The 144,179-nt window shown below is 43.0% G+C and overlaps 3 protein-coding genes and 1 pseudogene across 4 annotated transcripts in view; 2 read left to right on the top strand and 2 right to left on the bottom strand.

The window, feature by feature from the left end:
• Nucleotides 1-1,944, top strand: part of LOC311128306 (E3 ubiquitin-protein ligase TRIM62-like) — a 16,306-nt gene extending 14,362 nt beyond the window's left edge. The window contains exon 6 of the mRNA XM_084160396.1: nt 874-1,944. Within this exon, the coding sequence (XP_084016522.1) occupies nt 874-1,418 (545 nt within the window). The 3' untranslated portion in view covers nt 1,419-1,944. The remainder of the gene's footprint in view (nt 1-873) is intronic.
• A 993-nt stretch (nt 1,945-2,937) lies between these two features.
• On the bottom strand, nt 2,938-46,241 carry LOC311127442 (bone morphogenetic protein 1-like; annotated as a pseudogene). Its single transcript has 21 exons — nt 46,055-46,241; nt 31,014-31,110; nt 30,669-30,809; nt 30,166-30,217; nt 29,350-29,516; nt 28,946-29,051; nt 26,692-26,844; nt 25,679-25,766; nt 24,955-25,079; nt 17,726-17,823; nt 17,344-17,489; nt 16,621-16,816; nt 12,917-13,042; nt 8,600-8,767; nt 8,209-8,362; nt 7,949-8,074; nt 7,624-7,751; nt 7,272-7,471; nt 6,191-6,412; nt 5,839-5,959; nt 2,938-2,943 (listed from the first exon to the last, which is right to left on the bottom strand). The product of its transcript is annotated as a bone morphogenetic protein 1-like (transcript).
• A 10,347-nt stretch (nt 46,242-56,588) lies between these two features.
• Nucleotides 56,589-59,994, bottom strand: LOC311127441 (neuropeptide FF receptor 1-like; the record flags this gene model as incomplete). The annotated part of the gene is made up of 3 exons (XM_084159281.1): nt 56,589-57,420; nt 57,901-58,000; nt 59,688-59,994. The coding sequence occupies 3 exons, from the start codon at nt 59,992-59,994 to the stop codon at nt 56,589-56,591; spliced, it is 1,239 nt and encodes a 412-aa protein (XP_084015407.1).
• A 7,670-nt stretch (nt 59,995-67,664) lies between these two features.
• LOC311128303 (anthrax toxin receptor 1-like) lies at nt 67,665-125,322 on the top strand. Its single transcript, XM_084160393.1, has 19 exons — nt 67,665-67,742; nt 67,837-68,012; nt 104,368-104,439; nt 104,630-104,701; nt 104,925-105,006; nt 105,200-105,230; nt 105,537-105,616; nt 109,416-109,484; nt 109,588-109,668; nt 110,205-110,265; nt 110,697-110,795; nt 113,752-113,821; nt 114,126-114,204; nt 114,396-114,491; nt 114,643-114,684; nt 116,218-116,313; nt 116,442-116,609; nt 119,079-119,159; nt 123,676-125,322. Exons 2-19 carry the CDS (start codon nt 67,858-67,860, stop codon nt 124,111-124,113), a joined length of 1,872 nt encoding a protein of 623 aa, XP_084016519.1. The 5' UTR covers nt 67,665-67,742; nt 67,837-67,857; the 3' UTR covers nt 124,114-125,322.
• The last annotated feature ends 18,857 nt before the right edge of the window (nt 125,323-144,179 follow it).

Here is a 144,179-nt window from a genome sequence, read left to right as displayed (position 1 = left end):
AGCAGATGGATCTTCGTGGTCGTCGCAAAAGGAAGCCTGTTGAAATCACATCAGACGATTACGTCGGCAGACCAGTCGTGATGGATCGGCGGGGCTCCGTGTCGACACTAGGAGGTCCCGTCTGGTTGACAGAGAGTTAGATAGCCGGGAGATGGGCCTGGCTCGAGGCTAGCTCAAGGCTAACTGGGTGCATCGGGACAGTGGTGAATTAGCCAACAACAGCCATTCGGTTGCAGCTAGCTAGTTGCAATGATCCGGTGTTAAGGTCCAGTGATTCAGTGATTCCGGCAGAAAATCTGATATGCTCTGGGTCGATAGCACGCTGTGTAGACCGATAATTGTCCAGGCTAGAGCTGGCTGGTAGGTAGTGCAGGCCACGGACAGTGGTGAAGAGCGCTAACGGTGGCTAATAGCAAGTAGCTAGTTAGCTGGCTAGTATCAGCCGTAGGTTCTTGATAAAAATAAAGAAATAATAGAATCCGTTCCACATTGGGTGAGGCGGGTTGCAGGAAAGTATATTTGGTTAAAGGATGGGAAGTGAGATAGAGAAATATATACGAAAAAAAGACAAAAAACAGGGCTATTTACACGAGGACACAACAGAAAACACGACCACACTGCTACGCCATCTTGACTCTGTCTCGGACCCCTTGTCCCCCTCCCGGTCTTGGTCTTGAATCGGTCTCGCTTTAGTTGGTCTTGAACACAACACTGGTGATTTGCACAGAATTCACTACTTTACTACACAGAATTATCTACTTAACTGTTGTTTTCTTATTTTAGATAGAAAGATGAAACTGTTTAATTGAGAATGACACTGCTGTACCACTTTTATCTGTATTATGGAATGTTATACTTGTTTTCCTTGCTCAGTTCCGGCTGCCATCACCTTAAACTCGAGCACGGCCAACCCCTGGCTCAGCCTGACCTCCTCCCTCACCTGTGTCCGCTACCAGACCTTCAACCACTCTGTCCAGGACAACCCCCACCGCTTCAACGCTGCCCTGTCCCTGCTGGGCAGTCAGGGCTTCACCCATGGCCGCCACTACTGGGAGATAGAGGTCTACAGCAGCACTGTGTGGACCGTGGGGGTAGCCAGAGAGTCTGTATCCAGGAAGGGGGTCATCAAAGCCCTGCCAGCCAATGGCTTCTGGACCCTGTCCCTGTCCTATGGAATACAGTACATGGCCTGTACATCGCCCCCTACTGTGCTGTCACTTGAGGAGCCTCTGGCTAGGATAGGGGTGTATCTGGATTATAAGAGGGGTCTGGTGTCTTTCTACAATGCAGAGAGCATGACTCATCTCTATACCTTCCGTGAAACCTTCACAGAGACGTTGTACCCCTACTTCAATCTGGGATTCCTGGATAAAGTGCATGAGAATGAGCCCCTCAAAGTTTTCCTTCCCAAAATCTGACAACCGCAGCACGCATCTACACATCGCAAAGCCTGTGGCAAGCCTTATACTGGTGCTAAACCTCCCTCAGAGTATAACTGTCAGATAATAAGCGACATAAAAAACGAGCACAAAATGCTACCATATTGTTTTGAGATGTTAAATAGTAAGTAGGCCAACTGTTCAACTTCAGAAACATCTCAATATCTTACTAAAGTCATCTTGATGGGGGTCAGTGAGCTTCACCATCAAGGATTGTTTAATGTTTTTGTCATCTTTATTATTAATGCGCAATAACCTTTTGCAATATTACAGCATAAATTGTACCGGCCTGGCGTTAACTGAATGATGAATACAAAATTGCCTTATCGTCTACAATGTACGGCAGTTCAGTATTTTGAGACAAAGGTGCGCCAACTATTTGGATAAGTAATTTTCAATGCATAATTATAATTTTCATACAAATATTGGATATCATCAGTATTTCAAATGTATACTGCAAGATATCGTTCTAAATAAATACACATTTGTTTTGTGTCTCTGTGTTGAAATATAACCCTTTTTTTGATCTGGACAGTCTTAGCAGGAACAGCAACAAGCATGAACACACTTCTGTTTGTGAATATCAGAGCACAGGAAAGAAAAAAAAACTAATTAAGAGGTCATTTGAAGCGAGTTTTGTGGTTGTGTCACTTTCTTACTGAGCTGAGTATTGGGTCAAAATGATTGTAGTAAAATTTAAGATGTGGACCATTTCCTAGAAATCCCTGATAGTGCAAGTCAGAGAAGTGCTTGTCCATAATGGAGCTGTCACTGTCTCATCGACAAGTGTTTTTGTCAGTGTGAGTCATTTTGGAAATGAAAATAGTACATAGAGCTACTATAGATAACATTATAAAGTCTCTATCAGCATCCAGGAGCAGAAATGGAGATGGATTGGCCACACGGTCCGCAGAACATCACACAACATTAATAGAATGAAAGCCTGCAAAGCAGAAGAGGTTAAAACACAACAACTGATGAATAACTGTTTTGTTTCTTTAGGATAGCACCATACTAGGATAGCACCACTATCACCATTCAAGGTACCTTAGAAGTACCTGTGGACACAGTACAGTACCATAACATTGTGCTACCCACGTTTTGCCCAGGATTAGCAGGTCAGACTTAGAAGTTACGGTTCTGAACAATCTCCACAAGAGTACATTTCATACGCTTTTTCTTCCCTCCCATTCCACCCTTGCACTTACATAATTAAAAAAACAGTTATTTTTGGAAGGAAACTGCACTCAACGTAATGGCATAGGCCTAGGCTATTATCAGTGGAGCGAGAGGGAGAGAGAGAGAGAGCAGTTCAAACCAGCACATTGAAATGTTGTATATCATTAGTAGCACTTTAAGGAAAGCATTCTCTATCCACCATGCAGGCTGATACAACAACATAAATCAGTAATTGTTTAATGGATTATGGATTAATAAAGATAGAGAGAGATAGAGAGTGAGTGAGCGGGCGAGCTAGCGAGAGAATAAAACTATGGTTTCAAACCTGCACAGTGAAACACCCATTAGGAGCACTTATTGAGGACAGCATGGGAATTATGAAAATGTTGGTCCTTCTGTGAGGTATATATTTGGGCCAAATCATCTAAACAAATGGAAAAGAACAGACCACTACCTTACACTATATTCATTAGCCTTTGAAAAGAATAACAACAAACGTTGTTTTTTCTTGTCCGGCTATCATCAATCATGAGTGGGGAAAAAATCATCCCTGTTCTACATTGGAGTGTCACACTCTGGTTCTAGGACGTTTTGTGTTTAGTCAGGGTGTGTAGATTTCCGTGTGTTGTGTACTGTGGGTAGTGTCTAGGTGTTCGCGTTCTATGTTTGGTCAGTGACTCCCAATCGGAGGTAACGAGTGTCAGCTGTCGGCTCGTTATCTCTGATTGGGAGCCATATTTAAATGTCTGTGTTCACCTTGTGGTGGTGGGTCTATGTTCATTGTTCAGTAGTTGTCACTGAGGACTTCACGGATCGTGTTTTGTTTTGTCGTGTGTTTCAAAATTAAAATCATCATGTTCACTCCCAACGCTGCGCTTTGGTCATACTTCATTGGCGATCGTGACAGAAAAACCCACCACAACGAGACCAAGCAGCAGTTGGATAACGAGTGGTGGAGCCAGAAGAGCGAAGGTTGGGAGAGGACTATGGAGGCCTGGTCCACCGAGAGGAGAGACCCCCAGAAAATTTTTAGGGGGGGGCTCACGACGTCGGGGCAGAAGGTGTACGGCCCGGAGGAGTGCAAGAGGTTGGCAGATATGGCCGCCAGTTTAAGGGGGCCACTGGTTACGAAGGGGATGGAAAGTGTGGAGGCACGGCGAGAGGTACTGGGGGGTGTTTCCAGTCCGGTCCGGCCCGTTCCTGATCCCCGTGTAGGGCCAGGGGTGTGTGTCCCCAGTGCGGTTCTGTCTGTCCCTGCTCAACGCACCAAGCCTACGGGGTGCGTCGCCAGCCCAGCTCGGCCTGTTCCTGCGCCCCGCACCAAGTCTGTGGTGCGTTTCGCCAGCCCAGCCCGGCCTGTCCCTGCTCAACGCACCGAGCCTACGGGGTGCGTCGTCAGCCCTGTCCAGCCAGAGCCGTCCGCCAGACAGGATCAGCCAGAGCCTTCCGCCAGACAGGATCAGCCAGAGCCTTCCGCCAGCCATGAGCAGCCAGATCCTTCCGCCAGCCATGAGCAGCCAGATCCGTCAGCCAGCCATGAGCAGCCAGATCCGTCAGCCATCCATGAGCAGCCAGATCCGTCAGCCAGCCATGAGCAGCCAGATCCGTCAGCCAGCCATGAGCCGTCCAGCCAGGATCCGCCAGAGCCGTCCAGCCAGGATCCGCCAGAGCCGTCCAGCGAGGATCCGCCAGAGCCGTCCAGCCAGGATCCGCCAGAGCCGTCCAGCCGGGATCCGCCAGAGCCGTCCAGCCGGGATCCGCCAGAGCCTTCCAGCCAGGATCCGCCAGAGCCTTCCAGCCAGGATCCGCCAGAGCCGTCCAGCCAGGATCCGCCAGAGCCGTCCAGGCGGGATCCGCCAGAGCCGTCCAGCCGGGATCCGCCAGAGCCGTCCAGCCGGGATCCGCCAGAGCCGTCCAGCCAGGATCCACGCACCAAGCCAGGGGCGCGTGTCGTCAGTCCGGTTCCGGCCAGCGGGGCTAGACAGGACCAGGGGTACTTTGGGGGGTTGGAGAGGAAGTGGGGAGGAAGCCCGGAGCCGGAGCCGCCGCCGAGGAGGAATGCCCACCCAGCCCTCCCCTGTTTGCTTGTAGTTAGGCGCGGTCGCAGTCCGCGCCTTTGGGGGGGGGTACTGTCACACTCTGGTTCTAGGACGTTTTGTGTTTAGTCAGGGTGTGTAGATTTCCGTGTGTTGTGTACTGTGGGTAGTGTCTAGGTGTTCGCGTTCTATGTTTGGTCAGTGACTCCCAATCGGAGGTAACGAGTGTCAGCTGTCGGCTCGTTATCTCTGATTGGGAGCCATATTTAAATGTCTGTGTTCACCTTGTGGTGGTGGGTCTATGTTCATTGTTCAGTAGTTGTCACTGAGGACTTCACGGATCGTGTTTTGTTTTGTCGTGTGTTTCAAAATTAAAATCATCATGTTCACTCCCAACGCTGCGCTTTGGTCATACTTCATTGGCGATCGTGACATGGAGGACCATACAAATTACATCTGTGTGCTCAAAACAAATTTCCCCGGTTCTATCTGTCTTTCCTAATCATCAACGTGCACCCGTAATGATATACAATAGTTACAGTGCCTATAATTAAAATTCAAGAGTAAATAGTCATATTTAGGAATCAATCTTTTATCAAAGACACACCAAGGCAAGGTTGGAAGGTTAACTTCCCAAGAAGTTAGGGCTCAGCTGGGCTTCAAGTTACGAGGTGGTCAGGGCACTGGGGAGTAGTCCCTATGACATTTACATTTTAGTCATTTAGCAGACACGCATATCCAGCGCGACTTACAGTACTGAGTGGATACATTTTTTTACTTTTTTCCCCCGTACTGGTCCCCCCATAGGAATCGAACCCACAATCAATCAAATTGTATTTATAAAGCCCTTTTTACATCTGCAGATGTCACAAAGTGCTATACAGAAACCCAGCCTAAAACCCCAAACAGCAAGCAATGCAGATGTAGAAGCACGGTGGCTAGGAAAAACTCCCTAGAAAGGCAGAAACCTAGGAAGAAACCTAGAGAGGAACCAGGCTCTGAGTCCCCTTCTGGCTGTGCCGGGTGGAGATTTTAACAGTACATGGCCATTAAGGCCAGATTCTTCTCCAAGATGTTCAAACATGTGTAGCTCAGTGTTGCTGACGCTTGCAACCCTTGTGTTGCAAGCGCCATGCTCTACCAACTGAGCTACACATGTACCCTGACCTTAATCTATCCTGTACAGTAATACCACCCCTGTCTTGGAACTTTGTGTTGGTGTACCATTCATGGAAGCCCTTCTTATTGATGGTGACATCAGAATGGAACTTTATAACGATGGCGTCCCCAGCAGAGTAGGATCTCCTCAGGGGATGAAAGAAAGAGAGCGAGAAAGAGGGAGCGAGAGAGAGAGAGAGAGAGAGAGAGAGAGAGAGAGAGAGAGAGAGAGAGAGAGAGAGAGAGATAATCTTACACCTCTACATTTTAAAAGTATGCAAACACCCCTGGCATTTTGTGAAGTGCTACATACAGTAACACTATGTACAGTAGCTGTTACAGTCTAGTAGATGTACTGAAACCTTTGGTCGTCCTTACCCCAGATCCACAGCCTTGACATCAGCACCATCAAATAGCTCCATGTATTCCTAGCCTCTTCCTCAATCTCAAAGGTTTGGAATATGAGCTCTACTCCGTGGCCCTTCTCAGCAGAGACCACCCACTGGTAGTCAGACAACCCTGGGTAGTTGTTATCCCCTAACTGGGCGTGGGAGTAAAGATCTTTGGTCTTGACCTCAGCTTTAATGCTTCCTGCACACTCTGAGAACGCACAGCCACAAAATTAGAGACCGAGGCTCAGAGAAGGAACTCATTCAGATATGGAATGTGCAATTTAGCAACAAATAATTCTCTGAGAGCAGTTATTTTCCCCCCAAAAAATCCACTACACTCCCTGTGGTATTGTGTAACTTTATACGCGTGAGATGAAAGAGACCACTAATCACAAACCCAGATGGCAAAATGGCCATTGTAACCCCCAATTTATGCAGGATTAATTCCTTGAGATGAATCCTGTCATTATTCAAGGGTCTTGACAAAACAACATATGTTGTTCACGAATTACTAACATAATGTACTGTACCTTAGTGATAATATAATACAAACAAAACAAAAACCAGAGATAGTGTCATCAGCATACAAGAAGACATTTGCATCAGTGGACACAGAACTGATCATTAACGATGAAGGAGGTTAACAATGGTCCCAGGATCAAACCCTTGTGGCCCATCCTTTTCGACATCCCAGTAATTGGAGTTGTCTTTGGGAAAACGCAAGCCTTTTTGATTGATCTAAGAGACAAAATGAGCCCAACTGGATCAAAGGCATTGGTAAGATCAATGAATACCACTTAACTGGTCTGCTGAGATTTATGGATTATTTATCATTATTATTATCAATATTTTAAATAGGCTATGGCAGTGGATTGACCAGACCTAAATGAAAAAGGTTGAATAATTTATTATACAATCAATATTAGTTGAATGTTCTAATTTCTCTGAAATCAAAACAACATGATAGCAGTTCGCCCATCTCCCTGTGAACAAATAATAATTATCAATTTCAGTCCTTTTCTTTCTGGTATCACAAAATGCTAATACTAGTGCTAATTCCAGTGTACGTGTCTCAAAGCCTCTCTTCTGGACTGAGTTGTCAGAGAAGAAGCACAGGAACATCTTGTTGCCACTGGAGATGACTGGCGAGGGTTTTTTGGTGCCACAGAAGCATCCAGACTGGGGGCCCGCCGCCCCGCCCATCGTAGATCTCCAGGTGGTCGTAGGCACACTCCAGATGAGCCTCCATGTCGATCTCTTTGAAAACATGAAAATTGTATGTAGATTAATTGAGGTAGGTGGTAAGAATCTACATTAACCTTCTTCTGCTGACTATGTACTGTTACAATGTAAATTATAAGCATGACATAACAGGTGTCATTAAAACTATTCCAATCTTGTCACGAGCAGTTAACATACAATTTCGATGAGGTGGCCTGGGGTAGTGGAGAGGGCCCCGGTACAGGCCTTCTTGCTGGGGTACTTGTCAGGCCAGTAGTGGCTGGTGATGGTGCCTGACACACTGCTCACCACATGATCACAGCCGGCTAGAAAATAAACATTGCTGAATAGCTCAGTAATCCAAGAGGACAGATCATATCCCCAGCTCTTTGATTTCATGAGCCATGTAAAATAGGATGTCAAGGGCTTTATGTAATTCCTGGATGGATGGATATGGATAGCTACAGTATGATCTGTAGGTAAATGTAAGGATAAATCCATTAAGATAGGAGACATCCTGTACCTTCCTTGCATTCGTGTTTATTGTCATGCAGCACAAAGCCACTGAGACACTGACAACTGTAGCTCCTGAATATGTTGACACACTCGTGTCGGCAGCCTCCATTCTCCTTAGAGCACTCGTCCTTGACTGCATAGGAACAGAACATTGTCAGACATTGTTAAACCCACCTAAGCCCTTTATAACACTCAAATCTTTGAGCATTTATTGTGTTAGTGCTTATATGTACATTTTGTCTCACAATTCTTTTTTTAAAGACTTACCCGAGAAGAATTGGGCTTTGAAACCTTTTTCGGACACTGTGTTGTTGTTTTGGGAGGTGATGGCCTCTGGTTTCTCTGTTCCACAAAACTTCCCATGAAGCCTGGTATCAGCGGTTAGTCCACTCCTCACCTCCACATAATCATATTTACACACCTGAGGGAAGAAGAGACCACAGAGGACAGGTCAGACAGTGTTGAAGAGGAACTGGAACATGTACTATGGAATAAGTCAAGGTAAACCACTACACACAGACACCGCCTTACTGGACTAGACAATCATTTCCCTCATGAGGAGAGACATCGGTGGCCACTTTCACTGGCCATTGTAACTGCCCATTCCTTCCCACTTACAAAATGTGCCCTCTCTGATAATTCAGGGTATAATGCTTACATCGTTGCCCTCGGTCTCGAAGACATCAAACAGCAGGGTGATGTGGTACTGTGTAGGGGCCACCAGCTGCCAGACACAGTTCTTGTTGGGGGGGGGGGTATTCTTTGGGCCAGCCAGGGGTGGTGATGGAGCCGTTAAGCTTGGTAATGAAGCCTCCACACGCAGCTGCTGGGGAGGATACAGAGCGAACATTAGTGACAGACCTGTGGCCATGAGGCAACACACCTCGTACCACATCATAACTGTTATAGTGTAGAGAAGGTGGAACGGGTTCACAGTACAATACACTATAAAGCAGATTAATGTGATTGTTGCTCTGTTGCAAGAATATCAACATTTAGTTTGAAGACAGGGGCTGATGAGTGTCGTTTTTTTTACTACAATGGTGTCAACATTGGGATATTTATCTCCTGAGAAGCTCATTATTACAATTATGACAATTGCACAGATGGTTATTTTGTGAAGTTAGACTGTGGCTTGAGTTTTCTAAAGCCTTGAGACTGTCCAGTGAGTGGGATGGTGATGTTATGTGATTCATACAACACTGAACAACAATATAAACGCAACATGCAACAATTTCAGATTTCAGTTCATATAAGGAAATCAGTCAATTTCAATAAATTCATTAGGCCCTAATCTATGGATTTCACATAATTAATAATTAGTCATTTAGCAGACGCTCTTATCCAGAGCGACTTACAGGAGCAATTAGGGTTAAGTGCCTTGCTCAAGGGCACATCGACAGATTTTTCACCTAGTCGGCATGACTGGGAATACAGATATGCATCGATTGGTCAGAGATACCTTAAAAATAAAGGTAGGGGCGTGGATCAGAAAACCAGTCAGTATCTGGTGTGACCACAATTTGCCTCATGCAGCGCGACACATCTCCTTCGCATAGAGTTGATCAGGCTGTTGATTGTGGCCTGTGGAATGTTTTTCCACTCCTCTTCAATGGCTGTGCAAAGTTGCTGGATATTGGCGGGAATGGAACATGCTGTTGTACACGTCGATCCAGAGCAAACATGCTCAATAGGTGACATGTCTGGTGAGCATGCAGGCCATTGAAGAACTGGGACATTTTCAGCTTTCAGGAATAGTGTACAGATCCTTGCGACATGGGGCTGTGCTTTATCATGCTGAAACATGAGGTGATGGCGGTGGATGAATGGCACGACAATGGGCCTCAGGATCTCGTCACGGTATTTCTGTGCATTAAAATTGCCACCGATGAAATGCAATTGTGTTCGTTGTCCGTAGCTTATGCCTGCCCATACAATAATCCCACCGCCACCATGGGGCACTCTGTTCACAATGTTGACATCAGTAAACCGCTCACCCACAAGACACCATACATGCTGTCTGCCATCGGCCTGGTACAGTTGAAACCGGGATTCATCCGTGAAGAGCACACTTCTCCAGCATGCCACTGGCCATTGAAGGTGAGCATTTGCTCATTGAAGTCAGTTACGACGTCGAACTGCAGTCAGGTCAAGACCCTGGTGAGGACGACAAGCACGCAAATGAGCTTCCTGAGACGGTTTCTGACAGTTTGTGCAGAAATCCTTCGGTTGTGCAATCCCAGAGTTTCATCAGCTGTTCAGGTGGCTGGTCTCAGAAGATTCCGCAGGTGAAGAAGCCGAATGTGGAGGTCCTGGGCTGGTGTGGTTATACGTGGTCTGCAGTTGTGAGGCCAGTTGACGTAAAGCCAAATTCTCTAAAACGACGTTGGAGGCGGCTTATGGTAGAGAAATTAACATTACATTATCTGGCAACTTCTCTGGTGGACATTCCTGTAGTCAGCATGCCAATTGCATGTTCCCTCAAAACTTGAGACATCTGTGGCATTTTGTTGTGTGACAAAACTGCACATTTTAGTGGGCTTTTGTTGTCCCCAGCACAAGGTGCACCTGTGTAATGATCATGCTGTTTAATCAGCTTCTTGATATGCCACACCTGTCAGGTGGATGGATTATCTTGGCAAAGGAGAAATGCTCACTAACAGGGATGTAAACAAATTTGTGCACCAAATTAGAGAGAAATACGTTATTTGTGCGTATGAAAAATGTCGGGGATAATTTTTTTAAGCTCATGAAACATTGGTCCAACACTTTACATGTCTATATATTTTGGTTCAGTATACATTGGTGTTTTTAGGAGATGGATAAGTAAGCACCCCCTGCACTCACCCTCACAGATGCGCCTGTCTGAGGCGAGCTCAAAGCCAGGGTCAGAGGCACATTGGTAGCTGCCCAGGGTATTCACACAGCGCTGCTCACAGAACCCATTATCAGGCTTGGAACACTCGTCCATCTCTACCACCCACAGAAGCCGTTGTGTTATGTCATGAAGAAGAAAGGAACCAGAAGAAACCATTCGTTCCTCTGCACATTGTATAAATACTTCCACTTCCTTCCCATCTATTTCATCCAGAGAGGCCGTTGTGACATCCCATGAAGGAAGAAAGAGAGAATGGAGTAAAACATTTCTAAGAAACCATCAGTTCCACTTCCCTCCCATTGAAGTAGTGTACCCTATTTTCAGTACACTGAAAAAATTAGATTTTTTTTGTGTACACACAGGTGGACATTCAGCCTTCCATGTAAAGCATATCAAATTAACTGATATTCGGAGCAAGGAGCAGCTCTAGCTTCAATTCAAAAGTCCTCTTTTATTCCATAAGTCAGCCATCATCAGATAATATGTGCAACAATGCAGAAATATACAGTTGAATAAAATATGACATTTTATTTAAAGTGACAAATGAGAGTTGTGCCTAATTCCCCTCATTTCTACTCAGGGTCACTGTCTCACCCAAACACTCACTGTATAAGAATAAACAAAAATTCTCATACCTCGGAACCTTTTCAAAATAATTTATACTGTAGCCCAAATGTACCAGCAATTTGTTAAGTCAATGTTAAAGGCCCAGTGCAAATGTTTTGCTTCATTTATTCTGTCTTCCCTCATGCGATGTCACAACGGCCTCTCTGGATGAAAGATAGAGTAGATTATGAACTCTTTATTTCTGTCGACTGAAAATACAAAGGGAAGGAAGTGGAAGTATTTATACAATGTGCAGTAGAACGGATGGTTTCTTCTGGTTCCTTTGTTCTTCATGACATATCATGACGGCTCTGTGGGTGGTAGAGCTGGACGAGTGTTCCAAGCCTGATAATGGGTTCTGTGAGCAGCACTGTGTGAATACCCTGGGCAGCTACCGATGTGCCTCTGACCCTGGCTTTGAGCTCGCCTCAGACAGGCACAGCTGTGAGGGTGAGTGCAGGGGGTGCTTACTTATCCATCTCCTAAAAACACCATCAATATGGTATGAATCACAACTTAACCATCCCACTCACTGGACAGTGTCAAGGTTTTTGAAAACTCAAGCCGCAGTCTAACATCACAAAATAACCATCTGTACAATTGTCATAATTGAATAATGAGCTTCTCAGGAGATAAATATCCCAATATTGACACCATTGTAGTTAAAAAGCACTCATCAATCATTGTCTTCTAACTAAATGTTGATATTCTTTAATACTCTGAGAGAGCTCACTAAGTTGCAAACTGCAACAGTGTGTGAAGCTAATATGAAAGTCAGGTCCTACATATGCTGTTCTGTTGTGCAATTTGCACTAGGATGTAGATTACAGCTCTACAAAATGAAACAAGCATCCATTAACGTTAAGTAGAGTAATTTTGAATACCATATTTTGAGTGGCAGTAGAAAAGAAAAAGCACTTTAGCACTGGCAAGTGAAACTTTTATAATACACAAAGTGCAATCATGTCCTCTTGATGCAAAATAAAGTAAAATAAACCCACAAACTAATGTATCCTCAGATGCCCATCAAAGCTTGCTGGAATACTTTTCATAATTGACATTGAATCAGGTCTTCAAAATCCATTTAGTGCCTCGTTGATAATAAACTGTGATGAAGTGGTATGACTGTTATAAAAACACACTCTTTCCTCTGATAAAGGATGATTGTTGAGGTGGCAGACACTGAGTTCATGAATAAGTGTGTGTCCAATTCATGTCCAAGTGATAAAGAATATCAACATTTAGTTAGAAGATAGGGACTGGTGAGTGTTTTTTAACTACAATGGTGTCAATATTGGGAAATGTATCTCCTGAGAAGCTCATTATTCAATTATGACAATTGCGCAGATGGTTATTAGGTGATGTTAGACTGTGGCTTGAGTTGTCTAAAACCTTGACACTGTCCAGTGAATGGGATGGTGAAGTTGTGTGATTCATACTACATTGCTGGTGTTTTTAGGAGATGGTTAAATAAGCACCCCTTGCGCTCACCCTCACAGCTGTGCCTGTCTGAGGCGAGCTCAAAGCCAGGGTCAGAGGCACATCGGTAGCTGCCCAGGGTATTCACACAGCGCTGCTCACAGAGCCCATTATCAGGCTTGGAACACTCGTCCATCTCTACCACCCACAGAGCCGTCGTGATATGTCATGAAGAAGTGTGACGCGTTCTGAGTATACGAAGAGGCAGGACGCAGACGCAGGAATTAACAAGGTCAAGGTTTACTTAAGAATGACAATGAGAAATAACAAAGATAGAGTAAAACGACACGAAGCTAAACAATCACACACAACATCATCCAGAACAGTCCAGGGCTATATAGGGGTGGTGATGAGATGATGAGGTGCAGGTGCGCTGGAGGTGATTAAGGTGCGTTGGGTTTCCATTCCGGTGTTGCCGAGGTGGTGCGCTCAGACCGGTGGCTCAGTAGACCGGCGAATCAGAGCGCCGGAGGGGAGCAACGGGAGGAGACGTGACAAGAAGAAAGGAACCAGAAGAAACCATCCGTTCCTCTGCACATTGTATAAATACTTCCACTTCCTTCCCTTTGTATTTTCAGTCGACAGAAATAAAGAGTTCATAATATACTCCATCTCTTTCATCCAGAAAGGCCGTTGTGTCACGATCGTCAGGGAGAGTAGGCCAAGGCGCAGCGTGATGAACGAACATGTTTATTTATCTATAGTGATAAATACTGACAATGAACAAAACAACAAACGACTCGTAACGTCCTAGGTAACATAGACCAACACGGAAAAAGAACCCACAAACACAAAGGGAAAAACAGACAGTTTAAATATGGCTCCCAATCAGAGACAACCAGCCACAGCTGACACTCGTTGCCTCTGATTGGGAGTCACTCAGGCCAACATAGAAACAGAACAACTAGAACCCCCAACATAGAAATACAACACATAGAATGAACACACCCTGGCTCAACATATAGAGTCCCAGAGCCAGGGTGTGACAGTACCCCCCCCCCCCCCCTAAAGGCGCGGACTGCGACCGCACCTCAACTAGAGCAAAACAGAGGAGGGCTGGGTGGGCATTTCTCCTCGGTGGCGCTTCTGGCTCCGGGCTTGCCCACCACCCTCCAATACTCCCCCCATAGCGCCCCTGGTCCGGTCTGGCCCCGCTGGCTGGAGCTGAACTGGACGTAGCAGGAGCGGTTAGCTTCAGCTCCGTTGTGGAGCAGTTGAGCGGTACCTGATTAGGCACCGGTGACCCAGGCACTGGTTGTGCCGGACTGACGACGCGCACCCCTGGCTTGGTGCGTGAGGCAGGAACGGACCGGACCGGGCTGACGATGCGCACCCCTGGCTTGGTGTGTGGAGCAGCAACGGGCCGGACCGGGCTGACGATACGCACCCCTGGCTTGGTGCGTGGAGCAGGAACGGACCGGACCGGGCTGACGATACGCACCCCTGGCTTGGTGCGTAGAGCCGGAACGGGCCTCACCGGACTGACGACTCGCACCCCTGGCTTGGTGCGTGGAGCAGGAACGGACTGGACCGGGCTGACGATGCGCACCCCTGGCTTGGTGCGTGGAGCCGGAACGGGCCTCACCGGACTGACGACTCGCACCCCTGGCTTGGTGCGTGGAGCAGCAACGGGCCGGACCGGGCTGACGATGCGCACCCCTGGCTTGGTGCGTGGAGCCGGAACGGGCTTTACCGGGCTGACGACTCGCACCCCTGGCTTGGTGCGAGTAGCAGGAACGGGCTGGACCAGGCTGACGACTCGCACCCCTGGCTTGGTGCGAGTGGCAGGAACAGGCTGGACCAGGCTGATGACTCGCGCCCCTGGCTTGGTGTGAGTGGCAGGAACAGGCCGGGCCGGGCTGGCGACGCGCACCGTAGGCTTGGTGCGAGTGGCAGGAACAGGCCGGGCCGGGCTGGCGACGCGCACCGTAGGCTTGGTGCGAGTGGCAGGAACAGGCCGGGCCGGGCTGGCGACGCACATCGTAGGTTTGGTGCGAGGAGCAGGAACAGGCCGGGCCGGGCTGGCGACGCACACCGTAGACTTGGTGCGAGTGGCAGGAACAGGCCGGGCCGGGCTGGCGACGCGCACCGTAGACTTGGTGCGAGTGGCAGGAGCAGGCCGGGCCGGGCTGGCGACGCGCACCCTAGACTTGGTGCGAGTGGCAGGAACAGGCCGGGCCGGGCTGGCGACGCACACCGTAGACTTGGTGCGAGTGGTAGGAACAGGCCGGACCGGGCTGGCGACGCACACCGTAGGCTTGGTGCGAGAGGCAGGAACAGGCCGGACCGGGCTGGCGACGCGCACCGTACATTTGGTGCGAGGGGCCGTAACAGGCCGGACCGTACTGGGGACACACACCACTGGCTCTACCCCGGGATCTGGAACGGGCCGGACCGGACTGGTAACACACCCCAGTACCTCTCGCCGTGCCTCTAAACCTTCTTTCCCTACTTTGACCAGTGGCCCCCGTAACCTGGTGGCCTTCTGAATACGCCCCTTTTCTGCCTCCGTCAGCCCCGTCGTCCATGCCCTGTGCCCCCCCCCTAAAAATTTTTTGGGGTTGCCTCTCGTCAGCCCGACGACGACACTGATCACGCCGTTGCTCCTCTCTCCGTCGCCTCTCTACTGTCTCACTCCATGGCCGGCGATCCATCCCGGCCAGGATTTCCTCCCAGGTCCAGGACCCCTGCCCGTCTAAGATCTGCTCCCACGTCCAGGCTGCCTGCTCCTGGACACGCCGCTTGGTCCTGTGATGGTGGGTTCTTCTGTCACGATCGTCAGGGAGAGTAGGCCAAGGCGCAGCGTGATGAACGAACATGTTTATTTATCTATAGTGATAAATACTGACAATGAACAAAACAACAAACGACTCGTAACGTCCTAGGTAACATAGACCAACACGGAACAAGAACCCACAAACACAAAGGGAAAACAGACAGTTTAAATATGGCTCCCAATCAGAGACAACCAGCCACAGCTGACACTCGTTGCCTCTGATTGGGAGTCACTCAGGCCAACATAGAAACAGAACAACTAGAACCCCCAACATAGAAATACAACACATAGAATGAACACACCCTGGCTCAACATATAGAGTCCCAGAGCCAGGGTGTGACACGTTGTGACATCCAAAAAGAGAAAATGGAGTAAAACATTTCTAAGAAACCATCAGTTCCACTTCCCTCCCATTGAAGTAGTGTACACTAACCTCAACATCATAAGGCAAATGGCCAAAGTAAAACTATTCAAACTTTTTTGGTATACATCCTGCCATCCATCTAAAGCCCACAAATACTAAGTATATCAAATTAACTGATATGGGGAGGAAGGAGCAACTCTAGCTTATCAATTCAAAAGGTCTGCTTTTATTCCATAAGTCAGCCATGTTGGCCATCATCAGATAATATGTGTAACAATGCAGAAATACACAGCTGAATTTTGATTGAGAACAATTACAATAAGGTACTTAATTGTTACCCAGAAATGATTTGATATTGAGATAAAAATGGCTGCATTGGGCCTTTAATGTAAATGTGAAGGCCTGAGATACAGTTGAATAATCAGAAGATGGTTCCACAGATATTAATGTGAACTACTATATTACGACAAATTCTTCACTGGTAGCAAATTTTGTAAAGGATTTTTGTGCAAAATATTACCCAATCCTGTGTCATATCATCATTAACACTAGTCACAGATGGACAGTATTCTTGACCTCTGAAGAAGTTCGCAGCAAATCCGGCCTTGTTCACTGACCCATCAGACACAAACTTCATCCAGACCTGGTTGGAGCTGGTCTTGATGTCATCTGGTTTGTCGTAGCCACAGAAGCAGCCCAGCAGTGGACTGCTTTCTGAGTTCCCGCTTCTCACCTCCAGGTAGTCATAGGCACAGCTGTCATGCCTCTCAATCTATGGTAGAGACAGGCAAGGAACATTGGAGGATGTTGACACAGGATGCCCAACTGTCCTACAAATTCACATCTACTCTGCTATGTCGGTTATAAATATGATCACTTCAAACCGACATAGCAGTATCCTCCTATCAGTAATAAAGAAGAAGTCTCCATCACATCCATCACCTAAAAGTGTCTGGACTTTATGATTGACATCAAGATGTGCTGCGGTCATCCCAGATTTAATGCAGATTATTCTTGGGGCTCTCACAGGGTTCCATTCACATACAAGAAGTTCTTCACTTGGGCAGGAGCTCACCGGAGCTGAGTACCGGCACCTCAAATGTTCTACTGCTTGAGCTCCTGTTCCTCTTATAGAATATTAGCTCAAGAGTATTGTGGAGCACCTGCACCTAAATATAAACAGTACAGTCACCCAAAATGAGTACCGGCACCTATTTCAGTACAAGTCAAGCACTGCATACAAGTACATGATTGAGTGAAAATGAAATTCGACTTCCCTTTCCGCTTCATAATCTTTACCTCAAATGACTGGAAGGAGAGGCCCACATGGAAATCCTGTGCTACTGTGATCTTCCACACACACACTTTGTTGGGCTGGTAGTCGTCCGGGTAGTTAGGTGACTGGATCTGGCCATTGTCCCAGTTCACCTCTCCCCCACAGTTGGCTGGTGAGAGAGGGAGGGGGGTACACCTTCCATTAATTCTTCCAACAACAAAATCAACTTCCCTCTTTCTTTTGAAATCAAGGGAATATAGTGGCAACACATGAGTTTTGTGTTTAGTGTTTATAGAGCTTCTGTAATTTGAATGTTGCAGAAAACTAAGGCTTTTCAGAAACTAAAAGAAGGACATTAATACTATATATAGACAATATGGTATATGGTGAAACGGCTGATGTTACCTTCATACACGGCTGAGAAGCCCTTGCCCACCCAGTTGCTGCTGCTCCTGGACTCTATCCATAGCCGACTGTCCGTGGAAACGATGGGGCCAGGTAGACTGTCCCCACAGTAACAGCATGATACGAAAGATAAACAAATAAAAACACAACAGCAACAACTCCAGGGTAATGACTAATAACAACACTGAGGCAGGCAGCTTTCAGTTCATCTCAGTTACACTGTCACGGTTTCGGCCGAGGCTGCCTCTCTTCCTTGCTCGGGCAGGCTTCGGCGTTCGTCGTCTCCGGAATACTAGCTGCCACCATTGCATGTTTCTATGTTCGTTTGCTTTTGTCTGATTGTTGTTACACCTGTTATCGTTTAGTGTAATTAGTGTCCTATAAGTTCTCGTTGTGTTTGTCTAGGTGTTGTGTGTTATTGTTTTACTGTCGTGCCGGTAGGCTGTTATTCTACTGTTTGCTCGGTTGAGCTATTTCTCCATATTGTTTGGAGTGTTTTGTCGCACCTGTTAGTGCGCCCGTTATTTTCGCCTACGTGCGGAGTTTTCGCCTCAGGGCATTTATTCGTGATTGTTTTTGTGTGCATCTACTAAAGTCTGTTGGACTAACGTTCTGCGTCCTGCGCCTGATTCCACCACCACACCCACCTACAGTGGGGAAAAAAAGTATTTAGTCAGCCACCAATTGTGCAAGTTCTCCCACTTAAAAAGATGAGAGATGCCTGTAATTTTCATCATAGGTACACGTCAACTATGACAGACAAATTGAGGGAAAAAAATCCAGAAAATCACATCGTAGGATTTTTAATGAATTTATTTGCAAATTATGGTGGAAAATAAGTATTTGGTCACCTACAAACAAGCAAGATTTCTGGCTCTCACAGACCTGTAACTTCTTCTTTAAGAGGCTCCTCTGTCCTCCACTCGTTACCTGTATTAATGGCACCTGTTTGAACTTGTTATCAGTATAAAAGACACCTGTCCACAACCTCAAACAGTCACACTCCAAACTCCACTATGGCCAAGACCAAAGAGCTGTCAAAGGACACCAGAAACAAAATTGTAGACCTGCACCAGGCTGGGAAGACTGAATCTGCAATAGGTAAGCAGCTTGGTTTGAAGAAATCAACTGTGGGAGCAATTATTAGGAAATGGAAGACATACAAGACCACTGATAATCTCCCTCGATCTGGGGCTCCACGCAAGATCTCACCCCTTGGGGTCAAAATGATCACAAGAACGGTGAGCAAAAATCCCAGAACCACACGGGGGGACCTAGTGAATGACCTGCAGAGAGCTGGGACCAAAGTAACAAAGCCTACCATCAGTAACACACTACGCCGCCAGGGACTCAAATCCTGCAGTGCAAGACGTGTCCCCCTGCTTAAGCCAGTACATGTCCAGGCCCGTCTGAAGTGCATTTGGATGATCCAGAAGAGGATTAGGAGAATGTCATATGGTCAGATGAAACCAAAATATAACTTTTTGGTAAAAACTCAACTCGTCATGTTTGGAGGACAAAGAATGCTGAGTTGCATCCAAAGAACACCATACCTACTGTGAAGCATGGGGGTGGAAACATCATGCTTTGGGGCTGTTTTTCTGCAAAAGGACCAGGACGACTGATCCGTGTAAAGGAAAGAATGAATGGGGCCATGTATCGTGAGATTTTGAGTGAAAACCTCCTTCCATCAGCAAGGGCATTGAAGATGAAATGTGGCTGGGTCTTTCAGCATGACAATGATCCCAAACACACCGCCCGGGCAACGAAGGAGTGGCTTCGTAAGAAGCATTTCAAGGTCCTGGAGTGGCCTAGCCAGTCTCCAGATCTCAACCCCATAGAAAATCTTTGGAGGGAGTTGAAAGTCCGTGTTGCCCAGCGACAGCCTCAAAACATCACTGCTCTAGAGGAGATCTGCATGGAGGAATGGGCCAAAATACCAGAAACAGTGTGTGAAAACCTTGTGAAGACTTACAGAAAACATTTGACCTGTGTCATTGCCAACAAAGGGTATATAACAAAGTATTGAGAAACTTTTGTTATTGACCAAATACTTATTTTCCACCATCATTTGCAAATAAATTCATTAAAAATCCTACAATGTGATTTTCTGGATTATTTTTTCTCATTTTGCCTGTCATAGTTGACGTGTACCTATGATGAAAATTACAGGCCTCTCTCATCTTTTTAAGTGGGAGAACTTGCACAATTGGTGGCTGACTAAATACTTTTTTTCCCCACTGTACATCTACCTTGACAGAATAACACACCTTTAGAATGGAATCAGCAGGAGCCGCAGCAGCACAGGCGACGCTGGAGGACCGGGTCCGCGAGCAGAATGACCAGATCCTGCGGATGGGGTCCGCACTGCAGGAGGTGATCACCACCATCCGAGGCTGGGAGACCCGAGGGACACCTCCACCACCATCCTCCCTGCCCGCACCATCGGCAAGTCAGCCCATTCCCGCTCCGGAACCCAGAGGAGTTCGACTCTCGCTCCCGAGGGCCTACGATGGGACCGCTGCCGGGTGTCAGGGATTCCTTCTCCAGGTGGAGCTTTACCTGGCCACCGTGCACCCGGCGCCCTCGGGACACGAGAGTGTGTCCGCCCTGATCTCCTGCCTTTCCGGTAAGGCGTTGGAATGGGCCAACGCAGAGTGGAGGAGAATCGACGCTACCACCATCACCTACGACGAGTTCTCCCGCCGCTTCAGGGCGGTGTTTGACCATCCCCCGGAGGGGAAAGCGGCAGGGGAGCGTCTGTTCTGCCTCCGGCAGGGGAAGAGGAGTGCCCAGGAGTTCGCCTTAGAATTCCGTACTCTAGCGGCGGATGCAGGGTGGAATGAGCGGGCCCTCATCGATCACTACCGATGTAGTCTACGTGAGGACGTCCGTAGGGAGCTGGCCTGTAGGGACACCAGCCTCTCGTTCGACCAGTTGGTCGACATGTCCATCAGGCTGGATACCCTGCTAGCTACCCGCGGACGTCCCGAGGGGGGTCCGTCCATTTCACCCTCCAGCGCCTCCGAGCCGTGCCCCATGGAGCTCGGGGGCGCTGGCGCTAGAGAGAGGAGGGGTCGGATGATGAGGGGGTCCATCTCCTGCACCAACTGTGGTCGGGGAGGACACACCGCGGCTAGGTGCTGGGGATGGCCTCCTAGGGGAGAAGACGACAGGTCCCGCACTGGGGAGTCCTTCCAGGTGAGTAGGCGCCCCACTCACCCAGAGCTCTCTGTTGCACACTTCTGTATGCCTGTGCGTTTTCCACAGGTAGCACCTCATTCCCAGCATAAGGCGCTGGTAGATTCAGGCGCGGCTGGGAATTTTGTTGATAAGAAATTTTGTTTAGCCTTAGGGATTCCCCTTCTCCCTGTTGACGTTCCCTTCCCCGTTCATGCCCTAGATAGCCGTCCGTTGGGTGCGGGCTTGATCAGGGAGGTCACGGCGCCACTTAGGATGTGTGCGCAGGGGGGTCATCAGGAGATGATACAGCTATTTCTGATCGACTCGCCTGCGTATCCGGTGGTGCTGGGCATGCCTTGGTTGAGTACCCATAACCCATCTATTTCGTGGCAGGAGAGGGCTCTGATGGAGTGGTCTGCCCAGTGTGTGGGTCGATGTTTAGGCGTTTCCGTAGGGGCTACCTCGGTGGAGAGTCCAAACCAGGTGCCCGCATTGCACGTTCCCCCTGAGTATGGGGATTTGGCTATTGTGTTCAGTAAGTCGAGGGCGACGCAGTTGCCTCCCCATAGGCAGGGAGATTGTGCGATAGACCTCCAGGCAGGAGTTGCGCTCCCACGGAGCCATGTGTATCCTCTGTCTCAGGAGGAGAAGAGAGCTATGGAGACTTACATAGACGAATCTCTGAGACAAGGATACAATACGGCCCTCCACTTCCCCTGCGTCCTCGAGTTTCTTTTTTGTGAAGAAAAAGGATGGGGGGTTACGCCCGTGCATTGACTACCGTGGTCTCAATCAGATCACGGTGAAGTACAGTTATCCACTCCCGCTGATTGCGACCATGACGGAGTCATTGCACGGGGCGCGTTTCTTCACTAAATTAGATCTCAGGAGCGCGTACAACTTGGTGCGCATTAGGGGGGGCGATGAATGGAAGACAGCCTTTAGTACCACCTCGGGCCATTACGAGTATCTTGTCATGCCATACGGGTTGATGAACGCTCCTTCAGTTTTCCAATCATTCGTGGATGAGATCTTCAGGGACATGCAGGGGCAGGGGGTGGTCGTGTACATAGATGACATTCTCGTGTACTCGCCTACCCGAGTCGAGCATGTGGCCCTGGTGCGCCGAGTGTTGCGGAGGCTGTTGGAGCACGACCTGTATGTCAAGGCAGAGAAGTGTCTGTTCTTCCAGGAGTTGGTCTCCTTTTTGGGTTATCAGTTGTCTGCGTCAGGGGTGAAGATGGAGGTAGACCGGGTGTCAGCCGTGCGTAATTGGCAAACGCCAACCCCTGTGAAGGAGGTGCAGCAGTTTTTGGGGTTTGCGAATTACTACCGGAGGTTTATCCGGGGTTTTGGACAGGTGGCACCCATAACGTCTCTTTTGAAGGGGGGTCCGGTGCGTCTGCAGTGGTCAGCCGAGGCGGACAGGGCGTTTGGGAGGCTGAAGGACCTGTTTACCTCGGCCCCGGTGCTGGCGCATCCGGATCCCTCTTTGCCATTTCAGGTAGAGGTGGACGCGTCAGAGGCCGGTGTAGGAGCCGTGCTTTCGCAACGGTCCGGCGCGCCACCTAAACTCCGCCCCTGTGCTTTTTATTCCAAGAAGCTCAGTCCGGCGGAGCGAAACTATGACGTAGGGGACAGGGAGCTGTTAGCCGTGGTACAGGCCCTAAAGGTGTGGAGGCACTGGCTTGAGGGGGCTCAACACCCTTTCCTCATTTTGACGGACCACCGTAACCTGGAGTACATCCGGGCAGCGAGGAGGCTGAACCCTCGCCAGGCGAGGTGGAATATGTTTTTGACCCGGTTCACATTTAAGATCACGTACATCCCTGGGTCACAGAACGGTAAGGCAGACGCACTGTCTCGGCGTTATGACACGGAGGAGAGGTCCGTGGAGCCCACTCCCATACTGCCGGAGTCTTGTCTGGTGGCACCGGTAGTGTGGGAGGTCGATGCTGAACTCGAGCGGGCGTTACGCACCGACCCTAGTCCACCTCAATGCCCGGAGGGTCGGAAGTACGTTCCGCTCGAGGTTCGGGATCGATTGATCTATTGGGCTCACACGTCACCCTCCTCTGGACACCCTGGTATCGGCCGGACAGTGCACTGTCTTAGTGCCAAGTACTGGTGGCCCACGTTGGCGAGGGATGTGAGGGTTTATGTTCCCTCCTGCTCGGTGTGCGCCCAGTGTAAGGCGCCTAGACATCTGCCTAGGGGTAAGTTACTACCCCTGCCCGTTCCACAACGACCATGGTCTCACCTCTCGGTGGATTTCCTCACTGACCTTCCTCCTTCACAGGGGAATACCACTATACTGGTCGTTGTGGACCGGTTTTCTAAGGCCTGTCGTTTGCTCCCTATGCCGGGCCTTCCTACTGCCCTGCAAACCGCCGAAGCACTATTCACCCATGTGTTCCGGCACTACGGGGTACCCGAGGATATTGTGTCTGATCGAGGTCCCCAATTTACCTCCAGAGTCTGGAGAGCTTTTATGGACGGTTGGGGGTCTCGGTGAGCCTCACCTCGGGTTACCACCCGGAGAGTAATGGGCAGGTGGAACGTGTGAACCAGGATGTGGGTAGGTTTCTTAGAACATACTGCCAGGACCGGCCGGAGGAGTGGGCCAGGTACATTCCCTGGGCCGAAATGGCCCAGAATTCCCTATGCCATTCCTCCACTAACCTAACCCCTTTCCAATGTGTGTTGGGTTACCAGCCGGTTCTGGCACCTTGGCAGCAGAGCCAGATCGAGGCTCCTGCGGTGGGTGAGTGGGTGCAGCGCTCGGAGGAGACATGGAACGCTGCACACGTCCACCTGCAGCGGGCCCTCCGTCGTCATAAGGCGAGCGCCGATCTCCGCAGTGAGGGACCGGTGTACGCACCTGGTGATCGAGTCTGGCTCTCTACCAGAAACCTGCCCCTCCGCCTGCCCTGTCGGAAACTGGGTCGGCGGTTTGTAGGGCCATTTAAAGTCCTGAGAAGGTTGAACGAGGTGTGTTACAAATTACAACTACCTGTTGAGTATAAAAGTATTAACCCCTCGTTCCATGTGTCTCTTCTCAGGCCGGTGGTAGCTGGCCCACTCCAAGAAAGTGAGATCAGGGAGACTCCTCCGCCCCCATTGGACATCGAGGGGGCACCGGCGTACTCCGTGCGGTCCATCTTGGATTCGAGACGTCGGATGGGGGTTCTCCAATATCTAGTGCAGTGGGAGGGGTACGGCCCGGATGAACGGTGCTGGGTGCCGAGGAGAGACATTTTGGACCCGTCTCTCCTGACGGAATTCCATCGTGGGCACCCGACGCACCCTGCTCCGCGTCCTCCTGGTCGTCCCCGAGGCCGGAGCCGGCGCACGTCTGGAGCCGCGCGTCAAGGGGGGGGTACTGTCACGGTTTCGGCCGAGGCTGCCTCTCTTCCTTGCTCGGGCAGGCTTCGGCGTTCGTCGTCTCCGGAATACTAGCTGCCACCGTTGCATGTTTCTATGTTCGTTTGCTTTTGTCTGATTGTTGTTACACCTGTTATCGTTTAGTGTAATTAGTGTCCTATAAGTTCTCGTTGTGTTTGTCTAGTGTTGTGTGTTATTGTTTTACTGTCGTGCCGGTAGGCTGTTATTCTACTGTTTGCTCGGTTGAGCTATTTCTCCATATTGTTTGGAGTGTTTTGTCGCACCAGTTAGTGCGCCCATTATTTTCGCCTACGTGCGGAGTTTTCGCCTCAGGGCATTTATTCGTGATTGTTTTTGTGTGCATCTACTAAAGTCTGTTGGACTAACGTTCTGCGTCCTGCGCCTGATTCCACCACCACACCCACCTACATCTACCTTGACATACACAGACAGCTGGTGAAGTTTGATCATTGTGCATCAGTGTATTATTCTGAACATATTGTACATTCTATTCAAATTCTAACCATTTACATAAACTGCTCTGCTCTAGGAATTCAAAATCTCAGGTGAACATTGACTTAGGGACAGATGTTTTCTAAATAAGTTATTGGCAGATGTAGACAGCAGGCCTCTCTGGAGAGTTGTCTATGGATGGGTTCCACTCTAAATCTTCCATGTAAAGACCTTTCAGAACGGCTTTTCTCCAGAACCCATCTCGGACCTCCACATGGTCATACCAGCACAAGTGAGTCCTGTAGAGGTCCATGGAGGTAAGGTTCAAAATTATCTGTGAGAGACAGGCAGACAGACAGACAGACAGACAGACAGACAGACAGACAGACAGGCAGAAATGAAGATGGGGAGAGAGAAAAGGAAGGAAGAAGTAAAGTTTGTTTGTTAAGGGCAGCACAGGACATTTTGGTCATTTAGCAGACACTGTTATCCAGAGCAACTAACAGGAGCAATTAGGGTTAAGTGCCTTGCTAAAGGGCACATCGACACATTTCTCACCTATTTGGCTAGTCGGGAATCAAACAAGCGACCTTTCGGTTACTGGCCCAATGCTCTTAACCACTAGGATATCTGCTGCCCCCAAGAAATCCACAAATAAACAGGTTATTTAAACTTACAACCCATTGGCTGCAAGGCAGGGATTCAACCCCAGAGCCAAAGACGCTGAGGCTATTAAGAGGCTATTTCTGAGCAATTCTAAGCACAAAGACCGTAGCCAATGCACCTCACTTGAATTCAACCAGAACTCTCATCCCCTTTGGTTATAGGATACGATATGTTTGTTGTCAAGTGAACTGACAGAACTCACCGAGAAACTCAATGCACAGATGTGAACTGAGTTTGACGGCTAGCCCTTGGATGTTTTCAACCTACCTTATCTCCAGGTGTGACAGAGATCCTCCAGATACAGTGGACGTAGACTGCATATCCATTGGGATAACCAGGAGTGGAGAAGTTTCCACTACTGTTGTGATGAGGTGGTGATGAAGGAGTCAGGCGCAGGAGGGTAAATCACAGAATAACAGGCTTTAATCCGCAAAATACAGGTTTACGCAGAAATGCGTCAAACACACTCCAGGCCACAAAACAGGCGCACTGGAAAATACAAGGCATACGGGTAAAATACTCCCGTCGATACACAATACACAAGCTCCACCGTGCTTCACTAACCTCCACAAATAAACAATCACCCACAAGGACAAGGGGGCAGAGGGAACACTTATACACTGACTAATTATGGGAATAGAACCAGGTGTGTGTGATTGACAAGACAATTGTGATGATGACTGGGGCGGCAATGGTTAGTACTCCGGTGACGACGAACGCCGAAGCCTGCCCGAACAAGGAGGGGAGGCAGCCTCGGCGGAAGTCGTGACAACTGTCCTGTAGGCGGTCCCCACACCCTGCCCACAAAACACAACACAGCACACAGTGAAAAAGAAACACACTCTAAACACACCACAGGAATGGCGAAAGAAGACAAAAACAAAACATTGCTGGGTTACAAAAGACAAGCTTTCGTTTCAGCTGTCTCAACATAGATTTTCCATAGCCTGAAAAAGGAGGCACAATACCAAGCACTTGATGGTTGCTGATTGATTGGTTGTTGACTTGTAACAACTGTGGCCCGTTCCTGGGGCTTGAGTTCTCCGGATTATAACAATAAACTGAATTCCAATTTTTGGAAAATAAAGAATTAATCAATCTCCTTTTGACAATTAATCTACTCATGTTACGGCTTTGTCATTACAGCTTTGTCATGGCTTCAGAAAGGTAAACACAGTAATCATCAGTCGTCATCTTTTGAATGGGCGGGGGTGGTAGGAGTCAGACCTTGTGCAGGGTTTATCCTCATGTTCTCTCTGACTTTTCAAGTGGTGAAAAGCCTACATGAGTCAGGGGGTCTGCCAAGTTGGATATGTCTTGTACACTTGTAAAGTTTGCGAGCTTGTGCGATGTCCCCTTTGCTCCTCTGCCCAACGGGTAGCCTGACTCCATTGACATCATAGCGGGGCAGAATGGTGTCTAAGAAGATGCCTCTGAAGTTCAGACACACACAGAGGAGCATTAAAACTAACATCTGCATAAAGGGAAACAGCGCCACACTTCACCTCCAGTGCATTTGTTATTGTTCTTGTTTTGTTGATGAAACGTGGAGAGGAGCATCCAGCATCGTGGTAAAAAACAAATTGCAGTACATGCTCTGCTGTTCTATTGCGCGTGCAAAAATGTGTTTGTTGTTTGAAGTAACTTCTTTGTTGTTGTAATTTCGCAAACGGATGTGGCAGTTTCACCATTACGGATCCAGCTTTAAGAGAAACCTCTCCTTATTCTCTCTTAGAAAAACAAAATGTTTAATTTGTATTCAGCTGACTTTTAAGACAACGAGTCTTTAACACTTTTTTTTTTACTGTCAAAACTCAAGAACCATTCATCCTAGATATCACCATCATTAACAACAGTTCCACCACTGGAAAAGAACCATTCATCCTAGATATCACCATCATTAACAACAGTTCCACCACTGGAAAAGCAGTCATGACTTAGCACTGCTGAGGAGCAGGCCATAATAAGACATTTTCACATGGGTTTCCGGTTTGACATTTTTCTACTTTATCGACCTCCCTTTCTGTCCCCCCAGCAGCCAGTTGTCACCCAGTTCCCATGGTGATGCACCCTTGAATGGCGGGCATGTGCAAATAAAGTGGTCTGAGCTAGGGCTTTAGGCTGTGCCAACGGGCTCTGTGGAGCCCATCCCTGAAAGCTTAGATTGTCCCAAACAAAGACCCAACTGACAGCCCTATATTTCCCCTGGCCCGCCTCCACGACCCTGGCCTGCAAAGTGTTGGTGGAGGTAAAAAAGTAAAACACAGAAAAAGCAACAGGGTAACAACATGCACGAGACAGAAATGAAAAGGCATCGGTTTTCTGTGAAATCATTCTAATCACAGTCAGGACCCAATCCCCATGGCATCCCAGGGTTCTTTGAAGTCAAAACTAGGAGCAAAGTGTTCGTTTTGTTGGAAGACAACCAGTTCCTGCCAGTGACATTGTTATTCTAATATGTATACTAATTAGAATATTTAATGTTATCGCGCACAAGCGACCTGACTACAATGTGTCAGGTGAAAAACAAAGTACTTGAGTGAATAATACTCAACTGAAGGTTAGAACACATCAAATGTATACTGAATAGAAATGTAAACACAACATGCAACAATTTCAACAATTTTACTGAGTACAGTTCATATAAGGAAATCAATCAATTGAAATAAATTCATTAGGCCCTAATCTATGGATTTCACGACTGGGCAGGGGCGCAACCCTGGGTGGCCTGGGAGGGCACCCACTTGGGAGCCAGGCCCACCCACTTGGGAGCCAGGCCCACCCACTGGGGAGCCAGGCCCAGCCAATCAGACTTGTGTTTTTTCCCACAAAAGGGCTTTATTACAGACATAAATACTCCTCAGTTTCATCAGCTGTCCGGGTGGCTGGTCTCAGACAATCCCGTGGGTGAAGAAGCCGGATGTGGAGGTCCTGGGGTGGTGTGTTTACATGTGGTCTGCAGTTGTGAGGCCGGTTGGACGTACTGCCAAATTCTCAAAAATGACATTGGAGGCGGCTTATGGTAAATAAATGAACATTAAAGTCTCTGGCAACAGCTCTGGTGGACATTCCTGCAGTCAGCATGCCAATTGCCACGCTCCTTCAAAACTTGAAACATCTGTGGCATTGTGTTGTGTGACAAAACTGCACATTTTAGAGTGGACTTTTATTGTCCCCGGCACAAGGTGCACCTGTGTAATGATCATGCTGTTTAATCAGCTTCTTGATATGCCACACCTGTCAGGTGGATGGATTATCTTGGCAAATGAGAAATGCTCACTAACAGGGATGTAAGCAAATTTGTGCACAACATTTGAGAGAAATACCCTTTTTGTGCATATAAAGAATTTCTGGGATCTTTTCTTTCAGCTCATGAAACATGGGACCAACACTTTACATGTTGCATTTATATTTTTGTTTTCGTATAGATACTGAGGAGAAGAATGATTGACCTTCAAGACAATTTTATTGTCCAACCAGACAGTAACCAATTAACCAAATAGAGCTTATGAAGAATCAGTTCTTTGTACCAACCTGGAAAAGGTGTTCCGTGCATAATGCATGATGCTGTCAAAGTCGTACACTTCCCCAAGAGAGTCCACCTCCCCTGGCTCCATCTTCAGGAAGTTATTCTCTTGTCCTGGGACAAATGGGAAGAATCAAGATTTGACCTGACAGACTAAAATCCAGTTTTATCAAATATGTGACTAAACAAACAGAGTTATTGACAGATGTAGAGAGCAGGCCTCTCTAGAGAGTTCTCAATGGATGGGTTCCACTCTAAATCTTCTTCCATGTAAAGACCTTTCAACAGGGCTTTTCTCCAGAACATGTCTCGGACCTCCACATGGTCATACCAGCACAAGTGGCTCCTGTAGAGGTCCATGGAGGTAAGGCTCAAAATGATCTGCGAGAAACAGGCAGACAGTCAGACTTACCTGGCTGGATGTTGTCTCTGATAATACTGACATGTTCATCGCGGTCGGGACGTGCATGCTCGTGCCAGAAGCCGATCGAATGACCCAGCTCATGCACAACGATCCCAAACTTTCCTATTGAGATGGCCTGGGGACCCCCTACCCTCCTGCCCACGTAGGAGCAACACCTGTAGAGGGAGACACAGTCTTTCAGGGGGATATGCCCACTTGCAGGACTGTGGTTGATTCACATTTATTTCAGTCAATTCAGCACACGGAATAACTTGATATTACATTATTGAATCGAATGAATTGAAAAACTATCCATTGTCATTGAGTTCTACTCATTTTTTTTTCTTTTATAAGTTGACTTTAATTTGTCCCCTGAATTGACAGAATGAAAATGGAATTGACTGTTTACTGCACACACTTCAATAACTCAGTATGGTCAAACTCTGCAACTGGAGAGCTCCAGCTCTGTGGTCAGTCACACATGAAAGCCCAGATTTAGAAAATGAATAAATACTTTGCTCTGGGGCAATGTTCCCGGTTTTCTTTTTTTGCCATGAATTCTGACAATAACACAGACACATGCAGGCAAAAACACACTTACAGTAAACTGTTTACAATCAAATCCCTTTATAGAATAACTACCTCACAGCTTTGTTCCCAGTCTTTTCTTTCTTTCTTTTTTAAAGGAGAACAGATTTCAAACTCCTTTTATATTTTTATTTATTTGTGAAATGACAGGAGAAGAGAAACAGAAGGATGGATGCGGGGATCGAACCGGCTTCCGTATGTGGTTCCGAGGACAAGAGCATTACTGCTCAACCAGACAGTCTCCGGGCCCCATTGTTCCCAGTCTTTATCAAAATCTTAAGCAAAGAATCTGAGAGAATAAAGAACAATTGGTCATGCAGTGTGCAGCATGAACCCTGTCTGAATGGCAGATATTGTGAAAAAGTTGAAGAGCAATGGAGAGGCATGAAGAGCTGCTGCTCATGGAGCGAATCATCAGGTTTGAAACCACAGGAGCCTAAGACAAAAGGCTAAAATGACAGTGAAGCGTTCCTGCCTGAAGTGCATTACCATCTATTTTCTGTCAAGGGACATAACTCTGAAGCAACTGGCAATGTTCTGCTGTGAACAGTAGGGAGCTGTAATTTACCAGCAGGTGGGCATAAGGGACTTCTAAGTAGTACAGTAGGTGCATTGAGCTTTCCTGCTGGTAGCTCTCCTCCGTTGTCCTTTCAGTGAAGGTCCCAGTGACGCATGGCCTGAAGGAATTTTGCTTGTTGGCTGCCTAAAAGGGAGGGTTGTCCTTCAAAGTCAGAACTCACCAATGAAATTCCCACTGATCACGTATGGAATGACGCCGTCTGGTCTGGAGGTAGCTGCCCTCCTCCTGCGAAGGGAGCCCTGGGCCTGACTGTCTGGCGACGTGTCATTCCTACTGCTCTCACTGGACGACGAACCATTCACTGGAGCAGACACATGCAAACAGATATGTGGTCCATGCAGTTTTGAGGACATTCAATCAATTTCAACTCAATTCAGAGAACTAATGTAACCCCTCATCTCAAATTCATGCATGGATTTGCAACGGAGATGGCAGTCATGTGAAAACACCCTAAATTGACCCCAATGTTGGATCCTCCATGTCCAGCACGGCTCCCATACTGTACCAGCATCTGTATTGTTGAAGGTCTCGATGGTCCTACAAGTAAATCTTAAACATACGCAGGTCCTCCTCATCCAAGGCAATGTCTCCCAGGAAGGCAGCAAGAACAGTTACACACAGGCAGAAGTTATGCTGCAGCTGAAACATGGTTTGTTTTTTAATGCGATTCTTTCAATTGTTGCTTTTAGTTTCCTTAATTGGAAAAACACTTTCCACAGTTTGCTAAACAGTTTGTAAAACTAAAGAGATACTTAGACAAGCAATCACGAAGACAGGTATAGAAAATGAAAGGGAGAGACCTACTGTCTTCGCTAAAGCCTGACTTTATTTATTTGTACTGAAATATACAGTGTTAAAAAAAGTATTTAGTCAGCCACCAATTGTGCAAGTTCTCCCACTTAAAAAGATGAGAGAGGCCTGTAATTTTCATCATAGGTACACGTCAACTATGACAGACAAATTGAGAAAAAGAAATCCAGAAAATCACATTGTAGGATTTTTAATGAATTTATTTGCAAATTATGGTGGAAAATAAGTATTTGGTCACCTACAAACAAGCAAGATTTCTGGCTCTCACAGACCTGTAACTTCTTCTTTAAGAGGCTCCTCTGTCCTCCACTCGTTACCTGTATTAATGGCACCTGTTTGAACTTGTTATCAGTATAAAAGACACCTGTCCACAACCTCAAACAGTCACACTCCAAACTTCACTATGGCCAAGACCAAAGAGCTGTCAAAGGACACCAGAAACAAAATTGTAGACCTGCACCAGGCTGGGAAGACTGAATCTGCAATAGGTAAGCAGCTTGGTTTGAAGAAATCAACTGTGGGAGCAATTATTAGGAAATGGAAGACATACAAGACCACTGATAATCTCCCTCGATCTGGGGCTCCACGCAAGATCTCACCCCGTGGGGTCAAAATGATCACAAGAACGGTGAGCAAAAATCCCAGAACCACACGGGGGGACCTAGTGAATGACCTGCAGAGAGCTGGGACCAAAGTAACAAAGCCTACCATCAGTAACACACTACGCCGCCAGGGACTCAAATCCTGCAGTGCCAGACGTGTCCCCCTGCTTAAGCCAGTATATGTCCAGGCCCGTCTGAAGTTTGCTAGAGTGCATTTGGATGATCCAGAAGAGGATTGGGAGAATGTCATATGGTCAGATGAAACCAAAATATAACTTTTTGGTAAAAACTCAACTCGTCGTGTTTGGAGGACAAAGAATGCTGAGTTGCATCCAAAGAACACCATACCTACTGTGAAGCATGGGGGTGGAAACATCATGCTTTGGGGCTGTTTTTCTGCAAAGGGACCAGGACGACTGATCCGTGTAAAGGGAAGAATGAATGGGGCCATGTATCGTGAGATTTTGAGTGAAAACCTCCTTCCATCAGCAAGGGCATTGAAGATGAAACGTGGCTGGGTCTTTCCGCATGACAATGATCCCAAACACACCGCCCGGGCAATGAAGGAGTGGCTTCGTAAGAAGCATTTCAAGGTCCTGGAGTGGCCTAGCCAGTCTCCAGATCTCAACCCCATAGAAAATCTTTGGAGGGAGTTGAAAGTCCGTGTTGCCCAGCGACAGCCCCAAAACATCACTGCTCTAGAGGAGATCTGCATGGAGGAATGGGCCAAAATACCAGCAACAGTGTGTGAAAACCTTGTGAAGACTTACAGAAAACGTTTGACCTGTGTCATTGCCAACAAAGGGTATATAACAAAGTGTTGAGAAACTTTTGTTATTGACCAAATACTTATTTTCCACCATAATTTGCAAATAAATTCAAATAAAATAACAAATCCTACAATGTGATTTTCTGGATTTTTTTCTTCTAATTTTGTCTGTCATAGTTGACATGTACCTGTGATGAAAATTACAGGCCTCTCTCATCTTTTTAAGTGGGAGAACTTGCACAATTGGTGGCTGACTAAATATTTTTTTCCCCCACTGTAGCTACTGTATATAGTAGTTGGGAGAAACTGAAGCAATGTGGGGATCTGGTATATTGAAACCATAATTGTATCTACAGCCACTCAGTATGGTATGCACTTGAATTCAGCTGACAGTATATCACCTTCAGCATGTAAAGCTGCTGCAGTACTTTTGTAGTATGTTTTGCTCAGGTCCCTATTTTTTTACATGTGCTGTGTTTTGCTGCATCGCTTCACATGTGTGAAGCGATGCAGTAAGGCCCAGACCCTGCCTGCTGGCTATGATTCCCACGGGGGCCAGTATGAAAAATGTATGCACTCACTAATTGGAAGTCGCTCTGGATAAGAGCATCTGCTAAATGACTAAAAAAAAATGATGTGTGAGCTGATGTGTGATTGGTGCTTCCCTCTCCCCAATGGGAGGCCCTCACATGGCTCTGTTAGTCTGACCTACTGTTTGACCAGCAAACACACCTCCTGCATGCTGTATGCACTGCAGAAAAACACTAACATACCCACTAGCTCTCCTGTGTGCGCACATATACATGAATACATTACAGAAGTCTCCAATGGAACACAATTACATAAAATGGTTGAAATAGATGTGCTTTCTATATTTGGCCCCTTTTCCCCCATTAAATAATCATATCAATACTTTTCCCCAAATTAAAGTTATTTTAAACACTGTGTGTACTTCCAAATGAAGGAGGATCATGTATACAACCAACCTCACACAAACTCTATGGCCATGTTCCAATACCCACACGACAACATAAATGGGCATGATAGTGTTCAGCAGTGTGCAGATGTAGAGTTGAGCTGAAGGCATACTCTTTAAATATCCAGACAGGCTGCTACTTGTCAGTTAGCATCACTTGTCAAAGCATAACAATCAGAAGGGTTCATTAGCACAGTGGGTTAGGATAAATTGCTTAGGTAACAGGTTGAATCCAACATGCCATGTCAAGTTGAGATTTAGGAGCAACAAAGTGTCAGACGCATGACATAAAGACTGGCAAATGTCAGATGTGATACTCAGAATTCATTAATAGACAGTCAAAGCAATATGGTAAAGTAGATTTATTCTGGGAATTTGCTGACACCTGTCCATAGGGAATGAGGCTAGTGGGATTGTTTGAAACATTCAATATTTAATTAGCCTTTTGTAAATGTTCCTGTAGGAAGAGAAAACAGTCTCTTTGTGTGGGAGTAAAATAAATTGTGAGACTGACAGGCAATACAGGCAGTATAGAGGACAGGGTTGAAGAACAGTATACAGAAAGCAGTGGTACAATCTCCAGTCCACAGGGGCCAGTGTCTGTGAGTGTTTCCATTTGTGTTTAACAATGCCTAGTGAAAGTCTACACACCCCTTGCTCAGCTTCACATTTTACGGCCTTAAAATGTAATCTAAAAAGGGATTACGTTGGATTTTCTTTCCTACAGATCTGGGTGATTTTGCAACTATGGGCACTTGGCATTTCTTATTTTCAAAAAATGTAGTTTCTTGAAAAAATCATCAATATAAATACTTTTCTCATTTTGTCAGGAACCATGAACTGGTATTGGCTGTGACCATTTTATTCAACAATACATGGATTTTACTCAATTTTCCGAAGACATTACCATCACATCATAAAACATAATTATTTTAATTATTTAATCCATAACATGGGCCTGTGCTGGCTGTGCTTGTATACCTGCAAGGAGGCTACCATCAACAATGCAATTTCTTGTTGCAATAGTTAAATATATTTATCATTTTTACAGTAGTTATATAGGAACAAGTTGAAGTAGACAGTAGACATTGTACACTTGAAGTAGACAGAAGTGTGAAATGTAATGAATGTGTAAATACACTATATTTACAAAAGTATGTGGACACCCCTTCAAATTAGTGGATTTGGCTATTTCAGCCACACGCGTTGCTGACAGGTGTATAAAATCGAGCACACAGCCATGCAATCTCCGTAGGAAAAAAACATTGGCAGTAGAATGGCCTTACTGAAGAGCTCAGTGACTTTCAATGTGGCACCGTCATAGGATGCCACTTTTCCAACAAGTCAGTTCGTCAAATATCTGTCCTGCTAGAGCTGCCCTGGTCAACTGTAAGTGCCGTTATTGTGAAGTGGAAACGTTTAGGAACAACAACGGCTCAGCCACGAAGTGGTAGGCCACAAAAGCTCACAGAACAGGATCACGAGTGCTGAAGCGCTTAGAGCGTAAAAATCATTTGTCCTAGGTTGCAACACTCACTACCGAGTTCCAAACTGCCTCTGGAAGCTACGTCAGCACAATAACTTTTCGACGGGAGCTTCATGAAATGGGTTTCCATGGCCGAGCAGCCTAAGATCACCATGCGCAATGCAAGTGTCGGCTGGAGTGATGTAAAACTCACCGCCATTGGACTCTGGAGCAGTGGAAATGCGTTCTCTGGAGTGATGAATCACGCTTCACCATCTGGCAGTCCGATGAACAAATCTGGGTTTGGCGGATGCCAGGAGAACGCTACCTGCCCCAATGCATAGTGCCAACTGTAAAGTTTGGTGGAGGAGGAATAATGGTCTGGGTGTCACGACTTCCGCCGAGGCTGCCTCCCCTCCTTGTTCGGGCAGGCTTCGGAGTTCGTCTTCACCGGCTTACTAACCACTGTCGCCCCAATTATCATCACATTTGTCTTGTCTTGTCAATCACACACACCTGGTTCTAATCCCCTCATTAGTCTGTGTATAAGTGTTCCCTCTGCCCCCTTGTCCTTGTGGGTGATTGTTTGTATGTGAGAGTAGTGTAGCTCGGTGGAGCTACTGATTGGTTACTGGATTTTTAATAGACTATTAGGTGAAACTGAGTTAATCATCAACATATAGTTAACATTCTTTGTGGCTAACTGAATTGGGTCATTTCACTGTGTGTGTGGGTAAAAGAGGGAAGCGGACCCAGGGTCAAATTGCTTGCTCTTACTTAGATCAATGGTTGTCTTATCATATCAGAGACTGAAACTGGCTTGGGCCTTTTGTTTCTATCTTCAAACACAGTGAAAAGAGCCGGGGTTGAACAGAGTTTAAACTAAACATGAGTGTTTTTGCAAGATAAAGATTGATTGATTGTAGTACTCTGAACTTAAAGTCGAATTTAGCCGCCCTGCAGAGACAAAGGAAGTGGGCGGAGCAATAAAAGAGCGGGAAACTGAAGAGGGCACTATATATATGATGGCGGGAGAGAAGAATAGGGGATTCCAATCTGCAGATTGACCTGGCTTTGTTGAATTAAAAATAAAGTAATTATTGATGCAACAAAAACTCTGTAAGACCTTTGATTTTTAATAAAGTATAGTGGTTATTTTCCACAACACTACTCATACCATTTTATTGTCAGGGTAGATATTTCCCCTGTGCCTATGTATTGTTGGAGATACCGTTACAGTGTATTGCCAGGGTAGATAGTTTCCCCTGTGCCTGTTTCGTTTGTCGCTATTCCAGCGTATTTTGTGTAACGAAGGAATAAACTCTGTATTCGGTGATTACCCTCCTGCGCCTGACTCCTTCCATCACACTCATCACACTGAGGCTGTTTTTCATGGTTCGGGCTAGGCCCTTTAGTTCCAGTGAAGGGAAATCTTAATGTTACAGCATGCAATGACATTCTAGATGATTCTGTGCTTCCAACTTTGTGGCAACAGTTTGGGGAAGGCCATTTCCTGTTTCAGCATGACAATGCCCCCGTGCACAAAGTGAGGTCAATACAGAAATGGTTTGTCGAGATCGGTGTGGAAGAACTTGACTGGCCTGCACAAAGCCCTGACCTCAACTCATCGAACACCTTTGGGATGAATTGGAATGCTGACTGCGAGCCGGGGGCCCTAAGCGACCACCTGGAGCCGTCTCTGCTGATACAGCCACTTGTACATTGGTGATGGGATGATGCACCACTTCATGGGGCAAGGGGGGAAAAGTACAATATGGAGAAGGGAACTATCAAACCCTGGGTGCAAGAAACCTTAACAAATTACTTTGTCAATAGGACCTGGTTGTCCCTGCCTTTGAAGCAAAGTAATTCATGCAAAGAGTGACTGTAAACAACTGTCAGAGAGCAGACCTAGCCCTATAGTGCAGAGCACATGCCCTGCAGCCAGTGGGATTTCCCCGGCTTCCAACCAAGGACTGCTCTAGCATGACCTCAATGACCTCTGGTCTCCAGGCAACGGAGAGACAGATAGAGGAAAGAGGACGGAGAGGATATTAGAGGGGAGAGGGAAGAAGGGAACAGGACAATGGAGGAAAGAAAGTGGAGAGGGAAAAGTAAAGATGGGGAATGTTGGGAGGGTGGAGAGAGGATGAGAGCAAGGTGATAGAGAAGAGGTAGAGAGAAGAATGGAGGGGATTTGAGAAATGTGGGGAACGAGATAAGTGTGTGGAACCTCAGAAAGTTTAAAACACAATTTTAAACTGGGTCTCCAAGAAGAGGGCAGCACCAATGTATTATACCAATAAAAAACATAGAAGTGGATAAAATTGGTGCCGTGACCCGAGTTTGATTTATTGATGTCTAGTCTATTAGCTGCTGGCATCATTGTGAAGAGGAGGAAGAGGTCAAAGGGCAGTGAAATATGATGGAGGTGGTTTGGTGAACCATGCTCACATGATGCGAAACCTTATCTGAGTGTTAGCTTTCTGATGACCTCAGTGGGTTAAGGGCATTTCCATGTAAAAGGACCCATGAGCACTAACATGTGAAGTTCATAGGAGCATGTCAAATAGTGCGTCCAATGAAAACTAAGAGGCTATATTCTTGAGAAATTAAGGCATATACACGGAGTGTACAAAACATTAGGAACACCTTCCTAATATTGAGTTGCACCCCCACTTTTGCCCTCAGAACAGCCTCAATTCGTCGGGGCATGAACTCTACAAGGTGTCGATAACGTTCCACAAGGAGGCTGGCCCATGTTGACTCCAATACTTCCCACAGTTGTGTCAAGTTGGCTGGATGTCCTTTGGTTGGTGGACCATTCTTAATACACACGGGAATCTGTTGAGCGTGAAAAACCCAGCAGCGTTGCAGTTCTTGACACACTCAAACCAGTGCGCCTGGCATCTACTACCATACCCCGTTAAAAGGCACTTAAATCTTTTATCTTGCCAATTCACCCTCTAAATGGCATACATACACAATCCATGTCTCAATTGTCCCAAGGTTTAAAAATACTTCTGTCTCCTCCATTTCAACTACATTTACATTTACATTTAAGTCATTTAGCAGACACTCTTATCCAGAGAGACTTACAGTTAGTGAGTGCATACACTTTTCATACTGGCCGCACCCTTTCATTAATTCACCCAAGAGGATGCTCTCTGTCTGTACCTGGTGAATAGGGCTATACTTAGAACTGCATCTCCATTGTTTATGAAGTATGTCACGATTGTTTAATGACTCGTGGAACCAAGAACCAAGTACTTAACACCCGACAAAACAACAAACAAACGATACGTGAAGTCCTAGGTTACACAAAACAAACCTTTACGGAACAAGATCCCACACCGACTAGTGCCAAACAGGCTGCCTAAGTATGGTCCCCAATCAGAGACAACGAGTTACAGCTGCCTCTGATTGGGAACCACCCTGGCCAACATAGATCCACACGATCTAGAAAACACAACATAGAAAATACAACATAGAAACTCCACACCCTGGCTCAACATTTAAGAGTCCCCAGAGCCAGGGCGTGACAGTACTCGCGCCACACAAACACAACAGGATAGGGGCCGGGTGGGCATTCCGCCTCGGAGGCGGATCCGGCTCCGGGCGTGACCACCACTTTCTCTCCACCTCCCCGTTGCGCCCCTGGTCTGGTCTGGCACCGCTGACTGGAGCTGGACCCGACGACGGTGGATCGATCTGTACAGGCTCCGGACTGGAGCCGCTGGCCGGAGCTGGACTGGGCACCGGTGGAGCGGATTGCTCTGGCTCCGGAGTGGATCCGCTGACTGGAGTTGGACCGGACCCTGGTGGAGCGGATTGCTCTGGCTCCGGAGTGGAGCAGCTGACCGGTGCTGGACCAGGCACCGGTGGAACAGGCACGGGCCGTGCCGGACTGGACACACGGACCACTGGCTTGGTGCGGGGAGCAGGAACGGGCCGGAACGGGCCGGACCGGGCTGACGACGCGCACCACTGGCTTGGTGCGGGGAGCAGGAACGGGCCGGACCGGGCTGACGACGCGCACCACTAGCTTGGTGCGGGGAGCAGGAACGGGCCGCACCGGGCTGACGACGCGCACCACTGGCTTGGTGCGGGGAGCAGGAATGGGCCGGACCGGGCTGACGATGCACACCACTGGCTTGGTGCGGGGAGCAGGAACGGGCTGGACCGGGCTGACGACGCGCACCACTGGCTTGGTGTGGGGAGCAGGAACAGGCCGGACCGGGCTGGCGACGCACACCACTGGCTTGGTGCGAGGGGCAGGAACAGGCCGGACCGGGCTGGCGACGCGCACCACTGGCTTGGTGCGAGGGGCAGGAACAGACCGGGCTGACGACGCGCACCACTGGCTTGGTGCGGGGAGCAGGAACGGGCCGGACCGGGCTGACGACGCGCACCACTGGCTTGGTGCGGGGAGCCGGAACGGGCCGGACTGTGGAGGCGGACTGGAGGTCTGGAGCGAAGAGCTGACACAACCCGTCCTGGCTGAATGCCTACTTCCACACAATACGTGTGAGGCATCAGCATAGGACGTACGGGGCTGTGCACTCGTACTGGCGCTACAGCACGTGGCACTGGCGCAGGATATACGGGACCGAGGAGGCGTACTGGAGACCACGAGCGTTGAGCCGGCACACCCCGTCCTGGCTGAATGCCCATCTTTGCACGACACGTGTGTGGTGCTAGCACAGGACGTACAGGACTGTGCCGGAACACTCGCGGCACAGTACGTGGCTCCGCATAACACGGAGCCTGCCCAGTCACACGCTTCCTAGCCTGAGTACGGGGAGTTGGCTCTGCTCTAACCCTAGGCTCCGCCAACCACCCTTTTAGCCCCCCCAAAATGTTTTATTGGGGCTGTCTCTCGGGCTTCCTCCTTGGCCGGTACCCTCTGCGTTGCCGCTGCTCCTCTCTATAGCGCGCCTCCACAGTCTACTCCCAAGGACGGCGATCCATTCCGGCCTGAATCTCCTCCCAAGTCCAGGATCCCTTCCCGTCCAGGATCTCCTCCCAGGTCCAGGCTGTCTGTTCCTGGACACGCTGCTTGGTCCTCTTTTGGTGGGATCTTCTGTCACGATCGTTTAATGACTCGTGAAACCAAGGCGCAGCGTGATAAGCGTACATTTTATTAAGTACTTAACATGGAAAGAGCAGGTGTTCCTAATGTTTTGTACACTCCATGTATATGCATTTTCTCAACCATTTTCCATCCAAATATTTTGGAATAAGCGAAGGATTTGATTTATGATCAAACAGATGGAAAAATAAACTTCGACAACATCTACCAGAATAAATCTTAAAAGGTATTAGAAATACATAAAAACACAACAATTTTGAAGTAAAGACCCCTGCTAATATCAACACAGCAAAATTATTTGCCTTCTGTAAGTTTAAGAAACATTGCCTTGTGCCTTGTAATTCCATTACCAAAAATCAAAATATCTTTCTCTCCCTCATGAGGAGGGAGGATAATGAAAGTTCACAGAAGTAACAAGTAAAGGTAGTCCTACCAATTAGTTATAGTGTTTTTACTGATATCAAGTTTGTTTATGAGTTATTAAGTGATTAAATCGGTAACGGAATTACTGAAGAATATGTAACGCAATTACTGCAATTGAATTGGCTACAATGGGAAATCAGAGTAGTCACAAACCACAGTTGGGTCATCTGCTACTGTTCTCCCTTCCACTGGCATGCTGCTATGTTCAGCTCATAACTGTTGTCTTTCTCTTTCTGTCATCTGGTGGTCAAAGCAAGACTTTGAAAACAGTCTGGACAACCCGTACCTCTCACTCTCCCACTCTCTCTTTCTGCCTCTCTCTCTCTCTTCTCTCTCTCTCCAGTAAATATCACCTCTCCCTGCTCTTACTGACGTCTAACAACCTACCCTCTTTCCATTTATCTGTAACAAGCATCCTCACCCACTGAGCACCGACCGACACCGGACTTCCATGGACGTTGAAAAGTAGTTGGAATTTGGTCAGTCCACCCTGGCCAGACAAAATCTGAACCAATCAGAGACATCTATGTTTCACAAGTTTGGACAGCACAGTATAGTACAGTAGAGTTCAGTACAGTACAGCAGAGCACACTAGAGTAGATCACAGTATGATGTACTGTATTGTACCGTATTGTATTGTACTGAACATAATACTTTACTGTTCTGAACTCTGCTGTGCTGTACTGTACTGTACTCTACTGTCCTCTACTGTTCTCTACTGTGTGTACTGTGATGTCCAAACTTGTGAAACATACACGTCTATGATTGGTTCAGATTTGGTCTGGTACGGACCAACCAAATGTGGTTTTGTTTGGGGGTGGAGCACATTAGAATAATAGCCAGTTTGTAGAATATTATCCAAATATGCAAAGGGGGATATTGCATATTTCTATCTTTGTTTACCTATTCATGATACATCACCATGAAGAGAATGATATTCATATCCATAATTATGCATTCTGTATGTAATCACTTACTGTAGTTCAATAACCAAAATCGATTTTTTCAAAGTCAAGATGTCATGTCATAGCTGACACCACATTCTTTCTGCAGACATCTTTGAATCTGAATTCAGAGCAGATATTTAACAGTTTTTGAAAAAATAGTTTTTTTTAGGTTCTACCTAAATTCTGTTACCAAACATTGCATCTGCATAGTTCTTCTAGTAAATGTGTTTTTGTAAAATGTTCAGTGGAAATTGTAAAAATGTGTCCTTTTGCATAGTTTTGTTTGGTAACATTTTGAAATCTCTGCATAATTCCGTTATCGTGGAATTTTCATTAAAATAACCTCAGATAAACGGGTTCAAACCCAGGTGGTAACACAGATACAGTGCCTTCAGAAAGTATTCACATCCCTTGACTTTTTCCACATTTTGTTGTGGTACAGCCTGAATTTTTAGTCACTGGCCTACACACAATACCCATCATGTGAAAGCGGAATTATGTTTTTAGAAAATGTTACAAATTAATTTAAAATGAAAAGCTGAAATGTCTTGAGTGAATTAGTATTCAACCCCTTTGTTATGGCAAGCCTAAAGTACAATGTTATTTAACAAGCCACAGAATAAGCTGCATGGACTCCGTGTGCAATAATAGTGTTTAACATGATTTTTGAATGAGAACTTAATCTCTGTACCAAACACATACAATTATCTGTAAGGTCCCTCAGTTGAGCAGTGAATTTCAAACACAGATTCAACCACAAATACCAGAGAGGTTTTCCAATGCTTCGCAAAGAACAGTACCTATTGGTAGATGGGCAAAAATAAAAACAAGCAGACATTGAATATCCCATTGAGCATTGGTGAAGTTATTAATTACACGTTGAATGGTGTATCAGTACACCCAGTCACCACAAAGATACAGGCGTCCTTCCTAACTCAGTTGCTGGAGAGGAAGGAAACCTCACCATTGCATTGCAAAGCAATTCACTTTTTGTCCAGAATACAAAGTGTTATGTTTGGGGCAAATCCAATACAACACATTACTGAGTACAACTCTCCATTTTTCAAGCATAGTGGTGGCTGCATCATGTTATGGGTATGCTTGTGATTGTTAAGGACTGGGGAGTTTTTCAGGATAAAAAATAAACGGAATGGAGCTAAGCACAGGCAAAATCCTAGAGGAAAACCTGGTTTAGCCTGCTTTCCACCAAACGCTGGGAGATGAATTCAACTTTTAGCAGAACAATAAACTAAAACACAAGGCCAAATCTACACTGGAGTTGTGAATGTTCCTGAGTGGCCGAGTTACAGTTTTGACTTAAATCTAAATGAAAAACTATGGCAAGACCTGAAAATGGTTGTCTAGCAATGATCAACAACTAATGTGACAGAGCTTGAAGAATTTTAAATGGGCAAATGTTGCACAATCCAGGTGTGGAATGCTCTTAGAGACTTACCCAGAAAGTCACACAGCTGTAATTGCTGCCAAAGTTGCTTCTACAAAGTATTGTCTCAGGGGTGTGAATTCTTATGTAAATGAGACATTTCTTCATTTCATTTTCAATAAATTTGATAACATTTCTAAAAACATGTTTTCATTTTGTCATTATGGGGTATTGTGTGTAGATGGTTGAGAAAAAAAGTATAATTTAATCAATTTAGAATTAAGGCTGTAACACAACAAACTGTGGAATAAGTCAAGAGGTATGAATATGTTCTGAAGGCACTGTACATATAACAATGTGGATAACAGTCGTCTGGCTGAGTAGACCCTTTTGCAAAATGAAGCACCTTGTTACATACCGTAGAGTCCTGTGCATTTGAATTGATGGATTCAATTAAGGGTTTGACCACTGTTTTGAATCTATCACCATGCCCTCACTTGACATGTTCCCTGGCCATTCTTTAAAACTCTTTCATACAGTAGCTTAGGTACAATAGGTACAATGCGTTAAGTCTTTACATAACAGAAAACATGTATTAATTGATTCATAGGTTTTAGGACCACTATTGTGCTCACCCACTGGGCACGCCACGTCATTTAATTTAATTGGGTAATATGTGGTTGAGACGTTGCTCAATGAGATTACAACCTATATTCACACACTTAAAAAGACAGCAAAAGTTATTTGAATTTCCAATGTGTTATCACTATGCTTTCAACCATCTAAAAGCACAACCAATTTACAATGGAAAAACAATGTCTGATTTTTGGTTTAGTTGTCACCCAAATGTGTATCACTGTGCTTTCAACCATTTAAAACTACAGCAAAGTTCAAAGGGGAATACAATGTCAGATATTTTGTTTATTTATACAACAGCTTAATGTTTTATCACTGTGCCTTATCTATTAGCAGAACCAAATTACCTGGATTGTAGTTGAGATTACATTAAAAGTACATGGTGCGAGTGATCAATGCCGTTCGAGATTCTGCAAAGATTATCACAGCAATTGTGAAGATCTCCACAGACCTGCGATGACCTATGCATGCTATCTTGAAAATGCACGCTTTATATGATTACTAAAGAAAACATTTTACATTAGTTTGTAAGATAGCCTTAACTTTAGGCTATTTGCTGAATTACAAAAGTAATATTGAATTGTGTTTGGTTGGGAACGACGAGCGGATAAGAGGCAATCCGTAATTTCGATTAAGACATTAATGAGCGAGCTAGGACAGACGTAGTCAATATAACTATTTGTTCAGCACTTTTGAAATGTAAATCAGAACATGGGCCATTCTTACAGTATTCTCCCTGTATACCAAGTCAGAACCGTAGGATAAATAAAGGGGGCATATAAGCAGACAATGAAAGCTCTTACAATATTCAATGATTACATTTCTCTAAAACAGGCTATAGGCTACATGTGCACCATCAAGTCAGAACAGTAGGCTAAGTTATGAGGGAGGAAAGGGACCAAATTATTAGGGTGAGGCACATGGTCTACCAACCGCTTACTACACAACATACACTTACTATTACTTTCTTGGCTACTGTATACATATCTCCCTGGCATATTACATAATTTATGCAGCAGCATACAATACATTTTTGGACTCACCTTCTTGTGCTGTGCTCACTTGAACAGGAAGGTGGCGCGACGGTCCTTCTTGTGGGCTCTAGAAAGAGGCCCGAAATCCCGACTTGGAATTCCGAGTTGGATGACAATTCAAAATTATTTTCCGTATTTTCCCAGTCCGAGCTAGTTTTATCCGAGTTCCCAATTGTCTTGAACTCACTGAAGTCTGAGATTTCCCAGTTCCAAGTTTCCAGTTGTTTTGAACACGGCAGAACTCATGCTGGATTGACAGCACGGCCAATGTAGTCAAACTTTTCTGGCCCATGGCGTTACCTCCTTTTTTGTGATATCCAATTGGTAGTTACGATCTTGTCTCATCGCTGCAACTCCCCTACGGACGCGCCGATGGTCGAGAGCCAAGCCACATTGCTTCTTGACACACTGCTTGCTTGACCCGGAAGCCAGCCGCACCAATGTGTCACTTCGGTCAAACTGACGACCGAAGTCAGCTTGCTGGCGCCCGCAAACAAGGAGTCGCTAGAGCACGATGAGGACATCCCAGCTGGCCAAACCCTCCCCTAACCCGGCCAACGCTGGGTCAATTGTGCGCAGCCTCATGGGTCTCCTGGTCACAGCCGGCTGTGACACAGCCTGGGATTGAACCCGGGGCTGCAGTGGCGCCTTAGCACTCATTGTTGAATTTGCGATTTCCAACTTGTAGTGTAATGTTTATGTCCATTGGCCGATGAGCACTGATACATTTTATCTATGATTTCTCTTCATATGACAAGGATTGAAAAGGATTTGCCAGCAGATTGCCGACTTGATGCATGATGATGACTACTTGTCTAGCTTGCTAGCTAAGATTTTGAAAGTATGATGTTGACATGATCAGTCCAATCAAAGCTACGTGATTTGACGTCATTTTATCTGTGGCCAATGACCTTGAGCCTTCTTGGATTGGCACTTCCAATGTAAGTCTATGGCAGCACCCAAGGGGCTTGAATTTTCTAGCTCAAGTTTGTGGTGACGTAGTGTCCCCATGAGTGACAGAACACAGCCAATCACGGCGCAACTAGAGAACATTACCAACCCCTACGCTCCGTATTTCCGCTGGCTGCCCCATCACCACAGAAAACACTGAGCTAGGCTGAAACGTCTGCATTTTGGAGCTGCCTTACTCAAGAAAGCAAAAAAGAGACCATGTTTGTATGCGGCTTTATTAACTAAATTATGTATTTTTTATTTTACATTGTTTGCAAACTGATATGTGACACATATAGCCTGTTTTAGCTAAACAGGTGGGGCTCAAAACAGGTGCCTGCCCTGAATGACGCGTCACCACTATCAGTAACTATGTTTCATGTACACATCATCTTCGAGCGGCGCGCTTGTGAAAACAATTAATGAACCCATATAATATGAAAAATATGAACATTACCAGCTTGAAAGGGATGCTTGTAGTCGATTACTTCTGGGGCACTTGGGTCTATGAAGTTGCTTGTTTCCACCAAATCCAAATAAACCGGCATTAAAACGTGCAGAACTGATAGCAGTAACAAATAGCGCGGCATAAAAGTCAATTTTTTAAGTTTATAAAAGCAGAGTTTGGGGAAATACAAATACATAAAAATAAAGCAAAAAGCGGGTAGAGACAGCGAGGATTTGGAGAAAGCAATCTTTGTGGAAGGCGGGTTTATAAACACGATGCTCCCACTCCATAATGTCTTTATTCTAGAGCAGTGATTTGCTAATTTACCCTTGCGCAGGGCCAACATCCAATAGAAAAGCTTACAAATTTAGCACACTGTTGTGGCACAAACCCATTGAGCAAAATGACGTTGAAAAGACGTCTTTTAGATGTCAAAATTAGGCAAATGTTGGGTTCTGAATGAAGTTTGAAAATAGGTATTTTCTGGATGTTTTTTTTTTTTTGTTACAGACATTGAAAATACCTATTTTTGGGGTCATTGTTTCTATGTCCAAATCTCAACCGCACATACATTTGTTTATATCTACATGTCAATGAAGAAAGCATTATATCACATTTAACATTTTCTATTACAATTCAAATAGGAAAATGGAGCAACCTGAAGATTACAGTATGGAATATTTATCTGTCACATGCACTTATGTTAGCTTTTTTAAAAGCTTTAGAACTAGTTGTGATCATGTTAAAATTTTCTGGCCAAAAGAAAAAACCAACAGAACACTTCAACTACAATAACATTCGCAGTAACGGTTACAGACAAGTATTTCTTGCTATGACTGTGATATGTGGTTGTTTACAGTGGGGGGAAAAAGTATTTAGTCAGCCACCAATTGTGCAAGTTCTCCCACTTAAAAAGATGAGAGAGGCCTGTAATTTTCATCATAGGTACACGTCAACTATGACAGACAAATTGAGAAAAATAAATCCAGAAAATCACATTGTAGGATTTTTTATGAATTTATTTGCAAATTATGGTGGAAAATAAGTATTTGGTCAATAACAAAAGTTTCTCAATACTTTGTTATATACCCTTTGTTGGCAATGACACAGGTCAAACGTTTTCTGTAAGTCTTCACAAGGTTTTCACACACTGTTGCTGGTATTTTGGCCCATTCCTCCATGCAGATCTCCTCTAGAGCAGTGATGTTTTGGGGCTGTCGCTGGGCAACACGGACTTTCAACTACCTCCAAATATTTTCTATGGGGTTGAGATCTGGAGACTGGCTAGGCCACTCCAGGACCTTGAAATGCTTCTTACGAAGCCACTCCTTCGTTGCCCGGGCGGTGTGTTTGGGATCATTGTCATGCTGAAAGACCCAGCCACGTTTCATCTTCAATGCCCTTGCTGATGGAAGGAGGTTTTCACTCAAAATCTCACGATACATGGCCCCATTCATTCTTTCCTTTACACGGATCAGTCGTCCTTGTCCCTTCGCAGAAAAACAGCCCCAAAGCATGATGTTTCCACCCCCATGCTTCACAGTAGGTATGGTGTTCTTTGGATGCAACTCAGCATTCTTTGTCCTCCAAACACGACGAGTTGAGTTTTTACCAAAAAGTTCTATTTTGGTTTCATCTGACCATATGACATTCTCCCAATCCTCTTCTGGATCATCCAAATGCACTCTAGCAAACTTCAGACAGGCCTGGACATGTACTGGCTTAAGCAGGGGGACATGTCTGGCACTGCAGGATTTGAGTCCCTGGCGGCGTAGTGTGTTACTGATGGTAGGCTTTGTTACTTTGGTCCCAGCTCTCTGCAGGTCATTCACTAGGTCCCCCCGTGTGGTTCTGGGATTTTTGCTCACCGTTCTTGTGATCATTTTGACCCCACGGGGTGAGATCTTGCGTGGAGCCCCAGATCGAGGGAGATTATCAGTGGTCTGTATGTCTTCCATTTCCTAATAATTGCTCCCACAGTTGATTTCTTCAAACCAAGCTGCTTACCTATTGCAGATTCAGTCTTCCCAGCCTGGTGCAGGTCTATAATTTTGTTTCTGGTGTCCTTTGACAGCTCTTTGGTCTTGGCCATAGTGGAGTTTGGAGTGTGACTGTTTGAGGTTGTGGACAGGTGTCTTTTATACTGATAACAAGTTCAAACAGGTGCCATTGATACAGGTAACGAGTGGAGGACAGAGGAGCCTCTTAAAGTGTTTGGTCACCTACAAACAAGCAAGATTTCTGGCTCTCACAGACCTGTAACTTCTTCTTTAAGAGGCTCCTCTGTCCTCCACTCGTTACCTGTATTAATGGCACCTGTTTGAACTTGTTATCAGTATAAAAGACACCTGTCCACAACCTCAAACAGTCACACTCCAAAGTCCACTATGGCCAAGACCAAAAAGCTGTCAAAGGACACCAGAAACAAAATTGTAGACCTGCACCAGGCTGGGAAGTCTGAATCTGCAATAGGTAAGCAGCTTGGTTTGAAGAAATCAACTGTGGGAGCAATTATTAGGAAATGGAAGACATACAAGACCACTGATAATCTCCCTCGATCTGGGGCTCCACGCAAGATCTCACCCCGTGGGGTCAAAATGATCACAAGAACGGTGAGCAAAAATCCCAGAACCACACGGGGGGACCTAGTGAATGACCTGCAGAGAGCTGGGACCAAAGTAACAAAACCTACCATCAGTAACACACTACGCAGCCAGGGACTCAAATCCTGCAGTGCCAGACGTGTCCCCCTGCTTAAGCCAGTACATGTCCAGGCCCGTCTGAAGTTTGCTAGAGTGCATTTGGATGATCCAGAAGAGGATTGGGAGAATGTCATATGGTCAGATGAAACCAAAATATAATTTTTTGGTAAAAACTCAACTCGTCGTGTTTGGAGGACAAAGAATGCTGAGTTGCATCCAAAGAACACCATACCTACTGTGAAGCATGGGGGTGGAAACATCATGCTTTGGGGCTGTTTTTATGCAAAGGGACCAGGACGACTGATCCGTGTAAAGGAAAGAATGAATGGGGCCATGTATCGTGAGATTTTGAGTGAAAACCTCCTTCCATCAGCAAGGGCATTGAAGATTAAACATGACTGGGTCTTTCAGCATGACAATGATCCCAAACACATTGCCCGGGCAACGAAGGAGTGGCTTCGTAAGAAGCATTTCAAGGTCCTGGAGTGGCCTAGCCAGTCTCCAGATCTCAACCCCATAGAAAATCTTTGGAGGGAGTTGAAAGTCCGTGTTGCCCAGCGACAGCCCCAAAACATCACTGCTCTAGAGGAGATCTGCATGGAGGAATGGGCCAAAATACCAGTAACAGTGTGTGAAAACCTTGTGAAGACTTACAGAAAACGTTTGACCTGTGTCATTGCCAACAAAGGGTATATAACAAAGTATTGAGAAACTTTTGTTATTGACCAAATACTTATTTTCCACCATAATTTGCAAATAAATTCATTAAAAATCCTACAATGTGATTTTCTGGAATTTCTTTTCTCATTTTGTCTGTCATAGTTGACGTGTACCTATGATGAAAATTACAGGCCTCTCTCATCTTTAAGTGGGAGAACTTGCACAATTGGTGGCTGACTAAATACTTTTTTTCCCCACTGTATTTTCATATGTACTTTTATTAATTTCTTTAACTTGTACTGGGCTACCTTCATACAAGTCTTGTGAGGCTTTTGGGCATCCTAGAGCAAAATATGTATGTGTTTGTGAGATACATGTAAGTGTTCGTGAGAGTCTCACCTTTCCAAAGAGGGGTCATGTTAGTGTGTAGCACAAACTGTTCAGACCCATGGTCTGACAAACAGTGCTGTAGCTCGGCCACCTTCCATTTGATGGAGATCTCTACCTTAAACAGACTGATTTTGATGGGGATTGTTTTTATTATGGTAATAAGATTCCTGCTAATTTGATTTCCGCGGGGACATCGACTCTAGGGGGTTAATTTGGCAGCTAAGACCTTTTTTCTACTTACCCAGAGTTAGATGCTAGCTGCTCCAGTAGACTTCAAGTTCATTTGACTCTGGGTAAGTACAAAAAGGGGCTTAATTGCCACAATGTCTAAATATCCCTATTAAAAGGATGTTTGATTTAGCTTTTTTTAAACAAAATAGTACAGTTGCCTGAAAGATTGCCAATCACCTACAGAGTCAGTTTGCCTTCCTTTGGACCAGGCCTGGTTTCTAAGCTAAATAAATTCAGATATCTTTGGTGTGTATCAAGGATTTTATCTCTTCTTGACTATGAGTTCTTTAAAAAGAGAAAGTTTATCTGCCAGGGGAATAAAAATAAAGAAATGTTCCAGAGCTAACTCAGGGTCAGGCATAAAGGAAACACAGGATAAATCACACTAGTACAAGTCGTGTATCAGACGAGGATACGATTTTTGTAGTTGAGTATCTCTAAAACACACTATGGAGCGATGATCATTAAGATCATAGGTAAAGACTCCACTAGACATGTTTTTATGTGGATTATTTGTAAGAATTACATCAATTAGAGAAGATTTTGTCAGAGTTTTCACATTAAGACGAGTAGGTTTGGAAATCAACTGTCTTGAATTAAATTCAGCTTTGATTTTACTTTATTAAACGAGCACCATTCGCCAGAGTAGCCTGTTGTCTGGGCAGCCAAATGAGTAGAGCGGAGACTGTGTGTAAAGTAGAGAATTCTGCACGTGCGCAGAAGCTTCAGGACCTTTAGCTGTTGGGAAGAAGGGTTCAGAAAAGTTGGGTCCGGAGCCACTCTGGAGTTAAAATCAATACAGAAGCTCTTTAAATGATCAAAGGCTGGGGATAGCCAGTCAAGATTTTAATTCCCCAAAATAACCGGCCCTGAGGACAGAGAAGGGGTTATCAACTCAGATAAAGCACTAACTGCACCCAAATGGGAACCATTCAATGACTGACGTCTCAGCATGTGTCTTCCTGTCAACCAGAAATACTCTCATCTGTGTGTGTGTGTGTGTGTGTGTGTGTGTGTGTGTGTGTGTGTGTGTGTGTGTGTGTGTGTGTGTGTGTGTGTGTGTGTGTGTGTGTGTGAGAGAGAGAGAGAATGAGTGCGTGCATGTGTTTATTTTTTATTTTTTGGGGGGGTAGATCAGCTTAATATTGCAGATAGATTGTAACTTCTATCAATGTAATTGTCTGCATCACTTCCAATCCCCCATGTTTTTTATATATATACTCCCCTTTATTACTTTTCAACCCCGCCATCCTTTCCCTACTTGGGGTAAATTAGTGAACAACAATGCCCAGGCCGCTACTTCCAGCCTATACATACTATCTACACCTTATGGACACAGTCAATTTTACAATAATTCTATTTTATTAGTTTTTTTTGTTTTTGCTCCTGAACTTCTTCTACTCTCAACCTCTCCAATCATTTTCATGATGTCCATCCGGTTTGCTTCTATATGCCATATCTTTCTAACTGTGCTCTTTCCCAAAAGCTCCCAACATAAAACCTATATACTTATTATGGACACAGTATACTTACATTATTAGTTATCTTGTTATTATTTGTTGTTATTTGTTATTAGTCCCATCCTTCAACTCCATTCAATACCTCCCATCTATCTCTTAACACCATCCATATAGGATTTCTATTTGCCATATATATTTCAACCGTACTGTGATGTTTTACAAAATTTCTGAACCTTTCTATTCTCATTGCTTCTACAGATTGTGAATTTAAAATAAACATTTTTGCTTAAAGTATTATTATATTATTGATCGATTGACTATGACTTTTCAGATCACCCAGTAATGCTATCTGCAAGGTTAGCTCCAGGTAAATATTGCAATCCTTTAGCCATTCCTGGACCTGTGTCCAAAAACAAGCTACAAATGGACAGAACCAAAACAAATGATCTAATGATTCTGTCTCTTCACAGCAAAATCTGCAGAGCTGGGAAGATTGTATCCCCCATATAAATAACATTATATTGGTAGCAAGAATTTTATATAATAATTTAAATTGAAAGATTCTAATTTTTGAATCCGGTGTCGTTTTGCGTGTCAGTTCATAAACACTATGCCATGGGATCGGTACGTCAAAAATCTCTTCCCAACTATTTTGCAATCTATATGGGACGGCTGTCAATCCTTTGGTCCTTAAGTGAAACTGATATACTTTTTTATTTATCACAGTTTTCCTTAACCAATTATGTTCTTTAATGCAAGGCCGACAGACAAGTTCCTTACTTTCTCACCCTTCCACTTTCCTCTTCCACTTTTGCGGTAAGGCTGCAATTATTTGGTTGTAATTTTGGATAGAGCAGACATTTCCATATGTTTTTGTTAGCTGCATGTGCAACATAACTCCACCAGTCCTACCGATGATATCATTTACGAAGATTATACCTTTTTTAAACATTCTGTCAAAAAATAAAGTTTTTTTGTCAATTAGTATATTTGAATTTAACCACAATATTTGTTGCATTATTTGTTCTGTCGTTTCTGGAGGATTAAATTGAACTTGCAACCAACTTTCTATGGCTTGTTTTAGAAATAGTGATATTTGGGAGATTGTTTCCTTTTCAAATAACTGAAAATGAGTTGTTGTAATCTGAATAAAGGGAAAAAGGCCTTTCTTGAACATTGGGTGAGACAATCTTACTAATTTGCTTGAGAACCAGTTCGGATTTAAGTATAACTTTTGTATGACTGAAGCTTTTAGTGATAGGTCTAATGCTTTAATATTTAATAATTTCTGTCCTCCGAATTCATATTCATTATATAAATAGGCCCTTTTAATTTTGTCTGGCTTGCCATTCCAAATAAAATTGAATATTTTTTTCTCATATAATTTTAAAAACTGTTTGCTAGGCGTAGGCAAGACCATAAGCAAATAGGTAAACTGGGATAATACTAAAGAGTTAATCAGGGTGATTTTTCCACAAATTGACAGGTATTTTCCTTTCCATGGTAGTAAGATCTTATCTATTTTTGCTAACTTTCTATTAAAATGTATTGAAGTGAAATCATTTATTTCCTTTGGGATATGTATTCCGAGTATATCCACATCACCATCAGACCATTTTATTGGTAAACTACATGGTAATGTAAAAATTGTATTTTTTTGTGATCCAATACGTAATATAGTACATTTGTCATAATTTGGTTGTAATCCAGAGAGGTTAGAAAATGTATCTAGATCCTCTATGAGGCTGTGGTGGGATTCTAGTTGTGGATTTAAAAGAAAACATGAATCATCAGCGTACAATGACACCTTTGTTTTTAAGCCCTGGATTTCTAATCCTCTGATATTATTATTGGATCTGATTTTAATAGCTAACATCTCGATGGCCACAATAAATAGATATGCCGATAGTGGACAACCTTGTTTCACTCCTCTTGACAGTTTAAAACTTTCTGAGAAATAGCCATTATTTACTATTTTACACCTAGGGTTACTATACATGATTTTGACCCATTTTATAAGAGATTCTCCAAAATTGAAATGCTCCAGGCATTTATATATAAACCCCAGTCGTACTTTATCAAATGCCTTTTCGAAGTCTGCTATGAATAGCAGGCCTGGTTTCCCATATTTTCCATAGTGTTCTATTGTTTCCAATACTTGCCTTATATTATCTCCAATGTATCTTCCATGTAAAAAACCTGTCTGATTAGAATGAATAATATCCGACAATACCTTTTTAATTCCATGCGCTATACATTTTGCTAGAATTTTTGCATCACAACTCTGAAGTGTAAGGGGCCTCCAATTTTTTTAATGGACTGGATCTTTATATTTTCCACTTGTATCCTGTTTCAGTAATAATGAGATCAGACCTTCTTTTTGAGTGTCAGATAATATACCATTTACATAGGAGTGGTTAAAACATGCTAACAACGGTCCTCTTAGTATATCAAAAAAGGTTTGGTATACCTCGACTGGTATGCCATCCAACCCTGGAGTTTTCCCAGACTTAAAGTCTTTAATTGCATCCAGAAGTTCCTCCTCTGTAATTTCACCTTCACATGAGTCTTTCTGTATGGCTGTTAATTTGACATTATCAATAAATAAATAAATCACTACAATTAGCTTCAGTTAGAGGAGATGGAGGCGACTGAAAAGAAAACATATGCTTAAAGTACTTTGTGAATCATGGGTGACTCCGTCAATTGTAACCAGTTTCATTAAGTTATTTTTGGTAGCATTCCTATGTTGAAGATTAAAAAATAATTTTGTGCATTTTCCCCATATTCCATCCAGTTTACTTTATTTTATAATATATTACACTTGATCTTTCTTGAATAAGTTTCTCCATTTCTTTTTGTTTTTCCTCAAATTTATTCTGTGCCTCTATGTTACAGTTTTTATTGCCATCTATCTGTTCTGTTAGACTTTCTATTTCCTTTGTTAGTATAAACTCTTTTGACCTAAATTGCTTTTTTTTCGAGATGAGTACTGAATTGCATGGCCTCTAAAGGCACATTTAAAGGTGTCCCATACAATAAGGGGATTTGCTGTACCTATGTTATGTCGGAAAAAGTCAGTTATAAATTCCTTTGTTCTAATTATAAATAAATTATCATCCAATAGGCTTTGATAAAATTTCCAATATCCTCGCCCACGTGGAAATTCAGTAAGAGTAATGTATATGCCAATTATATGATGGTCCAACCGCATTCTGTCCCCTATCAACACTTTTTAAACTTTTGGTGCCAACGAGAATGAGATAAGAAAGAAGTCAAGACGACTAGTTTGATTCAGTCTCCGCCATGTATATCTCACTAGATCAGTATATTTAAGCCTCCATATATCTACTAGTTCTAATGTATCCATGACATTCACAATTTCCTTAAGAGCATGTGGGTGATTGTTTGTGGTGTGATTTCCTTTACGGTCCATTGAGCTATTTAAAACAGTATTATAATCCCCCACCATAATAATATTGTCTTGAATTGCTTGCAGGGTTGATAATTTATTATATTGTCAAAGAATTGTGGATCATCATTATTTGGTCAGTAAAGGTTAAATAGCCATATCTGTTTATGGTCCAATAACATATTTAAAATAATCCATCTACCTTGCGTATCTATTTGGACAATTTGCACATTCGGATTGAAATTACTATTAATTAATATCATCACCCCTTTTGAATTTCTTTGCCCATGGGAGAAGTATATCCCCCCCGCCCCCCCCCCCCCCCCCCCATTCCTTTTTCCACACATCTTCATCTCGAATTGTTGAATGAGTGTCCTGTAGACTATAGATATTATATTCCTTCTCTTTGAGCCATGTAAATATTGTTCTTCTTTTGTTGTTATCAGCTAAGCCATTACAATTATAACTGGCTATACTTATTTCACCATACACCATAATGAGATACAAGTTTCAAGTTTATTTATCATTATATATGTTTGTAAATTTACCAATAAAAAATACCATAATGATTGAGTGTCCATATAGCTGTACCGTGAAATTTGCATTGCTACGGAGTAACCCTTCAATTGTTCTCCACTAATTCCCCCATGCGTGCATGTGTTTGTGTGATCCTATTTATATTGGTGGTATAAGGTTTAGTTTGTAGTTTGTATCGTATTTTAAAGTCAATCAACAGGAGGTATTACTCCAAAAGGGAAACCTCTAGCCAAGGGAGAGATCATGATATAAATGCAAACTGAGTCTGATGGAATCTGATGGTGTGCACTTGTCCAGGGTGCATCTCCAGGGTAATCAGGACATGCTGGGAATGAATCTGATATCCAGCATGGACATCTCATCAGCATACAAATTCCTCTGTGTAACCAGGGCAAAACTAATAGATTTGGCGCCCTCTAGCAGGCATTATCTGTACACTGGCAAATTAAAAGTTCCTTCTTTCCCTGATTTTCACTAGGTGGCCATAGCATGCTGCACAGTTTTATGAATAAGTAAATTAGCTATTTGGACTTGAATGAGGGTTAGCGTTCGGCTTAAGGTTAGGGATGAGGTTAAGGTTATGGTAAAGATGTTGTGATGAATACAAATGTATTGTATTAGATTTAGTGCTGGCTAAATTATCATTTAATCGTGTAACCAACAATTATGGGCAAAACTTTTTTTTTTTACATGAAGTGGGTCATGTTGGTAATCATTTTACGAGCAGAACGGCACATGTCAAATTTGTTATTATTTTTTTGTTCCTAATTTTTTGTTCCTGATGCTTTTTGTTCCTATCAGATGTATTTCAGACACCTCAAACCATACTTCATTTGTATTTATTTTTGGAATATGTTTTGCCATGTATGAATGTGGTATTCAATGTGTTTCTATGGGCTAATAGCAGTAAGGCCAAATTCAATGTTTCATCAAATAATTTGTAAATATGTTTTCTATACCTACAGGGGTCCTACAATTCAGAATCAAATAGCTAAATGATCCATGGTATGACCATCTTAAAACAATTACATACATTAGCTTAGTAGAACCCCCCCCCATAATTGTTGTCAATTATGAACAAAAAAAATGACAATTTGCATGACAATAAATCGTTGCCCAAAATTCCATAATCGTCATAACCCTAATTACAGTCACTCCACCCAGGCACCAATCACCCTGTTGGAAGCAACATTCCTGTCATCCAGGAGGATTTCATTGGTTCCATGTGGGATAATCTTAGGAGTGCCCCTGGAGCTGTGGCCTTTCTTCCCACCAGAGGACTCAGGGTTATCATTGAATACTCTGTTAGGGGGCGGGAAGTTAAAGCGTGTATTAACCACCACTGTTGTTGTTATTGTTGGTTGTGAACAGGACCTGCAGGCCACTGCAGCCTGGAATCCCCTGCGGAAGTTCTCATTGAAAAAGCCATAGATGATGGGGTTAATCCCGCTGTTAAAGAAGGCCAGCCAGTGGGCCACTGGGAACAGGTAGCTGCTGAGGAAGTTAATCTGCTGTGTGTCCAGATCCCTGTAGTCAGTCAGCAGCATTAGCGTCCACAGAGGTAGCCATGACACCATGAAGAGCACAGCCACCATGATCAGCATCTTGATCACTTTAGCCCTGCGTTGGGAGTGGACCCTCCGCACTTTTCCCAGCCTCACCTGCCTTAGGTTGATAGAGAGCTTGGCAGCGATGCAGCCATACATGATGCTGATGATGCCCAGGGGGGCCAGGTACACGTGAACGAAGATGACCATGGTGTAGACCCGACGCATCTCGGGTCGAGGCCAGTTCTCGAAGCAGACGAAGACAGGGTAGGTCTGGTTGTCCTGGACCATGTAGGTGTCCTCCAGGTGTATAACGGTCAGGTTGGCGGCCGAGGGGCAGATGACAGCAAATGCCAGCACCCATATGAAAAGGATGGTGAGAAGAGCAGTCACAGGCCTCGTCCGATGTCTAAAGGGGTACACAATACCTGTGAACCTGAGAAGGGGGGGGGGGGGGGGGTTAGGTAGAGAGAGAGAGAGATAGAGAGAGAGAGAGAGAGAGAGAGAGAGAAAGAGAGAGAGAAAGAGAGAGAGAGACATCACCCTTCCGATGGCACCAAGGGTATTGTGAATATTATTAATTGATTACTATCACAAAATGCAATATAGTCCCTGAATTATTTAAGCAGTTATATATTTCTCTGTCAACCATTACTTGACTCCCTATTATTTTCCAGTCCTTTGCCATTCTTTACCATCACTGAGATGGTAATAGACCATTATTTTGGTCACCATTATGTTGATGCCATTCTTTACCATCACTAAGGCTGCCCAATAACAAAACGCTGAATATGATGAAAGAGGACTCTTTACAAATGTATGGCTTGACAATTACAGCAATTGTTGACAAGATTACAAATAGATGTGGGACCAGGCTAGTGTGGTCCATCACACTAGCCCACTGGTGGTGTATTACCTGTCAACAGCTATGGCCACCAGAGTGAAGACTGATGCTGACACTGACATCCCCTGGACCAGGTTGCTCATGGTGCATGTGATCTGGCCAAATGGCCATCCTGAAAAGACAGAGTCCATTACACACAAGCAGTAGCCTGGTTGCCAGTCTGTTACTGCTCTCCCTCGCCAACTCTTTAAAGAATTGCCATGCCAAACACGTTTGGCTTAAGAATGACAGCAATGGAGTTAGCACGAGCAGATCTGGGACCAGGCTACACATGCATAGCTGGCAGGGATTATTAATCACCTTTACTGCAGTGGGCTAAATCAGGGTCACACAGAGTGTTTCTTGGTAGTCTTAAACAAATCTACTTTGAAACTAAATTAAACACCTCACACACATGATTATGGGCTTAAAAAAAGAAGACACCTGTCAGATGTAGAGTTGAAATGTATTCAATTTTGATTTTGCATCCCAATATTACACTTTATATACATCACAGAAGACTGAAAAAGATCAAAACTGTTTGACATAGAAACACCGGATTTTCGCAGTTAAAAAAAAAAAGTTTATTAATGATTAAATTATGAAATATATTAAGAAACATTCAACCCATGTAGCCACTAGGTCATTTGACTGCAGGAAAGGGCTACTAATTATTAATACCTTATATTATTAGTCACAGATATGCTACACCAAATGTCTTAATTTTAATTAATCTGGCTTTTATTAAATGTGTGGATATACACTGAGTATACCAAACATTAGGAACACCTTCCTAATATTGAGTTGCAACCCCCTTTTTCTCTCAGAACAGCCTTGATTCATCGGGGCATGGACTCTACAAGGTGTGGAAAGCGTTCCACAGGGATGCTGGCCCATGTTGACTCCAATGCTTCCCACAGGTGTGTCAAGCTGGCTGGATGTGCTTTGGGTGGTGGACCCTTCTTGATACACACAGGAAACTGTTGAGTGTGAAAACCCCATCAGCATTGCAGTTCTTGATACAAACTGGTGCGCCTGGTACCTACTACCATACCCCGTTTCAAAGGCACTTACATTTTTTGTCTTGACCGTTCACCGTCTGAATGGCACACATACACAATCCATGTCTCAATTGTCTCAAGGCTTAAAAATCCTTCTTTAACCTGTCTCCTCCCCTTCATCTACACTGATTGAAGTGGATTTAACAAGTGACATAAACAAGCGATCACAGAGTTCATCTGGATTCACCTCGTCAGTCTATGTCATGGAAAGAGCAGATGTTAATAATGTTTTGTACACTCAGTATATGTACACCTCACTTTCATACAGTAAGACAAAAGAAGGACACTATATTTCAGAAATATGACTTGTTGTTTCACTGTGTATTTTTAGGTTTTCTTAATGTTTTGTATACTCAGTGTAAATATATATAAGGGCGCAAAGGGCTGAAAAGGTGTGAAAACGCATACATGTCATAGATATTCACTTTTTGATTCATATCAACACCAAGTTGATTGAAATTCAGCGTTTTCACTCCACTCCAGAGTGAAACCTTTGATAAAGCCACAGAAGTCCCATTTGAATCAAAATACAAGCACTATTACAATATTACACTAAATGCCCAAGAGGTTAAGAAAATGTTAAATCAAAGCCAAATGGGAATTTAACTGGCTGGATTTAATGATGCAGACAAAAGGACTGCAGGAAAGTTCTGAACACTCATTCCCAAAGCGACAAATTGATGCACCAGTAATAACTATAATTTGTCATGACAAGCGTCCCAATAATGAGTCCAGGCTATAATAAGCAAAACTCCCCACCTGATATCAGGTTGTCAATCAAAGTCGTCGGAACGCAGAACACTCCAATGAGCAGGTCACTGACGGCCAAGTTGAGGATGAATAGGTTAGTGACGGAGCGCATGTTGCGGTTCCGGAGGACCACCAGGGAGACCAGTACATTCCCCCCGACACAGAGCAGGAGAACCACCACATAGCACAGGATGTAGCTGACGGACATGCCGGTGGAGTGCAGGTAATAAGGCATGTAGGTGCGGTTGGCGCTGTCCATAGCGACGCTGTGCATGTTGCTGTTCACAGCAGTTACATTCAGTGAGGCAATCTCCATTTTCACAAGTCCCCTTCCAAGTGGAATCACATTAGAAAAATGAGTTATAGTCTACATTTTGCCGTTAAAAACTTTGCAGATACAGACAGATTTCTTTAAAGGAAATAATAGAAAAAGAAAACGATCAGACCTCAAATACTATTGAAGGTATTGGAAAGGCATTTGGAAGTAAGTATTTAGATATTTTTTATTTGAAAAGACAAGTAGTTGAATATTGGAATGTATTTGGAAATACTCAAATACACTGACTCAAATACACTCCCATGCATTTAAACCAGGTATTGAAAATAGTACTTGAAATAAGTATTTGATAGTAGGCTATTTATAGGAAACTATTTGAAAATACACAGAAAAATAAGTATTTAAATAACAAATAATCAAATACACATGTATTTGAACCCAGTTCTGAAAACGATAAAGCCATACACAACAACATTCCCTCAACAACAAAAAATGTCATAACCATAGTCATTCAGGAAAGGTTGACATTTGGACAAATCCACTCCATCATGATTTATTTATCCATCATACGTAAAAATGTATGCAGACATGACTGTAAGTCGCTTTGGATAAAAGCGTCTGCTAAATGGCATATTATTATATTATACATTATATTATTATTATTGTCATTATTTTTTACTATAACTTTATCAAATGGCACTTATATTCTTACTGAAGCAATTGCTTTACTGTAAGAAATTAAAGTATAAACTCAGTGAGAATGGTGAGTGAAATTCATACGACTGAGAAGACCAAAGTTGCCATTTCATAGAAATCTGCAGGATGACTATTATCAGAGAGAGACTTACCTTTGGAAGAGCTCCACAATAGTTATTTTTTGTTCCAGTCTTGTCTGTGCAGCAGGTACGCTCTACTGTGCCTCGTAATGACTGTGGTCTGTCTCTAGACACACATCAGCATCACTCATACTTTACAATGATTAGGCTACTGTACCACATGATAGTGCAACCAATAAATGCAGCCTATACTCCAGGATGAAACAAATAATAATAAACGTAATTTCATGCTTTCCATTTGATTTATAGTAAGCCTACAGAACAATTTCTTGAAATAGCCTAATCTATTTCCCCCACCACTATAAGACTGTTGCCTATTCATTATCCTGAATAATGACACATCAATAAGTGAATTTGGCACTTCCAGATCTGTCTATTGACATGTAAAGCGAGTGTAAGCTACTGTATGTATGATGATATACAAGGAGAGTTATAAGGAGAGTCCCAAGAGACTTCGAAATCAACGAATAACATAGTAGTTAGAAGATGTGACTGTACAGTATAGGTACCAGCAGTGGTGTAAAGTACTTAAGTATAAATACTTTAAAGTACTACTTAAAGTAGTTTTTGGGGGTATCTGTACTTTACTATTCATATTTTTGACAACTTTTACTTTGACTTGGACTGTCTACCAGTGGACATCTAAGAGGGTGGCATAATCCTGTTCTATTTAAATTACTTGTTTGGTCTCTCACTTATTGGTGGTGTCCCCTTTTAGGGGCAGAGTCAAGGAAGGTCCAATCACACAATGTCTGTCGTAGACAGACAGGAGCAACGGCCAATAGTGGACCACTCCACTTCCCATATATGGGCCCATAGTTCACTCCTATCTTCACTTCTTGTATCTCTCTTACGGATTCGATCGACTTGGACATCTGCTTTCCTGCTAACCTGTTCACAGGTGGACCGTCAAGGACTCCACCGAATGTAAGAAAGTAACTTCTCATTGAGCTCACAATGAAGAAAACTTTTCAGTCTGTAGATCCTGGCTAGCTCTCGCCCACTTAGCTAACTACTTTGTGGTGCCTATTCCCATCTAGGTGGAAAGATAAACCTTTTGACAGCTACGAAGAACGCACATTCTCTTCCGCTAACAACATCCTTTCTATAGCTAGGCTACAAAAGTGAACACTAGCTAGCTAACAACAGTCTACTAGCTACACGGTTACAGCGTCGAAAAGCACACACATAGCCTGGGTGTCCATACTCCACCTATGGCAAATTCTAGGCTCAAACGTTGGGTACGACAGGCTGCCGCCCCACGCTCATCTTCCTCCCAGCTTTCGGGTGAACAGGCAACTCAACAATCCCTACTTGCCCGTACCGAGCACAACTGGGCTGAGGTTATGGACATTCTCCCCCCGGATATGCGGTTTGACAACCTAGCATTAGGGAAAGATGACTTGGTCATAGACGAGGATGAAGACGATATCCTGCGTCTCTTCCATGGAGAAGAGGAGGTGGAGGAGGAACTCCCAGCTCCCACCCCCAGACCCAACAGCGCACAGGGCGGGGATGGCCCTTCTGCTCCTGGGTACGGGCTCGTTGATGTGTGCAAACGGGCTGCAACCAAGCTCAAAATTGACTGGCCTGCTCCGTTGGAGGCCAGAACACTGAGAGGGACAGGTTAGAGGGAAAGAGGCTTCCGTCCCATACCACCCCGGGAAAATAACGTATACCAGCCATACCAGCCTGCTTGTTGTAGGCCAAATACAACTGGGAAAAGCCCATATAGGGCAAAGCCCTAGCCAGGGACACTGCTGCCATGGAATTGCACGATATGGAGGATCTGGGGTACTTCCAGCTTCCAGTCGTAGAACGCTCTCTGGACAGGCACCTCAACCCAGAACACCATGCCTCTGCTCTCTCTGCTCTGACTCTCCCTGAGAAGATGGAACGGTTTTCTGCCTCCATCGACCAGAAGGCGTATGTATGTGCAGCACGCTCTGTTGGAGCATTGAACGTTACCGTTCTACTGATGGCATATCAGGGCGAGCTACTGGAAGAGATGGGTAACGTCCTTGACTAGAACGAGCCAAACGCACTACTCTGGGAAGATATCTGTGTCGTCTCAGACCTCAACCTCCTCGCCTCCAGGGGAGCTATCCAAGGCTGTGGATGCGTCATGAGTGGTGGGGGAGAGAGCCCTGTGGCTGAACCTGTCCAGCCTCACAGAGAAGGAGAAGGCAGACTTCCTAGATGCTCCCATTGAGCCAAAGGAACCGTTTGGCCCCACTGTTGCTACTATGCGGCAGAGTGTGGAACTGCACAGAGCAGAAGGAGAGACTTTCAACTTCTGCCTGCCCGCCAACCCGGATCCCGTCTGGGCACAACTTCCACAATCATGAGCCAGTGTGCCTACTCAGCAGGAAGAGTTCAGTACCAGCGGCCCAGCAGACTGTTAACCCACAAGTAGGCATTCAGAACAGAGGTCCCATATTGGACCTACGGGTCCTCAACAGCTATCTGAAAAAGTTCACAATTCCTCAAGACGATTGGTTCACCACAGTCGTTCTACAAAATGCATATTTTGACATAAGCATTTTGCCAGCACACAGGAGATTTCTCAGGTTCGCCTTCCAGGACACTACCTACAAATATCTTGTTGTCCCGTTCGGACTATCACTAGCCCCAAGAACATTCAGCAAATGTGTGGAAGTGGCTCTGACAACCATGAGGTCCAGGGGGCTCAGAATCTCTGTAGATGACTACCTGATCTGTGCTCATACACGAGAGCAGGCAGTAAGAGACAGCTATCCAAACCCACGACACAGAGCTTGGGTTCAGGATAAATCATATAGAGAGCTGTTTGTTGCCCACACTGAACATAGAATATCTGGGTATCAGAATAAATAATATTTCCTTCTTGGCCACCCTTTCAGAAGGGCGAGTCCTTTCATTCTGCCAGTGCCTCACCCTGTTCCAAACTTCTCCAAAGGCCAAAGACTCTCTCCTAGGGATAGTAGCTATGAGGAAGTCGGTGACTGACGACAGACGCAGTTTACGAAGGCAGAGTTGCGAATGGACTATGGCCCACACAACTCCACCTCACTCACAAAAACTACCTTGAATTGCTTAGGGTGCTTTTAACCGTAAAGCAATTTCTGCCTGAATTGTCATGTCCTGACCAGAACAGAAAATACAATACAATGGCATACATCAACTGCCAGGGTGGCACCCGATCTCTGCGCCTGCACAAACTAGCCCACAAACTACTGTTGTAGAGCAGCGCACATCTCCTATCATTACGCACAACCCATGTCCCAGGCGTAATGAATACAGGAGCGGACTTGTTGTCCAGGGAGAATACCCTATACGGGGAGTGGGCACTCCATCCCCAGATAGTGGCCAAAATATGGGAGAATTACAGACAGGCTTCCGTAGATCTCTTTGCATCGCGCAAAAACGCACACTGTCTGCTCTTTTCACTAACAGGCAACAATGCGCCACTAGGGGTAAATGCGTTGGCACACCAATGGCAAAGGGTGCAGCTTTAAGTGTTCCTCCCTCTCAGTTTAATTCTCGCCACTCTCTTCAGGGTGAGAGAACAACAGTTGTCTCTCATCCTCTGTGGCCAGGACGGCTATGGTTAGCAGAGATTACCTCTCTCCTATACGATCAGCCCAGGCAGCTACCGTTATGCAGATACCTACTGACCCAAGCGAACTGAGAGATTTTCCATCCCCATCCAGAGATGGTGGCACTTTGAGCCAGGGCTGTGAGAGGATGAATCTTATTGCGATAGGTCTACTGCTGAAAGTTGTGGAAACTATCAAAAGCGCTAGGGTCCCTGCCACTCGCTCACTATATGATAATGATTGGTGTGTGTTTGAAAGATGGTGCGATCAAAAACAAATCATTCCTTTTCTTTGTTCTGTCTCAGAGGTACTCTGCTTTCTGCAGGACCTTTTAGACAAGGGGAAAGCCTTTTTACACTCCGGAGGGCCTGAGGGCTTAATCCACCAGAGGTATGGCTACATCATGGGCATTGTTCAAAGGCATCTCTGTTCAAGAGATCTGTAATGTGGCATGTTGGGGTATTTGCCATACCTTTATGAGGTTCTACCGACTGGCCGTCACTGTGCCCTCATTAGCGCGGGTTGATCCTGTCTAGACTTGGCTTTGGTGAGTATATGAGCACTACGGGAGTTGGCTATATCCCCATAAGTGAGAGACCGAACGAGTAATTGAAATATAACTTAAGGTTACTTAACGTAACCCTGGTTATATGATATTATGAGTGAAGTCTCTCACTGCGTTACCCTTCACGCTTTGCGTTACCCTTCACGCTTTGCGTAAGGAAGACGAACATGTACTTAGAAGTGAAGATAGGAGCGGACTACGGCCCCTTATATGGGAAGTGGAGTGGTCCACTAAAGGCCGTTGCTCCTGTCTGTATACGACAGACATTGAGTGATTGGATCATCCTTGACTCCGCCCCTAAAAGGGGTCGGTGCCCATAAGTGAGAGACATCACTCATAACATCATAGAACCAGGGTTACGTGAAGTAACCTTAAGTTATTTTCACACATTCACAAATACAACATGTTCTCCCTACAAAAAAGAACCATGCTTTAGATGTGTGGATCTCTGTTACAGTACACAAAGCATATGAAAAGAGAGGCTCAAACCTCTCTTGATTGAATCTGTTTTTTTTTGGGTGCCGGTACAGATTACCCAGGTTTAAGACTGCTAGAACTGATTGCCCGAAGGCCATAGCTGCAGTAAATATAACCTGGCTGCTGTTGAGCTTGTATTTTTCACAACAGCATATTTGCACTTCTCATCATATAGTAACCTACTTGGATTTATTCCTTATGCATTTTAGTTGGAATATATGGTTTTATGTTATGTTGTATGTTTTTATATGTCTTTGTATGCTGCACTCAAATTTCCTTTCAGGGACAATAAAGATATACAGAACTGGAAAAAAAAGACAATGGTCAGTATGACTCATGATGTGATTTGGAATGCTGGTATTCATCAACCTCTGGATTTATTGGTCATCATGTTAAAACTGCTAAGCAAACTGCTAAACATTCTGGTCCCAGATCTGTTTGTGCTCTTGCCAACTACATTGCTGTCTATGGAAGCTCGTTCCCACCACCCAAAAAATGAAATCTGACTACGAGTTATGAGATAGTAAGTCATAATTATGAAATAGTAAGTCATTATTATGAGATAGTAAGTCGTTATTATGAGGTATGTAAGTCATAATAATGAGATGCTAAGTCATAATTTTGAGATAGTAAGTCATTATTATAAGATATGTAAGTCATAATAATGAGATACTAAGTCATAATAATGAGATACTAAGTCATAATTATGAGATAGTAAGTCATTATTATGAGATATGTTTAGGCGATCTGTATTACATGAATTCAATGTGCACTTTGCATCAGGCCCTCCTCAACTTTCAAGGATAACCTTATCCTGATCTCCAAAAGTATTGGGACAGTGACATTTTTTAAATTATTATTTTGGTTCTGTAGTCCAGCATTTTGGATTTGAAATGATACAATGACTATGGGGTTAAAGTGCAGACTGTCAGCTTTTCATCCATATTGGGTGAATCGTTTAGCGATTACAGCACTTTATGTACATGGTCCTCACATTTGAGGGGACCAAAGGTATTGGGACAACTTCACTTATATATGTATAAAAGTAGTAAAAGTTAAGTATTTGGTCCCATATTCATCGCATGCAATGACTACATCAAGTTTGTGACTCTACAAATTTGTTGGATGCGTTCGCTGTTTGTTTTAGATGTGTTTCAGATTATTTTGTGCCCAATATAAATTAATGGTAAATAATGTATTGTGTCATTTTGGAGTCACTTTTATTGTAAATAAGAATATAATATTTTTATAAACACTTCTGCATTCATGTGGATGCTACCATGATTACAGATAATCCTACATTAATCATGAATAATGATGAATGAGAAAGTACAGACGCACCAAATATCATACCCCCCCAAAAATGCTAACCTCCCCTGTTATTGTAATGGTGAGAGGTTAGCATGTCTTGGGGGTATGATGTGCTTCTGTAACCTTCTCACTCATCATTATTCACGATTCATCAGGATTATCCGTAATCATGGTAGCATCCACATTAATGTAGAAGTGTTTAGCAACATATTCTATAAATAAACAACATAATTAGCACCTTTAGGTTAGTCAATGCATATGATTAAAGGAACAATGATGTGGGAAATAAGATTCTGTTCTGATTAATGATTTATGTCTTTGAGTATGTAACAAGATAAACCTGTAATCACTACAACCTATTGGAAAACAATGACTTTTACCAATTTAGACAGACTTTGATTGATTGTGCCTGGTTTAAATTAAACTGCTGCTATTGACTAGTTCTAGTCTACGATAGATGTTTTGTTTCAAAACATGTGAAGCAACAAAGATGAAAGACATATCCACTAAAAAGTTTGCATAATTTAACATATTGTATATCAGACAGGATTTGTTACAAGTTTTTGCAATCGTAAACTTTACATAAAGTGTTTTGAAAAGTGTGCTAGAGTGGAAAGGAAAACGACTGCAAAAGACTAAAGGGGAATAATGATCACAGCAGTCATATCACACGTTCCACTAAGTGGCGCTATTGCTGAGTGAAGAAAGAAAATAAAGAAAGACAAAAGAAAGAGAGAAAGGAAAAGTATTGAGGGACAAAAGTGTATCCCCTCTGCCAGTGTGTGTGTGTGTGTGTGTGTGTGTGTGTGTGTGTGTGTGTGTGTGTGTGTGTGTGTGTGTGTGTGTGTGTGCGCTTGTTTGAGAGAGGGAGCGTGTGTGCCCTGGAACAGTTCTTCCTGATTCAGGCCAAGCAGCTCCACTTTCCCTCTCCCAGCACAGGACTTCTGCTGTGGAGATGGGACGCTGATCCAGACTGGGAATATTTCACGCCTGGAATCTTACATTTTAGAGCATTGTGAGGTAAAGGGGAACACAGGAACTACTTGAAACAATCTGAAAGGAGATTATTTGGACTTGCTTGGAATTTTTTAATGTGTTAATTTTGCCGTTGCAGCCTTCTCCTGAAGCTGGAATAATGTCTCTGTGCAGTTGCAGGCAGGCCATGCTTGCAGCAGAGATCTGCATACTGATGGCCATTCTGGTGGCAGGCACTGCAGGACAAAGCCATGACAGGAGGGAGGCAGGGTACTCCTGCTACGGGGGGTTTGACCTTTACTTCGTTTTGGACAAGTGAGTGTGCTCCTCTGTCTTCTTGCAAGCTCCCAGTCTCACCTTACCTTAGAAGCTTCCATTTATTCCCAGCAAGTCACCTACCACATGTTGGCAGTTTCTCTGCATTCTTATCATTATTACCCAGATAAATACACTGAGCAATTACATTTTTAAACAAAGGGTAGTCTAATGTTAATGTGTTGATAGCCAGATTTGCTCATCAGAACCAGAGGCCTGTCAACACAACTTGCACACATGCTGTATCGCTCCGGGGCTAATTGGAAGTATGTTACTGCGTTAGGGGGGGGGGGGGACTAAATCTGAGGAAGTAAATTTAGTTCCTCAGCTTTCCCCACCTGCTGTATGAGGCTCCATTCATTTCTACTGGAAAATAGAAAGTGGAAATTGGAAAAACTGCCCACAAAACATACAGTGCATTCGGAAAGTATTCAAACCACTTGAATTTTTCCACATTGTTACAGCCTTATTCTAAAATTGGTTACATTGTTTGTTTTTTTCTTATCAATCTACACATAATACACCATAATGACAAAGCAAAAACAGGTTTTTAGAAATTTTTGCAAAAGTTTTAAAAAATAAAACAACTGAAACATCACATTTACATAAGTATTATAGACCCTTTACTCAGTACTTTGTTGACGCACCTTTGGCAGGAATTACAGCCTTGAGTCTTCTTGGGTATGATGCTACAAGCTTGGTACACCTGTATATGCGGAGTTTCTCCCATTCTTCTCTGAAGATCCTCTCAAGCTCTGTCAGGTTGGATGGGGAGTGTTGCTGCACAGCTACTTTCAGGTCTCTCCAGAGATATTCGATCGTGTTCAAGTCCTTGCTCTGGCTGGGCCACTCAAGGACATTCAGAGACTTGTCCCGAAGCCACTTCTGCATTGTCTTGGCTGTGTGCTTAGGGTCGTTGTCCTGTTGGAAGGTGGACCTTCGCCCTAGTCTGAAGTCCTGAGCACTCTGGAGCAGGTTTTCATCAATGATCTCTCTGTACTTTGCTCCGTTCATCTTTCCCTCGATCCTGACTAGTCTCCCAGTCCCTGCCGCTGAAAACCATCCCCACAGCATGATGCTGCCACCACCATGCTTCACCGTAGGGATGTTGCCAGGTGTCCTCCAGACATGACACTTGGCATTCAGGCCAAAGAGTTAAATCTTGGTTTCATCAGATGAGAGAATCTTGTTTATCATGGTCTGAGGCCTTTAGGTGCCTTTTGGTAAACTCCAAGTGGGCTGTCATGTGCCTTTTACTGAAGAGTGGCTTCCATCTGGCCACTCTACCATAAAGGCCAGATTGGTGGAGTGCTGCAGAGATGGTTGTCCTTCTGGAAAGTTCTCCCATCTCCACAGAGGAACTATGGAGCTCTGTCAGAGTGACCATCGGGTTTTTGGTCACCTCCCTGACCAAGGCCCTTCTCCCCCGACTGCTCAGTTTGGCCGGGCGGCCAGCTCTAGGAAGAGTCTTGGTGGTTCCAAACTTCTTCCATTTAAGAATTATGGAGGCCACTGTGTTCTTGGGGACATTCAATGCTGCAGAACTTGTTTGGTACCCTTCCCCAGATCTGTGCCTCGACAAAATCCTGTCTCTGCGCTCTACGGACAATTCCTTCGACCTCATGGCTTGGTTTTTGCTCTCAAGGATGATCAATGGAAACAGAATGCACATGAGCTCAATTTCGAGTCTCATAGCAAAGGATCTGAATACTTATGTAAATGTTATATTTCAGTATTTTATTTTTTATAGATTTTTAGAAATGTCTAAAAACCTGTTTTCGCTTTGTCATTATGGGGTATTCTGTGTAGATTGATTCCATTTTAGAATCAGGCTGTAACGTAACAAAATGTGGAAAAAGGGAGGGGTCTGAATACTTTCCGAATGAACTGTATCTATAAACTTGTTGTGCTTTTACGGGCCTTAGAATTAGTTAGTGCTGTCTTATTCAATAGTCATCCACAATCTTGTGAGCAGTCACACTATTGAGGATATATGAAAGTTGCTTAGCAAACAAGATGATTTTAGAACAAAATAGCCTCACAAAACCATTAGTTTATATATTTTTTACAAGTTGTTTGGATTTATATGGTACTTACCATAAAAGTGAATAATAAAATACAATAAAAAGACTTCTCTTGAAACTGCAAAAGCAATCACATCAGTTAGGAAGTGACAAAACAATGCATTTGTACTTTAGATTTGTTTTACTACTTTACGGTTAGTCTCTCAGAGCAATTCAAATCTTTCAGATGAATAGTTCTATAGATCACATCCAGTATTTCACACACTTTAATCGTACTACAGTATGCATGTGTATGACTGTGTTCATAGAGCATGCAGGACAATGAATGGTAGGCTACTTTATGACTCCCTAGTCATTTTCCCTTTCACACTTTCATAGTGTAGTGTGCAGTGGGGAGAGCTCGTCTTTGTCTAGACCCCAACCCCCTCTCCATGTCTGTCTGGTCAGCAGAACCCTTTCACCATTAGGCCCAGATGTTCCAAAGCTCCAGAGTTTCTGGCAGCTGTGTCAGGACTGGGACTCATATCACAGTACGGCGGACGGAAAAGTGGGAGGGAAGCAACGAGAGGAAGAGAAAAAGAGATGGGAGAGAGAGATGGGTGGAGAGAGAGAAAAATATAGATTTTTATTTATCCTTTCCAATCAATGTATTCACAGACTTTCAAGCATAAACATCTTTCAAGTATTTAAACGGATCCAGAAAATATGAAGGACATTCTATAAGTATTCATAACTGCAGTATTGCTATTGTGTCAGTCTGAATCAGCCAATCACTCAAAACCTCTGGCACATCTGTAGCCTTATAGAAAAAGGCACATTGAGATCCATCCATCCATGCATGTCTCTATGCACCATACTTCTCAAGTCTAAAGTGTTCACATCTCAAAGTTGCATTGACATTACCCTATTTGACTGGTGTTTTGGAAAATGCTGGGCTCACTTTGTGCTGCACCAGTGAAAACACATACTGGTAATCATCTGAATAATGTTTCATTAATGCTGTCCAAACTACTCCCCATTTTATAAGGTTCCTGCTTTTATGCCTGAAGCGTTGCTGCACTAAAAAACATATTTCTATAAAAACGTATTACATTAGTGCACACTTTTTCTCATGAGTCTCTCTTTCTCTCCCACACACACAACTGAGCAAGTTCCTCTTTCTGCTGGTTTTGCACATAAGGGCAAAGATAATTTGTACACTGCATCTGGTCCATTCTCTTCACTCAGACTGCCTTTGATGTGATTCTGAAAAGATGCCTGATAGAAGTAAATCAAATGAAATGTGTATGACATGCATTCAAAGTAAAACCCCAGAGAGGATAAAGGATTATTCCACCACGTCTGTTGTCAAAATGAAAAAAGTAAAGGAAGTACACAATATTCTCAGAGGTGTCAGTGAAAGTGGGGGGGGAAACAATATTGACATGCTGTGTTGTTTTATCTGTAACTTTGTCATTACAGTGGTTCTCTGATGGTTTATTTCTCTCTCTATCACCCGGATATGGTATATAATTGTATATAGTTCTCTTTTTTTCTTTTTATAATATTTTTGTAGAAAATATTTTGATGCATCTGTTTCTGCTCTCTGGACAACTCCTTATGACATTAAGATGTTCTATCAACAAATATGGCTGAATAAGCAGTAAGCAGGCACTGGTAGACTTGAAGCTAACGTTATTCATGACAGGTGTATCAACATGCTTAGATAGAAGTGACTACCGCATGAGTTGAAAAGGCACAAATCTCAGAACGCAGAATATTGTGTGAACTGGCTTCTGGCCTGCTTAAAGGCCCAGAGCAGTCAAAAACTAAATTACCCTGTGTTTTATATATATTTCCACACTATGAGGTTGGAATAATACTGTGAAAATTATGATAATGCCCTCTTAGTGTAAGAGCTGTTTGAAAAGACGGCCTGAGATTTCAGCCTGTTTTGGTGAGATTGAGTTTTGGCCTGCCTGGTGACATCACAGTGCCATTGAGACCCTCTTCTTCTTCACAAACAAACTGAAAGGGTGCAAACTGCCACCTGGAGTGTGTTGTTTGAACAGGTATAAAGCCAAAGTGGGCGATTTACTGCCACCTGCAGTTATGGGAAAGGGGAAACCTAGTCAGTCAGTTGCACAACTGAATGCATTCAACCCTGAATCTGAATTTTTGCTCACTAGTATAATGAATTGGCTTATCCCTCCTGATGACCTGGATGAAATTATGTGATCTTTCCTTACCTCATAGGAAGTCCCACCCAGTTGACTACTTGACTAATGGTGAAAGTCCCCCATGCTAAAATATACTTTTTGGGCACTAGAGTTGTCTATGGTGCTGCCACAATATTTAGTGGTAGGCCTAGCGCATAAAGGCATAAATATCAATCACTCAATACACAAAAATAATTAAAGGGTTAGTTCACCCAAATTACAAAATGATATACTGGTTTCCTTACCCTGTAAGCGGTATATGGACAAGGTATGACAGCAAATGCTAACGTTCTTAGCACTTGTGGCACAAATCCAATGCACGTTTTGGTACCTATATTAGCATTTTCACGCATCATATGCAAATCATCTAGTGACTTTGTTGAGCTACACAATACATTTTAGATACTAAAGTGCAGGATGATTTGGACATAATGCATGAAAAATGTTAATATAGGTACCATGACTTGTATTGGATCAGCTAACCACATTATGGTTAGTGTTCCTCTGCCAAGGTGAGAAATAGCATCAAAGATGGTGGATAAATGAAGATGTCTTACTCAGGCAATTTCCCATTGGATTATTTACTTTTTTTATGTTCCTGTCTGTGTAAGTGGGAGTTCCCTCTCCCGCGTGAGCTCACGGTTCCTCCATAATCCCTGGCATGCCCACGCAAGAGGGAACGCCCACTTACACAGACAGGATTTTTAAAAATGGGATACTGCCCATTAACAGCTGTCTCTGGTCTACTTATCGTCTCCTCCACAATTGCCCCACCCGACCAGAAAAAAATAGCCAGTGAGATGTCTTGCTTTCTCTACCATTTCCTGCCAGTTCACGCTGGGTCCATAGCCAAAATAAAGTGTCCCAGCTGTCCCAAAAAATTTGACCCCCGACGAAAGCACTGCCTGCATCTGCAAAATGGCCACCTGCTACGCAGCGCTGTAGTAGCTCTTCCCCCCCTGGCTCACGCAGGAACGCTGCTCAATGAACAAACAAATGTTTGGAGGGCCCGAGCACTGAGTTTTATGCTAATTATCGCAATCTACACAGGAGGTGTGAATTGCAGGCAATAACCATGTCTTGCCCCGCCTTTCTGGAACCTTCCCTGTTGGGTGGCTAATGGAGCCCAGCTGAGGGTAATAAGTCAATCAAGTGTGTGATTGGCTGGACAATCAGCCCCAACAGTTGATTAGGCTGCTGCTGCGCCCATTCGAGGGAGAGGACTGGACACAGCAGCAGACAGGTTGGGGCTGAAAGAGGCTCAGTTTAAGATAATGGTTTTTATTTGTAAACATTTCTGTTGGTCAAATATGAAATAAAACCTAAGTTTGAACTGTTTACTCTGCCTCACTGACCCTCTGTACCCTGAGGCCCACTTAGCTCTGGCCTGTTGCAGTGGCTTCTACCCAGGCTCTGTCACAGTAGCTCATTTAAAAAGTACTCAGAGTAAAAGTAATTAAGTTACTTTTAAAATAAAACCATTGACCTTGATAATTAGATAATTTCACTAAGGTTACCTGAACGTTGTTACACATTATCTTTTCCATTCAATAAATCGAAAAAGAGAGGAAATATATATTGTGTTAGTTGCAACAAGGCACATCTGTATGTACAAACATGAAAGGATTTGTCAAATATACTATTAACATTTGAAAATAAATTAAACATTCAAAGCAATTCAAATGTATTGATAAACTAAAAGCAATACAAAATAAAGAGCATAAACAAATCACACATTCACACTCTTTTCCTCACTCATTCCCTCTCCCTCACTCACTCACTTTTTCCCCTCACTCACCTATACAAGGCCAAATGGGGAGTGACAGGGCACACTGGACATGCCTAAAGGATTTGATGTCAAATTAGCTCTAGAGGCAACAACAGAACCTCATGGAAATGCAAAATGAATGAGCAAACCTTTGAGACCCCTTGAAATACAAAAGGGCCTATAGATGTTGCAATAGATTGATAAACTATAGGCTACATGTACAGAGTACATTAGGTTATGTAGTGTTCCTTGAGCATGCCTTCACTTCTGTCTGAACTTGCTGTTCAGTTTCAGCAGGTGCTGATTTTCAAAGTGAATCAAGTCTATCCTGGCTCGCTTTGCAGTGAAGAGCTAAGAATACTCTTACAGGCAGCAGAGTCAGGCAGGCCTGAGTTCAGGTTGAAAGACAGCTTCTTTATGTATGGAAATGAATTAAGCAAGTCCATATTTTCTGACACACAGGCAAGGAACCCATCAAGCTCCCCTGTACCTTGTGACTTTTTTGGCGTCAGTGATAAAAATAAATAATCTTCATCAGATGAATGCTGCCTCTGTTGCTCTGTCTCATCCTCTGTCATTGTGTTCAGATGATGCTTCAGGTAGACCAAAAGTGTATAGTGGCAGGCAAATACACATTGAATATTTCTGCAAATTCTTCTTTATGCAGCAACTTAGTTCATCATATTACTGACATTACAATAGCCCAAACACAGACCTTCCATACTTGTTATTCTCAGATACTGAGACTGAAGTGAGCTTGTCAGATGTTATCTTACCTAAAAAGCTGTCTAATGTTCAGATGAGTCCATGTCTGGCTGTACCTATTGTGTAGACTCAGACAGTTAATTTAAACCAACCCATCTATTGTTCTTTCTCAATTCACACACACACAATACAATGAGAATGATGTGTAGACAAAATTTTACTTGTGAGAGACAGTGATGTTGAATGAATACATCGATCATGAAGGTTAATTCATTTCCACACACAGAGACACATACAAAGCTCACCCTCGCCCTCCATTTGGCAAATCTGACCATAACTCTATCCTCCTGATTCCTGCTTATAAGCAAAAACTAAAGCAGGAAGCACCAGTGACTCGGTTAATAAAAAAGTGGTCAGATGACGCAGATGCTAAGCTACAGGACTGTTTTGCTAGCACAGACTGGAACATGTTCCGGGATTCTTCAGACAGCATTGAGGAGTACACCACATCAGTCACTGGCTTCATCAATAAGTGCATCGATGATGTCGTCCCCACAGTGACCGTACGTACATACCCCAACCAGAAGCCATGGATTACAGGAAACATCCGCACTGAGCTAAAGGGTAGAGCTGCCGCTTTCAAGGAACGGGACTCTAACCCGGACGCTTATAAGAAATCCCGCTATGACCTCCGACGAACCATCAAACAGGCAAAGAGTCAATACAGGTCTAAGATTGAATCGTACTACACTGGCTCTGACGCTCATCGGATGTGGCAGGGCTTGAAAACTATTACAGACTACAAAGGGAAGCACAGCCGCGAGCTGCCCAGTGACACAAGCCTACCAGACGAGCTAAACCACTTCTATGCTCGCTTCGAGGCAAGCAACACTGAAGCATGCATGAGAGCACCAGCTGTTCCGGATGACTATGTGATCACGCTCTCCGTAGCCGATGTGAGTAAGACTTTTAAGCAGGTCAACATTCACAAGGCCGCAGGGCCAGACGGATTACCAGGACGTGTACTCCGAGCATGTGCTGACCAACTGGCAAGTGTCTTCACTGACATTTTCAACATGTCCCTGACTGAGTCTGTAATACCAACATGTTTCAAGCAGACCACCATAGTCCCCGTGCCCAAGGACTCTAAGATAACCTGCCTAAATGACTACCGACCCGTAGCACTGACGTCTGTAGCCATGAAGTGCTTTGAAAGGCTGGTCATGGCTCACATCAACAGCATTATCCCAGAAACCCTAGACCCACTCCAATTTGCATACCGCCCCAACAGATCCACAGATGATGCAATCTCTATTGCACTCCACACTGCCCTTTCCCACCTGGACAAGAGGAACAACTACGTGAGAATGCTATTCATTGACTACAGCTCAGCATTCAACACCATAGTGCCCTCTAAGCTCATCACTAAGCTAAGGATCCTGGGACTAAACACCTCCCTCTGCAACTGGATCCTGGACTTCCTGACGGGCCGCCCCCAGGTGGTAAGGGTAGGTAACAACACATCTGCCACACTGATCCTCAACACGGGGGCCCCTCAGGGGTGCGTGCTCAGTCCCCTCCTGTACTCTCTGTTCACCCATGACTGCATGGCCAGGCACGACTCCAACACCATCATTAAGTTTGCCGACGACACAACAGTGGTAGGCCTGATCACCGACAACGATGAGACAGCCTATAGGGAGGAGGTCAGAGATCTGGCCGTGTGGTGCCAGGACAACAACCTCTCCCTCAACGTGACCAAGACAAAGGAGATGATTGTGGACTACAGGAAAAAAAAGAGGACTGAGCACGCCCCCATTCTCATCGACGGGGCTGTAGTGGAACAGGTTGAGAGCTTCAAGTTCCTTGGTGCCCACATCACCAACGAACTATCATGGTCCAAACACACCAAGACAGTCGTGAAGAGGGCACGACAAAGCCTATTCCCCCTCAGGAGACTAAAAAGATTTGGCATGGGTCCTCAGATCCTCAAAAAATTCTACAGCTGCACCATCGAGAGCATCCTGACTGGTTGCATCACCGCCTGGTATGGCAACTGCTTGGCCTCCGACCGCAAGGCACTACAGAGGGTAGTGCGTACGGCCCAGTACATCACTGGGGCAAAGCTTCCTGCCATCCAGGACCTCTATACCAGGCGGTGTCAGAGGAAGGCCCTCAAAATTGTCAAAGACTCCAGCCACCCTAGTCATAGACTGTTCTCTCTGCTACCGCACGGCAAGCGGTACCGGAGTGCCAAGTCTAGGTCCAAAAGACTTCTCAACAGCTTCTACCCCCAAGCCATTAGACTCCTGAACAGCTAATCATGGCTACCCGGACTATTTGCACTGCCCCCCCACCCCATCCTTTTTACGCTGCTGCTACTCTGTTAATTATTTATGCATAGTCACTTTAACTCTACCCACATGTACATATTACCTCAACTACCTCAACTAGCCGGTGCCCCCGCACATTGACTCTGCAACGGTACCCCCCTGTATATATAGCCTCCCTACTGTCACTTTATTTTACTTCTGCTCTTTTTTTTCTCAACACTTTTTTTGTTGTTTTATTTTTACTTTTTTTGTTTAAAATAAATGCACTGTTGGTTAAGGGCTGTAAGTAAGCATTTCACTGTAATGTCTGCACCTGTTGTATTCGGCGCATGTGACCAATAAAATTTGATTTGATTTGATTTGATTTGATTTAATGTAATGAATGATAGGCCTACTTCAACTCTCACTGTGTAATGAACAGCTTCATAAAGGTGTTATGAATGCTTTAGTTTTGTGTTGCCATACCTCCAAAAGCACGTCATTGTCACACCTCCCTTGGAGGTCTGGAGAATTTTGTATTGCAAAAATGGTTTTAATGGTCTGCTGACTCCCAGCGGCTAGATTTTGATTGGATGTTACATTTCAAGAGCCCTCCTACACACACACGCCTGTAGAAGGGGGGCTGTGTGTTATGTGTGTCACTGATTTCTGTCCGGCAGTTGTTGCCTATGCTATTTTAAAGTGCTAGTTTTCAAGTGTGGTCGACAGTCTACGATTTATATTTATTGAAATTGAAAGTTGATTACGCTGGTAAAGTCAAACTTCACAACACGTTCTAAACTGCTCTGGTGACAAACATACTTTTTTCCTTGTCTCCATTCATCCACATGGCTGCTAGCTACCCTTTGCTATCCCTGAAAAAAGTGAAGATTGCCTATTATTTTGTTTTTGTAAGGACCCAACAAACAGAGGCAGTGGGAGAACCTATTCAAGTAAGTAAATAATTTTTTTTAAATGTAATTTTATTTATATATTATTAGCTAGCTAGCTGGCTACAGTAGGCCAATTTGTAGGCTAAGTCAACTGAGCTGCTAGCTAGCTAACTTTACACACTGTTTAGCTAGGTGAATTCAATTTCATCAGCTAGCTAACTTCCTATTAGCTAGCTATCTTGATGTAATCGTTGTAAATTAAAAACACAGTCTCCAAATGAATTTGTAGATAACAGCAATGGAAGAGGGTGAAATTGCAGCTACAGCTGTAAGTAAAGGGAGAGTGTAAGATACTGTACTGGATAGGGCAGGTACTTTTGTGGAAGGACATTATGAAAAGATTCTCTAGCAACATAATATTCAGTGCTGTCTAATTTGAGTATAATGAAGCCTGTTTCTTTGTGATATTTTCTGTCCTCAGATAAGGAAAGCCTGTTTTCAGATGAAGCGAGAGGTCCCAATGAATGTCCCAAGAGACTAAGGGTATATCCTATATCTCAAAGGTTATAGAGTGTTTTCTGAAAGTATTCAGACCCCTTGACTTTTTCCACAATTTGTTACATTGCAGCCTAATTCTAAAATGGATTAAATTGTTTTTTCCTTATCAATCTACACACAATACCCAATAATGACAAAGCAAAAACAGGTTTTTAGACATTTTAAACGGAAATATAACATTTACATAAGTATTCAGACCCTTTCCTCAGTACTTTGTTGAAGCACCTTTGGCAGCGATTACAGCCTTGAGTCTTCTTGGGTATGACGCTACAAGCTTGGCACACCTGTATTTAGGGAGTTTCTCCCATTCTTCTCTGCAGTTCCTCTCCAGCTCTGTCAGGTTGGATGGGGAGCGTCGCTGCACAGCTATTTTCAGGTCTCTCCAGAGATGTTTGATCGGGTTCAAGTCCTTGCTCTGGCTGGGCCACTCAAGGACATTCAGAGACTTGTCCCGAAGCCACTTCTGCATTGTCTTGGCTGTGTGCTTAGGGTCGTTGTCCTGTTGGAAGGTGGACCTTCGCCCTAGTCTGAAGTCCTGAGCACTCTGGAGCAGGTTTTCATCAATGATCTCTCTGTACTTTGCTCCGTTCATCATTCCCTCGATCCTGACTAGTTTCCCAGTCCCTGACGCTGAAACACATCCACGGAATGATGCTGCCACCACCATGCTTCACCGTAGGGATGGTGCCAGGTTTCCTCCAGACGTGACGCTTGGCATTCAGGCCAAAGTGTTCAATCTTGCTTTCATCAGACCAGAGAAACTTGTTTCTCATGGTCTGTCCTTTAGGTGCCTTTTGGCAAACTCGAAGCAGGCTGTCATGTGCCTTTTACTGAGGATTGGCTTCAGTCTGGCCACCCTACCACAAAGGCCTGATTGGTGGAGTGCTGCAGTGATGGTTGTCCTTCTGGAAGGTTCTCCCATCTCCACAGAGGAACTCTGGAGCTCTGTCAGAGTGACCATCGGGTTCTTGGTCACCTCCCTGACCAAGGCCCTTCTCCCCCAATTGCTCAGTTTGGCCGGGTGGCCAGCTCGCGGAGGCCACTGTGTTCTTGGGGACCTTTAATGCTGCAGAAATGTTTTGGTACCCTTGCCCAGATCTGAGCCTCAACCCAGTCATGTCTCGGATCTCTATAGACAATTCCTTCGACCTCATGGCTTGGTTTTTGCGCTGACATGCACTGTCAACTGTGGGACCTTATATAGACAGGTGTGTGCCTTTCCAAATCATGTCCAATCAATTGAATTTAACAAAGCTGGACTCCAATCAAAATAATATAATAATATGCCATTTAGCAGACGCTTTTATCCAAAGCGACTTACAGTCATGCGTGCATACATTTTTTTTTGTGTATGGGTGGTCCCGGGGATCGAACCCACTACCTTGGCGTTACAAGCGCCGTGCTCTACCAGCTGAGCTACAGAGGACCACGCTGTAGAAACATCTCAAGGATGATCAATGCAAACAGGATGCACCTGTGCTCAATTTCGAGTCTCATAGCAAAGGGTCTGAATACTTATGTAAATAAGGTATTTCTGTTCATTCTTTTTAAGAAATTTGCAAAAATGTCTAAAAACCTGTTTTTGCTTTGTCATTATGGGGTATTGTGTGTAGATTGATGAGGAAAATGTTTTATTTAATCCGTTTTAGAATAAGGCTGTAACGTAACAAAATATGTGGTCCTCTGTAGCTCAGCTGGTAGAGCACGGCGCTTGTAACGCCAAGGTAGTGGGTTCGATCCCCGGGACCACCCATACAAAAAAAATTATGCACGCATGACTGTAAGTCGCTTTGGATAAAAGCGTCTGCTAAATGGCATATTAATTTTAAAATTAATATATGGAAAATGTCAAGGAGTCTGAATACTTTCCGAATGCAAATGTGACCGACCGGCTTGATTCGGTCTTATGTAGCAACATTTGAAATGGTGTTTTTTTTACATTGGATAAAAGTAGAGACTCAGAGCTAGAAAATGGAAATCATACACTACAGTTGAGGAACAATGGGAAAGTAATTCTGCTTTGAAAGTTGATAAACTTGTATCCTCACTTTTGAGAAAATGGTCCTTGAATGTTTTGGTAAACCTACTGGAGAGCTCTTCTTTGTCTACACCCATTCAGCATCGTTCACACCCTCTTAAGCCCCACCCATCTCTTCAAATAAAATAAAATTGTATTTGTCACATACACGTGTTTAGCAGATGTTATAGCGGGTGTAGCAAAATGCTTGTGCTTCTAGCTCCGACAGTGCAGTAATATCTAACAAGTAATATCTAATAATTTCACAACATATACCCAATACACACAAAACTAGTAAGGAATGGGATTTAAGAATATATACATACAGTGGAGAAAAAAGTATTTAGTCAGCCACCAATTGTGCAAGTTCTCCCACTTAAAAAGATGAGAGAGGCCTGTAATTTTCATCATAGGTACACGTCAACTATGACAGACAAAATGAGATTTTTTTTCTCCAGATTGAGAAAAAAAATCCAGAAAATCACATTGTAGGATTTTTAATGAATTTCTTTGCAAATTATGGTGGAAATGAGTATTTGGTCACCTACAAACAAGCAAGATTTCTGGCTCTCACAGACCTGTAACTTCTTCTTTAAGAGGCTCCTCGGTCCTCCACTCGTTACCTGTATTAATGGCACCTGTTTGAACTTGTTATCAGTATAAAAGACACCTGTCCACAACCTCAAACAGTCACACTCCAAACTCCACTATGGCCAAGACCAAAGAGCTGTTAAAGGACACCAGAAACAAAATTGTAGACCTGCACCAGGCTGGGAAGACTGAATCTGCAATAGGTAAGCAGCTTGGTTTGAAGAAATCAACTGTGGGAGCAATTATTAGGAAATGGAAGACATACAAGACAACTGAAAATCTCCCTCGATCTGGGGCTCCACGCAAGATCTCACCCTGTGGGGTCAAAATGATCACAAGAACGGTGAGCAAAAATCCCAGAACCACACGGGGGGACCTAGTGAATGACCTGCAGAGAGCTGGGACCAAAGCTGGGACCAAAGTAACAAAACCTACCATCAGTAACACACTACGCCGCCAGGGACTCAAATCCTGCAGTGCCAGACGTGTCCCCCTGCTTAAGCCAGTACATGTCCAGGCCCGTCTGAAGTTTGCTAGAGTGCATTTGGATGATCCAGAAGATGATTGGGAGAATGTCATATAGTCAGATTAAACCAAAATAGAACTTTTTGGTAAAAACTCAACTCATCGTGTTTGGAGGACAAAGAAAGGGACCAGGACGACTGATCCGTGTAAAGGAAAGAATGAATGGGGCCATGTATCGTGAGATTTTGAGTGAAAACCTCCTTCCATCAGCAAGGGCATTGAAGATGAAACGTGGCTGGGTCTTTTAACATGACAATGATCCCAAACACACCGCCCGGGCAACGAAGGAGTGGCTTCGTAAGAAGCATTTCAAGGTCCTGGAGTGGCCTAGCCAGTCTCCAGATCTCAACCCCATAGAAAATCTTTGGAGGGAGTTGAAAGTCCGTGTTGCCCAGCGACAGCCCCAAAACATCACTGCTCTAGAGGAGATCTGCATGGAGGAATGGGCCAAAATACCAGCAACAGTGTGTGAAAACCTTGTGAAGACTTACAGAAAACGTTTGACCTGTGTCATTGCCAACAAAGGGTATATAACAAAGTATTGAGAAACTTTTGTTATTGACCAAATACTTATTTTCCACCATAATTTGCAAATAAATTCATAAAAAATCCTACAATGTGATTTTCTGGATTTTTTCCCCTAATTTTGTCTGTCATAGTTGACGTGTACCTATGATGAAAATTATAGGCCTCTCTCATCTTTTTAAGTGGGAGAACTTGCACAATTGGTGGCTGACTAAATACTTTTTTCCCCCACTGTATATGGACAAGCAATGACAGAGCGGCATGGACTAAGAAACAATATAATATTATAGAATAGAATGCAGTATATACAGTTGAAGTCGGAAGTTTACATCCACTTAGGTTGGAGTCATTAAAACTCGTTTTTCAACCACTCCACAAATTTCTTGTTAACAAACTATAGCTTTGGCAAGTTGGTTAGGACATCTACTTTGTGCATGACACAAGTAATTTTTCCAACAATTGTTTACAGACAGATTATGTGGTCCTCTGTAGCTCAGCTGGTAGAGCACGGCGCTTGTAACGCCAAGGTAGTGGGTTCGATCCCCGGGACCACCCATACACAAAAATGTATGCACGCATGACTGTAAGTCGCTTTGGATAAAAGCGTCTGCTAAATGGCATATTATATTATTATTATTTCACTTATAATTCACTGTATCACAATTCCAGTGGGTCAGAAGTTTACATACACTACGTTGACTGTGCCTTTAAACAGCTTGGAAAGTTCCAGAAAATAATATCATGGCTTTAGAAGCTTCTGATAGGCTAATTGACATCATTTGAGTCAATTGGAGGTGTACCTGTGGATGTATTTCAAGGCCTACCTTCAAACTCAGTGCCTCTTTGCTTGACATCATGGGAAAATCTTAAGAAATCAGCCAAGACCTCAGAAAAAAAATTGTAGACCTCCACAAGTCTGGCTCATCCTTGGGAGCAATTTCCAAACACCTGAAGGTTCCACATTAATCTGTACAAACAATAGTACGCAAGTATAAACACCATGGGACCACGCAGCCGTCATACCGCTCAGGAAGGAGACACGTTCTGTCTCCTAGAGATGAACGTACTTTGGTACGAAAAGTGCAAATCAATCCCAGAACAACAGCAAAGGACCTTGTGAAGATGTCAAGGTATTGGAGTGGCAATCACCAAGCCCTGACCTCAATCCTATAGAAAATTTGTGGGCAGATCTGAAAAGGCGTGTGCGAGCAAGGAGGCCTACAAACCTGACTCCATTACCCCAGCTCAGTCAGGAGGAATGGGCCAAAATTCACCCAACTTATTGTGGGAAGCTTGTAGAAGGCTACCCGAAACGTTTGACCCAAGTTAAACAATTTAAAGGCAATGCTACCAAATACTAATTGAGTGTATGTAAGCTTCTGACCCACTGGGAATGTGATGAAATAAATAAAAGCTGAAATAAATCATTCTCTCCACTATTATTCTGACATTTCACATTCTTAAAATAAAGTGGTGATCCTAACTGACCTAAGACAGGGAATTGTTACTAGGATTAAATGTCAGGAATTAGGAAAAACTGAGTTTAAATGTATTTGGTAAACTTCCGACTTCAACTGTACATATGAGATGAGTAGTGCAAGATATATAAACAAGTGGCCATTGATTTCAATAGGCAGCAGCAGCCTCTAATGTGCTAGTGATTGCTATTTAACTGTCTGATGGCCTTGAGATAGAAGCTGTTTTTTATTCTCTCGGTCCCAGATTTGATGCACCTGTACTGACCTCGCATTCTGGATGATAGCGGGGTGAACAGGCAGTGGCTCGGGTGCTTGATGTCCTTGATGATCTTTTTGGCCTTCCTGTGACATCAGGTGTTGTATGTGTCTTGGAGGGCGGGTAGTTTTCCCCGGTAATGTGTTCGGCAAACCGCACCACTCTCTGGAGAGCCCTGCGGTTGTGGGCAGTGCAGTTGCCATACCAGGCGGTGATACAGCCTGACTGGATGCTCTCAATTGTGCATCTGTAAAAGTTTTAGGTGCTAGGCCGAATTTCTTCAGTCTCCTGAGGCTGAAGAGGCTCTGTTGCGCCTTCTTCACCACACTGTCTGCGTGGGTGGACCATTTCAGTTTGTCGGTGATGTGTACGCCAAGGAACTTGAATCTCCACTGCGGTCCCGTTTCAGTGTATACGTCTAAATTATTTTCGGAAGCTACCCGGAACATATCCCAGTCCGCGTGATCAAAACAATCTTGAAGCTTGGATTCCGATTGGTCAGACCAGCGTTGAATAGTCCTTAGCACGGGTACTTCCTGTTTGAGTTTCTGCCTATAGGAAGGGAGAAGCAAAATGGAGTCGTGGTCAGATTTGCCGAAAGGAGGGTGGGGGAGGGCCTTATAATCATCCCGGAAGTTCGAATAGCAATGGTCGAGGACTTTAGCAGCGCGAGTCGATATGTTGATAGAACTTCGGCAGTCTCAAATTTGCTTTGCTAAAATCCCCGGCTACAATAAATGCAGCCTCAGGATATGTGGTTTCCAGTTTGCATAAGGTCCAGTGAAGTTATTTGAGGGCCGTCGTGGTATCGCCTTGAGGGGGGATATACACGGCTGTGACTATAACCAAAAAAAAGTATCTTGGGAGATAATATGGTCATCATTTGATTGTGAGATATTCTAGGTCGGGTGAACAGAAGGACTCGAGTTCCTGTATGTTACTACAATTACACCATGAGTCGTTAATCATGAAACACACACCTCTGCCCTTCTGCTTCCCGGAGAGATATTTATTCCTGTCTGCGCGATGAACTGAGAACCCATCTGGCTGGACCGATTCCGACAGAATATCCCAAGAGAGCCATGTTTCCGTGAAACAGAGTATGTTACAGGCCTTGATGTCTCTCTGGAAAGAAATCCTTGCCCGTAGTTCGTCGACTTTGTTAACCAAAGACTGAACATTAACGAGTAGAATACTTGGAAGCGGTGGGTGGTGTGCGCGCCTCCTAAGTCGAACCAGCAGGCCGCTCCGAGTGCCTCTCCTCTGCTGGCAATGTTTTGGGTCAGCCGCTGGAATCAGTTCAGTTGCCCTGGGGAGCGCAAACAAAGGATCTGCTTCGGGAAAGTCATATTCCTGGTCGTAATGCTGGTGAGTTACCACCACTCTGATATCCAAGGATTCACATGAGGCCATGTACTAAACCACCAAAGATTTCAAGACTAAAGGCTGGTTTATACTACGTCTATCGACAGTTGTCGCAGTGACATCATGAACATTCTATTGTCGTTCGACATCAAACTTGACGTTACGAAAAAGTATAAACACAAAAACTACAGGCTGCCTGGTTGTCCAAAATAGCATAACTAATGTATTTTAACACCAATAAACCCACCCATTTAAGAATGAATTTAGTATATGTCAATTTAGCAAACCAGGCAACTAAAAGCAACGTTCTAAACAATGTTTTGGTTAGTTTCCAGCTTGTTAGTTAGTTAGTTAGTTAGTTAGCTAGCTAATGTTAAGTTAGCTGGCTAGCCAGTTCAAATAATGACCATATAACTGACAACGTCTTCACTTTAGCTCATTCGTCTTCATTATTACTGGAAAATAAACTCACAACAAGATCATTATTTACAAGTTAATGGCGAGCCAATTACAGAAAATTGCTTATGGTTGTGAGTGTGACGAAATAAAAGCAGGCCATTCTACTGTACCGAATAATTTTATAACTTGGACACTGTCTCGTTGGCCTAACGTTATATCCTAATTTGACTTTGGTACAGGTCATGTTCTTCACATTACCGTCTCTGGTAAACACATACTATATCAAATAAAATCAACATTTATTTGTCACATGCACAGGATACAGAAGGTGTAGTGAAATGGTTACTTGCATAGTGGAGTCTTTTGTTTAGACAATGAGCTAGCTCGCTAGCTAGCTAAACAATTAACCATAATCCCAACTCATAACATTACTACCCTGCATGAATCTGCAGGTAGCTAACCAACCAGGTTCAATGTTAGCTAGCTAGCTAACATTAAGCTATAACTAGCAATGCAAATGGCTCTGAGATACAAATAATATTACTACACAGATCATACACGTAACGTTAGCAAGCAAGCCATCCAGATAACGTTAGCTAGCTAGCTAACAGTATGCTTTAACTTGAAATGAAAACAACTTTCTGACAAAATTAGAAACGTATAATATCTGAAAATGTAGCTAGCTAGACTCTCTTACCTGTGTACATGGATGAACGCTTCTCCCTCTGTCACGGATTCCATGGTTGCTCTTAGTTTGAAGATGTAATCCGGAGACAGGTGTTTTACACAACAGCCTTCTGTGTGTTCTCTTTTCGACTACCTCCGCATATTTGCAATCAAACGCCAGAATTTTCTCCATCTCCTTAGCTATCATACTCTGCTTTCACCGGACATTCCACTGATTTCAAAACTTCGTCCTCCAGAAAGTGGAGATCAATACTTTTGCAGTTCTACTGATATCTTTCAAAAAAGCTGCTTTAGAAAGGATTACTTAGACATACTGACCAGCTCATGTTATAGACAGAAGCATGCTACATGGCAGACCAATCCGAAGTCATCTCTCGGCATGTCCAGCCCATCCATTATCTCAGCCAATCATGGCTAGCGGGAAGGTTCCTGTCTTTTTCCGTGGCTAAACCAACTAGGCTCGTAATTTAACAATTTTATTTGTATTTACAGATGGCATACACATTTGTTATTAAGGCACACAGTATACAGTTAAACATCACACACAATGTCTAAATCTATTACAATTGGAGCAGGCCAAACCCTGCTGGAGGTCTGCTGGGTGTGCAGGGTTCTGTTTCAGCCCAGCAATAACACACCTGATTCAACTTATCAAATCTAATGAGTTGATAATTAAGTGTGTTATTGCTGGGCTGGAATTTAATTCTGCTCACCCAGTAGATCAGGGATCAGTGGAGCAAGGATGACCACCCGTTTTTTTTGTTCACCTAAAATGATGCTTTAGTAATAGTAGCCTACTTGTTACTACTTATTAAACTACAATTATCTATTGTTGTTTAGACTAAGCTGTCTAATCTTTACATAAAAATTTAGCTTCTTTGTACATTTTGAAATGTTGATTCTTTGAAGTTAAGTGTTTTACTTGTTTTAATTGTTAAACTATTATTCTAAATGAACTTGTGTCAATGTTGAATAATCACATATCACAGTCCTGCAATAAAGATGGGAAGGGGTTCTGTCTGTATTTCTGTGTTGTATTCTCAAATGAACATTTCCTTTATGTCTAGCTGTAAGATCTTCAATCTGTTTTATTTGATTGTCACTCTCTCAGTATATCAGCGATGTGAATCCATTTTGCAGCTTATTATATGGCATGCATCATCAATGCAGCCATAGGCCTACAGTATGATGGCATTACTGGCCTTGTGTGCATCTGTCATCTGAAGCAGAGAATAGCTAAACTCACACATTGTATAGATGTTGAGCTATATGTTTTCAATTTAAAATGATACCAGTAGACAATGTATATGAGGTAAACCATATACTTGATTTTGTACATGCCTTTTTAAGTGTTGACATATAACATTGTTTAGCGCAAATCCAACCCTTGTAATTTAGGTACAGAATGAAATAAGGAGATGACATTTAGGGTACAGGAGATGAGCATTACAGGTAACATAATATGAGGTTCATTTTTATTTTATTCCATTTAGCAATGTTGCTTGCAAAATGATTGCAGTTGTTCCCATAGATAGACAGTACATGGTTGATATATGTATCACTGACCCTGGATAAGCTAGCTAGCGATAAGCTAACCTTTTAGGTCAATAATATGCTGTTTTTATTAACATTTTGTTAGCTTTATAATCGTGAGAGGAAATTAACTAGCTAGTAGCTAGCTAGTTAGTTTACAAGGTTAGCTGACTTTTCTCAAAACAAACCTCATTGTGGCTAGCTACTTCTTGTCCCTCATGCTAGCCTTTATAGCCAAATATCACTTCAGAAACATCAACATTACAAATATTAATATGGCCAGCATTGTAGACCATTTCTTCTCCCCTCTTGCTGCAGCTTTAGTTCATCTTGAAACATCAGAGAAATGCTGTGAAAACCATCATGCTGCAAACGTTCTAAAATGTTTTGTCACCAGTGCTTGCTTTGTTGCCATTTTTTGTCCTCACACACTGTTGCTCCTATGGCACTAATCTGGTGATCACCTTTGGAGCTCCGCCCAAGCAAGGCGTCACTGATTTACACTGGGTTCCGACCCCTCTTTAGCTAATTTCTGCTATGGAGCTTTCCCATGTTTACCGTTTTAGGGAAGCCTGGTTCGCGATGAGGCTATGAATGCTTATGTAAAGTTTAGGCCCCAGTTGTAGTCAAGTTTTACCCAGCAAACATACATTTTATGTGATTGAATTAGGTGATATTTGGCTATTCTATGCTTTCATACATCATCTGAGAGACTCTGGCTTTTAGATGAAAGTTAACCTAATTTACACAGACAAAGTACATAGCTAAAAATCCTAGGTCTCTAAATATGTCATAACCAAGAAAGCTAATGTTAGCTAGCTATCTAGTTCACTTGCTGACGTTAGCTTAGCTAATGTTGTTAGCTAACCCAGATCATAGACATTAAAACCAGTAGATACTGATAGCGCTGACGTCATCCATGTATTCCTATGGAAAACTCTCGATGGTGCAGAAGTCGGAAGTATTTCAATTTGAAGCGTGCCATATTGCTGAATGGGGCTGAATGGCACCAAAAAATCGCTATGGATAATGGTTCAAATGGTCGTAACTAGCAGAGGATCATGGTCAATGTAGTCATTTTCATCCTGTCTGAGAGAGTCAACCTTATTGTCAATGGACAAGCCTGCCAGCCCGTGATTGGTCTGTGTCAGCATGTGGTCCTGTGTGATGAAAAATGTAGTAGTCAGAATGTATCACTATTTAATCAAATATCTCGATTTGTAGCAAACTTTAAAATAATTTACAGTGGGGATCGAACTTGATCATAATAAACATATTTTAGAGTCTAAAACATTTTTGTTTGGCTGTTCTGGCCATCGTAATTTACATAGGTTTTCAATGGCAGACCAGAGCTTTTGGCACCACTAGGTTGCTATGCGGTAGCCGACCAGCAGAGCTCAAAACTTCACGTTCCAGACCGGACACTGGGGGCCTGGCCCAGATACCTTACATGGCTAGCTAGCTAGCCACCAACACACATAGGGATAATGACGTGCTAGCCACAATAATAGCTATTATCATTAGGTGGTGGTTAGCCATGTAGCTATCTAAATAACTTAGCTGCAAGGATAGCTAGCTAATGTTAGCATGCTAGACAACTAGGCTAAACCTAAAACGTGTTTTATTTACACTTTATTATCTTGTGAATGTAGCCTAATGCACAGATTGCGTCTAGACGGATTGCAAGTGCCTTTTGGGCTCAAGGGCTGCCCCCCGAACTCCTGTCATGGACCCCCTGCATAGCCACACGGCGGGGCACAGGAGTTCGGGTAAAGCCCTGTCTGAGACAGCAATTTTAGGTCTAGACACTAGTCTCTATGGTGTACAAGTGGTAGCCTAAGTTAGCGGTATTGCTAGCCTAGGCAGCCGATAGTGGGCTCTAGATCTGCACTATTGTCTAGAATTGATGTGCCAAGCCGGTAAGACACTTGTGTCCCCCATGGGCCGGCTCGTACATAAAGAATCCTCCTTTCAGGCTGCGAAGGCATTATTTTACTCCTTAACTAGCTTTAATGGTGGGCCGTCTTTAGAAAACGGGAAAAATGTGTACTATCTTAATAAAACACAATTTTCCACCACCATGTTCAGATTTTCAGACAACGTAGGATGTTGAACACTGTGTTCAGGCAAGGGTGTGAAACATCCTAAGTTGTCTGAAAATCCAAACGTGGTGGTGGAAAATTGTTTTACTTAGCACGCATGGCTACAAACACAGGCACTTAATTAATGAAAATATTAGATGATCCTGTTTTTAACATTCGTTTGAATTTACTGTATATAAGCCTATATAAAGCTTTGCAAAACATGCTTTATTGTAGCCTATATGTGTATGTAGTTATGTAGCCAACCCTACTGTGTGAAAGAGCTGCATGGAAGAATTCCAATGCTTATGTTAGAAATGGCAAATAGAGACGTTTCTTCTCCTTTCTTTGCCCAGGAAAGATTTGATATATAATATAAACAAATGTCATCGAATTTCTAGCCTACAACATTTTATATGACTGGAGACATTAGCAGAATCTTTTTAATGAGCCTCCCACTGACAGGTCTGTGGGTTTTTGTGTGAATGAATAAATTAATACATTTATCTTTGTCTGTTTTTTTGCAATGCATCAGTGCAGCAATTTATCAATTTAGCCAGTGTGATAACTTCCCCGCCAGTTCATTGCTAACACTGTAGCCTATTTTATAGCAATTCAGCAAGCAAGAGGATCAATCGATGCTTCTCTCCTCGAATATATTCATATTTTCAAATTGTTTCAAACTATGTCACTTATTATTGTCTATACGGTGAGGGAAAAAGTATTTGATCCCCTGCTGATTTTGTATGTTTGCCCACTGACAAAGAAATGATCAGTCTATAATTTTAATGGTAGGTTTATTTGAACAGTGAGAGACAGAATAACAACAAAAAAATCCAGAAAAACGCATGTCAAAAATGTTATAAATTGATTTGCATTTTAATGAGGGAAATAAGTATTTTACCCCCTCTCAATCAGAAAGATTTCTGGCTCCCAGGTGTCTTTTATACAGGTAACGAGCTGAGATTAGGAGCACACTCTTAAAGGGAGTGCTCCTAATCTCAGCTTGTTACCTGTATAAAAGACACCTGTCCACAGAAGCAATCAATCAATCAGATGCCAAACTCTCCACCATGGCCAAGACCAAAGAGCTCTCCAAGGATGTCAGAGACAAGATTGTAGACCTACCATTAGCTGGAATGGGCTACAAGACCATCGCCAAGCAGCTTAGTGAGAAGGTGACAACAGTTGGTGCGATTATTCGCAAATGGAAGAAACACAAAAGAACTGTCAATCTCCCTCGGCCTGGGGCTCCATGCAAGATCTCAGCTCGTGGAGTTGCAATGATCATGAGAACGGTGAGAAATCAGCCCAGAACTACACGGGAGGATCTTGTCAATGATCTCAAGGCAGCTGGGACCATAGTCACCAAGAAAACAATTGGTAACACACTACGCCGTGAAGGACTGAAATCCTGCAGCGCCCGCAAGGTCCCCCGCTCAAGAAAGCACATATACAGGCCCGTCTGAAGTTTGCCAATGAACATCTGAATGATTCAGAGGAGAACTGGGTGAAAGTGTTGTGGTCAGATGAGACCAAAATCGAGCTCTTTGGCATCAACTCAACTCGCCGTGTTTGGAGGAGGAGGAATGCTTCCTATGACCCCAAGAACACCATCCCCACTGTCAAACATGGAGGTGGAAACATTATGCTTTGGGTGTGTTTTTCTGCTAAGGGGACAGGACAACTTCACCGCATCAAAGGGACGATGGACGGGGCCATGTACCGTCAAATCTTGGGTGAAAACCTCCTTCCCTCAGCCAGGGCATTGAAAATGGGTTGTGGATGGGTATTCCAGCATGACAATGACCCAAAACACATGGCCAAGGCAACAAAGGAGTGGCTCAAGAAGAAGCACATTAAGGTCCTGGAGTGGCCTAGCCAGTCTCCAGAACTTAATCCCATAGAAAATCTGTGGAGGGAGCTGAAGGTTTGAGTTGCCAAACGTCAGCCTCGTAACCTTAATGACTTGGAGAAGATCTGCAAAGAGGAGTGGGACAAAATCCCTCCTGAGATGTGTGTAAACCTGGTGGTCAACTACAAGAAATGTCTGACCTTTGAGATTGCCAACAAGGGTTTTGCCACCAAGTACTAAGTCATGTTTTGCAGAGGGGTCAAATACTTATTTCCCTAATTAAAATGCAAATAAATTTATAACATTTTTGACATGTGTTTTTCTGGATTTTTTTGTTGTTATTCTGTCTCTCACTGTTCAAATAAACCTACCATTAAAATTATAGACTGATCATGTCTTTGTCAGTGGGCTAACGTACAAAATCAGCAGGGGATCAAATACTTTTTTCCCTCACTGTATATACAGTTGAAGTCGGAAGTTTACATACACTTAGGTTGGAGTCATTAAAACAAGTTTTTCAACTTTTCAACCACTCCACAAATTTCTTGTTAACAAACTATAGTTTTGGCAAGTCGGTTAGGACATCTACTTTGTGCATGACACAAGTAATTTTAACAACAATTGTGTACAGACAGATTATTTCACTAATTCACTGTATCACAATTCCAGTGGGTCAGAAGTTTACATACACTAAGTTGACTGTGCCTTTAAACAGCTTGGAAAATTCCAGAAAATGATGTCATGGCTTTAGAACCTTCTGATAGGCTAATTTGAGTCAATTGGAGGTGTACCTGTGGATGTATATCAAGGCCTACCTTCAAACTCAGTTCCTCTTTGCTTGACATCATGGGAAAATCTAAAGAAATCAGCCAAGACCTCAGAAAAACAATTGTAGACCTCCACAAGTCTGGTTCATCCTTAAGAGCAATTTCCAAACGCCTGAAGGTACCACGTTCATCTGTACAAACAATAGTACGCAAGTATAAACACCATGGGACCACGCAGCCGTCATACCGCTCAGGAAGGAGACACATTCTGTCTCCTGGTGTGAAAAGTGCAAATCAATCCCAGAACAACAGCAAAGGACCTTGTGAAGATGCTGGAGGAAACAGGTACAAAAGTATCTATATCCTGAAAGGCCGCTCAGCAAGAAAGAAGCCACTGCTTGATAACGTTTTGCAGCTGCACATGGGGACAAACATCGTACTTGTTGGAGAAATGTCCTCTGGTCTGATGGAACAAAAATATAACTGTTTGGCCATAATGACCATCATTATGTTTGGAGGAAAAAGGGGGGTAGCTTGCAAGCAGAAGAACACCATCCCAACCGTGAAACACGGGGGTGGCAGCATCATGCTGTGGGGGTGCTTTGCTGCAGGAGGGACTGGTGCACTTCACAAAATAGATGGCATTATGAGGAAGGAAAATTATGTGGATTTATTGAAGCAACATCTCAAGACATCAGTCAGGAAGTTAAAGCTTGGTCGCAAATGGGTTTTCCAAATGGACAATGACCCCAAGCATACTTACAAAGTTGTGGCAAAATGGCTTAAGGACAACAAAGTCAAGGTATTGGAGTGGCCATCACAAAGCCCTGACCTCAATCCTATAGAAAATGTATGGGCAGAACTGAAAAAGCATGTGCGAGCAAGGAGGCCTACAAACCTGACTCAGTTACATCAGCTCTGTCAGGAGGAATGGGCCAAAATTCACCCAACTTATTGTGGGAAGCTTGTGGAAGGCTACCCGAAACGTTTGACCCAAGTTAAACAATTTAAAGGCAATGCTACCAAATACTAATTGAGTGTATGTAAACTTCTGACCCACTGGGAATGTGATGAAAGAAAGAAATGCTGAAATAAATCATTCTCTCTACTATAATTCTGACATTTCACATTCTTAAAATAAAGTGGTGATCCTAACTGACCTAAGACAGGGAATGTTTACTAGAATTAAATGTCAGGAATTGTGAAAAACTGAGTTTAAATGTATTTGGCTAAGGTGTATGTAAACTTCCGACTTCAACTGTAGCTATAGGTGGCTCGATTAAGAGCTAGAGAGAGGGGGAGTTTCCAGCGGAGATACGTGAATTACAAGAAGGGAACAGTGAAATATCCGCTGGAGTTTAGGCTACCCTTAAGTGGTTGCACAGATTTAGATTTTATCACAGCTATATATACGCTAGATGATGATGATAATACATGCATTCTTAGATAGTCTACAGGGGATTGATGCATGTTGCATATACAGTGCCTTCGGAAAGTATTCAGACCCATTGACTTTTTCCACATTTTGTTACGTTACAGCCTTATTCTAAAATGGATGAAAAACAGCAATCTACACACAATACCCCATAATGACAAAGTGAAAACAGGTTTATATAAATTTTTGCAAATGTATAAAAAATTATAAACAGAAATACCTTATTTACATAAGTATTCAGACCCTTTGCTATGAGACTCGAAATTGAGCACAGGTGCATCCTGTTTCCATTGATCATCCTTGAGATATTTCTACAACTTTATTGGAGTCCACCTGTGGAAAATTAAATTGATTGGACATGATTTGGAAAGGCACGCACCTGTCTATATAAGGTCCCACAGTTGACAGTGCATGTCAGAGCAAAAACCAAGCCATGAGGTCAAAGGAATTGTCCGTAGAGCTCCGAGACAGGATTGTGTCGAGGCACAGATCTGGGGAAGGGTACCAAAACATTTCTGCAACATTGAAGGTCCCAAAGAACACAGTGGCCTCCATCATTCTTACATGGAAGAAGTTTGGAACCACCAAGACTCTTCCTAGAGCTATCTGCCTGGCCAAACTGAGCAATCGGGGGAGAAGGGCCTTGGTCAGGGAGGTGACCAAGAACCCGATGGTCACTCTGACAGAGCTCTAGAGTTCCTCTGTGGAGATGGGAGAACCTTCCAGAAGGACAACCATCTCTGCAGCACTCCACCAATCTGGCCTTTATGGTAGAATGGCCAGACGGAAGCCCCTCCTCAGTAAAAGGCACATGACAGCCCGCTTGGAGTTTGCCAAAAGGCACCTAAAGACTCTCAGACCATGAGAAACAAGATTATCTTGTCTGATGAAAGCAAGATTGAACTATTTTGCCTGAATGCCAAGTGTCACGTCTGGAGGAAACCGGGCACCATCATGTTTTTCAGCGGCAGGGACTGGGAGACTAGTCAGGTAAGAGGGAAAGATTAACGGAGCAAAGTACAGAGAGATCCTTGATGAAAACCTGCTCCAGAGCTCTCAGGACCACAGACTAGGGCGAAGGTTCACCTTCCAACAGGACAACGACCCTAAGCACACAGCCAAGACAACACAGGAGTGGCTTCGGGACAAGTCTCTGAATGTCCTTGAGTGGCCCAGCCAGAGCCCGGACTTGAACCTGATCGAATATCTCTGAAGAGACCTGAAAACAGCTGTGCAGCGACGCTCCCGATCCAACCTGACAGAGCTTGAGAGGATCTTCAGAGAAGAATGGGAGAAACTCCCCAAATACAGGTGTGCCAAGCTTGTAGCATCATACCCAGGAAGACTCAAGGCTGTAATCGCTGCCAAAGGTTCTTCAACAAAGTACTGAGTAAAGGGTCTGAATACTTATGTACATTTAATATTTCTGTTTTAAATTTTTAGTAAATTAGCAAAAATGTATAAAAACCTGTTTTTGCTTTGACATTATGGGGTATTGTGTGTACATTGACGAGGGAAAAAAACAATTTAATAAATGTTAGAATAAGGCTGTAACCTAACAAAATGTGGAAAAAGTCAAGGGGTCTGAATACTTTCCGAAGGCACTGTAATTACTATTGGAGTGCATAATTGCCATGCTGTTTACATCGAATGCAACGGTGCCAGAAAAAACAACAACAGCGGAATATAGGCTACTGTTGCCAGACACACTTCTTTGGAACCTAAAATAAAGAAAATCTAATCAAAATTGTATGAGTAGACCTTCCCGCAGTTGAGAGGCTTATGGTATTATAAAAGCCTGCAGATTAAGAATATAGCTCAATGCTATTTTTTAAAATGCAGGTGTCACACAGAGGTTAGTCAGGCATTGGTATCAGGACATGTCAGTTAGATGTTCAATGCACAGGAGGTTGGTGGCACCCTAATTGTGGAGAACGGGCTCGTGGTAATGACTGGAATGGAATCGGTGGAATGGTATCAAATACATCAAACACATGGTTTCCAGGTGTTTGATGCCATTCCATTTGCACCGTTCCGGCCATTATTATGAGCCGTGCTCCCCTCAGCGGTCTCCTGTGGTTCAATGGTAGGCGACAGTAGCTCATTCGGCTCATTATTGGCTCTTTTCACCCAAGATAGTCTAATTTACTTTCACTTGCCTACTGTAATGTACTATTCGCCTACAGGTTATGGGTACTCAATCTAGTGGGCCGCTGTAGGGTTATAATGGCCTGCAAAATAGCGGTGTTGTTGCGAATTTGGAGGGCAGCTCGACATGGGACACATAGGCTACACATGCATAGCCCCCGGTCTCCAGGATCCCAATATTTATTTGTATTATTGGGTCTGCTCACATAGCCTACTAGCCTACATTCATTAGAAGGATAGTTGCCATAAAGTTGGAAATACTACTGTTAGTAAAACACCATGGATAAGGTTGTTAATAGTTGCCATTATGCACAGATTTTTGTTCCCCCCTATTCTGAACTTCCCTTTTGTCATATAAGCCTACAGATGTAGGATCTTAATTTGAACCAGTTTGCTACAGCAGGAAAAGAATCCTGCAGCAACAGGACATTTAAATGATGTGGATTAGAATTATTGTTTTTTTTAGGGGTTGATAAATTTTTCATTAGGGCAAATCAGGTCTGACATTTTAAAGTGGAAATTACACACTTTAGAAGCCTTTTTAAACCTCATGCAGGACAATTCTCAGCAACAAAAGAGCGATCAAATTAAGATCCTACATCTGTAGCTGTTAGACTCTCTAAGCTACTGTAGGCTATGCAAAGTGTTCGCCTAGGCTACGCTGCAGAACGTTGTAGCGAATTCGGATGGCAGACACAAGGACTCAACCCGATGTATGGAGCAAGATACCTGCCAAAAGGTTGAACGTCCGTATCGTTAGGATTGTAAGAAAATTCATACGTAATTGTTAGGATCGTAAGAAAAGCCATGCGTGAAACATGAAACGTAAACGTAACATTTAATCTGTGAACATACAAACACCATGTTCCGATTACGGACTAACATTTTAGGCTTGAACAAATCTTGTGTTGCAATTCTGACATACAATAATACCTTTCTGAGTTTTGGCAGTTTCATCTCACCAACAAACAAAAAACATTCACCAAATGGCCTGTGAGGAGTGCTACGTGAACAAGCATAACACAGTATGAAAAAAAGAGGTATCCTGTACGTTTTCAAGTTAAAAGTCTCCATTCTCTATTACCCCTCAGTTGAGTTTACTTCACATTTAGGTAGCTAATGTACTGGATTTGTTTGCCAGTGCAAGTCTAGATAGCACTAGCTGTATTATGCCTACAACAGTGAGGTTTCAGTCCGCTAGGTGTGTCTCTACAGCATGGGCATATCTCTGGGTGACGTGGACATCCCCATGCATGCGCCTTATCAAAATATGACTAATTCAATATTGCACCATCCCATTCTCTGGGCTCTGTCTGCAATCATAACCAGTAGTATCTACCAGGAATAATGAAACATATAATAATAATAGATGTTTGGTGAATCTATGAATTATGTACAGTTGAAGTCGGAAGTTTACATACACCTTAGCCAAATACATTTAAACTCTGTTTTTCACAATTCCTGACATTTAATCCTAGTAAAACTTCCCTGTCTTAGGTCAGTTAGGATCACCACTTTATTTTAAGAATGTGAAATGTCAGAATAATAGTAGAGAGAATTATTTATTTCAGCTTTTATTTATTTCATCACATTCCCAGTGGGTCAGAAGTTTACATACACTCAATTAGTATTTGGTAGCATTGCCTTTAAATTGTTTAACTTGGGTCAAACGTTTCAAGTAGCCTTCCACAAGCTTCCCACAATAAGTTGGGTGAATTTTGGCCCATTCCTCCTGACAGAGCTGATGTAACTGAGTCAGGTTTGTTGGCCTCCTTGCTTACACACGCTTTTTCAGTTCTACCCACACATTTTCTATAGGATTGAGGTCAGGGCTTTGTGATGGCCACACCAATACCTTGACTTTGTTGTCCTTAAGCCATTTTGCCACAACTTTGTAAGTATGCTTGGGGTCATTGTCCATTTGGAAGACCCATTTGCGACCAAGCTTTAACTTCCTGACTGATGTCTTGAGATGTTGCTTCAATATATCCACATAATTTTCCTTCCTCATGATGCCATCTATTTTATGAAGTGCACCAGTCCCTCCTGCAGCAAAGCACCCCCACAGCATGATGCTGCCACCCCCGTGCTTCACGGTTGGGATGGTGTTCTTCGGCTTGCAAGGATCCCCCATTTTCCTCCAAACATAACGATGGTCATTATGGCCAAACAGTTCTATTTTTGTTTCATCAGACCAGAGGACATTTCTCCAAAAAGTAGGGTCTTTGTCCCCATGTGCAGTTGCAAACTGTAGTCAGGCTTTTTTATGGCGGTTTTGGAGCAGTGGCTTCTTCCTTGCTGAGCGGCCTTTCAGGTTATGTCGATATAGGACTTGTTTTTGCTGTGGATATAGATACTTTTGTACCTGTTTCCTCCAGCATCTTCACAAGGTCCTTTGCTGTTGTTCTGGGATTGATTTGCACTTTTCACACCAAAGTACGTTCATCTCTAGGAGACAGAACGTGTCTCCTTCCTGAGTGGTATGACAGCTGCGTGGTCCCATGGTGTTTATACTTGCGTATTATTGTTTGTACAGATGAACGTGGTACCTTCAGGCGTTTGGAAATTGCTCTTAAGGATGAACCAGACTTGTGGAGGTCTACAATTTTTTTTCTGAGGTCTTGGCTGATTTCTTTTGATTTTCCCATGATGTCAAGCAAAGAGGCACTGAGTTTGAAGGTAGGCCTTGAAATACATCAACAGGTACAATTCCAATTGACTCAAATGTTGTCAATTAGCCTACCAGAAGCTTCTAAAGCCATGACATCATTTTCTGGAATTTTCCAAGCTGTTTAAAGGCACAGTCAACTTCTGACCCACTGGAATTGTGATACAGTGAATTATAAGTGAAATAATCTGTCTGTAAACAATTGTTTGAAAAATTACTTGTGTATGTACAATGTACAAAGTAGATGTCCTAACCGACTTGCCAAAACTATAGTTTGTTAACAACAAATTTGAGGAGTGATTGGAAAACGAGTTTTAATGACTCCAACCTAAATGTATGTAAACTTCCGACTTCAACTGTATGACCACTGGAGTCTTTGCCACTCTAAATATTTTTTTATAGAATCTTTTTATATTTATTTAATCACTCAAAATCTTGCCAAAGCATATTCTGTACGAGGGGTTAATTTAAAATAATTTGACATTATTTATATCAATCGGGTCATGAACATATGGACTTTGAAATGAACAAGGGAGAGGTTAAACGTAGGCTAAATCTGGCATAAGCTTATTCCCACACTTTACAATAACTCTGTTGCAGTGGTCTTAGGTAGTCTCTGTATAGGCTCCATCGCAACACAATTGCCCAGTTGAAGAGCTTGTGATCTCCATGCAGCCCCACAGTACCATGAGCCTTCGGAAAAGCACCCCTCAGTCTCAGAAGATTCCCTTCTGGAGGCATGCAGCCATAGATGTAGGCCTATTTGCCTACTAGCCAAATAAAGTGCAGAGCATGCATGATGCGTGCAACTCGTCAGTACAACATACATTTCATTAATCGTTCATTCAGTTCAGTCAGTATGTCATCCATTCAGTCATTTGTCTGAGTTGCAATAAGAACTAAATCAAATAGAATAAAACAGTCTTATCCATTTGTTTATTGAAATCCATGTGTGTATTCAAAATGATCTACAGTGACTTGCGAAAAGTATTCACCCCCTTGGCATTTTTCCTATTTTGTTGCCTTACAACCTGGAATTAAAATTGATTTTTTGGGGGTTTGTATTGTTTGATTTACACAACATGCCTACCACTTTGAAGATGCAAAATATTTTTTATTGTGAAACAAACAAGAAATAAGTTTTAAAAAACAGAAAACTTGAGCGTGCATAACTATTCACACCCCCAAAGTCAATACTTTGTAGAGCCACCTTTTGCAGCAATTACAGCTGCAAGTCTCTTGGTATGTCTCTATAAGCTTGGCACATCTAGCCACTGGGATTTTTGCCCATTCTTCAAGGCAAAACTGCTCCAGCTCCTTCAAGTTGGATGAGTTCCGCTGGTGTACAGCAATCTTTAAGTCATACCACAAATTCTCAATTGGATTGAGGTCTGGGCTTTGACTAGGCCATTTCAAGACATTTAAATGTTTCCCCTTAAACCACTCAAGTGTTGCTTTAGCAGTATGCTTAGGGTCATTGTCCTGCTGGAAGTCTCAAATCTCTGGAAGACTGAAACAGGTTTCCCTCAAGAATTTCCCTGTATTTAGCGCCATCCATCATTCCTTAAATTCTGACCAGTTTCCCAGTCCCTGCCGATGAAAAACATCCCCACAGCATGATACTGCCACCACCATGCTTCACTGTGGGGATGGTGTTCTCAGGGTGATGAGAGGTGTTGGGTTTGCGCCAGACATAACGTTTTCCTTGATGGCCAAAAAGCTAAATTTTAGTCTCATCTGACCAGAGTACCTTCTTCCATATGTTTGGGGAGTCTCCCACATGCCTTTTGGCGAACACCAAACGTGTTTTCTTATTTTTTTCTTTAAGCCATTGCTTTTTTTCTGGCCACTCTTCCGTAAAGCCCAGCTCTGTGGAGTGTACGGCTTAAAGTGGTCCTATGGACAGATACTCCTATCTCCGCTGTGGAGCTTTGCAGCTCCTCCAGGGTTATCTTTGGTCTTTTTATTGCCTCTCTGATTAATGCCTTCCTTGCCTGGTCCGTTAGTTTTGCTGGGCGGCCCTCTCTTGGCAGGTTTGTTGTGGTGCCATATTCGTTCAATTTTTTAATAATGGATTTAATGGTGTTCCGGGGGATGTTCAAAGTGTCTGATATTTTTATATAACCCAACCCTGATCTGTACTTCTCCACAACTTTGTCCCTGACCTGTTTGGAGAGCTCATTGGTCTTCATGGTGCCGCTTGCTTGGTGGTGCCCCTTGCTTAGTAGCGTTGCAGACTCTGGGGCCTTTCAGAACAGGTGTATATATACTGAGATCATGTGACAGATCATGTGACACTTAGATTGCACACAGGTGGACTTTATTTAACTAATTATGTGACTTCTGAAGGTAATTGGTTGCACCAGATCGTATTTAGGGGCTTCATAGCAAAGGGGGTGAATACATATGCACACACCACTTTTCCGTTATTTATTTGTTAGAATTTTTTGGAACAAGTTATTTTTTTCATTTCACTTCACCAATTTGGACTATTTTGTGTATGTCCATTACATGAAATCCAAATAAAAATCAATTTAAATTACAGGTTGTAATGCAACAAAATAGGCAAAACACCAAGGGGGTTGAATACTTTTGCAAGGCATTGTAAGTTCGTTAGCCTATCACTTTAATAACTCAATGTTTAATTCAGGCCTATCCAAAAACAAATAGGGCTTCAACTTGTAGGCATTGCAATTGAGGCTATCATTTTGGGTACTGGTGTCTTGTGGAATAATTTTTTTACTCTATTTGTGTTTTGTAACTGTTTTTATTATAGGGCTCCCCTTAAAAAGAGACCCTAGCTCACAGGCCTATAAATATAGCCTCTAAATAAATGTTAAACAAAATAGGTGAAGAAGCACATGCAGTGGCTGATAGGGAAAACAGATCTGGCAATAAGAATAGGCTATAGATTGTCTTGACAATTTGGGACCCCTTGGCTATTTAGCTCAGGACAGGTTATAGCCAAGACTTAATCAATATTTTGTTTTGTCTCATTTATTGATATGGATGTAGCCTCTGCGTGATGTGGTTGTGCAACGCAAATGGCTATAACAAGCCTACATACAGAGTGGAATTCACTAATACAACAGTCAAAATGCCTAATATAAGGCCTACAGTCCGTGCTCCCAAATACTGGAAAAAAGTGTGATTCATTAGGTTACATGATCACCACAGTAGCCACACGCTGCTATAAAAATAAATTATACAATTATATGGCCATTAAATAACACAACAGCATGGCATATTTAGAAAGCGGAATAGGCCAAGCCTAAATCATAAATACTTTCTATTATGCAGCTCAGGCGGTTATTCTAGACAAGGCTCTTCTGTGTCTTTATCATTCTCACAGAAGTAATTTGCTGAAGACCCAAGCCTATACTCCGTCATCTACTGGTATAACGTCGTTATTGAATGTAGTTGTAAAACAAGCTCTAGACTTTTATTTTGGAAATGAAACCGGAAGCTGCAAATCAACTCTAATGTCTGGGCTAGAGTTGCTTGATTGACTAGCTACGTTCGGTTCATGTCCTTTGCAGATGCCACATTACTGCCAAAACTTTGTACATATAAAAAAGATCTGTAATCGAGTACAGGGAGACGTAAATTAAGAATTGAATGTGTAAATGTTCATTCATAGTCGTAACATAGGGTTTGTACGTTTACAGATCTAATTTAACGTTTACACATGGCTTTTCTTACGATTCTAACGATACGTACGTTCAACATTTTAGCAGCTATCTCGCTCCATAACCATGTCTCTTCGCAGCAGACCAGGCGCCAGAACGAATCAGTTGGACGGGCCTTTGATTTCCATAGGCGGGCCCGTTTCTTCATGGGACCTCCTATGTGTGCACGCGCTTTCACGTTCACATTTTTTTTTTTATATGGGTGCAATAGTAAAGACAATAGGCAGCTCGTGAGTTTCAAGTTTGCGGAAGCGTACAATTTATCCTACCATTTCTACCGATCTGCATGACAGTTATGATTATTTTTATATGCGGAACCGTTTCATTTCAATAATAACGTTTTCGTTTCTCAAAATCATTGTCACGTGGTTATTCATCAGAGATAGCCTATATATCCATGCAGCAGTAGGCTTATAACTTCCATCGTCAACTAAGTAAAATACATAGGCCTAAAGCCAACCAACAAAAACAGTACAAAATATCTTTATGAAAATGTTGTTATTTCATTCACATTCATCTATCTACTCCGCCTGTCTGCCTCCCTTTCTTTCTATCTGTCTTGACTTGAGCTATTGCTAGTGAAGTTCAACATTGTATCAAATCATCACTGGGTCCAACCTGAAGCAGTAGCTGGCAAACTTGCAACATTGTATCAACCAGCCTATTCCAGCCCTCAAGAGTTTCCTGCGCCAGTGAGCTCAGGACAGAAATCCGTTTTTTATTACATTTCCACTGGCTATATACAGTGCATTCGGTTCCAAACTTCTTCCATTTAAGAATGATGGAGGCCAGTGTGTTCTTGGGGACCTATCAATGCTGCAGAATTTTTTTTTTACCCTTCCCCAGATCTGTGCCTGGACACAATCCTGCCTCGGAGCTCTACGGACAATTCCTTTGACCTCATGGCTTGTTTTTTTTGCTCTGACATGCACTGTCAACTGTGGGACCTTATATAGACAGGTGTGTGCCTTTCCAAATCATGTCCAATCAATTGAATTTACCACAGGTGGACTCCAATCAAGTTGTAGAAACATCTCAAAGATTATCAATGGAAACATGATGCACCTGAGCTAAACTTCGAGTCTCATAGCAAAGGGTTTTTAATACATTTGCAAACATTTCTAAAAACCTGTTTTCACTTTGTCATTATGGGGTATTGTGTGTAGATTGATGAGGATTTGTATTTATTTAATCAATTTTAGTATAAGGCTGTAACATAACAAAATGTGGATAAAGTCAAGCGGTCTGAATACTTTCCGAATGCACTGTACATATTTAATCAATTTTGGGTCTCGAAGATGCGCTCTGTTCATTCTCCATATTCTGTCGCTAAGTGCATTTACTGTTGGTGTAATTAAGCATGAAACTGGAGAATGATCCAATATCACTATGTCATGGAATTTTTTAACCCAGTCAATTCTTCAATAGCTTTTCTTACTTTGAGAAACATTGTTGTAGTCTTTTGTAGTTGGGAATAGTAATCTCTAGGTGTCCTGTAAAATATTTGTAGAGATTACATTTTTCAGCCTCTTTGGAGGTTCCTTGGATTTGCATTTTTATTGCTAGGTCTGTCAATCTTATCGAATGTATGATTTAGGTGCCATGTCATTGACCGTGCCGTCGGGCACCAGATTGCTATAACATATGATGTGGTTAGCTGATACCTAAAATACCTATCCAGGCTTTGTAAAATCTGGCATGCGTCAGAAACGTCTGAGCAGGGGAACACAACCTTTATCAAATTAGGTAATGCCCTGTAGGCGGGGCGCCAGTGATCTGATTGGAGGACACACGGGAGCAGTGATTGGTTTGTGGACAGGTCAATCATGGTAGCTTTACAGCTCCACAATAACAGACATCTTCCAACCTTTCTTTCAGGTCAGGGAGTGTACAGCACCACTGGAATGAGATATATTACTTTGTTGATCACCTGGCTCATAAATTCACAAGGTACAGTATGTGTTAACTGGATATACCACCACAAGTCCCAAAGAGCTCAATTAATATACACTGGTCAAGTCCAGTAAGGATGTAAACAGACATGTTATTGAACAAAGTATTTGGACAAAACAGCAACACACAAAGAGATTATGTCAGTCAACTGTGGAAATACCCTCCCTCTATCCCTCTCTCTCGCTAGTCCTCAGCTGCGGATGTCCTTCATTGTATTTTCTACAGAGGGACGGATCCTGATGAAACTAACAGAAGACAGGCAAGACATAATCCCTCAAGCTGTTGTGCCTATGCTTTAACTACTCACAACTAACACAGACAGGATTTACACAATACACCACCTTTAATGACCTGCTCATTTTCTTCATTGGTCAATCTTTTTGTGGAAGGTACTGTGTGCCAATCTTTCTATTGTGGGGTACTGCCCACATGATACACTGACAGTACAAATGGGCTGTATTTTTGTGTGTGTGTGTGAGCAGGGAACAGATTCGGGCAGGCCTGGAGGAGCTCCGTATGGTGCACCCTGGGGGAGACACTTTCATGCACAAAGGGTTCCAAAGGGTGAGTAGTGGATTGGAAGCCAGTAGCTGAAGGTAACTGGGCAACAGCTTGACCTCCTACTGCAAAAATTTGAACAATATATTTTTCTGTTCCAATAACCATTCTTATCTCTCTAAATGGGTAAAAGCAGAAGACAAAATGCTGTCTCAATAAATTAGTCTTCTAAAAATTATTATTATATCTGCTCCCCCAGGCCAGTGAACAAATCTACTATGCTGGAGACAGTAAGTAGATTATTCTTGTTATTTGCACTTGGAATAAATTATTTGGGTAGAACTCTCATTATGCTCCCAGTCATAAGCAGACACAGATGAAAAGCTACCAGTACAATTCAAACCTATTGCTCCCTATTGATCCCTTTACCAAGAAACTATGGTATCATAAGTGTTAGAATTTAAGAGGTGTTAGATTGAATTATCCAATGATTATCTTCCCCTTCAGTGACAGTTAGACAGTACAGTCTGTACTCTGAGAAGTATTCTGTTCTGCTCTGTTGTCTTGTTCTAACTAAATCTGTCCTGGTCCTTCAGGTTTCCGTACAGCCAGTGTCATCATTGCCTTGACAGATGGCGAACTGAGGGAGAATCAGTTTGATCTGGCAGAGAGAGAGGTGAGAGAAATGTTTATTTTAGACCTACAGTAATGGATGATCTATTGGCAATATCTATCTCTACACTCACAGAGTGGGCAGAGTGCAAATAGTCAGCCACATTCCACAGATTATTCCAGTCCTGGAAGAGCAGATTCTCATACTCTACTGCCTGTCATCATATGTAATTATTATTATTAGAGTTGCCATTTTCGTTTCTCTCTACAGCTGGTTACATCAGTTATTTCAGCCTTGTAATTACCGGATATTTCAATCTTGTTTATACATTGGCCGGGGGCCAGTGGTGCAGAACTTCCTAGACTTTATTAAATGTCACCAAGACCCAATAAGTAATAATTGGCTGTGTAAGAACACTCAAAGCACTACATGTAACCATCAACAATCGATAGAGTGAACTGCAAAAAAAACGTCTACACCATTATAGACAGCAAATGCCTCTGTCTCCAAACGTCAGTCACGACTCAAGACTAAGTACCTGCACAAACCTGCAGTAAGTAAGCCTTGGACAAGTAAGCCTTGTCCGAGCCAGAACGGCCCATAGGGCCAGGAGCCTATCTTTCTGTAGCGTAAGGCAGCTCGATGTACATGTATACACCCCCTGGACAGGATGCTAGTCTTCTGTCGGGCCTTACCCACAATCCATCTCGTTAATGCAGAGTGCTAATCTAACCACAAGGCCACTGAGTTGGTTGCACAAACTGAGAAGGCTGGACAAAAACCCATCTGTCTTGCAAGCCTTCCATAGATGCTTCATAGAATCCATCCTCATCCTTTATGGATACACCTGTCATGACTCTCTCTCCTTGGTGAGGATCAAAGGTGCCAGATCAGCTTGGAAAATTATTTTGTGATGTCATTAAGGATGGTATCAAGAAATAACTGTAACTCGGAAAGTGTACATATTCTATCTATCAAGTTTACATCTAAATGTTGTATAAAATATATGATTAAGTATGAGAGTATTTTGGTGAAGATAGGAATGTGATTTTAGTCTTCTAATGAGATAATAGTTTTTAATATAAACTACGCACAGTGACTAGCCACGCCCTGAGTGACATCAGAGATCGTGTCATCACGATGGAACGCCCCTTTTACACAGAGGGCATAAAAATCCTTGAAAAACAAATCAACATTTAGACCAGGAAGCGTGGAGCTGTGGCTACATGGCTTAAAATGGTTAGACCAGAAAGACCAGCCGACGTGCAGCGGGAGCTGAACGTTACAAATGGTTGCCACTCGAAGACCAGGAAACGTGAGATGGTAGTACATACGTTTGAAATGGTGAAACTCTGAAACTCTCAATCTCTACACGAGAAGAAGACCACACACTATACCTTATCATATCAGTCTGCAGCTGTACATGTAAAGTAGTCTAGTACTTTCACTAAAGACACAAGTTGGGAAGGACAATCCCATCTTACACTCCATTAGAAGACAAGCCGAGTATTACCGAAGTGGGATAGGACACTCAAACCCTTTTTGAGAAAGTGGTTCAACAGAGAGATGACGATCAAGGACAGCTACACGTAAATATGCATTGCATTTCTTATCCGAATGAGCGGTGGTTTCCAAATGTAACAACGATAAGTTGAATCTCTGTCTCTCCCTTTCACTCTCTTTTTAATGACCCCTCCTTCCCCTAACCAAGCAGTCATGCTATTGTTAGTCCAGTCAACTAGGGACCTGTTTTCATTGTATTACGTTAGTAATGAATAACCTATACTGTGTGTGTGTGTTTATGTATTCTGTGTTATTATTTAGTTAATTAGTAAGTAAGTAAATAAATAATTAAGCCAATGTGTGTATTGCTGATTCATCAATAAGGTTAGGGTTCTTGCAGGTTCAAGGATTATGCGACGTTCAGAATGAGACTGATGAGGTAATGATTTAATAAGTGACTGTTATCGAGATAACATACAGTGAGGGAAAAAAGTATTAGTTGATTTTGTACGTTTGCCCACTGATAAAGAAATGATCAGTCTATAATTTTAATGGTAGGTTTATTTGAACAGTGAGAGACAGAATAACAACAAAAAAATCCAGAAAAACGCATGTCAAAAATGTTATAAATTGATTTGCATTTTAATTAGGGAAATAAGTATTTGACCCCCTCTCAATCAGAAAGATTTCTGGCTCCCAGGTGTCTTTTATACAGGTAACGAGCTGAGATTAGGAGCACACTCTTTAAGGGAGTTACCTGTATAAAAGACACCTGTCCACAGAAGCAATCAATCAATCAGATTCCAAACTCTCCACCATGGCCAAGACCAAAGAGCTCTCCAAGGATGTCAGGGACAAGATTGACCTACACAAGGCTGGAATGGGCTACAAGACCATCGCCAAGCAGCTTGGTGAGAAGGTGACAACAGTTGGTGCGATTATTCGCAAATGGAAGAAACACAAAATACCTGTCAATCTCCCTTGGCCTGGGGCTCCATGCAAGATCTCACCTCGTGGAGTTGCAATGATCATGAGAACGGTGAGGAATCAGCCCAGAACTACACGGGAGGATCTTGTCAATGATCTCAAGGCAGCTGGGACCATAGTCACCAAGAAAACAATTGGTAACACACTACGCCGTGGACTGAAATCCTGCAGCGCCCGCAAGTTCCCCCTGCTCAAGAAAGCACATATACAGGCCCGTCTGAAGTTTGTCAATTAACATCTGAATGATTCAGAGGAGAACTGGGTGAAAGTGTTGTGGTCAGATGAGACCAAAATCGAGCTCATTGGTATCAACTCAACTCGCCGTGTTTGGAGGAGGAGGAATGCTGCCTATGACCCCAAGAAAACCATCCCCACCGTCAAACATGGAGGTGGAAACATTATGCTTTGGGGGTGTTTTTCTGCTAAGGGGACAGGACAACTTCACCGCATCAAAAGGACGATGGATGGGGCCATGTACCATCAAATCTTGGGTGAGAACCTTCTCCCCTCAGCCAGGGCATTGAAAATGGGTAGTGGATGGGTATTCCAGCATGACAATGACCCAAAACACACGGCCAAGGCAACAAAGGAGTGGCTCAAGAAGAAGCACATTAAGGTCCTGGAGTGGCCTAGCCAGTCTCCAGACCTTAATCCCATAGAAAATGTGTGGAGGGAGCTGAAGGTTCGAGTTGCCAAACGTCAGCCTCGAAACCTTAATGACTTGGAGAAGATCTGCAAAGAGGAGTGGGACAAAATCCCTCCTGAGATGTGTGCAAACCTGGTGGCCAACTACAAGAAACGTCTGATCTCTGTGATTGCCAACAAGGGTTTTGCCACCAAGTACTAAGTCATGTTTTGCAGAGGAGTCAAATATTTATTTCCCTCATTAAAATGCAAATAAATGTATAACATTTTTGACATGCGTTTTTCTGGATTTTTTTGTTGTTATTCTGTCTCTCACTGTTCAAATAAACCTACCATTAAAATGATAGACTGATCATGTCTTTGTCAGTGGGCAAACGTACAAAATCAGCAGAGGATCAAATACTTTTTCCCTCACTGTATATATATATATATATCTTCTAAGAGTTTAATTAGGGAGATGGTAACTAGTTAAACAACTTCTTCCGTGGTGCCCCAAATTCCTGATGAGTTAATTGTTACATGATTAATTTAATCGAGTGACAATTAAACATAGTTAGTTGATTCGATAAATAACAGTCATCACATTAATGCAATTCACATCACGACACACCTTTATACACTGCATTGTATTGGTTTTCTATGTATCTGACACCACAAATGAAGTTCTCTCTACTTTGGTCAATATAGAGTTATAAAAGAGCTATCATGTCTATTTGTGTGTCACTAGGCCGGTCGATCGCGTCAACTGGGCGCCTCTGTCTACTGTGTGGGAGTAAAAGACTTCAATGAAACCCAGGTGAGCCACATGTTTCTGTTGTGAGCAGGGGATTTAGCAGTTGGCTAGTCTCACATTATTGTTATTACACTGTTATTAAATTATAAGTCTCCTCCCTCCCCAGCTTTGGACAATAGCTGACAGTAAGGACCATGTCTTCCCTGTGAATGATGGCTTTGAGGCACTGCAAGGAGTCATTGATTCAGTAAGTAGGGCAACAATGTTAGGGGCTGGTAGAAGGATGCAAACACCTGTTCGCTATTGTAAGGTATAGTTTCAACATGGTTGAAAGTATACCAAGGTATACATACTTTCAACAGATCTAACTCTTAACAGATTTACAGTATGTGCTGCTCACCGCTGTCACCATTAACCACTCTCTCTCTCTCTCTCTCTCTCTCTCTCTCTCTCTCTCTCTCTCTCTCTCTCTCTCTCTCTCTCTCTCTCTCTCTCTCTCTCTCTCTCTCTCTCCCCCCCCTCTCTCTCTCCCCACTCTCTCTCTCTCTCTCTCTCTCTCTCTCTCTCTCGCCCCTCTCTCTCTCTCTCTCTCCCCCCTCTCTCTCCTCTCTCTCTCGCTCTCTCCTCTCTCTCTCTCTCTCTCTCTCTCTCTCTCTCTCTCTCTCTCTCTCTCTCTCTCTCTCTCTCTCTCGTCTCTCTCTCTCTCTCTCTCTCTCTCTCTCTCTCTCTCTCTCTCTCTCTCTCTCTCTCTCTCTCTCTCTCTCTCTCTCTCTCTCTCTGAAGATCCTGAAGAGATCATGCATTGAGATATTGGCAGCAGAGCCCTCTAGTATCTGTGCAGGAGGTGAGTGGTGTTTTGGAGTGGGTTTCATAATGGGCTCCAGCTGCATGACACTGTTGCTTGTTTATTGATATGCTGCCGACACGGATCAATCCACTCTGTGTTTCTACTGTGTCTAATGAGACAGCAAGGGGGAAACGGATTGACTTAAATATGTGTTTGACTCTGTGTAAATGAAAAGTGCCAGATGAAGACAAATAGGCACGGTTAAAACGTTACATCCTCTCTGGCTCAGCCTAGCCTGCATTTGACCTGAATATTGTCCGATTTTAGATAATCATGGATCATTATGGATAATTGGGGAGCTTTTGGCCTCAGGAAATAAGGACTTTAAAATTGTATTATCAACTGTAATTCCTCTTTACCAATGCTTATCAAGGTGAACAAATGGCATTGATGATTCTCAATGTTCTCTCCCTTTCATCCTGCCTTAGAGTCCTTCCAGGTGGTAGTGAAAGGAAATGGTTTCTCACATGCCCGCGAGGTGGGGAAGGTCCTTTGTAGCTTCCGCATCAACGACACTCTCACTTTGAGTAAGTGGAAGTTACGGTACCTACAATTTACCAACCATTAACCCTAATGAATCCCATCAGCATCACCCCTGTTTTTAATGAGCAGGGAACAATCTCTTTAACTTTCACACTAGGTTCTGGGTGCAGGGTAATGAGGCTGAGAAAGAGATCTGTTTCAGCAATTCCACAGTGAGTTCGTTGTTATTGACTGTGTCCTCAGGCTGTGTGAGAAAAAGGCAAAGAGAAAGGATTTCAACCATCCTGAATGAAAGAGCTTAAAGGAATGAGCCTGAAATAATACTCATTAGCTCAAGCAGGCACCAGTTGGCCAAGCTAGGAAATAACGTTCTGAGAACCGTATGTTTCTTAGAGCTTGGTGAGAGCCTGGTTATCCTATGGTTATTTAGCATACAACCTTCCCACAGCTTTCTGGCAATGGTGCAGGATAGTGGCTTGGCTTTGGAACATTCTCAGCACATTTAGGAATTTAGGATTTATTTTATTTTATTGGTAATTGTCACGGATTCAGCCGAGGCTGCTCCTCCTCCTTGCTCGGGCAGGCTTCGGCGTTCGTCGTCACCGGAGTACTAGCTGCTACCGATCTATGTTTCTGTGTTCTACTTGTTTTGTCTTCATTGTACACACCTGGTTCCCATTATGTCTATGATTTGTTCCCTATTTAACCCTCTGGCTCCCACTGTGTTGTGTGCGTGTTTGTTCTATGTTTGGTGTTATCGACTGGTGAGCGGGATTGTCCTCCCTGCGTGGAGTTTATGTTCATTTGTTATTTACGAGTAAAGTACGTTGTCTACTAGCTCTGTGTCCTGCGCCTGACTCCGTCCTACCGCTACACACTGACACCTGACAGTAATTCAGTACTTTACCAGAAGGGTTCCTAAAAGTTGAAACATGGTTACATTTCATTTCAATTTTGGTAATGTTCTAGGAAAGTTTTCCAACTGGTTTGACATTGGGAATGTTCTCATAGTTCAGAGAACGTTAAGAAACAACATTCTTCTGTTGCAACTGTGGCACAAACCTTTTGATGCAAGACCCTCACTGGCAGCAAATTACAAACCAATGGAGTCTGCAGCAGTGCAAAAAACTGATTGAGTTAGAGATGTAATGTGGTTTCTTTGTTCCTTTGCACATCTGCTGTTGGCTGGGTGCCTCTGAGGATCATTGAGGATCAAGCCAGGTAAAAGGCTCTCTGAAGCTTCAAGGGACAGGGTTTATTTCCTGTAGAATTTTGTAATTTCCAATAGATCAGGGACTTGCAATCATATCCTTTTGTCACGCCCTGACCTTAGATATCCCTTTTATTCTCTATTTGGTTAGGTCAGGGTGTGATTTGGGTGGGCATTCTAGTTTTTCTATTTCTTTGTTGGCCGGGAATGGTTCCTAATCAGAGGCAGCTGTCTATCGTTGTCTCTGATTGGGGATCATACGTAGGCAGCCTTTTTCCCACCTTAGTTTGTGGGATCTTGTTTTTGTATGGTTGCGTTGTAGCCTGCAGAACTTTATGTTTGTGTGTATTTTGTCTGTGTTTCATTTAATAAATTAGTATGTTCGCCTACCACGCTGCACCTTGGTCCGAGCCTTCAATCAACGAACGTGACACCTTTAATAGGCAATCTTCAGTATAGAGAGCAGTCCGATTCTTACACTGAAGTCTAATTTCTGCATTCTTCCCTCAGGCAGTAGGGGAAATTGGGCTATGTTTGCCTTGGCCACAAGCAAGAGCAACCTGGTCTCGTATTATTCTGTATGTAAATCCAAGACACCCATTTAGTATGATACTGTATGTTACGTTTCCTATGGTATCTATTAATTTGTGGATGTCCATCATCCATTTCGTATGATATGTTACGAATTACAATTCCCCTGTAGCTCAGTTGGTAGAGCATGGCGCTTGCAACGCCAGGGTTGTGGGTTCGTTTCCCACGGGGGGCCAGTATGAAAATGTATGCACTCACTAACTGTAAGTCACTCTGGATAAGAGCGTCTGCTAAATGACTAAAATGTAAAATGTATGATATGTAACGAATTTGCAAAACGTACAATACGTTATGAATTTGCAAAACATATGATATGTTACGAATTCCACTTTGGTGTGGCTAATATTAGCTAGCTGGCTAACGTTAGCTAGGGTTAAGGTTAGGAGTTAGGGGAAGAGTTAGCTAACATGCTTAGTAGTTGCAAAGTAGCTAAAAAGTAGTAAGTAGTTAGTTGCTAATTAGCTAAAATGCTAAAGTTGTCCGTGATGAGTTTCGAACACACACCCTTTGGGTTGCTAGACATTCGCGTTATACGCCCAACCAACAACCCTCCTTTCGTTTTTGCCTTGAGTAACCTGTCTTATGTACTGTAACCAGACCAAATGCAACATATCATACTCATTTGGGTGTCCTGGATTTACATTTACTATGTTACACATAGTCTATGAGACCAGGCTGGCAAGAGGGGGTCTGTCCTCACCCTCTACACACATACACACACCTCGCATTGCTTCAACTGGTTTAATACTTAAGGCTTCTCAGATGTACAGAGGAAATGTGGATCTCCTGACATTCTCTCAGCCAGGCTACATAAACCACACTCACTCTGAAGGACTTCAGTTGATTTATTTTCCACAAGTAAAGAAGGTCTAGAAAGACAATAAGGGAGGAATTTTCACAATTTGTCTCAATGTATTTCAATTTGAAAGATATTCTTTGAAACACTCTTTGCACTACAACTCTTTTGAAATTATGATCATTTAACTATGATAATTACTTTAATAGTACCGTTTGTAAATTAACTAGCTACAGTACTCTATTTTGTTTGTTTTTATTTCCATGCACCTCTCGCTGGATGCATAGCTATAGGATTTCTAATCAGGGGGATTATCTATATACAGGCGACTTATCTATTGTATACAGTATTAGGTATTGATATATACACATAATACAAAGTGTTCTCTTCAATAATCCCATAGTGAAAAGGCCATTGGTAGTGAGAGACACCTACCTTCTGTGCCCAGCTCCCGTATTGGAGAAGGAAGGGACGTAAGTGACTCTTTAACTCTCACATCCCCACTGCTTTAATTGATGCATGCCAAACCCAACTCATGAAATGCACTCCTTGTTTACATACCCACAATTACATCTCTCTTGCTCTCAAGTCAATACAGTATTTTCTCAGAAAAGCAGCTATCCTTGGTCTCTGGAATGAAAACAGGGATGTGTTGATTAGAGCAAAACAAATAAACAGTGCAGGTAATTATACCCTCTCACCTCACCTCTCCCTCCCTCTCACCTCCCCCATCCCTTCTCTCTCACCTCCCCCATCCCCCACTCTCAACTCCCACAGGGAAGCTACCCTCCACGTCAGTATGAACAATGGCCTGAGTTTCATATCTAGCTCCGTCACCATCACCACAGTCAGCTGTGTAAGTACCAACCCTTCTCCACCTCTCTACACAGGAACATCTCTCAACCATGGCTACATGGAGTATTATGTTTCTAATACTATGGTTAATTTTAGTACTTTACTCTTCCGTATCTATTCCAAGGAGGTGATAGAGCTTGTACAGTAAGTACACCCGGTGCTAACCTCATTTCCTCTCTCTGCCTCCCCCAGTCTGATGGGACGTTCTTGGCCATTGCTCTGCTCATTCTGCTGCTCCTGCTGACGCTGGCTCTGCTCTGGTGGTTCTGGCCTCTCTGCTGCACAGTGGTAACCTATCTCTCATTATCACCCTCTCACATTCAAAACCACTTCCTGTACTCCAGCAGAGACTATGCCATGTATGCATGAGTCAACAGGATATTCATTAACTCCTGTGGAACAGCATATTAGGATTCTGTTTCTTTTTCCATCTTTGCAGATCATCCATGAGCCTCCACCTCCAGTAATGGAGGACAGCTCAGTGAGTAAAGCTTTTTTTCTTATCTACTGTCTCTAGGCCTGTGCCTCCTGTAGAGTTGAAACGCCACTAACATACCATATAATCAGACTCTCTGTGTCTTTTTCTGTCTCCTGTTGTCTGATCTGAAAACAGCCGGCAGCCTCTGCCTCAAAGAGCTATGAGAACCTGTAAAAGCATAATGGGGATTAGACTGAGTTATTGACTCGCAGCTGACATTTTCCATTTTGACCCGACAGAAGCAGATGTTTAGTATAGAGGCCAATGATCAGAACAACGTGAGTTGGGTTCTAAATATAGCCGGGCATAGGGAGTGGCACAGAGGGGGTGATGGGAGAAAATACAAAGTCAACACAAAGAGGCATGGTGGGGCTAAATGAGGTTTCACACACTGGCTTAGCTAAAGTCTGTTCTTTAGCTAAATAACTTACAGGGGTCAAAATAATCAAAGACTCCATCTGCACAAGGTCAGTCAATCAGGCAAGGTCCTGATCTGGCTGCATCAGCACCATTTGTGAGGGGAGATTGGTCTCCTGGCGCTCATGCCAAAGAACTCTGTCTGCATGCGGACAGCCAAACAAAGAAGGTGACTGGACTGCAGCTGTATTGAGAGGGGCAATGTTGCTGGGCTCTCCGGTGTATCCAGCTAGCTGTACTGAGGGCAAGCTCCACTCAATGGTGCTGAATGCAGCCAGGACCAGACTGGGCAGATTGTTTATGATAGTTATTTTGTGTTTTTTTGTGTCCAGTAAACTGGATAGCAGCCCAGCTCTTTAGGTAGAGAGAGGAGTTTAGTTATGCTACAAGTTTAGTTACAATTATTTTCAGGCTCTCAGACGTGGCTGGAGCTTCTAACAGGGGAACTCCCTGGCCACGCCACACAGGGATGCCATGCTACCTATTTCTTTTTGAACTACTGGCATACAGCTCGGACACCCATGCATACCCCACAAGACATGCCACCAGAGGTCTCTTCACAGTCCTCAAGTCCAGAACAGACTATGGGAGGCGCACAGTACTACATAGAGCCATGACTACATGGAACTCTATTCCACATCAAGTAACTCATGCAAGCAGTAAAATTAGACTTAAAAAACAGATACAAATATACCTTATGGAACAGCGGGGACTGTTTGTGAAGCAACACAAACATAGACACATGAATACAAACACACGATAGCATACACACTATACACACGTACACATGTATTTTGTGTTATAGATATGTGGTAGTACAGTAGGGGCCTGAGGGCACACAGTTCATGTTGTGAAATCTGTTATGAATGTATTGTAATGTTTTTAAAATGTATAACTGCCTTAATTTTGCCAAGGCAGCAGCTAATGGGGATCCATAATAAATACAAATACAAACTTGATCAGGACATCAAGTTTAGCATGACTCCTGCCTTACTTGTTTGGAACAATACCACTGGTATTGTTGACTTGAACTGGCTGAAGGGAGTGGTAGGCATCTGATATTATGAACATTATAGGGCAAGGCTACCATCTGAGGGATCTATTTTTCCCTCTTGTAAGGATGAGGACGAGGACGGCTGTCCCAAGAAGAGGTGGCCCACTGTGGATGCCTCATACTACGGTGGCCGAGGTGTGGGTGGCATCAAGAGAATGGAGGTGAGAAAGACATTCACCGACTGTTGTACTCGGACTGGTGTGCCCTTCATCCAACTATGGCTCAGCTCTGGTCATTATATTACCATGCCCCTGGCACTGACTGGCTGTTGTTGCTTGTCCTTGTTCAGGTCCGCTGGGGTGACAAGGGTTCCACTGAGGAGGGGGCCAAACTTGAGAAAGCCAAGAATGCCCGTGTCAAGATGCCAGAGCAGGAGTTTGACATTCCACCAACACGCACTCTTAACAATGGCATGCACAAACCTATCAGTCCCCAGAAGTGGTACTCTCCTATAAAGGTATTGAATCCAGCTAGCATATTTGGTTCCTTGGAAGTTGTGTGAAGCTATGTTAATTATAGGTTATTTGAAGGTAATTAAATAACATTCTGAACATGTTTCAATAAAACGTATAAGAACACTGCTAGCTTAACTGTTTTGAACTCCAAGCACAGATAGGACACATGGAAATTCATTTACTTAGGCATTTATCATGCAAACACATTTCTTTTTTATTGTGGCACAGCTTCAGTGAGATTCAAACCCATGATCTTCTGTTCTCTATCCAAGGAATTAGTCCACTGCGCCACTGGGATGGAGCTAGCATCTCATGTTGTTTTTACTCATACAAAGCTGTTCATTTTAGTCTATTCAAACAGACCCCATTTCATAGGAAACAAGCACTCATTAAGATCAGGTGTGGCCTATTAGTGGGCGCAGCCAACACACCTGAACACGCTTAACAAGATAGAGGTTAGTGAGAGTTTTGTTGACGCTGAGAATGGAATGTATATGTTTTAAAATAACATTATTAGAACGTTCTTTGAATGTTAATGTTTTCTAGAACATTGTTTGTTAATGTTCTCTGAACAATTTGAGAACATTACTTTAAATAGAACTATGAGGAAACCTGTAGGAAACGTTATGCTGAAGTACTGAAATTCCCACCTTGGAAATGTATAGTTCTCTGAACATTATGCATTAGCTGGGTATCCCGCACAATTCCCAGAACATTGTGGGAAGGTTGTATGCAAAATAACCATAGGACAACCACACTCTCTTCAAGCTCTAAGAAACATATGGTTCTCAGAACGTTATGTGCTAGCTGGGTACGCCTGTACTTAGGAGTTCAACATTTCCTTGGTATACCATAAAAAGGTACACTTTCTAGTTGAGTAGGGGAATAACAACAACAAAATTGCAGTACCTTTCAATTAAAATAAATGTCCAATCAAATGCACTTAATTGAAAAAATCTTAAACATTACATGGTTTACCATACAAGGTAGATTTTTAGGGAATTGAGGGAGGCAAAAACAAGAACAAAATTGCAGTACCTTCTACTCACATACAATCATATGCACTCTAAATTCCATGGAAAACATTGTTAGTAAACTTTTACCATTGTGGTCCTCTGTAGCTCAGTTGGTAGAGCATGGCACTTGCAACACCAAGATTGTGAGTTTGATTCCCCCCTCCCCCCAAAAAAGTATGCACACATGACTAAGTCACTTAGCATCTGCTAAATGGCACATATTCATATTATATATACTGTATATATTAGGCATAGGTTATCAAGTGCAAACTATCTACCCATCAGGGTTGGGGTCAATTAGGAAAATTGTGAATGTAATTAAATTCAAACTATGAATTTTAATTGGCCACACCCGACAGGAAGCAGAATTTGAATAAAATATAATTTAATTCAAAGCATTTCAACTGAGATGTGAAACCTGAGTCTCATTCCTTTGACAAATATTTTATCAAAAGGATATGCCACCTATGAATGCAAAGAATACACATACCATTTCAAATACTAGTTTGATTGTAACTCAGACGTCAAACAGTAATTTTTCTTTGTCATGAGATGTTAGATTGTTCCCTTCCATACTACAGTGTCCGATCTAATGCATTCTGGGAAATGTGTTTTTTTCTGATATTTAAAAACATTAAGGGAATTATTAATAATTATAGACAACCCACAACCTGATCTTAGAATATTTCCAGACCACTGTAATTGTTTTAAATTGTTTTAGGAGAATGAGAATGTTTCAACCTTATCCTACCTGGTATAAACATTTTCATGGTGATGTGTAGTATAAATAAGCAATTTAAATGTCATTGAATTTCATTGAATTACATTCTACTTCCTCTAATTCAAATTTAAATTCTGCTTCCTGTGGGGTATGACCAATTCAAATTAAATTAAGATTCAATCATTTAATTACAATTAAAGAGAAATTCGCAACTCAATTCAGAATTGACTCCAACCCCCATCAAAACCCAGTCTATGATCAAAACAATTCTTAATTAGTTGCAGCCTTCCTGTAGTGTCATTGTTTCCAGGAAGTTTGTTTCATAACGTCTCAGTCAGCTGGATGAGTGGTAATATGAACCAGACATGAACTGAGCTGACCTCAGGAAGATGAGATCTGCAGAGCAGAGGGAAGCTGGTGCTAGTCCCAACACAATACATTCCTTCCCCTTTATCTCTACTTACTCTCCTCACTGACTATTATTATGTCATGGGGCATAGCTTTCGATGGTTAAACAGCACCAGACAGCCAGCCAGACACAGACAGATAGATGTTAGACTGATCAACAGACCTGTATACTGGCATATACAGAATAGAAATAAACCAGAGCGGAGTAAAGCAACTGACAGGCATACAGCCATTCAGGCAGGCAGACAGGAAATATTGTTATTATCATATTGTCATCAACTATGTAACATTCTTCTCTTTAATGTATTGTGCCCATCTTTGTTCAGGGCAAGCTGGATGCTCTGTGGGTGTTTCTGAGGAAAGGCTACGATAGGGTGTCTCTGATGAGACCCTATCCTGGAGACAAGGTAAGACACAAAAATAAACGGCATAGAGAAAGACACATCCAACACTTGCTACTGCACTGTATGGGATGACACGAGGATATGCGGAGTCATGGAAGGCACTTTTAGCAACTCAATAAGAAAGCCAGTGTGTGACTTACCTGTAGGGCAGAGAAGGATAGCTTACAGGGGCTTTTCCTTCAGAGCTCTTCTAGGGGATGATAAGGCCCACTGGCCCAGCACTTCATTATACTGTTATGTAAGAAAAGCATAAAAAATGCAATCAGATGAAACCGTTTAGGAGGCAGAGACCACACTACCTAATGCCTAGGCCCACTCCGTTGCAAATCCTCAACAGAAACAACTCAAACCCCTGGAAAATTGAGGGAAAGAATAAGATCTGGAGCCAAGACCACAGCCTGAGGAGCAAAGCAGACAGAATGGAAAATAGAGAGGGGGGAGGCTTCAGCACCATCTTTCTTTTTTATTCTCTTTTTGAACTTTTTACTTTTTTTGCAATGGTTCTTCCAGCAGTCTTTTATAACTTTTTTTTCTCCATCAAAACTATTCCACCAGGCAGCTGAGGAGAGTGGGAATTTTGATTAACTCCTTACAAACTCATCACGTTGGCAATTTTGGAAGCCAATTAAAGCCCTAAATTAATTTAAACTGCTTTTGAATGCCTTCAGTGCCCATTTCCTCATTAAATCATCTGCCCCGGCTAAATGCTTTTAAAATATTTCCAGCCAGGCAGTAAATAATACACTAGAAAGGTTGCAGCTGATAGTAATAATAACGGTGCACAGACAGAGCGGCTGTGAGGAAGGCATAATGTATCCTGGCATATACAGGCTGAAGAAGCTGAGGTGCTAATATTGCTCCAACCTGAAGGAATGTGTTCAAATCTGCTGAAGCCATTAAGGACAGATGACTAGTCACTACCCACATCCCCACCTTCCCGTAACTCAAGCCTAGCTGGGAGTTTTGTTTTTATATGGTCTCAATGACAGCTGTGGATAGCAGGACGGGGCAAACCATCCACACAATTCCCTCTCTTCCCATCTTTCAAAAGCTGTTGCTACCTCAGTAAATCTCCTTGTTGTTTTGACTGAATTTGACATTTATAGCCAAGCAGAAGACAAGATGGAGTCAGCATAATATACAGAAAGGAAAACAATGATAATGAGAGATTGGTCAAAGATTCATCCACCCAGGACTCATCCATTAATATACATCGTCAGTCACAGGCTTCATTAGGACATGTGTTGATGATAATGTATCCACGAAAACAATCTGTACATACCCCAACCAAAAACCCTGGATGAATGGAGATATCCGTACCATGCTGAGAGCCCGTACTGCAGCATTCAATGGCAGCATAACGAACCCTGATGACTCAGTGGTGTGCGACATGTACAAGGCAAGCAGGTACGAGCTCCGCAAATCCATTAGGGACGCAAAAAGTTAACACAGACTCAAACTTCAATTGATGTTTGACAACTCAGACTCGTGACACAGGTGGCAAGGACTACGACTATCACAGACTACAAAGGCAAATCCAGCTGTGTGGTGCCCACCGAAGCCTCCCTCCCAGACGAGCTTAACACATTCTATGCTTGCTTATAGGGAGGAGGTAAGTGAACTGTCATTGTGGTATTGTGGTGCCAGGACAACAACCTCTCCCTCAACGCCACCAAAAGAAAGGAGTTGATTGTTGACTTCAGGAAGCAGAGGATGGAACACGCCCCGATCCACATCAATGGGACTGCAGTAGAGAGTCAGTAGTTAAGTTCCTCGGCATCCACATCACAGAGGACTTGACATGAACCAACAACACTACCACTCGTCAAGAGGGCACAACAGTGCATCTTCTTCCTAAGGCGGCTGAAGAAATTCGGCATGCCACCCTGGGTCCTCTCCAAATACTACCGCTGCACCATCGAGAGTGTCCTGACCAGTTGCATAACGGTCTGGTACGGGAATTGCGCCGTCCACGACTGCAAGGCCCTCCAGTTGGTGGTGAAGATGGCCCAGTACATCACTGGTACGGGGCTCCCACCCATCCAGGACATCTACTTGAAACGGTGCCTGAGGAAGGCCCGCAGCATGATCAAGGACCCCACACACCCCAGCCATGAGCTGTTCACTCCCTTACCATCATGCAAATGGTTTTGGAGCATGAGGTCAGATACCAACAGCCTCAGAGACAGTTTCTATCTACAAGCCATCAGACTGCTGATCACTTCAACTGTACTGACCACCTGCACTGACTCTCCGCACCTTCACACACACACACACTGATATACACTCATTCACACACACACACACACACAGATATACACTCATTCACACACACGCACATCACAACTGCTGCTATCATACTCTTATTGTCAGCGTCTGGGTAAAGTGGGGAAACGGAATCAGGCGCAGGACACAGAACTGAGAGATAAATGGCTTTACTAGACTCAAAGTAAACCATAGCAAACCCTCCACGCAGGGAAGAGCAAAACAACAGCTCAACAGACGACGTAACAAAGAACAATCACGCACACACCCAGGAGGGAAAACAGAGGTAATATAGGGAAACTAATAAGCCTAATGAGTAACAGGTGTGAAAAATAAAGACAGAACTAGTGAGACACAGAAATATCGATCGGTGGCAGCTAGTACTCCGGTGACGACGACCGCCGAAGCCTGCCCGAGCGAGGAGGAGGGGCAGCCTCGGCCGTATCCGTGACACTTATTCTCATTGCTAAATACTGCACAATTTAAACACTTGCCCCCCAATCCCCCCTTCCCCAAAACACATGTAAATATTGGACTATAAATTGTGCCTTCCTGTATTATACTTATGCTAAAAACTGTCTTCTATTCTACTGAGCCATCTACTTTATATTCGTATTCTTATATTTTATTATTTCTTATTGTTGAGAAGGAACCTGTGTACATATGACTAATAAAACTTGAAACTATTCCCTTACAGACCCTTCTCTAAGATCTATAAATCCACTTTGCATGAAAAAGTTATGTAATAATTATGAAATAGTTCAATACTGTATACACCAATGTATCAGTAAATCACTGGGCCCAGTTTTTCAAAACTTTTAATCTGGATCAGAGTATCTGGATTCTGTAATACAATTTTTCTTGCAATCCAGGATCATATCGATCTGGCTGTTTTTGAGCCATTTTTTGTTGTTGTTGAAAATAATCGGATAGGATAATTCTGATGCAGATACCACAATATCAAGATCACATAATCTGGATTTTCGGTGCTTTGAACAGGCCTACGCCTTGCCATCTACTGGACATATTAAGTTGGATTACCATTTTTGAAAAACCCAATTCGAACATTTAACCCAATCCGATTTCTGAAATTCGATCAGATAACTTTTGAAAAGTTAGGGAATCCAATCTGACCTTCAATCAGGATTAAATATAGTTTATGCATTTTTCAAAGGTGATTAGGATCGTTTTGATGCCGAAAATCAGGATTATCTTGATCCCATGGGAAGGGTGGATTCAGTAAGGTGAGAGCCTCTACAATCAATAAATGTCAATGTAACTAAGGTGACAAGGTTTAAAAATGTTCGTACATCTGAAAACCAAAGGTTCATTATGTTAAACTGACCGCAGTATACGTATGTGCTCAGTTGTTATATTGAGAAGTGTCAAATACATGTGTACTTACTTATAAGTGATATGCAGGCTCTATTATTTGTAATCTAGGTACCTTTATTCTTGTGACTGAACAAAAATATAAAATGTCATGAGCTGAAATAAAAGATTACAGACATTTTCCATACGCACAAAAAGTGTATTTCTCTCAAATTTTGTGCACAAATTTGTTTACATCCCTGTCAGTGAGTATTTCTCCTTTGCCAAGATAATCCATCCACCTACAGGTGTGGCATATCAAGAAGCTGATTAAACAGATAGCTGGAAAGGTGGCATCCTATGACGGTGCCACGTTGAAAGTCACTGAGCTCTTCAGTATGGGCCATTCTACTGCCAATGTTTGTCTATTGAGATTGCATGACTGTGTTCTTGATTTTATACACCTGTCAGCAACGGGTGTGGCTGAATTAGCCAAATCCACTAATTTGAAGGGTTGTCCACAGTGTACTGCAGTAAATTTAACATAATGAAGCTTTGGTTTTCAGATTTAAAAAAGTTTTTTAAGCCTCCCCACTTTAGTTACAATTGAAATTTCTCGGTTGTAGTGCCTTTCACCTTTCTAAATCCACCCTCCCAGTGGGATGAAGATGATCCTGATTTCCTGCATCAAAACTATACTAATCACTGCCTTTGAATTTTGAAAAATGCAAATACAACATTTAATCCTGATTCAAGGGCAGATTGGATTACTGAATCCTTATCCAGAAGTTCAGAATCTCATTTTTCAGTTTTGAAATACCAAATTCTAACATTTAATCCAATCTGATTGCTAAAATCTGATCTAAAAAGTTTTTAAAAACTGGGCCCTGATGACTGCCTCTGATTTCTCTCGTCCCTGTTTTATCCCTCTCTCCTCTTACAGGGCAGGTGCATTAGCTTCACCCGGGTGGAATCCTACTCTACTCCTCATTATCCAATCTCCCACTGCCCGTCCACACCCATCTACAGTCTGCCTCACACCTACAGTCACGCTTCCTCACATGGCACCCTCTCCCAAATGCCCCCCTCTCCCACCTCCACTCTTCCACCCCTGCCATCCACTCCCCCTCCATCCTGCATCACCCCTCCCCCTTACACCCCCCCTCCAAACCAAGCTCTGCCCCAAACTTCTGTAAGTCCTCCTCCACCTGTTGCTCCACCCACCCCTTCACCCCTTTTCTCTCCCACCCCTCCACCCCTTTGCCCTGCCACACCCCCTTCCCCAACTGGCTCTCTGCCCCCACCCCCCCAGGCCTCACCCCCATGCAGAGCCCCTCCCCCTTCCCGCCCTCCCCCACACCCATCTGACCAATTCCTGTGAGGAAAAAGAACGAAGGGGTAAGGCCAATGCATCTGTCAAAGAACTGAGCAGCATGGACCCTGAGGACCCCTGAAAATGTCCCCAATACCTTGCCTTTCTCTGCTCCACCAATCCAAACCACTATCAACAGATAGACAAGTAGAACAGCAAGCCCAGCTTTACTTCACTCAAAGGTTCAGAGAGAAGCTGAGCAATTGATCTGTAAAACAAAGTTCCATTAGATTTTCCATGTTCTCTATTCTAACTGATCAGGAAGTTTGGTATTCTTTTTTTACTGTAAGACTTCCATATAGCTATCTACAGGTAGTGAAATACTTTTGAGTATGGCTCATGAGATACAGTGAAGATAATGCCAACACTTTACTGCTTTGCTTAATCAATAGAAGCAGAATATTGCCATCTTTAGCAGAATGGATAAACATACAGTATTTAATAAGTTAAAGGATCAATGGCTCAGCTTTTAACTCTGGCTTTATGTGTTATATAGGTACATCTTACATGCTGATTGATAGAAACATATGTGTATTATGAATGAATGCATTTTTTATAAATCAATCAATAAGTATATTGCAAGGAATGACAAACATGTCAGACACATTGGCAATGAGGAAAACCTCTGACTGGGGAAGAACGGATGACTTCATTTGCTTGTTTACACAGAGATCATGCTAAGAGTTCTTAAAGCCAAAGGGATGAAAAGCATGTCCTGTGGAGTGTTAAATGCACAATATGTGATTTCAACAGCCAGATCCTGCTACTTGAGCTGATAGATGGAACTGATTGATATTTTGAACCTTTACATTGTTTACAAAAAAAGACTAAGCTCATAAGGAATTATTGTCATATATGTCATTAATTAAAATTACCATTGGAAATCGGCAAATCTGACAGATTATGCCTTTAAAATCAGCATGGCTGACCTACCATTGGCCAATCAGGGACCAGCCAGGGCACACTGACCTTTTGACCTGACCTTTGGCTGTTGTTATATGGGGAATTTTGATGGTGTCACCATTGTTGTGCCGCCATTCCTACAGCAGTACCAGGAATGAGGATCTCTGTGCATCCACTAGTGTCTAATTCCATTTCCAATCCAGATAAGTGTGTATTGAATATGTGCTTACTGAGTATTTTCAACTAATGTATAGAATGTACAGAATGTATCCAAAACCAGTGAGGCCTTTTTTCAGATTCTAATAAAATATTGAATTTCAGAATAAAGATGTCCTGTTATGTAATTAATTATAATTTTTGCTGAAAAGCTTCACCTATATTCTAGAACTAACCAAAAGTACATGATCTGGTGTCTTAGCTGATTAACAGTCACTACATACTGTATGAGAGAGAGCAGAGTAGACAGATAAAGGTCTGAAGATTCCCAGATGACATTGGAAAAGTAAGGACGCTGAAGGCTATTTCATGCCGAGTCCTTAACTTCAAACAGAATGCCTCAGAGGAAATGGCTGAATATGAATAATGCACTGAGAAGTCTGTACAGGGTTTGAGGTGAGATGTCCATTGGAGAGTGATAAATCAGGAAATAGAGTAATCCTTCTACCCCCCCCCCCCCCTTACTCCAACCCCCCCCCCCCCCCCCCCCAAAAAAAAATAATAATTGTAAAGTGGTTATCCCACTGGCTATAAGGTGAATGCACCTATTTGTAAGTCGCTCTGGATAAGAGCGTCTGCTAAATGACGTAAATGTAAATGTAAATAGCCCCTGTACAATGAGCTTTGTGTTTTTGTAATATCATTATAGATTGACTGTAATGCCCAGGGGCGTTTCAGCATGTTGTGCCCTCTCACGTTATCTCCTGCTGCTTTCTCAGTTCATCTGCCCTGGCCCATATAGAAACGGTACTGTACTGAACGACCAGTTGAAAAACTGTGTGATTATGGTGGCCCAGAGGGATAATGTGTATGGTATGTGCTGCACGAGTTTTGCAATTTCAAATGGTCACATCCACACTGATCAGGCCACACTTCGCCATAGCCACCAAACAGGAGCAAACATACCTCAAAGGTTGTTGAAGAATGGTCAGCACCATTTTGAAATGTTTGAAAGTGGTTTTCCTTTAACTTTTTATTGTAGCTTTGCTCCTTTCATATTTATTTGGATCCTGACAAACTCCCCAGTCCCTGCCGATGACAAGCATACCCATAGCATGATGCTGCCTCCACAATATTTGAAAATAGAGAGGGTTTCTCTTTGTGTTTTGTTGTATTTGATTTTACCCAAACCTGTAGCTTTTAATTTAGGCCAAAAAGTTTGTCTTTGCCGTGTTGTCTTGCACTCAACGGCATTGTTGCAAACAGAATGGATCATTTGGAGTGGAATTTTTAACACAGGCTTCCTTCTTTTCACTTTGTCATACAGGCCAGTAATGTGGAATGAATGCAATGTTGTTGATCCCTTTATATTTAAGTATTGTGGTGGCAGCATCATGTTATGGGTGTGCTTGCCACTGGTAGGGACTGAGGAGTGTGTTAAAATCAAAATAAATATGAAAGGAGAACAAAGGCCAGGTAAAAAGTTTAAGGAAAACCCGCCTCTTCTGAAAACCTAACCCTGGGATAGAGTTTTATTTTTCAGCGTGGCAATTACACAAATTTGAATGCAAAAGACTCACCAGAATGGCTTTCCAAGGGGTGTTGAGTGTTCCTGAATGGTCCAGTCTCAGTCCTGACTGAGCTTAAAAAATCAGAGACAAGGTTTGAATATTGCTGTCCATCAATGATTCCCAACCAAATTTACTGAGCTTAAGCAATTTTGACCCAAAAAAAATTCATATACAGTATGTTACCCCAAGAGTTGTACAAGGTTGGTAGAATCTTATTCTAAATGTTTCACAGCTGTAATGGCTGCCAAAGGTGCTTCCACCAAGTATTAACTCTCGGGTGTGAAGACATACACAATCGATACATCCTCATTTTTTATATGTTATTAATTTGGAAAAAAATTCTATAATTATTTCCGCAAGGTTATGTAGATCAATAGAAAAAAAATCTAATTTAATCCCTTTTCTGATTACATTTTGAGGCAGCAAAATGTGAAGACTGTGCAAGGGGTGTGTAGACTTTCATTAGCGACTGTACTGTATATCCTTAATACCTCTGCATATACTGACCATCTGCCAAGACCCGGTGCAGTGTTCCTGCCGGCACAGAGACGATACACCTGCTCTATAAGATTCATGCCCAGAGCTACCTATGCTTAGAACACTTCGCTTGAGTTGGCCACCGTTAACTCCTTAAGGCTTAATAGAAAATGCTTATCCACATTTTTACCAGACATGCCACTATGTAAATCTTATGCCCTAACATTTAATCCATATTGCTTGAAAACATTTCTATATTGAAAAGTATGTAAAATAAAAAACATGTTTTATTCATGGTCACATTTGTGACCGTTTGGAAGCTACAATGCTCTGCCAACAATAAAATGAACAGACATTTACCCCTATTCCTTATCCCCAACATTTATATACCTCAGCCCACATACTCGCACACCTACAGTGGGGAAAAAAGTATTTAGTCAGCCACCAATTGTTCAAGTTCTCCCACTTAAAAAGATGAGAGAGGCCTGTAATTTTCATCATAGGTACACGTCAACTATGACAGACAAATTGAGATTTTTTCTCTCCAGAAAATCACATTGCAGGATTTTTAATGAATTTATTTGCAAATTATGATGGAAAATAAGTATTTGGTCACCTACAAACAAGCAAGATTTCTGGCTCTCACAGACCTGTAACTTCTTCTTTAAGAGGCTCCTCTGTCCTCCACTCGTTACCTGTATTAATGGCACCTGTTTGAACTTGTTATCAGTATAAAAGACACCTGTCCACAACCTCAAACAGTCACACTCCAAACTCCACTATGTTCAAGACCAAAGAGCTGTCAAAGGACACAAGAAACAAAATTGTAGACCTGCACCAGGCTGGGAAGATTGAATCTGCAATAGGTAAGCAGCTTGGTTTGAAGAAATCAACTGTGGGAGCAATTATTAGGAAATGGAAGACATACAAAACCATTGATAATCTCCCTCGATCTGGGGCTCCACGCAAGATCTCACCCCGTGGGGTCAAAATGATCACAAGAACGGTGAGCAAAAATCCCAGAACCACACGGGGGGACCTAGTGAATGACCTGCAGAGAGCTGGGACCAAAGTAACAAAGCCTACCATCAGTAACACACTACGCCGCCAGGGACTCAAATCCTGCAGTGCCAGACATGTCCCCCTGCTTAAGCCAGTACATGTCCAGGCCTGTCTGAAGTTTGCTAGAGTGCATTTGGATGATCCAGAAGAGGATTGGGAGAATGTCATATGGTCAGATGAAACCAAAATAGAACTTTTTGGTAAAAACTCAACTCGTCGTGTTTGGAGGACAAAGAATGCTGAGTTGCATCCAAAGAACACCATACCTACTGTGAAGCATGGGGGTGGAAACATCATGCTTTGGGGCTGTTTTTCTGCGAAGGGACCAGGACGACTGATCCGTGTAAAGGAAAGAATGAATAGGGCCATGTATCGTGAGATTTTGAGTGAAAACCTCCTTCCATCAGCAAGGGCATTGAAGATGAAACGTGGCTGGGTCTTTCAGCATGACAATGATCCCAAACACACCGCCCGGGCAACGAAGGAGTGGCTTCGTAAGAAGCATTTCAAGGTCCTGGAGTGGCCTAGCCAGTCTCCAAATCTCAACCCCATAGAAAATCTTTGGAGGTAGTTGAAAGTCCGTGTTGCCCAGCGACAGCCCCAAAACATCACTGCTCTAGAGGAGATCTGCATGGAGGAATGGGCCAAAATACCAGCAACAGTGTGTGAAAACCTTGTGAAGACTTACAGAAAACGTTTGACATGTGTCATTGCCAACAAAGGGTATATAACAAAGTATTGAGAAACTTTTGTTATTGACCAAATACTTATTTTCCAGCATAATTTGCAAATAAATTCATTAAAAATCCTACAATGTGATTTTCTGGAGAAAAAAAATCTCATTTTGTCTGTCATAGTTGACGTGTACCTATGATGAAAATTACAGGCCTCTCTCATCTTTTTAAGTGGGAGAACTTGCACAATTGGTGGCTGACTAAATACTTTTTTCCCCCACTGTACATCCAATTACCCACATACCCCAGCCCTGTTACCACAATGCCCTAACACCCACATGCCAATACCCTAATACTGATACAATCAAGTACCGGTACACCCATATCCTAGCCCTAAATGCTCTATTTGTTACTCATAGACCCCAGTTCCTTTGCCAATACACCTTATCCCTGTTACCACCAATGACAAGACAGCCTACAGGGAGGTGAGAGCCCTGGCGGAGTGGTGCTAGGAAAATAACCTTTTCCTCATCATCAACAACACTAAGGAGCTGATCGTGGACTACAGGAGACAGCAGAGAGAGCATACCCCCATCCACATCGACAGGGCCGCAATGGAGAGGGTGAAAAGCATCACGTTCCTCGGTGTGCACATCACTGAAGAGCTGAAATGGTCCATTCACACAGACAGTGTGGTGAAGAAGATATAACAGTGCCTCTTCAGGAGGCTGAAGAAATTCAGCTTGGCCCTAAGACCCTGACAAACTTCTACAGATGCACCACTGAGATCATCCTGTCAGGCTGTATCACCGCCTGGTACGGCAAATGCACTGTCCGCAACCGCAGGGCTCTCTGGAGGGTGGTGCAGTCAGCCCAACGCATCACCGGGGGCACACTGCCTGCCCTCCAGGACATCTACAGAACCCGGTGTCAAAGGAAGGCCAAGAAGATCATCAAGGGCCTGTCAACCGATCCACAGACTGTTCACTAGGCTGTCGTCCGACAGATGGAGACAGTACAGGTGCATCAAAGCCAAGACCAAGAGACAAAAAAACTGCTTCTATTACCAGGCCATCAGACTGTTGAACAGCCATCACTAGCCGTCTACCAGGTACTGCACACTGACTCACAAAACACACACACACACACACACACACACACACACACAAGCTATCACACACACACTCACAGCTAACGCTCTGTCCCATGTTATAGAGACATTGAACCACTGGTCACTCCCATTTTCACACTGTGTATTTAAATACTGTATCCCCGACATAGCTTACTCCCTGTGGAGGGAGCTGAAGGTTCGAGTTGCTAAACGTCAGCCTCGAAACCTTAATGACTTGGAGAAGATCTGCAAAGAAGAGTGGGACAAAATCCCTCCTGAGATGTGTGCAAACCTGGTGGCCAACTAAAAGAAACGTCTGACCTCTGTGATTGCCAACAAGGGTTTTGCCACCAAGTACTAAGTCATGTTTTGCAGAGGGGTCAAATACTTATTTCCCTCATTAAAATGCAAATAAATTTATAACATTTTTGCCGTGCGTTTTTCTGGATTTTGTTGTTGTTATTCTGTCTCTCACTGTTCAGATAAACCTACCATTACAATTATAGACTGATCATGTCTTTGTCAGTGGGCAAACGTACAAAATCAGCAGGGGATCAAATACTTTTTTCCCTCACTGTATATCATTCTTCGTTTAGCTTGGCTAAATTCCCATGGTGTACATAGATTGCATTTTGATACTGCTATTTAGGTTGTTCATTGGATTTGCCATTCTTGATTTCTTGTCATTCTTTTTTTCTTGACATTTGAGCTGTATGACATTTGACTGCATTGTTAGGAGCTAGTAACAAGCATTTCACTGCACCGCTATAAATTAAATCAAATCGTATTTGTCACGTACACGTGTTTAGCAGATGTTATTGCGGGTGTAGCGAAATGCTTGTGCTTCTTGCTCCGACAGTGCAGTAATATCTAACAAGTAATATCGAACAATTTCACAACATATACCCAATACACACAAATCTAAGTAAGGAATGAATTAAGAATACATATATTGACGAGCGATGTCAGAGCGGCATGGACTAAGATACAGTAGAATAGTATATAATACAGTATATACCTATGAGATGAGTAATGCAAGATATGTAAACATTATTAAAGTACCTAGTGTTCCATTTCTTAAAGTGGCCAGTGATTTCTAGTCTATGTGTATAGCAGCCTCTAATGTGCTAGTGATGGCTGTTTAACAGTCTGATGGCCTTGAGATAGAAGCTGTTTTTCAGTCTCTCGGTCCCAGCTTTGATGCACCTGTACTGACCTTGCCTTCTGGATGATAGCGGGGTGAACAGGAAGTGGCTCGTGTGGTTGATGTCCTTGATGATATTTTTGGCCTTCCTGTGACATCGGGTGCTGTAGGTGTCCTGGAGGGCGGGTAGTTTGCCCCCGGTAATGCGTTGGGTAGACCACACCACCCTCTGGAGAGCCTTGCAGTTGTGGGTGGTGCAGTTGCTGTACCAGGCGGTGATACAGCCCGACAGGATGCTCTCAATTGTGCGTCTGTAAAAGTTTGTGAGGGTTTTAGGTGCCAAGCCAAATTTCTTAAGCCTCCTGAGGTTGAAGAGGCTCTGTTGCGCCTTCTTCACCAAACTGTCTGTGTGGGTGGTCCATTTCAGTTTGTCAGTGATGTGTACGCCAAGGAACTTGAAGCTTTCAACCTTCTCATTTTTTACATTTAAGTCATTTAGCAGACGCTCTTATCCAGTGCGACTTACACTGCGGTCCTGTCGATGTGGATAGGGGGGTGCACCCTCTGCTGTTTCCTGAGGTCCACATTCATCTCCTTTGTTTTGTTGAGGTTGAGTGAGAGGTTATTTTCCTGGCACCACACTTCCAGAGCCCTCACCTCCTCCCTGTAGGCTGTCTCGTCATTGTTGTGTCGTATATGATGAATGGTGGCAATTATTGCTGTCAACAAAGAATCCGTTATGCTGTATCGTGTTAGAGGCTTTTATTAAAATCACGAGGTTTACAGCATAAATACAGACCCGCGGTGTCCGGAGAACGGCTACTCCAATTGCTATGGCCGCTCTGACGTCTTCCTCGCCTAACCCCCTTATTTATAAACAATGAAACTGACCTCTTCTGACCAATCCCCAGTCTCCAAGACACTTCCGGTCTGCTGGATGTGGCGTTACACCCAAAACATTCCCTCTTGCTACTAACACAACCAACATTCCATTTCTTCATGAAAAACATTTAACAAAGGCATAATCTTCAGATACGATATTCCCCCCTTCGAGACGAAATAAACGTCTCGAAAACAAACAGAATAGGATTATGACTATTAACCATTTATCTTATTGAGTATCTTTAACATTAAACCAAACACATTCTCCTCTAGAGTGTAAATACCTTTCTATGAAATACCTGTTTATGAAGTGTGAATACATTACTATGACATAACTGTTTATGAAGTGTGAATACATTACTATGACATATGAAGAAATCTCTATGGAGTGTGAATACATTACTATGACATATGAAGAAATCTCTATGGAGTGTAAGAGCGAAAAACTGTCTGGCAGCCATCCATCCATATCAATCAAGACAGTAAAATTCTCTCACGGTCCCTCTGCCCCAGGCAACCACCGTCGGTACTCCAGATAACCTCATAACTCATGTAAATGCATTTGAAAGTATGATGCAACTAAATACACATGTAAGCCCCTGCAAACAAAATCCTATCCATAAACATCCATTGTACGGCTGGTCAACCCATAGGACCGTACAATGAAACTCTCCCTTCCTAGCCTCTCTGTCCCTAAACATTCACGAAATAAACAAAAACATCTAAGATCCTCCCATGTATCCAATTACATCAAACATCATTCTACAAAAATTAATCCCTGAGGCTATTACACAATTATGTATTACACATGTCTATATTTCATTGCCGACACTGGAATGTAGTCCACTACACTTCATCTCCCCGTAGTCTTGACTTGGATGAATGGATTGTTGATGATGAAATCAGCCACACCCTCCTTGTTTCATCTCCTCCAGTCATATTGTCCCTTCATATTGTCTTTGTTTGAATATTCCAATCTCCCCATGTTCTCCCAAATGCCTCTGGAATGAAAAGAACAGAAACGACCAAACAGTATCTTTTGCAAAACAACCACTTTCAAATTAAACCTCAATTTCACCTAAGAATTTAAAAAATGATATATAAATGATGTATGAATCACATAAACCTATTCCCCCCTTTGATTCATAAATCATACCAACATCACCCCAATATTGAAATTTTTTTTTTGGAAAAATAATCAACTCATAAAAAAATGATATTTATCCATCAGTAGTCCATCCATCTTCCTCCAGATCAGGAACAGTCAACACCGGCATCTGAGTGTTGTCTCCAGGCATCATTCTCCAACCTATCTCAATATCATAGCTTTCTCAAAGGTAAGTAACAAATTACAAACATCACACAGTGTTATCCAAGCTGAAACTAAAATCTGACCCATCACTGCCCCTACTGGCCCTAACTGATCTTGCAACCAAGTCTTCCAAATGCATCCCTTATAATGCATCTATAACCCCAGTGATATTATCTGAACTATCTGGACTCAAAGTATAACTAATATTTATCAATATGATCTTCCCAAATGTTACACCATACCATGAATAAAGTCCCCCCTTCTCCCTTAGACTTATTTTTCAATGATAGGCTTGAAGCCTATGACATGTCGCTTTTCATCCTATTTTGAACTCTAGTTTCAAATTGATCTGTGTTCGGTGCTACTCCTCTTTTAATAGTAAAAGCCTCATATGGAAGCTTCAACGTTGACATTAACAACATCCTATCCATCCCTAATGTAAGAATATATATTTTATCATCACAAACCCACCAAATATCTCTAAAATTCTCCATAGTCACATTGTCAGTCAAAAGCTAATCGTTTAACCATCAACGTCCTGCTCTTCTTACTACCTGGTACCTAAAAAGTAACATATTTCTCATTACTACCCTTAAGGTCATGCTTATCCAAAGTTATCATATAACATCCCAATCTGATCTTCCCATAAACACACCCCCTACCTCACATGTTTCATTAGAACAAAAACAACCTTTAGCCCTCAATGTTTCACCTGAATACTTCAGGATTCCATTGTTACCTGCTTTTCCTTTCCCATTTAACAATTCCCATATTAATTCACTTAACCCAATTCCACCTAACCCTAGGCTTAAACCACTGTTCTGACAACGACATTATTCTATCTGTCAATGACTGTTGCTGATACCACAGTTATGACAAATCATAAGACTGAACCACACCTGATAGAGGCCGCGCGACCGTCTAACATGTCTGGTGCTGGAATCCTCAACAGACATGGACCTTCAAGATTCCTCACTGATCTTACAGAATGAGTTAATCTATCTCTAATTTCCACAACAGAAGAACGAGCGGCACTGATCAGATACCTCTCCCTGTCTGTCATCAAAATCAAAGACCTCATCCTGTATCTCCATGATGAATCTATATTCTCTCTACTATCTCTGTTCTCCTATTTTAACCCTATTCGTACTATCATTGACAGCACTCTCCATCCGTAACATAAACCCCTGAGTCCTTCTTGCTAACCCCCTTTAATTTCAGAACAGTTGTTGTCGATGCCATACTCCCTACATCGTATCATTAATCCCTTCCAAAGTTACCATTAAAGTAGTTGATTTAGTTGCTGTATCAACCCTAATTACTTCTAGTGCAAAAGTTCCCATTATCCTCGGTGTATTATCTCCTGTTGGAGTGACTACTGTAATCTACTCTTGAACTCCCTCGGTGACTGCGGAAGCTTCAACAAATTTCAAATCTTCCATTATAAGCGTTACTTTATGAATTACATAGCCCTTTAACCAATAATTCTTAACCGGAACAAATTCTAATGCTTGCCCTAAATAAGTACACATATATTCTCCCTGACCTTTCTCTGTAACATTACGCCAAATAAGTGAACAGTCACTCCTAACCTCTTCCACTTCATATCGTTGTACAAACTATCCCTCCTGTGACTAGGTGCAACAGCTTCTACTCCTGGTCCTGATAACAATACTTATTCTCCATAATTATCTCTCCATATGGGAGAAACGTCCCCATCCTAAACCCTAATAAGTATTTTCCCCTAACATTGGTGCTGTATTGGTTCCCTTATAATCAAATGCGATATTTTTATGACTTTAATAACTATCAATGTTGAAAGAGTTAAATTGCTTCTCACTGTTGTTTTACTAGACTCACGTGTTGATGTCCTTAGTTACTCCTAATTTTCCCCCGTTTTCCCCTAAGACTTTGACCTCTTTACTTGTACTTCCATCTATCACCACTAGTGTCACTTTTTCCCCAAATCTCAGTCCTATCTCTAAATCCCTGACTTTCAAACCTTTGATTATAACAAATACACCTATAATTACCTTGATCTTCCTGCTGGAAACTTTAACTATAGATACTCAATCACCCTCAATCTTCTCTTATCAATGCATCGGCTCCTAACAGATCTAAACTCCTACCATATCTTCCCACTAAACTTTAAAATGTCCTTCATCACTGTTCTCTCTCTCTCTTATTACTACTAACTTTGAAACTTAGCTTACTGTCTTAGAGTCCCTTCAACCTAGCCTACCCCTAACTTATTTTAATCTAATCTTTTCTCTCATAACATTTAAAACCTTTTCCCCTGATTTATTGACAAAATCTCTTACCACCAAATTTTTGGAATATGTGATTGGGAAAGTTCCCCACCTGCTTCTGACTCATTACACACAGACTTGGCAAAACGACTAAACACCTTTTAGCCTAGCCTGAAATCTCTTAGTGTAAGAATGTAACCCAGAATAATAGTCACCCCTTTTAACTTTACAGACAGATTGTCTAATAGACAGTCGTCTAGTGTACATCTTATTGTACAATTCAATTCTCTTCCCAACACTGCAATAACAGTATCTTCTAATATTAGTACTTTAAGAGTAATTAACTGTTTTACTACCTCAAATCCCTATCCTAATTAGTTATCAATTAGTGAGATGTTTAACCTCTTTAGGCTGAACACAGATAAGTTTTTACACTATTCACCATTATTTCTCATAGTCCTCTGGTCGGTTGTTTTTACTTCAATAGTTAGCTATTTTCTCTTCTTCTCTAATCGGTGCTCTCAGCTGACACCCCCCTTCATCTCTTCTAGAACAGGTGATCTTCACTTGCTCCTTCATCTTCCTCTGTTGTTTTCTCCTGGCGCATTTCCATCCCAGGTAAAGTCTGAGAGTTGCTGGAAGTGTAGCCGAAATCTTCCTCCTCCTAAGTCTTCTCATCCTCTTCCTCTCATTCTGTGTCTGTCCAGAAACTGATTGTGGATATGGAACATCTGGTACCCCCCTTGGCTGGTACAATTGCATTTGATATTGTTCAGTTGAAGCTGTAACCGTGATTGTTGATTTGGTTCATTCTGATTCTTCATAACCAGTGATTGTTGATTTGGTTCATTCTGATTCTTCATAACCAAAACTTATTTTCTCCTTCTCCAACTCTTGGGATTATTTTCTCAGCAGGTTTTCTTGGTCCTGTTCCTTCTCGTCGTTGACATATCAGTATTCTTCAACCTTAGTTCTAAGTTCTGTCCTCGAAATATCATCTTCCATCATCTTCTTACTGTTCTTCTGTGCCAGTCCTTGTAGGACAAACTCCTCTTGAAAATAAAGCACCTTTAATCTCCAAATCTTCATCGCTTTCTTCATCTTCAACTTCCATCAGAGATCAAATCTCGCGTATCCTTCTTCGTTTCTCTCTTGCCAACTTCCTTCTGATCACAGAGTCATATCCACCCATGAATGACCTCTCTCAATCACTCTCATCTTCATCATCCTCATCTTCTTTAAGTTCCCAGACATCTCGGTTTTTCTTCCTTCTGGAGTTTTGGATTCATCTTTATCGTCGTTTCTGCTTGTATTCGTCTTCATCTCTGATGCCATAATCACCCTGCTGGATGATCACTGAAAGCTTCCTTCTCATAAGGTGGGTGTCTTTCTTCTGAATCCGTATGTGAGAAAGGTGTACTAACATCTGCCATTAGTCTCTCCTAACACTACCTTAGTTAAATAATTACTATTTTAGTCAATTTTCCCCTATATCAACCCTTTTAAATTCCTTTATTGTGAACTATGTTATTTTAGACTGTATAGCCTAAGCCTTCCCCCCTTAAATTATTAATATAACCCTAAACAACTCCAAATAAATCCTGAATAATTAAACCCAATTTATCCCTATATCCTATGTCACCAACTTATCCATTAGTGGTGGCTATATTACCACAACCCATCAACTGCAAGTAAATGAAGTTAGTCATCCTCAGACTAAAATACCCATAAACAAAGCCTGTAACCCCTTGCTCTAACCCCTAATTATCATAAATTTACAGAAGAATCCTCAATCCATCCTTGATTCCCAACACATCTGTAATCAAACCCCAGTGATACACAGAGCCACCAAAATGCAATTTTTAATGAAATAGTATTTGCCAAGCCTATGTAAAATTGTCATAACATCACATATTTTGTTAGGATGATTTTGTGTACTAGCCTGATCTGATCCTCTCGTCTGCCTCATCACACCTTGTCACGTGACGCACACGTCAGCCCCTTCTCTCTCTCTCCTCTCGTTCCATGTTCCTCTCATATTTCAAAAAAACATAGAAACACACAAGATTTCAGCAGTTAATGCAATCACTGAGTATTTCCAACCATTCAATATTCGTTCGTTCTACATTATTCACTCTAAGACTAAACTCAGAACTAAATAGATCACTCAAAAACATTTATTTTTATTTTTATTCGTTATTTAATTATTTAATTCAATTTATTATACTTCGCCAACATATATTTAATGTATAAATTCAATAGGTCACAAAACAAGTTTCATCTTTAACCAACCACCGTTTAAACTAGAATATTCCTGTTAAAATTTCTCCTCTGTCGGTCTATTTCACCCCTGCAGGGTAACGCCAAATGGGACCTATGACCTGTACCCACCATTTTGTTTTGTAGGCTTAGCCCAACCTCATGTCGTAGTTTTTAGCCCCGTAAAATCAACACGTGTCCTAATCTCGTGTCATAAACTCCCCCTTTCTGTAGGGTAGTATCGCAAAATTAAACGCATGCGCACAACCATTCAAAAATCCCTTCTCACCGTGGAAGGAAGATTTTCTATTCTCTCTCTCCCCAAACAGACAGAATAACACTCCAGCTATAACTCCCGTTTCCCCCTTATAGTCAAACAACATTTAACAGCGCTCACAAAACATATAACCTGACCTAAACACAGAGACAAATTTAAGAGACTTTAATCCATCGCAATGGAATCTCTAAGGATACGTTAGCATGCAGCACGCAACACAATTAGCCTTTAGCCTCTAGCCACGATGTACCATGTAGCATGAAACACACTCCCATTTAGCCTTGACATTAGCCTTAGCCTCTAGCTAACTGCAGCCTATTACACAAAGACATATCCTGCACTGGCCTATTTATTTTTGAACCTATTTCTCCTACCGTTTTTGTTGCCGAGAATTAATGACAATTACACCGAGAAATCAGACCTAATCAAACACCCCGTCGGACGAGAGTCAAATCCGGATCACAATCAGATAAATTCCACCAACCCGAGTTCTCTTCAAAAACTCACCGAATATACCTTCTATCGTACACACGGGTTTGCCAGCCCATTATCTAAAATGGCCCCCTCGGGGTCTTCAAGCGGTCCAGTGCCCTAAAGAATGCGCATATCTGAATTTACCAACCATTGTCACCCGTTACCAATGGAATATACACTTTCAATACTTAAATCCTACCGTTTAATGCTCTACATTCCAATTATCTGCCGTTTCAATGGAATAAATTTTAGCAGACTCTAGTCGACCAGCAACAACGCCACCCGAGGCAAGGTCGAAATGGTACATCTCTCCAGTGTACACAAGTCGTATCCAATCTAACAAACTCCGAAGCGGTAAGAAAAACTCACCCTTTCGGCCATGCTTCAGAGAGAGTTAGCCCGGCGGTTGACTGAAACAAGGAAGAGACGCAAACCCAGCCCCACGTTGGGCGCCATTATGTCGTATATGATGAATGGTGGCAATTATTGCTGTCAACAAAGAATCCGTTATGCTGTATCGTGTTAGAGGCTTTTATTAAAATCACGAGGTTTACAGCATAAATACAGACCCGCGGTGTCCGGAGAACGGCTACTCCAATTGCTATGGCCGCTCTGACGTCTTCCTCGCCTAACCCCCTTATTTATAAACAATGAAACTGACCTCTTCTGACCAATCCCCAGTCTCCAAGACACTTCCGGTCTGCTGGATGTGGCGTTACACCCAAAACATTCCCTCTTGCTACTAACGCAACCAACATTCCATTTCTTCATGAAAAACATTTAACAAAGGCATAATCTTCAGATACGATAGTTGGTAATCAAGTCTACTACTGTTGTGTCGTCTGCAAACTTGATGATTGAGCTGGAGGTGCTCTTGGCCACGCAGTCATGGGTGAACAGGGGGTACAGGAGGGGGCTGAGCACGCACCTTTGTGGGGCCCCTGTGTTGAGAATCAGCGAAGTGGAGGTGTTGTTTCCTACCTTCACCACCTGGGGGCGGCCCGTCAGGAAGTCCAGGACCCAGTTGCACAGGGCGGGGTTCAGACCCAGGGCCTCGAACTTAATGATAAGCTTGGAGGGTACTATGGTGTTGAATGCTGAGCTGTAGTCAATGAACAGCATTCTTACATAGGTATTCCTCTTGTCCAGATGGGATAAGGCAGTGTGCAGAGTGATGGTGATTGCATCGTCTGTGGATTTATTGGGGCGGTAAGCAAATTGAAGTGGGTCTAGGGTGGCAAGTAAGGTAGAGGTGATATGATCATTGACTAGTCCCTCAAAGCATTTCATGATGACAGAGGTGAGTGCTACAGGGCAATAGTCATTTAGTTCAGTTACCTTTGCTTTCTTGGGTACAGGAACAATGGTGGCCATCTTGAAGCATGTGGGGACAGCAGACTGGGATAGGGAGAGATTGAATATGCCCGTAAACACACCAGCCAGCTGGTCTATAACACCTGCTAAACTTTATACACAACCAATAAACTTTGAATTGACCTGCATATCTCAGCCCTGTTACCCACTTTCCTTAGGCCTGTATTCCCCAAGTCACCAACAGTAACCTACATGTATATCCAGCTATTCGCTGCCCACCCCAACCCTGTTATTTGCATATCTTAGTCCTGTGACCTTTGACCTGTATACACTAATCATCTCAAAAGATAAACTCATAGTACAGTGGTATAACACGTGCCCAAGCCCCATTCACTTTTTTCCTACCATAAACTTGTTATCAGAAAGGATTTGCATGGGCAATCGATGTCCATCCAGACCCATTACCTGTATGAGCCTTTTGTATCCCTACACCCCATTACTCATATAAACCAGGTAAAGCAATGTGAAGTTAGAGGACTCGGACCACAAAATAGTTGAAGTGAACTGGCAAAATAGCTGAGTCCTCATTTAAAGCAAGGGCAGTGTGAATACACGGAAGGAGGGCGAGCTCGGTTTGTTGTTTTGAAAAGTTTGTTGTTTTGAAAGTGTATTGAAAAGTTTCTTAGTATCTAGCTAACTTTTTAGTTTGGATCCCGTGACACAGTTGGCATCAGTTGCTGGGACTGCTAGTCTCTGTCCAGTTATCCTGCCGAACAAGGCCGGGTCTGAGGAGCTATTTGGCGTAGCATCTAGCCTAGCTGCTAGCTATCTGGGTTTTCTTGAGGGCTTGAGCGCCATTGTGGCTGGGACTGCGGATTGTCTCGGGTTTGTGGATGTCTAGATCCCTATTGTTTGTTGTTTTCAATCTTCCCTATGACCTGCCCTGTCTGGAACTGCGAGGAGTAACAGCGTAACCTACGTTGCTAGCTACCATGACAAAGACCAAAGCCGGCGGGAGTACTGCTGAGGACAGTGGTGTCTTTCTATCACACGTGAAGGGTCTTTTAAACGAACAAAAACAGTTCTACAAGCAGTTGTTACAACAACAAGAAAATAGCTTCAAGTGTTTTGTCCAAATACTGGTGAATTCAACTAATAAAATAATGTACGACCTGACCAGAGAGGTCCAGGACCTGAAGAACAGTTTGCAGTTCTCCCAGGGTCAGCTCGTTGAGTTGAAACAGGACAACGGCAAGATGACAGCAATCTGTAAGTCATTGAGAGAGGACATCAGTTCTTTGTGTGTATCCATGATAACAATGATGGATAAATCAGACTATCTCGAGGAACAATCAAGGCGGAACAACATGGTTGTGGACGGAATTGCAGAATCTCCACATGAGACCTGGATGGAGTCAGAGGACAAAGTGAGGGAAATGATCTCTGAGAAATGTAATTTGGACCACAGGAAGATTGAGTTGGAGCGCGCCCACAGGACTGGAAAACCCACAACCGGACCAGGTGACAGGCCCAGGTCGATAGTGGTCAAGTTCCTGAGGTTCAAGGACAAGGTAGCTGTTCTGGAAAGAGACAAGAACTTCAGAGGAACGTATATCTTCCTCAACGAGGACTATCCTGAAGCTGTGCGCCAGAAGAGGAAATAACTTTTCCCAGCCATGAAAGCTGCAAGAGCGCGTGGGGACATTGCTTACATCCGCTATGACAGGCTCATTGTCCACCCTCCCACCCAGAAGCCTGGAAGGGATGAGAGAACCAAGCCTATGGGTTCGTAGCTTCAACCCCGCAGCACACACACACACACACACACACACCAATTGATTAATGGACTGCTGAATGTATATTTATCTATCTTGCTTTGTTTGCTCTTTTCCATATTATGTCTATCTCTAATAAGCTACCTAGGAAAGGGCTGAAAATAGCTATATTAATATATGTAGCCTTAGAAATAAGGTTCATGAAATCAATAATTTGCTAACATCAGATATCATTCATATATTAGCCATTTCTGAGACTCACTTAGAACATTCATTTGATGATACAGCAGTAGCAATACAAGGATTTAACATCTATAGAAGAGACAGAAATGCTTATGGGGGACGTGTTGCTATATATATTCAGAGCCATATCCCTGCAATGCTCAGAGAAGATCTTATGTCAAGTGTTATTGAAGTGTTGTGGTTGCAGGTTCACTTGGCACATCTAAAGCCTTTTCTTTTGGGGTCTTGATATAGGCCACCAAGTGCTAACAGTCAGTGTCTAAATAATGTGTGAAATGCTTGATAGTGTATGGGATGTAAACAGAGGTCTACTTTCTTGGGGGCCTGAATATTGACTGGTTTTCATCAAGCGGTCCGCTCAAGAGGAAGCTTCTCACTGTAACCAGTGCCTGTAATCTGGTTCAGGTTATTAATCAACCTACCAGGGTGTTTACAAACACTACAGGAACAAGATCTTCCACATGTATCGATCACATTTTTACTAAAGCTGTATCCGTACCCATTGGATGCAGTGATCACAATATAGTGGCTATATCCAGGAAAGCCAAAGTTCCAAAAGCTGGGCCAAAATAGTGTATGAGTTCATACAAAAGATTTTGCTGTGACTCTTATGTGGATGATGTAAAACATATTTGTTGGTCTGATGTGATTAATAAGGAGCATCCAGATGCTGCACTTGATGAATATATGAAATAGCTTCTTCCAATTATTGATAAACATGCACCTGTTAAGAAACTGACTGTTAGAACTGTTAAGGCTCCATGGATTGATGAGGAATTGAAAAACGGTATGGTTTAAAGAGATGGGGCATAAAGAGTGGCTAAAAAGTCTGGCTGCACATCTGACTGGTTGACTTACTGCAAATTGAGAAATTATGTAACTAAACTCAACAAAAATAAGAAACTGTACTATGATGCCAAGATCAATGCTATAAAGAATGATGGGGAAAAAAACTTGAGTACTTTCAATGAAATTATGGGCAGAAAGACTCATTTAACTCCATCTTTAATCGAATCAGATGGCTTATTCATCACAAAACAATTTGATGTTGCCAATTATTTTAATGATTACTTCATTGGCAAAGTGGGCAAATGTAGGCAGGAAATGCCAACAACAAACAGTGAGCCATTGTATTCATGCATAAAAAAAACAAATAATGAAAGAAAAGCATTGCAAGTTTGAATTTTGTAATGTTAGTGTGGGAGAGGTGGAAAAATTGTTATTGATCAATAATGACAAACCTCCTGGCATTGACAACTTAGATGGAACGCTACTGAGGATGGTAGCTGACTCTAAAGCCACTCCTATCTGTCATATCTTTATTCTGAGCCTAGAGGAAATTCTTTGTCCTCAGGCCTGGAGAGAAGCCAAAGTAATTCCGCTACCCAAGAGTGGTAAAGCGGCATTTACTGGTTCTAACAGTAAACCTATTAGCTTGACCAAATACAATGCTATTTCTCTGTAAAAAAAATAAAATAACAATAGACTTTCAGCATACTTACAGAGAAGGGCACTCAACATGTACTGCACTGACAAAAATAACTGATGATTGGTTGAAAGAAATTGATAAGAAGATTGTGGGAGCTGTACTGTTAGATTTCAGTGCAGCCTTTTATATTATTGACCATACCCTGTTGTTGAAAATGGCTTTTCAACCTCTGCCATATTGTGGATTCAGAGCTATCTAATAGAACTCAAAGGGTATTCTTTAATGGAAGCTTCTCTAATGTCAAACATGTCAAGTGTGGTGTACCGCAGGGCAGCTCTCTAGGCCCTCTACTATTTTCTATTTTTACCAATGACCTGCCACTGGCATTAAACAAAGCATGTGTGTCCATGTATGCTGATGATTCAACCACATACGCATCAGCAACCACAGCTAATGAAGTCACTGAAACCCTTAACAAAGAGTTGCAGTCTGTTTTGGAATGGGTGGCCAGTAATAAACTGGTCCTGAACATCTCTAAAACTAACAGCATTGTATTTGGTACAAATCATTCCCTATGTTCTAGACCTCAGCTGAATCTAGTAGTGAATGGTGTGGCTGTTGAACAAGTTGAGGAGACTAAATGACTTGGTGTTACCTTAGATCGTAAACTATCATGGTCAAAACACATAGATTCAATGGTTGTAAAGATGGGGAGAGGTCTGTCCGTAATAAAAGGATTCTGCAGGCTCTAGTTTTGTCTTAT

This window comes from Coregonus lavaretus (assembly GCF_964263955.1).
Source record: "Coregonus lavaretus genome assembly, chromosome: 4".
NCBI classification, from domain to species: domain Eukaryota; kingdom Metazoa; phylum Chordata; class Actinopteri; order Salmoniformes; family Salmonidae; genus Coregonus; species Coregonus lavaretus.
Note: the sequence above shows the minus strand (reverse complement) of the source record. Positions and strands in the feature narration are given on the sequence as shown.

Excerpts from the sequence above, each read along its gene's own strand:
- LOC311128303 (XM_084160393.1), top strand. The coding sequence starts at position 67,858 with ATGTCTCTGTGCAGTTGCAGGCAGGCCATGCTTGCAGCAGAGATCTGC. Across the intron at positions 104,440-104,629 it reads CTGGCTCATAAATTCACAAG|TCCTCAGCTGCGGATGTCCT; the intron begins GTACAGTATGTG and ends CTCTCTCGCTAG. Across the intron at positions 105,617-109,415 it reads TTGATCTGGCAGAGAGAGAG|GCCGGTCGATCGCGTCAACT; the intron begins GTGAGAGAAATG and ends GTGTGTCACTAG.